At 37.1% G+C, this 144,179-nt stretch overlaps 1 protein-coding gene and 1 long non-coding RNA gene across 5 annotated transcripts; one reads left to right on the top strand and one right to left on the bottom strand.

Moving 5' to 3' along the window:
• Nucleotides 1-134,852: 134,852 nt before the first annotated feature.
• Nucleotides 134,853-137,399, bottom strand: LOC145161187 (uncharacterized). 3 transcript variants are annotated; one of them, XR_013738407.1, is made up of 8 exons: nucleotides 137,005-137,399; nucleotides 136,766-136,934; nucleotides 136,527-136,585; nucleotides 136,251-136,445; nucleotides 136,118-136,186; nucleotides 135,716-135,915; nucleotides 135,554-135,640; nucleotides 134,853-135,389 (listed from the first exon to the last, which is right to left on the bottom strand). It is a non-coding gene; the product is annotated as an uncharacterized LOC145161187 (long non-coding RNA). The 3 variants fall into 3 exon arrangements; XR_013738406.1 differs by having other exon boundaries at nucleotides 136,766-137,397; XR_013738408.1 differs by having other exon boundaries at nucleotides 136,779-137,397.
• Nucleotides 137,400-138,290: 891 nt separating this feature from the next.
• Nucleotides 138,291-141,500, top strand: LOC145157033 (syntaxin-81-like). 2 transcript variants are annotated; one of them, XM_079076191.1, is made up of 9 exons: nucleotides 138,291-138,516; nucleotides 138,814-138,887; nucleotides 139,608-139,709; nucleotides 139,817-139,900; nucleotides 140,001-140,105; nucleotides 140,346-140,489; nucleotides 140,566-140,808; nucleotides 140,979-141,110; nucleotides 141,214-141,500. In XM_079076191.1, the coding sequence occupies exons 3-9, from the start codon at nucleotides 139,632-139,634 to the stop codon at nucleotides 141,358-141,360; spliced, it is 933 nt and encodes a 310-aa protein (XP_078932317.1). In that variant the 5' UTR covers nucleotides 138,291-138,516; nucleotides 138,814-138,887; nucleotides 139,608-139,631; the 3' UTR covers nucleotides 141,361-141,500. The 2 variants fall into 2 exon arrangements, with proteins under 2 accessions (XP_078932317.1, XP_078932316.1); XM_079076190.1 differs by having other exon boundaries at nucleotides 138,795-138,887.
• Nucleotides 141,501-144,179: the final 2,679 nt, after the last annotated feature.

The raw sequence follows: 144,179 nt of genomic DNA, 5'->3' as shown, positions 1-144,179 counted from the left end.
CGGTAAAGCTAATGTTGTCGCTGATGCTCTCAGTCGGAAAGTCAATATTGAGAGAAAAAGGCCAAGAGCGTTGAGAATAGAAGTTGTCTCGACAATTGTGGAGAGTATAAAGAAAGCTCAAGAAGAAGCTTCAGAAAAGAACGACCGAAAGGAGGAACGTTTGGGTAAAACGTTAGTGTTCAGTACAAACAGTCATGGACTGAAGGTATTCCAAGAACGGATTTGGGTACCTAAGACAGGAGGAATAAGATATCTTCTGATGGAAGAAACTCACAAGACCATGTACTTAATTCATCCCGGTAGCACTAAAATGTATAGGGACCTGAAACCTTATTACCGGTGGCCGACGATGAAGCTTGATATTGCAAAATATGTGGCCGAGTGTGTGACATGTGCTAGAGTTAAGGCGCAACATCAGAAACCATATGGGAGTTTAGAACCTTTACCTGTACCTATGGGTAAATGGGAAGACATTGCTATGGATTTTGTCACTAAACTGCCCAGAACAAAGAACGGTCACGACATGATTTGGGTGGTCGTGGATCGTTTCACCAAGAGTGCACACTTCATAGCAGCCAATGAAAAATGGTTTATGGATAAGCTTGCGAGTGCTTACGTGAAGGAAATTGTGAGACTTCACGGTGTTCCTCTAACAATTGTATCAGATCGTGATAGTCGTTTCACGTCACGATTTTGGAAAAGTCTACAAGAGGAAATGGGTACCAAGTTGTGTTTAAGTACAACTTACCATCCGCAGACTGATGGCCAGAGTGAAAGAACGTTACAAACACTTGAAGATATGCTGAGGGCATGTACCCTGGAATTCCTAGGTAATTGGGATGAACATTTACCTTTGGTAGAGTTTTCCTACAATAATAGTTTCCACTCGAGCATAAAGATGGCACCTTATCAAGCTTTGTACGGACAGAAGTGTCGTACGCCGTCTTGTTGGCTTAAGGCTGGGGAAAAGCAGTTGATGGGACCCGAGATGGTCCATCAAACCGCTGAAAAGTTGAAAATAATTAGGGAAAGAATGTTAGCCGCTCAGGATCGTCAAAAGAGCTATGCTGACAAGAAAAGAAGACCGATGACTTTTAAAGTTGGGGATTCAGTTTTGCTTAAAGTCTCGCCGTGGAAGGGACTTATAAGATTTGGAAAAAGGGGAAAGTTGAGTCCAAGGTTTATTGGACCGTTTAAAGTTCTTCAGAGGATTGGGAACCAAGCTTACAAGCTAGAACTACCAGAAGAACTGAGTGGTATTCATAACACTTTTCATGAGTGCTATTTGAGGAAGTTCACGGGAGAAGTTCCTGACATAATTCCAATCTATGAGTTAAGATTGGATGAGAACAAAAGGTTGATTGAAGAATCTGAGGCAATTGTTGACCGAAAGACTAAGAAGCTTCGACGCAAGATGGTCGAATTGGTGCTTGTCCGTTGGAAACATACGAATGGGCCAAATCTCACCTGGGAAACGGAGAGTGACATGTTGAGTCGCTATCTACATTTGTTTGTTGATGTGTGATTCCAGGGACGGAATCATCCTAAGGGGGAGAGAATTGTAACGCCCGCGTTTCCAGGCTAGGCATTATTGTTGATGTAATAGTCTAGGTTAACCTTTGTAACTCTTTTTGAAGTATTAATGATGAGATATTTGAGTATTATGTGAATTATGTGTTTGTTTTCTTAATTATTATAATTTAATGAATTAAGAATAAAATAAGCGTCAAAATTAAAGTGTGAGATAAGCCCGATATCTTTACATAATGATGTAGTGGTCGAAACAAGGATTCCGTAGATATATAGAATGCCGAAATCCGAGTTATAACGAAGAAGTTATGATCTGTCGAAGTTTCCCGACAGAACCGGCGCGACGCTGAATGACGTAAAAAGTGAATTTACGATGGAGCGATATTTAGCCTTAGTGATCTAAACAAAAGTCGTAGAGTTCGTTAAAACGAGAGCGTGCATAAAAAGAATACCCAGATCTGACTTCGTATGAGGAAGTTATGATTTTTCTATGTTTCAGCTTAGCAGTATGCAGCCCGAAACTCGAATATGAGATCGAGTGATTTTTTGTAGAAACAGTCTAAACGAGAATCGAAGATCTCATTGATAGTAGTGCAACGGTGAAAAGACAGATGAAAACGGACGTCAGACGAAGAAGTTATGAATTTATAACGGAGTTTTCCTGTCCCGGCCTACTAAAAATAAATAATAAAAATAAATTCAAAATTAGCCAACGGAGTCTAAACGAAAGTTGTAGAGCATAGTCTCACCTACGTGTGGATATAAATAACGTCGAAAACGGAGCTCGTATGAGGAAGATATGAATTTCGGAAGTTTTTAAATAATTAATATATATAAAATTTAATATAAATTCGGATATTATCCGAAGGAGGGGGGGAGTCACCGATCCGATCCACACTACGCCCAGCGTAGTGCTGTACACCCAGCGTACCCCGGTGCATGAACCGCCTCGGACTCGAGTGCTCCGAATACGTAAGCCATGACGTTTTCGCACTACGCCCCGCGTAGCTGAGGATTACACCTAGCGTAATGTGAAGAATCAGACTCTATAAATAGGATGTGAGCGCTACGGCTTGTAGAAGTAGTATTCTTCGGTATTAACCCCGAGACCCGAAGCAAGTCCCGAAGCCCCGAAGATCCCGAGAAAAATAGTTTTCGAGCCGAAGCTCTGCCCACGAGAAGCCCGGTTTTTGTGAAGATCTCCCGGTTTCACCAAAGAATACTACTTCTACAAGCCGTAGCATTGTCCGATCATCGTCTTAATAAGTGAGTGTGTAGTTACTTTCTTCTAATACATAAATACGAAGTATTTTATACGAAATACCTGTTATGTGTATATATTGTTGTTTATAAGTGTGAATGTATATTCACTTACTTCTAACTCATAGATATGATTTATTCTCTATGAAATACGTGTTATGTGTATAGGTCTCATCTGTTATTTGGAATGTGTTTTGAATGAACATGCTATACAGGTTTTAAACTATGTATAAAAATGTATATTTTATCTACTAATATGTTGGGTAGAACATGGGTAGATAGTTGTCGTGTGATAAAACGATGAGAGGCCTTGATGTTTTTGATTCAGTCATCTAGCGGAGTTTAGATGAAGACCACAGACTTTTCTAGACAGTTATGTGGAACGCTAGCAGGCTCGCCACCTGTAGGTGTTAATGAACTTGGGTGTTCATTCGTTGTACTCCATCCCCCTCATGGTTTCCTTATTTGACATATATTGCTGGGAAACCCCCGAAGCATGTGTTGTCTCCCCGATGAAATACTCTTAGACTAGGTCCCTTGTGTTAGTTGTTTTAGGGACGTAAAGTGAGAATAACGGGAATGGGTAATTGAGTTATTGTTGGTTGATGCAATAAAATATAATTATTTATTGTGGGTTGAAAACCCTATATGCTCACCAGGCTCCCAAGCCTGACCCACTCAGTTTTCTTTGTATTACAGGTAGTGGCGCCAAAGCATAAGTTGGATGACTTGTCAAGTTATTTTTGGATTATAAACCTGTTGTTATATATAACTGTTGTAAGGTCTGTATTTTAATGTTTATGCTTTTGGTCTGTTTATTTGAACATGACATCCCGAGTTTTGTTATACAATGAAAATACATTTCTTTAAGAAATGCTTTGGTAAATCTTATTTTTATCATATTTCGTTTTGGGAACAAATTCCGCAACTCTTTAATCAAATGATTACTCTGAAATTATTTTAAAAGCATAAATTAAACCGGTCTTTTCTGGCCGTGATTTTGGGGATGTCACAAGTGAGTTACCCCCAAAATACCAATGCCATAAAAACATATCAATAACATATAAGCAAACAGCATGCAAATGAGCCTTCAGCCTGACTGGACCGCCTCGTAGGCCTTCAACCTATCTGGACCGCTCTCCGAGCCTTCGGCACGTCTGGACTGCCTCGTAGGGCCTACAGCATATCCGGACCGCTCGCCAGGCCTTTGGCCTGACTGGACCGCCTCGTAGGGACTACAGCCTATCTGAACCGCCCTGGGTTGTTGGCCTACAGCACGAAGCAGGAACGCCTCAACCCAACCCCAAACAAAAAAATCATGTGCACATAGATATCATATAAACAATAGCACTCGTATAACAGTCAAACCGATCTAACAGATCACTAACCATAGCAACATCCTATAACCAGGATACCGACCTAACCGGTCACTAACATATCACCATCCTAACTACCAGGATGCAGATCTAACAGATCAATAACATATCATGAAAATAATCCGGATACTAATCCAATAAGGGTCGACATTTGTGCCTTAGACCATGTTGATATAGTTAGGATAACTCACCGGGCACTGCTGAAGTCCCACAGATAAAACTCCAGCTGCTGGTTGACAAATTCCGGAACTGTCAACGTCAAACAATACCCAATTAATAATTGGGTTCCAAGCTAAGGTCCAACTTACACTCCAAAGCCCAAAAGTCAAGTAATGGGCCAAAGCCCAACATATGGCCCAATTTTCCAAATTAGGCACAGACCTCTGCATGGTCTGTCTTTAAGGCCCATCCAATTATTCTAGTCCAAACTCTTGGTATTCCCATGGCCCAATATCATATAATCATCAAGGCCCAGATATGGCCCATCTATGGCCCAATTTTCCAAATTGGGCCCAAGTCTCTCACATGGGCTTTACCCTAAAGTCCATCCAATTATTTAGGTCCATTTACTTGTTCCAAAGCCCAATAGAAAGGCCCAACTCAAGGCCCAAGTGAAATTAGGGTTTTCACATGAAATGACAATTAGGGTTAAGTGTTCCTACTTAACCTATTAAGGACTTAATCCATTAAGTCCAATGTTGCCTTAGGTTAATTTGTACATGATTATTAATTATTATTTTACGTTTAATACATAATTCCCGTGCGGTCCCGATCAATCCCAAAATTAGGGATTCATGACATTAGGGTTTTCCAAACCCTAATTAGGGGTTTCCAACCCACTACTAGCCCATTAGTCAATTGGTTGGGCTTTTAGGTCAATTTGGGCTTCATTAGGCCCATTAGGGTTTCATTAGGCCCATTAGGGTTTCATTGGGCCCACTTTGTCCAATCATTCCAAACGAGTCAAAACACCAACAAGGCACACCGCCACCCAACACGGCGACTGGTGGCGGCAGTCACCACCTCTCGGTGGTGTTTGTAAGTTTTTCTATTATTATTCTGGTTACAAATTACAATAATACACACAATGGCCCAAAATAAACTTCCAACAATTACACCTACAACCATCTTGTGGCGGCAGACGGTGGTAGAGAGTGGAAGCCACCACCTCACGGTGGTGGTGGTGGCCCTCTTGTGACTCCAGCCAAGACAACTACACACACGACACACACATGACACACACTCTTCTGTTTGCGAGATAAGCCCAGCCACCCATCTGGTGGCGCATGATGATGGCAGCAGCCCTAGTGGCCACAACCATGACTAACAGCGTCATCTAACGGCTAACAGCGACGACCACAACAACACTAGCATCCACAATCACGTTATCGGCAGGCAGGAGAGTAGGGACGAGAAGGACTCGACCACAACCACAGTGACCTCCGCTGTCATCGGCCTTCGATCTCCAAGGCTGAATGATGACGGTGACGACTCTCGTCTTCATCGGCAGCAACACGATGGCATCGGCTACGGGTTGGAAGGAGGTGAGGGCAGGCGTTGGAGTCCACAGCGAACAACATCAAACTGGCCGCCGACATTGGCGGTGACTTCGTCTTCAACAGCTGGGTACAGCGGCGGTGGTAATGCAGCAGTGGAATGAGGTGGTGTGACGACTGGAATACGGTCATCCTAGCAACGGTGGCAACGGCAGCCTCACTTCGGTTCCCGGTGGCCCTCAACGCTAACAACAAGAGCTTCATGGTGGTTAGTGACTCGAAGGCAGTGGAGGGTGTAGCAGCACCGGAGATCGGAGGAAAGAGGAGTGGCAGCCGGTGGGGGGGGAACATAAGGTAGCGGCTGATGTTTGAAGTAGAGTTAAGGTTTGAACGAGGGTAGCGATGGGTTATATACCCGGCTCCTAAACTTCATCCCCATAATGACGCAAACAGTCCCTCGTTCTTTCTTTTCTTACAACTCAAGTCCAAATGTTACCAAATGGCCCATCCTCTACAAAATTGTTTTCAGATAAAGTCTGTAATTTACCCTTTATACCCCAGCTCCCATAAATCCTTCTGTAATGAGTCCGAGAGTTACCAATTACACCCTGCCTTCTAAAATCCTTTTCAAAATAAATCCTAAAATTACACTTTAACCCCCGGATATTCAAATCTTGTCATTTGGCTTCCCGAAACCAACACCACACTAATTATTATTTGATTTTGGACTATAATAATATAAAATAATAATAAAAATCACTTCTCGGGGTTCCGGGTTTATTATTTAATTATTCTATTTTAAACGGGATGTTACACTATGCATGATCCGTTGTAGTCTATTAAGAAGCTACATCGCATCCGACGCAAGGAAACCAAACATATCAAATGCAAATGGTATGAACACGTGTTGATTTTCCATGCACGGTTTCTCATGTTTGGTGACCTTGCATGGCAACTTTTAATGCAGTCTGTCCCGCCGTGAAACCCCTGACCCTCAAGCTTACGAGAGCGGATACCCCTGTAAGGTCCACACATGCGTGTTTCCCTCCAACCCATCCAAAAATCAAAGCGTCAGCCGTTCTAAGGGTTGTTCCTTCTGTCGGGTCAGTCAGGAAATTCACAGGAGCCTCTTTCTTGGCAGAAACTCTGGCACACTTACATATGTCGACCAAAACATCCCTAACCATATCGTGCCTGTATTTGAACCCCGAGAGTTCTTTGCAATGAACTGCATGTTCGCCGAAAGAGTCCAAACATGCCTTGCGGAACACCGAACATATCCCATCGGCTCGGAATATTGGAATCATGAGTCGATATTTTAGGATGGTACGATACTCCACCGGAGACATATGTTGGCCAAGCCCATCTATAGGGATAGCTAGAAGAAAATCTTGAGCATGTGGTGCACATAAACACTGGAAAACTGCTTTCTTCCGAGCCGTCATATTGAAATTCACTTCCATATCTTGGATAATTTTACTAAAAAGGGCACTCGCCAATGTATTCTGGGATTTTTTTTTGGGGGGGGGGGGGGCGGTGTCCTTAGTAGTAAAACTGCTAAGGTCAATTTCCGGAAGCTTGTTACGAAGAGAATCTAAGGCACAAGCATAATCGGAATCCATACCATAAATGTTGCTATCCCGTAAGATGTGGTCTTGCAATACCCAAGATTGGGCCCTTGAGGCAACAAAAGCATATGAGGTAGCCTTTACTGCTGAGTATAAACCCAAACCACCAAACCGAATGGGTAGGGAAGCAAGTCTCCACTATAAGTCGCCAAAGAAGGGGCCACCACAAACCACAATGTCCTCAATCGCCTCACGTAATCCATTATCGAAGAACAACGTCGCCTCCTCCATGTGAACGGGTTGGCAAGACCTCAACCCAAAGAAAAGTTTAGCAATACCCATACAAGACCGAAGTAGAAGGAGCTCACTCTGCGGTTCAGACACTTGTGGAAGAAGGCGCATCAAATTCACAGCGCCTTCAGCTCTCTTTATGGCTAAGTTGCTAATGAAACTAGCATCTCTGGTAACAGCTCCCCCGAGAAGTTTCACCCCCGATGGCGGCCTCCCGATGCCAACCGGGAATAGCCCCTCACGCAGCTTCCTTCCATCACACGAGGGCCAAAAGAGCTCGATTTTCTTGATATTCAACTGAAGGCCCAATTTTGGGCCAATAGCCTTAATGATGTCTAAGGCTTTGACCACCTCCTCAAATCTCCAATAAGTGTGCCATCACGCAGGTACCATGCATGGAGAAGAAGCTTGCAATTGTCTCTAATATTATGCAAGAGCGGGTGCAACACAGGGGCAAAGAGAAGTGGTCCCAAGGGGTCTCCTTGTTGAACTCCAGTAGAAGACCAAATATGCGTGTCTCCTAGATATAACCCTGCTGCTTGACCATATAGGAATTCTACCCACAAGGATATAGAAGGGCACCTCAATCTGACCTCATGAAGTAATGCAGATCTATCAACAAGTTAAAGGCATTGGAGAAGTCCACAGTAAGCATGGAAAGAGACTCGTCATTGTGGCGTTCACTCAACACCATGTTGGCGCTATGTAATACGGCTTCAGCGAAACCGACACCCCGACCCCGAAACTTCTATATCAATGTTTATAATGTAATTTTAGTTTTCAATAATTATTACATGTATTTTCCTTTCTATTTATTTACGCTATAATCTTTAAAAAAAATATTTCTTATAATATTTTCTGCCATGGTGGTACTATTGTATGATGTTTCATTGTTTTGTATCATGGTGTTACTATTTTTTTTTATTTTGCTATTTATTTATGTCATGATATTTTCAAAAGTTTTAAAATTACATTGTTTGAACTGTTTATTTAATTATTATGATTCGAAACTTCTAACAAACATTTTTAAGTATTTTAAATTTTTGACAGAAAAACTTCATATTTATTTATTAACTTAGATAAGAACCGAAATATCTTTATGCTAGCGGTATAGTTATATGTCGTCACTCAATAAGTTATGTTATCAATCAATAAGGTTGAATATTCAAGTTCCGTTTGGAATATAGATGGAAAATATGAGTAGATTAGAATGTAAGTTTACGTTTACCGTTTTAAAAACAAAACTAGACAAAACTAAAAAAATGATTCATGTGATTCCTAGGGCTGACGTCGTTACTGTTCATCCCTTAGTGTAAGGATATTTTGGTTTTTTCAAGTAGCAGATATCGAGTTTGCGACTATGGGTAAACCATAGAGACCATTTATGTAATTTTTTCTATATTTTATGTTTTTGAGTTTTGTGCCTTTTCCACCACTTAACTTTTTAAAATATCAATTTGAACTCTTTACTATGAACTTTGAAAAATGTTACTTTGACCTCTCTATTTTCTAAATTTTCATGTTTAACCTCGTATTATATATAATTTGATTTTTATTAATAATTTTCGTTTGTTAACCTAAAAAACTATTTTTATGTGACTATTTTTATATATTTGTTGGTATAATTTAAGGTGATCAACGTTTCGACTTTAATATAGAACTTTCTTTCATTATTTTTTTTAAGTTGCATGGTTTTTTTTAATAAAATTGTCGGTTTAAATTCGAGTTTGTCTATGTTTCAACGTAATTTTTTTTAATGTTTTCGTGCTTAATTTTATATACGTTTCATACGTATGACTTGGATCACATATTATACGTTTTTTATTATTTAAGCTTTCGTTCGTTAACTTAAGAAAAAAAAATCTTATTTTTATGTAAGTGTCGATATAAATTTGAGTTATTCTTTTTCTTTATTTTTTATGTTTCGATTTTTTTATATTTTATTTATTTATTTATTTTAACGTTTTGGTGCTTATTTTATGTATGTTTATACGTATGGGTTTGTTCACATATATTAGATAAAAGCGTAATTATAAGTATTGAATTTTGTATGTTGAATTTTGACGATTGTATTGAAAAAAGTTACGTCGAAACGTAGACAGACTCGAATATAATACATTTTTTAAGCTAACGAACGAAAGTTATTATATGTGACCCGAATGATACGTAAGAATGTATATAAAGTTAAGCACAAAAATATACAAAAAAATACGTCAAAACGTAAACAAACTCGAATATAATACATTTTTTTAAAACTAACAAACACGTTTGAAAGTTATCAAATATAAATTTACCCTTGATCCTAGTCACAAGGAGGATAATACTTTGAAAGTTATCAAATATAAATTTACCCTTGATCCTATTTTTTATTTGTATTACCTGTGCTTCTTTTTCATTTAGTTATTGTTTTTTCTTCTCAATAATTCAATATATACATATCAGTTAGGGATGTCAACGAGGGCAAACGGGATGGGGAGTGCATCCCCCGCCACCGAAATTCCCCTGTTCCCCCGCCCTCGCCACGCCCCCGAAATGTTCAGCCTTCCTACCCCCGCCCCCGCCCCCGAATCCCCTTTATTACCCCCACCCCGGCCCCCGAATCCCCTTTATAGCAGAATTTTACATGTTAAAAATAAAAAGGTTATGACATCTTAAAAACATTATACTAACAACTTAAAAACATGTTTTAATGAATTTTGGAAGCTCAAAATCATGTTATTGTTTATTATATTTATATAATTAATATATGCAACTATATGCGTATTTATTAACGGGGTCCCCATGGGGGTTTCGGGACGGGATTGCCTACCACCCCCCCCCCCCTCCGAAATTAAAACGGGGGTTAACCTTGCCCCCGCCTCCAATTTTTTTAAAAAAATTTCCCAAACGGGATGGGACCCCTACGGGAACGGGGTTCCACGAGACTTTTTGACATCCCTAATATCATTACTTACTAGGCATCCTAAATTTTTTAATTAATTAAAGAAAGTGGGGAGCATTACAAAGAAAAGTGCGTGACACGTTGGAAGAAAGATGTCTTTTCAATTTGGGTTTTAAATTTTTAATTAGTATACAGGTGGTTTTGACTTTATAAAAAGGGAGTTGATATTTTCAATTATTTATTTTATCTATCCACTTAAGTTTAAAATGTTTTGACACTTTTACCCTTATTTTAAATTTACAAAAAACAAAAAGATAAATAGGTTTTATACGCGCCTCACTTAATAACATTTAAGCGTTTTTTTTCTTGTTCATAACTTGTCTAACACAAATTAATATGCTTTTCTTTTTGTCCATCCCAACAAACCGATGCTTTTTATCCCTCAGTTTAATCATTTTTTTCTTATTTATCATTTAAATGAAAGTAACAAAAGTTCATTTGTTTTCTCATATATCCATGAAGGCATTATAAGTTGCACATGTAATGAAAATTAATTGTTTCAACTAATACATATCCTAATAAATTATTCAAACTAGTTCATATCAAATCAGTATAAAATGTTTCCCCATACAAATATTCAAATCATAATACCATCACTTAAAAAATTGGATATGTATTTAAATCAAATAAGTTGCTCTCAGACACTTCATTATTCATATGGAAGTCACCGGTAGAACTTGAAGGGTTGTGTGTTTGTGATGATTCCACAAACTCGAATCTTGAAGGATCTCGTGCAGTTGAAGTTATTCCTCTTTTCTTTTTTGATTTTGGAGGTCTACCTTTTGGTTTACGAATCATTGGTTCAAAGAACACATCGGATTCGGTGAAAAGCTTGGTAATTATAGAAGTAGCAAATTCTTTTTTACTTAGAGGCCACGTTTTGTACCTTGAAGACAAATCAGTCAGCAACTCATCAAATTTGTTGACACCATCATTGTGTGAATCATCTTCCGAATTTAGACGCAATGTATCAATCCTCCATTGTGAATGAATAAGATCCAAAGAAAGGGCTTTCCTTGCAGTTGTTTTATCTTGTGAGCACAAGGAAGGCCCATAGTTGCCATAAAAGGACGAGTACAAGGCGTCATTATACCTGAAAAACCAAGCAGTTATTAAAGGTTAATGTAAAAATTAATGTTTTACAATAATCTAAAACTATAATCTCTGTAAATATTACCATTTTTTATTTTTTCACATTGCATATGTATCTCCTTTAATACAAAATGAGATACATGAGACAAAAGCTCTCTAAAAACAGGCATGTCACAATTATGCAGAACGTGAATTTTTTCACTTGCGAGTTTCACTCTAATCTCATTGAATTCATGTTTAATTGCAAGACAAATCTTTTCTTTGACTTTTTGTAAGCCACCAGTAGATACTTGTAGATACAACTTGAGTTTGGAATGAGCACCTTCAGCCCTTGAAGATGAACGATTACCAAAATGCAAGTAATTTTCTGTCCAAGCAGTAACAAACTTTTCTTTCCAAGGCAACCATGTCTTTTTAATATAATCAACTACAACTTTCTTCGTCTAATAAAGCAACTCAAATTCACCCCAATTATTCTCAAAAATAGTTGTTGTAGTTGAATACACTACATTTATCCAACTTGACATAAATGTATTAAGCTCTTCTGCATGTGCAAAATGCTTCTTGCAATTTGCCAACACGTTCTTTTCAATATGCCAAATACACAAAATGTTTGTTGTGTTCGGAAATACCATCTTTATAGCATTCATTAATGCCAACTCTCTATCGGACATAATCACATATGGTTCACGATTTTCAAGAGTTTTCTTAAACATACTTAATGCCCAAATATAACTCTCTTTATCCTCTTTCTCCAGAAAAACAAACCCAGAATAAAAAGAGGTATGAAAGCATGAAACCCCGATGATATCCAGTGTTCCTCTTTCTTTTATTGCCAATACACAATCTATCTCGATAGGAACCGCCTCGGTCACATTGCAACTTGACATATTTGTCTTTACTTGAATCTCGAATAGATAATGCATATCCTTTAGCGTAATAAAAGTCTCGTACATTCTTTAGTAATTCATCATATGATTCAAATTTGGAGTTAGCTAAATAGAGTTCTTCATTTTCTATCAAAGGACTTGATGAATCCATTCCAATGGTGCCTAAAGCATAGCATAAAACATAAATAAAGTTAGTAGTTAGTGTATGTTGCCTATAGCATAATATAAAACATAAATCAAGTAGGTTATATCACTTTTACTTCACATTCATGCAAAATAATAAGCCTTTACATGATGTTTACATTTGTACTTTTACTTCACGTTCATGCAAAATAATAATCCTTTACATGATGTTTACATTTGTACCGTACAAATTATTTCACCCTTCATATGCATCTTGTTTATCTATTATAAGGCGAACTTTTACTTCACATTCATGCAAAAGAAATAAGAAACCAAGGAAATATGGAAATTCTTTCTCTTTCTCAGATGATAAAGATATTTACTAAAAGCCTACACTTCACAGAGACCATGACAATGCATTGAATCATGTACACAAACTCCACAAATTGATTTCTTTTTACAATTTACATTTTAGCTCTTTATACATGCAAGTAATTTGCTACAATGGCATAACATTAATATATTTCACATCCCTACTATGAATATATACGAGCATAACACCTACACTCATTTAATATGCAAATTAAATGCCCTTAACTCTCTAGCATGTAAAACCTAAACCCTAATAAAATCCCATTAATTAATTTTCGACATCAATGCTTTGATGAATATTATCACCATTAATTTCCAACACTTGTGAAAAACTTATGAACAATGTGGTATAATATACACATAAGAACCGTTATATAATCAAGATGAATCTGTAATATAATGAAGATTAATCAACAATATATTCAACACCTGTGATTATGCTATGTTCTTAATTTAGGGTTCCACCTTCTTCAGTACCGACAACCGGCAAAGGAAGAAGAAGCAACGGTAATCGGTGAAGAAGCAGCGACAATTTTTGAACGGTGACTATGAAGGAGAATCAGCCGTCGTTTGGAAAGAAGAATCGCGTTGATCACGTCATTAGGTATTCTTATCAATCTCCATATTTTGTAAATTTTAAATAAGGGCATAATGGTCAAAATATTTTTATTTTAAGTGGATTGATAAATTATACAAGTGGAAATATCATCACCCTTATAAAAATGGTTTTGACTATATAAATCGGGTGCGGATAGCAACACTAGTGATGAAATCTACAAAAATTTGAACTTACTTATCAATTTGATCCTTACAAAAACTGTAAATTACGTCCTTACTTATCAATTTGATCCTTCCACTTGATATAAACTAGAAAGGTTACCCCCGCTACGCGGGGGCCAGAAGCTTTCAATGTTGTTTCCGAATCGATAAATATGGCAGACGTAAAAAGTGCAAGGATGAAAAGCCCGGGCTTTGCCCCGGACCGTTTTTTTCATGTTTTTATGAAAAAGTGTAACAGTTTTGGCTGCAAGGATCAGAAGTGTCAAAACGGATAAAGAATTAAAGGGGTAGGAATTAGCAAATATTTAGAAAAGGGATCAAAGTTGTCAAACCATTAAAGTTTTGTGGCCAAACTTTAAATATTAAAAGGTTCATAAAAAGTGTAAAAATATTGATTGCAAAGACCAAAAATGTCAAAATAGGTAAAGAATAAGGAGCAAAGTGCAGGGACCAATTCTGCCAAAAAAATGATAACTTTACTATTCATAACATTCATATCTTTAATATATATATATATATATATATATATATATATATATATATATATATATATATATATATATATATATATTAATTTGCATTTACATTTTTACTCTTATTTAAAATCTACAAAAATATGATAAAATACATATAGGGGTTTATAAGTCGGCCTCTTATGAACAATGTGGTAGAATGTAGGATCAAAATGTCTTGTCATTATTAATCTGTCCAAATTCGTCACAAATTTTTCGTGCTTAAGTGGACCACAATATCGACGATCGATCAGACATGAACATAAAGGTAGAGGTACCGACAAGTGGACTAAGGCTATCTCACAACTTTGATACCAAAATGCTTTAAATCTAGTTAGTATTTTTGTTTATGTTAAATTTGTTCATAGTTTTCCTCTATGCACAAATCTAGGGGGAGAATTAAAAAAAAAATCAAAAAAAAAAATCAAACAAAAATCAGAAAAATTCAAAAATCAAACAAAAAAAACAGAAAATTAAAAAAAAAATTAGTGTTATTTCTGTTTTATTTCTTGTTCAAGAAAATGAAAAATCCAAATTTTTTTTTTTTGTGTGCTAAGTTTTCTTTTAGTTTTGTTTTGTCTTGAAAAGTGATTTCAGGTATAGATAAGACTCATGGATCTGTATCGAAGATTTTCTGAGCCAAGGATTCATCCGTGATCATTGAATAATTCTCATTCGAAGGAGCAAGAAATGAAGATTATTCTTTCAACATTCAATTTTTCAACCCCAGAAGCAAGGTGAAGCTGCACTTGAAGATTATGTGACAGATTGCATTGAAACCTCCTCAATCAGTCTGCTGCTATCTTTGTACCTGCTGAAGTGATCCAGAATATTATTTCTCTCTGAAGTTCTCTCTGAAGATTATCAAGTTGAAAGCACCAATTTTCGAGAATCAGTACATCAAGCCTGCTCACCCAATGTGCGTTCAAAGTCAAATCTTGAAGAAATGTCAAACTGCTTAAGATGAAGTCATTCATTGAAGATTCATCAAGTTCATCTTGAAGTTGTGAAGAATTTGAAGATAAATGCTGAAGCCAAGCTCCCAATGAAGATTATCAAGAAAAGCCAGCTACTTTTTAGGGGGAGCTTGTTGGGTCAATTAAGAAAAGAAAGCTATAAATCAAGGGGGAGATTGTTGGGTCAAAAATATGGTTTATACTTTACTTTTCTAGGAAAATGTATTTTTGTGACTTGGACCGTAAACAGCTTGGTGTTTACGGTCGCATACGTGTTTACGGTTGTGTTTACGGCCGTAAACAGGTTTACGGCCGTAAACCCATTTACGGCCCATGTTCTCCGGCCCATGTTCCTCTTGTATATATATATATAGGTGTTAGGGGTGAGGACTAGAGATTGATGAACGTGTGAGACATAGACTAGAGAGAGAGAATATCAAGTGTGTGTTAGTGTGTGTGAATCTCTTGTATCCGGATCATCGTTCTATTCATCAATACATTGAGATTCATATTATTCTTCTTCTCCTTCTCTTCTATTTGATCTGACATCATCCGTTTGATTGGGATTCCGCACCATCAAACGGATCTGATTGATACACAGGCAGATTAGGGACTTACAAGGCGGCGATCCGAGCTTGAGTTTCAGGTTGGAGATTTCGTACTTCTGAAGGTATCTCCTTGGAAAGGAGTGATCCGATTCAGGTAGAGGGGCAAGCAGGGGCCCCGGTACATTGGTCCTTTCTGGGTGACTGTGAGGGTGGGCAAGGTAGCGTACCGTTTGGATCTACCTGCGGAGTTGAGTCAGATCCATGATACCTTCCACATGTCTCAGTTGAGGAAGTGTATAGCCGATGAGACGGTGGTGGTGCCGTTAGAGGACATCCAGGTGGATGCGAGCTTGAATTATGCTGAGAGGCCGATCGCGATCCTGGATCGGAAGATCAAGGTTCTGAGGAACAAGGAGGTGCCCCTGGTTCAAGTCCAGTGGCAACATCGGAGAGGATCCGAACTGACTTGGGAGCCGGAGTTAGAGATGTGGGAGCAGCATCCAGAGTTGTTTACAGAGCGAGACTTCGAGGGTGAAGTCTGATTCTAGTGGGGGAGAATTGTAACATCCGGATTCCCAGGCTTGTATTTCCATTATTTATTTTTGAGTAAAGAAGGGGGACTCGACGAGTTGACGCCTAGACTCGTCGAGTAGGATCGCGATTGCTGACTGGATTTAATGAATGGACTCGACGAGTCGGCTAGTCGACTCGACGAGTGCGCGCTGAGGTCAGAAACCCTAAATCTTCGGGCTTGTGCCCTATTTAAGGGTCCTTATGGCCTTCTTTGGCGGCCACTTTCACCCTTGAGAGAACCAGAGCACCTGTGAGCATAGTGAGTGAGAGAAGAAGCCATTTTCCAACATCTCTTGTGTGATTTTGCTAGAAAGAAAGAAAGGAGGGCAAGCTAGGCGGATTAAGGAGCTCTGAGTTGCTTCCATTCAGTCAGAAGGTGCTTCTAGAGGTATGAATCTATGCTCATTCTCGTGTTTATGGTGGATTACTTGGATCTAGGGTTTTCTTATCCCTTCTTTAGCTTGGATCCGAAGCATGTGAGGTCCCAAGGTGGAATAAGTCTTAGATCTGGACCTTAAGAGGTCCAGAGAGTCCCAACCCTTCTGCTTTATGCTGTTTCATTGGAGTTATGAGCCTAGGTTGCCATTTTAGAAGCCATTTCACCAAAAGAAGCCTTGTGTGCGTTGCATGAGTGTCAAGATTGGACCTTTACGTGATTATTAGGCATGGGGAAGTCAGATCTATAGGTTAGAGAAGCAGATCTGACCTCAGAAGGTCATTTGAGTGTTGCCATGGGAGAAACTCGCCGAGTCCATAAGAGAACTCGACGAGTCGAGTCGGGTTGCCCCGCGATTCGTGACCAGTGGTAACCCGTCGAGTGGAAGGTTAGCTCGATGAGTCGGGTGAGGCCTTAGGAGGATTCAGAGGACATGCATGAACTCGCAGAGTCACCCGTGTACACTCGACGAGTCTGGTCAAAGTTGACCGTTGATTAGAGTTGACTTCAATTGACCTTAGGGTTTTGGTCAAGCTGATTCAAGAGAGGTCAGGAAGGGGTAGAATGGTCTTCTACCCATTCTTTAGATATGGGAATATTAGAGAATATTGATTAGAAGTATTATCGTTTTGATAGGAGGAGGCTAGATCGGGATATTGAGTACGAGAGTCTATCCGACTTCATACGAGGTGAGTCTTCTCACTATACTTTACCTAGAGTGGTAATTAGAGTTATGTGATAGAGTATCTTTCATGCTATTTATATGATGTGATACATTGCATTATTCTATGTGATTTGTGCTATGTATGTTCAAAGTTACAGAGTTAGGACCAGAGGGTCCACAGAGTTAGGGCCAGAGGGTCCACAGAGTTAGGGCCAGAGGGTCCACAGAGTTATAGCCTCGAGTGGCTTATATGCGTTGTATGTGGTATTTTGGGGAACTCACTAAACATTTATGCTTACAGTGTTATGTGTTATGTGTTTCAGGTACTAGCGACGATCGCGGGAAGGCGCCGACATGATCTGTACACACCGATGGAGATTTTTTGTATTTGAGATTCTCAGATTGTTTTATTGGAATGACATGTGACATTTTGGGTTTTGACATTGTTTTATGAGTTTTATTATATTTAAAAAAATGAAAAATTATTTTGAAAAATTACATCGTTACAAGTTGGTATCAGAGCCATGGTTTGAGGGATTCGGATGCACCTTCGGGCGTATCTGAACTCAAACTGAGGATTTGAGAAAATTTTCACAACAAAATAATGTTTCTAAAAAAGTGAAAGATTTTGAGACGAGCAGAACAGAGCAGTGTGTACGATCAGCCAGCGCCCGAACGGTGATTTCCCAAAATACCCTTACATTATGTGTTATGAGATATTATGTTATGCTATGCACGCTAGAGTAGGCTCGGTATTCATATTTAGGACTAGAGCGGCCTGATTTGTGATGCCTTAGCCTAGGAGATTTCTGCTACTATGAGATGCTTGAGAGTGAGTAGGTAGCAGCGAGGAGCTTATGAGAGGTCTGCTCGAGAGTAGCCTATGCATAGCGAGATTAGAGTACTTGTGATCGGGGATCCTAGGAGGAGGACTTGGGGTGAATACTGATGCGGTGTGGACGGTAGTATAGGTGTAACGACCCGAATTTGTTATCTTCCGTTAGACAAATATTTATTTGTGTAGGATTATTTTGGTTTTATGATGATAAAATAAAATAAGGGTGCATACATTTGTATTTAAGTCGAGGGGGTTGAAGTGTAATTTTAAGAAACTTGATTTATAAAAAAAAGTGAGTAAGGGTTAAAATAATTAATGGGAAATAAGTTAAGGGGTAAAATATGAAAAATTGCTTAATATAACTTCTAAGTTGATAACGTGCGAGAACTTTGATGGATTCCGATTATTTCTTCCGTCCCTTTAGCTACGTGCGACTTATGAAGGGTAGGTCGGTTTTGTTTTGGTGGGCTGCTATTACTCGCTCGATTTAGTGCAGCTAGGTAAAAAAAATATAGATTTTTAAGGAGGTATGCAAGGAAAGAGATCGGGAAGCAAAGGCAAAGCCATGGCTGGTGCTTGAAGGTTTCAATGAAGCATCAAGGTCCGGAATTCTTTGGTAAGATTCTTACTTCCTCTCGTAAATGGGGTTATCATGCATGTAGTTGTGGCCGGTTTTGGGAAGCAAACTCGAGTGTACGTGTGCGATTTTGTTTCATTCTTTTCCATGATTTTCTGTGGGTTTTCTTGCTGTCCAAGGGCTGCTATGAATCATCCATAAGGCTCTCTAAACAGCCCCTAGAGGCCTTGATATGTGGGTAGTTATGATGTTGTTTGGACTAGCAAAGTTTGTGTCAAAAGTCTAGCTTGAAAGTCCTCACAACTCGTGGTAGTATTGTTTGTATTTATGGTCTTCAAAACCATGAATTGGAGGCTGAAATAACAAACTTGAAAACCCCATAATGTGTGTCTAAAAGTTCACTCAAAGTTCATCCCTATATGTATCTTGAATGTGAACTAAGTCTTTATTGGTGTATGAAGATGTTTGGTGTTTGGTGTATACGGGCATCTTACTTTCAATCATCTTTTAGTCAATTCTTGGTCTTTTCATAAAGCACTTAATTTATGTCTTAATACCTTCATTCAAGCTTTTGGTGTGTTAATTCGTGTGTCTTTAATCCTTTGTCCAAATCATAAATCATATGGTGATTCTTGGCACTTATTGGAAATCTGCACAGCAACTTTTCCCTATCTTGAAATGGCTGTAGCTGCTAATCTGAGCAGAATTAGCCGATGCCCCTCTCTGGATAAAATGTAGGAAATCGAGTCTAGTTTTCAGAAAGTCCGGATTGAGCCCAATCGGAGTTACAGATTCTGTTTTATGACCAAAACACTGAACAGTGGTCAAGCTGTGAAACTTTAAAAAAAATATGTAACCCATTAAGAAATTAAAGGTGTTAATGAAACTTGGACCCCATTTTGATGATTGCTTGGTATGTGTGATTAATAGGTGAAAACTTGACAACTTCAAGAAAGGTCAAGGCTTGAATTAAAAAGGAGAACTCGCTTCAAACATAAGGTGAGTCGACAATTTTTGTTGACTTTAGTACATAACCGAAAACCACATCTCATAGGTGGATTGTTGATGCAAATTAGGATTCATGCTAGATTTTTGTGATAATTATTGAAAATATGTTGTTTGCATCTTATGTGTGGTTATTCCTTGGTATCAGTTGCTATGGTGATATTCATGTTATGTGAACGATGTAAATTGCATGCGGATACGGTGTTTCATGAATTTGTAGTTATATGATCATGTATGGTGACCTCTTAATGAACTTCATTACATGATAATTACTCGTTTAAGTTGTAAGAGTAATATGATTATTATGGTGTATGCATGCTTTTGCGGGGTATAACGGTGACATGGGTAGAACCTTGCAAGCCTAATGGGTTGAAAGAGCTTAAGCCATAACGGTGATTAGTTACACGAACTTTTCTAGATGGTCGTGTGACACGTGGTTCGTGTGCACCTCGGTGTACGGGAACTGGAGTGGTGTTGGCTTTATGGTGTGGCCGGATCAAACATCACGTGGGAATCGGGAGGTGTATCGTTGTAATTGGCACCGTTTGTACCGATCCTGAACGACACCGTAAAGTACTTGTACTTTGCAAGTCGGAGTAGCGAAAGTGGAAGTCTTGGGGTTGGTGTATTCGGGTGGAAGTCATGAGCCACTTAGAGCACTAAACTGGCTGAGCACACGAGTAGTGAACGGGGTTAAGTTGTTGGGTAGTCTCTCCCTAAGGAACCCCAAGATAGTTAATCGGTTGAATCAAGTATTACATATAATAAACGGTGAATTAAATTATATGTGATAATCGGTTGAGTTAAGTTGAAAACTATATGATTGAATTAAATTATGATATCATGTTATTTGTTTTATTTGACTATGCTATTATCATGATTTGCATGAATGACCCTTACGGGAATGGTGTGTTTTCTTTTTGGTTGTGTACAACTTGTCGGCTCACAAGGCGGTTACTGACACTTGTTTCTTTGTTGAATGTCATTTGATTGGTACAGGTAGCTTAGGAGCATGGCTTGGTGAGGTTGGGTTCCTTTTGGGTAGTTAGTTTTAATAAAGATGCCACCTGAACACGTTTGGTTTTATTTTCCTTGAACTCCTTTTTGCAATAATTAAATGGTTGAATGATTGTTTATGAAAATGGTAACGTGTGGTTTTGAAAATGTTTTGAATTATAAAAAAACTAAGTCTTCCGCTAACGTATTCTGTTAAATAAATGTTTTAAAAAGAAAAAAAATGGAGTAAAAATCACGACGTTACAATAGGGCCCGTACTACTAAAAGCACCGGGTCAGTGAGCAATCCAAGTAAGAATCCTCAGGGTACTAAGGAACAAGTAGGGTTGAGTTATCGAGTGCGAGTACACTCGAGCAAGTCTCTGATGTTTTTATGTTGTATTTCAGAGAGACATCATGGTTGGGACGTGTAGCACTCCAGAGAACAGTGGTGTCAGCGATGAGGATATTCGACAACTGATTCATGAGGAGGTGGCCGCAGCCATCCTGGCTGAGATTCCAGAGATGTTTGGGTTTATCAAGACCACCTTGATTGAGACGTTTGATGAGCGATATGCTGCTCTGTCGGAGGCTGCCGTTGCTGCAGCTGTCGCTGCCACGAGGCCACAGGGAGGTGACTCGTTGCTGTACCGAGAGTTCAGCAACACGAAGCCGCCAGAGTTTGATGGGACGCAGGATCCGATAGCAGCGATGAGGTGGATCTCTGATATTGAGGGATGCTTCTACACGTGTTCATGTCCGGAGCATCTGAGGGTACGGTTCGCGCTGAACCAGCTTCGCTTGGGAGCGAAGGACTGGTGGAAGTTTGTGACGGCGCATTTCACTTCTGCAGAGCTTACCGCGATGACCTGGGAGAGATTCACCGCCATGTTTTGTGATGAGTACGTTCCCCCGGTGGAAAGGGACCGGTTGGCCCAGGAGTTCTTGTCCCTCAAGCAGGGTACAAAGTCTGTTACTGTGATCACCAGGATGTTTCACGAGAGGGCGATGTTTTGCCCTGAGCATGTGTCTTCTGAGCAGGCACGCATGAGTCGATATCTGAGTATTCTGAGGAGAGACATTCGCGAGTTCGTGGCGAACTCGACGTACCGGACATTTGCCGAGCTCCAGGAAAATGCTCGGAAGAGAGAGATTGAGCTCGAGACTCAGGCTAGGGAGGAGGCGGAGTCTCAAGGGAGGGATCGGCGGCCGGCACAGTCCCAGCCGGCAGCCAAGCGGGCAAAGCCCACCGATTCGAGATCAGGGAACCAGAAGGGCCGCACTTATGGCAAGTGCGGCAAGAGTCACGAGGGGATTTGTCGGGCAGGGTCTTGCTACAAGTGTGGCAAGGAGGGGCACATGGCTAAGGATTGCCCCAAGGGATTTGCAGTATGCTTCCACTGCAACCAGACCGGACATCGAAAGGCCGAGTGTCCACAGCTGCGGGGATCAGCACAGGGAGCACCTCAGGGATCAGCCCATGCTGCCGTGCGAGCTACCGAGAGTCGGCCAGTGAAGGCCGAGGCGCCGAAGGCTCGCGAGAGATCCTTTCAGTTGACAGCAGAGGAGGTCCGCGCATCGCCCGACGTCGTGGCTGGTATGTATTCTTTCATTTATTTATGCTGAGTTTGAGATATTGTGCTTATTTTGTGATATGCTTAAGTACTTTGCTTGTGAATTATGTACCTGGTTTGGTGTTGTTTGACTCGGGTGCGAGTCGGTCTTTCGTGTCATTAGCATTTAGTCAGCACTTCAGTATCCGGCGAGAGGCGTTGAGTCGACCTCTACGAGTTTACATAGCCGACGAGCGAGCGGTGTATGCTGCTGATGTGATCAGAGGGTGTGTGCTCGAGATTTTCAGTGTTGAGTTCCCGATTGATTTGGTACCTATTGCGATGGGGGATGTCTGTGTCATCATGGGCATGGACTGGTTGAGCCGATTTGGAGCTGTTATCGACTGCGAGCGTCAGTTGGTGACCATACGAGACCCTAGTGTGGGAGTACTTACGGTGTATGGCGAGGGTACCCGATCTGGGTCAGCATTTTGCTCAGCTGCTAGGGCGAGGCAGAGTCTACAACAGGGTTGTAGAGGATTCGTAGCTTATGTAATGGATACACGAGTTTCCGTAGAGAGGCCGAGTTCGGTTGATGAGGTCCCGATAGTGCGTGAGTTCCCGGATGTTTTCCCCGAGGAGTTGTCGGGTGTGCCTCCGGAGAGGCAGGTGGAGTTTCATATTGATTTAGTTCCGGGAGCAGCGCCTATTGCCAAGGCACCCTATCGCCTTGCGCCGCCAGAGAAGCAGAAGTTATCCTCGCAGCTTCAGGAGCTGTTGGGGAAGGGATTCATCCGACTGAGTAGCTTGTCGTGGGGAGCGCCGATCCTTTTTGTCAAGAAAAGGATGGTTCACACCGGATGTGTATTGATTATCGGGAGTTGAACAAAGTGACGGTCAAGAACCGTTATTTGCTACCGAGGATCGACGATCTGTTCGATCAGCTGCAGGGTGCATCTTGGTTCTCCAAGATTGAATTGAGGTCTGGATATCAACAGATGAGGGTGCGGGATGAGGATATTCCGAAGACAACGTTCAAGACTCGTTATGGGATAAAGAAGGGATAAGAAAACCCTAGATCCAAGTAATCCACCATAAACACGAGAATGAGCATAGATTCATACCTCTAGAAGCACTTTCTGACTGAATGGAAGCAACTCAGAGCTCCTTAATCCACCTAGCTTGCCCTCCTTTCTTTCTTTCTAGCAAAATCACACAAGAGATGTTGGGAAATGGCTTCTTCTCTCACTTACTATGCTCACAAGTGCTCTGGTTCTCTCAAGGGTGAAAGTGGCCGCCAAAGAAGGCCATAAGGACCCTTAAATAGGGCAAAAGCCCGAAGATTTAGGGTTTCTGACCTCAGCGCGCACTCGTCGAGTCGACTAGCCGACTCGTCGAGTCCATTCATTAAATCCAGTCAGCAATCGCGATCCTACTCGACGAGTCTAGGCGTCAACTCGTCGAGCCCCCCTTCTTTACTCAAAAATAAATAATGGAAATACAAGCCTGGGAATCCGGATGTTACAATTCTCCCCCACTAGAATCAGACTTCGCCCTCGAAGTCTCGCTCTGTAAACAACTCTGGATGCTGCTCCCACATCTCTAACTCCGGCTCCCAAGTCAGTTCGGATCCTCTCCGATGTTGCCACTGGACTTGAACCAGGGGCACCTCCTTGTTCCTCAGAACCTTGATCTTCCGATCCAGGATCGCGATCGGCCTCTCAGCATAATTCAAGCTCGCATCCACCTGGATGTCCTCTAACGGCACCACCGCCGTCTCATCGGCTATACACTTCCTCAACTGAGACACGTGGAAGGTATCATGGATCTGACTCAACTCTGCAGGTAGATCCAAACGGTACGCTACCTTGCCCACCCTCACGGTCACCCAGAAAGGACCAATGTACCGGGGCCCCAGCTTGCCCCTCTTCCTGAATCGGATCACTCATTTCCAAGGAGATACCTTCAGGAGTACGAAATCTCCAACCTGAAACTCAAGCTCGGATCGCCGCCTTGTAAGTCCCTAATCTGCCTGTGTATCAATCAGATCCGTTTGATGGTGCGGAATCCCAATCAAACGGATGATGTCAGATCAAATAGAAGAGAAGGAGAAGAAGAATAATATGAATCTCAATGTATTGATGAATAGAATGATGATCCGGATACAAGAGATTCACACACACTAACACACACTTGATCTTCTTTCTCTCTAGTCTATGTCTCACACGTTCATCAATCTCTACTCCTCACCCCTAACACCTATATATATACAAGAGGAACATGGGCCGGAGAACATGGGCCGTAAATGGGTTTACGGCCGTAAACGTGTTTACGGCCGTAAACACAACCGTAAACACGTATGCGGCCGTAAACACCAAGCTGTTTACGGTCCAAGTCACAAAAATACATTTTACTAGAAAAGTAAAGTATAAACCATATTTTTGACCCAAAAATCTCCCCCTTGGTTTATACCTTTCTTTTCTTACTTGACCCAACAAGCTCCCCCTAAAAAGTAGCTGGCTTTTCTTGATAATCTTCATTGGGAGCTTGGCTTTAGCATTTATCTTCAAATTCTTCACAACTTCAAGATGAACTTGATGAATCTTCAATGAATGACTTCATCTTGAGCAGTTGGACATTTCTTCAAGATTTGACTTTGAACGCACGTTGGGTGAGGAGGCTTGATGTACTGATTCTTGAAAATTGGTGCTTTCAGCTTGATAATCTTCAGAGAGAAATAATCTTCTGGATCACTTCAGCAGGTACAAAGATAGCAGCAGACTGATTGAGGAGGCTTCAATGCAATCCGTCACATAATCTTCAAGTGCAGCTTCACCTTGCTTTTGGGGTTGAAAAATTGAATGTTGAAAGAATAATCTTCATTTCTTGCTCCTTCGAATGAGAATTCTTCGATGATCACGGATGAAGCATTGGCTCAGAAAATCTTTGATACAGATCCATGAGTCTTATCTATACCTGAAATCACTTTTCAAGACAAAACAAAACTAAAAGAAAACTTAGCACACAAAAAAAATATTTTTGGATTTTTCATTTTCTTGAACAAGAAATAAAACATAAATAACACTAATTTGTTTTTTTAATTTTCTGTTTTTTTTTTGTTTGATTTTTGAATTTTTCTGATTTTTGTTTGATTTTTTTTTGTTGGGTCAAAAATATGGTTTATACTTTACTTTTCTAGGAAAATGTATTTTTGTGACTTGGACCGTAAACAGCTTGGTGTTTACGGCCGCATACATGTTTACGGTTGTGTTTACGGCCGTAAACAGGTTTACGACCGTAAACCCATTTACGGCCCATGTTCTCCGACCCATGTTCCTCTTGTATATATATATATATATATATATATATATATATATATATATATATATATATATATATATATATATATATATATATATATATATATAGGTGTTAGGGGTGAGGAGTAGAGATTGATGAACGTTTGAGACATAGACTAGAGAGAGAGAAGATCAAGTGTGTGTTAGTGTGTGTGAATCTCTTGTATCCGGATCATCATTCTATTCATCAATACATTGAGATTCATATTAATCTTCTTCTCCTTCTCTTCTATTTGATCTGACATCATCCGTTTGATTTGGATTCCGCACCATCAAACAAATCTGATTGATACACAAGCAGATTAGGGACTTACAATTGGTATCAGAGCGTTGATTGTATCAGTCAATTTTGCCAGATATGGAGCATATTTGATCTTATTTTTGAAAGATTGTTGCGTTTTTGGATAGTTCGTGGCAAAATAAGGGGGTTTGTTCTTCGTGTTTTTTATAAAAAGGGGTTTTTGATCGAGTTTTGGAGTTACAAAGTCGAAAATCGCCGTTTTTGGTCGTAATCTGCGAAGGGTTTACGGCCGAAAACAGTTCACGACGGGAGTTTACGGTCGGCGGTTTGCGATCGGCGGTTTACGGCGGCGTTTGCGGCTCGGAATTTGCGGTCGGCGGTGAGCGGCTCGGACGTGTGCGGCCTGGTGGATTGCGGCTCCGTTCGGCTCAGCAGTGGTGAGCTTGGACAGCTCAGTAGCTGAGCTTCATTAAAAAAAGGGGGAGCGAAATTGTGGCGGCCTGGGATCGAACCTGGGTCTCGCATTCCTTCCTTCTTCAACGCTTTACCAGTTGAACCAACCTGCATCTTGTTTCATTTCTCCCGATTTTAATTCATAAAGATTCACTTTCGCACCTACTTTCGCATTTTTGTCAATTTCAGCCCAAAATTCAATTTTTTTTTTGTTTTAAATTCCTTTTTCATCCAAAATATAAAAAAAATTAAAAATAAAATAAAATAATAATAATAATAATAATAATAATAATAATAATAATAATAATTTATATAGTTTTTAATTTTTGACTTTTATTTTTGATTTTTTCCTTAAAATTTTTACTTTGACTTTCAAGTTTGACCTTTGACTTTAAACTTTGACTTTTTCGTTTAATTTTTAAAATTTCAAATTTAGCTTTTTGGTTTGACTTTTAAGTTTGACTTTTGAGTTTGACTTTTAAGTTTGACTTTTAAGGTTGATTTTTGAGGTTTATGGTCAAAGGGCATTTTTAAATTTTAGTTTGACTATTAAAAACATGAAAGAGAGTCAGGATATGTTAAAACAAAAATTCAACATGTTCAACTATATCCCTGGAGAAACCCTGGAAACTCAGTTGCAGCGATTTACCACACTTATTACTGAGATGAATATAGCCGAGATCTTCTTAACTAAATCTGAGATAAACAAAAGCTACTAAATTCACTTCCGAAATCGTGGGATATGAATGTAGCTGTTATTAAGAAGACAAAAGATCTCAATCATCTTAGTCTTGCTGGTGTAATTGAAGAACTTGATGCTCTAAAGTGTGGAAAAACAATGAGTTCTAAAAACATTCCGGTCACTGAAGTTACTTGTACTCCAGCTTGTGAAACTACGATTAAGTTTCTTCGGGAACAAATTGATTTATTGAAAGGAGAAGTTGAGGACCTGAGATATGAAGGATATCAACTCAGGAAAGGACAAAAACCCCTAAAGGCTGAATTAGAAGCAAAAACCAAAGATTTTAGAAAACTTCAGGAGGACTATAGTAATAAATGTGCAAACTATGACTATATCAAGAAACAGAATGCTGAGTTACTCACTGAGCTTGATACATTAAAAGAAAATTTTGAAACCACCAATTTTGATTTTAAAAAATGTGATGTATCAAACGAGGTGGTGTCCAATATGATTGACCATTGCATGCAATTTAAACATAACCAACAAAAGGGTTTAGGATACGATAATGTACCTCCTCCTTTCAATCACACATATCAGTATCACCCTTTGACTAAAGAGGAGATTGCCAACGAACCATTCATGGTTTATGGCAAACCAGCTGGATTTGTGTTAGGAGGTATTCAGGTTGAAAGTACTAATGTTTCTACTTCATGTGCAGGTAAAGTAGCAGAAGATGAGAACAAGGAGAACACTCCTGAACAAACCAATGACTCCTTGAACTCAGAATCTGTTGCCTCGAATTCTGTTACTCCTAACAAACCTGCTGTTGAGATATACAGGCCACCAATTCCAGCACAACAGAGTGCTTGCTGCAAGTGTGTGTGTGGGAAAAACAAGAGACAAGGCAAGGACACGCCACCAGGGGCAGGAAGAAACAACTTCACAGTGAAGAAAAATACTTGTTTTCATTGTGGAACACCTGGACACATTGCCAGAAATTGTCCTAATCGCGCATACGTTCCCTATTATGCACAGGGGTGGCAGAACGCGCCAAGTGGGAGATACTCCAAAAGAAACCCCTCAAGGTCACGTTCAGACAATGGTGACTAGAACGTGCAGAAGGCCAATAATCAAACCCACAAGGCCAAGAATCCAAATCCCAAGGGCGAGAAGGGAATGTCGGCCAAGAAGCCCAATCCAAGAGATGCTCCAGTGAAACAAAGACCGGTTAGGTCAAAGTCATCTCAACGGCCGACATCAAGATCAAAAGCAAGTACTGAGCCACCCATCAGATCGAAAAAGAAATGGGTTAAACCCAACTACAAATGGGTTCCAAAGGCTCAATCTCCCAAATCTTCTAACGATTCTAATGTTTCTACATCTTCCGTTTGTGATAAACAGGATATGTCATGGGAGAGAGTACCGTGCAAGGATGAAAAAGGTCAACCTAGTTTCAAAATGGACTGGGTTCCAAAGACCAACTGATTTCGCTCTGTGTCGGAGCAGCTATGGAGGCATATCATCAGACTTCGGTTTGTTGGTAGTGGCTGTTCCAGGCACATGATATGGAGGCATCTCTCAAATGTACAACACTCAGAACATTGTTTGAGAGTATGTGTCCTTTGCGGGAAGGAAAGAAAGGAAGAAAGGATGGGGTCACTCATGGGGTTAGTGCTTAATGACATGAAGAATTTTCGGATCTATTATGAGATTATGCATGCTGTTCTCAGACCTTCTGGATGCAAAGTCAATTGGTGAATTACGGTTTGAGTTTTCTTCTCTATACTCCTGAGTTTATCTTAATCTGATTCATTTTCAAAGACAATTTTTCATTTTTATATATAGTTTTTCGTTAGTAGGTATTATTGGGAAGTGATATAATTAAGTGATAACAGACAATCTGAATCTGCGTAACGTACCAAAGCTGAAGTGTCTACGCTCTGGGTTTGATGCGCTGGTAGGCACGAAAGATTTTAAATGGACTTGACTAGGCAGATTTGAACTTAAGGAATTCAAGACTTGACAAAATTAACCTAGTTAGATCCGTTTAGCCTGAAAATACGCCGCTTGGATAGGTTGAGCAGGGAGATATACATGGGAATCTAATGGTCACACTAAAAGAACCCGTATCTAGAACTGTGGATTAACTTTTCCTCGATGTGCGGATTCTGTCCTTAATTCCGGTATTGATGGGGTGACTGGGGAATTCCGATACACTAGGTCTGTAGAAGGTTATTTTCTTTCTTTCTTTCTGTCTGTTAGTCATATGTTGCCTCCTCTGCGCGATCGAAAGATCCGACCTGGACTGTAACATATGCAATTCTATCTTTCTGCATCTTCTATCTATGCAATTCTTTCTATCTGTTAGCCATATACTGTCTCCTCTGTGTGACTTACAATCCGACCTGGTACTAAGTATTGTTGGGTTTTGAGCATTCTAACACTCCTATGGTGTACATGCAACCCTATAAACCTTGGATCTATGATTTCTCTATCATACATGCAAATAAGAACTTTCCAAGGCTTTAATCCTAACTAGCATATTATGAAGCACCTATACTACAAAGTTCTAGATAGGTGACATACCTTTTGATGTAGTTTGATGTCTTCAAACTTTAAGAGCTTATCCCCAATAGTGTGGAAGCCTCAAGTGGAATCACAAATCACCAAAACACCTTGGAAGACTTTAGAGAATATGAATACTTGGCTCATACTTATGAAATCGGTTATTGCCCTCTTTAGTGTATCCACACTAGCCACTAGCCCCTAGCCCAATTTCATGAACCATAAGACCCTTTATATAGTGTGGAGGATTAGGGTTAAACCCTAATACCCATGACCTTTCATTTCTTAGGATCCATGGGTTAAAGCTCCATGGACTATCCATGAAGACTTAGCCCAACCTAAATGAACTTGGCCCACTACACATATATATCTAAGAGTCCATATTTAATTAGTTCCTTTTGATCACTTAATTAATTATAAATTAATTCTTGATCAATACTAATTAAATAATATGATTATATATTAATATATTAGAACTTATAATATATTAATATAAATCCTAAGCATGCTATTCTCAAAGGATTATCCATATAAATTGTTTCGGTGAAGTGCAACCCAAATGGACCATGCCAAGTTGGGTCAAGTACATACCAATTATAGTTATGGACTTAGACATTAATCCAACAGTCTCCCACTTGGATAAATCTAAAACTATTATTGAGTATCACTTCAAAACCTAACTGGCAATCGTAGCTCTTAAAGCCGTTGTCGAACTCTGACCTTTGTCAATGACTTGTCCATTAGATAAGGGATTATATATTCCTCCATTCTAGATATCATATGGACTGAGACATGGATTATAATCATTCTCTCTGTCCATTTATTGTTTCCTGATTTCCGATTCATGATGACTGACTGATTGAACAAATCAAATCAGTCCTGGCTTGGCCAAGCACTCACATGTGTGATCACTAAATCATCGAGGGGCCCACAGATATCGCTTTTATCCCGAAGGTAAAAGGAATGGATAAACTTCGACTCATATGGCTTGTTCTACTACTTGTTGAATCATACACAAAGGCACGTTTTATAACATCGAGTTACCAATGCGTTTTCGTGCAATCAATGTACTATCAACCCATAGTAACAACTCATATCTCTAGGTTTGAAGAATATAAGATATTATCGTCTCATGATCACTCGTGATAAAATCCATGAAGTGATTCAAATGAGCGCGGGTTGAATCCAATACTCAGAACTTATGAGCACTCATGAGTGTTGTAGCACAACTTTGTCCACCAAATTGGACCTCTACAAGCCAACCCTTGACAGTCTTGATTCATATCTACTTCCAACATATGACCGACTATGGATGGTTTGAATAACTTAGTCATTCCGGAAGAATAACCTAGTTATTATGGAAGTCAAAACATGCAAAGTGAAACACAAGAATAAATGAATCTAATATGGTATCAAAACCTATGAATATAAATAAAACACTTTCTATTTATCATCATACTGATTACTCATTATTCACTGTTTCGGTTTTATCAACTTATACTTGAATTAAAAACACTAGGTGTCCCATGCTCCAAGCATGTACACTATGTTTTCTAAACAATAGCTTTGCTATACACCAAGTATGAAATCTATGTTTGTCTACGATCCTTTTCTTTGTGAACTAGATCAATTGAACATAATTTCAATGATTCTCTTTTCACACTCACAAATCCTTATTGTAAATGTAAGAATTCCAAATCCCTATCATTTATCGAAATCTGTTTACATTTTAAACTTATATGCACAGACCCTCTTGTAATGAATATGAACAAAGTCACAAAGACTTGTCAACAGTCATTACAGGGTATTTCAATGAAGATCAACTTCACGAAAATTAAGTCTCATATTCAAAGTACATTGCATTGAACATGCTTCTTGCATTAAGGTTTTTCTAATCTTACACAGATTTATTGACCAACTTCCACCTTCCCATATTCCCATTTTGACTATCATTTTTGAACAAGAGTTGCCTCTTTTCAGACTATGTCAATATGGTCCTTCCAATATTAACAGTATACTTCCAACTGTCCTTGAGCAACCAATCTTTGGTAAACCATAGATTGTCCTCGACAATTGCTTAATCACTTTAGTCATATCCAATTCTAAGACATTTTCCTCCTTAATGCCCCAAGGCATTTGGAAAATTCAGAAAGGATAAATATTATAGCACATGTAATCGATCTTGTACCCAAAGTAAATGGGACACGATTCATGATGTTTCATATAAAGACATGGTTCTAGACCAGTCTTTTTCCATAATAATTTTTGTTTACCATATTCTCAAAATTTGACTATGAAAAGGGATGCCGTAATCATAATCGAATTTTAGAACGCAAATAATAGACCCATATATAGAATTTCCTTATGTTGAGCCATTCCAACATGAAATTCATATATGTATCCGTGACTAAATACGATTAGAACCTCAATCTAAGCTTTTAGATTTGAGATGAAGTATAATTTCCTCTCCCTTAATTATAGCAAAACAACTTTTTCAACCCCTGCAACCTCACGAATTGAAACTTTTGTTTTATATAATTAACATTGCTAACTTGCAATTCTTATCATAATTATCATGCTCCCACTAACATGATGATTATTAGCATAACACTTATGCTCCCACTAGCTTTGACATGTATCCAAAAAACAGCTGGACCTCTAGAAGTCAATACTTTATTGACATTCTTACCAACATTTAGATTTCTGATACTAGATTGCTTTGATAAGGCTTTATCAAAATTATACACCTTATCTTAGATAGCTCACAGGTGTGTCTAAATAATTTCAGAACTATGAAAAGGGATGCCGTAATCATAGTCTCAATTGTTTAGACCTTTTTGCCATTTCTCATAAGTCAATGTTAGTGTGCCGGTTAACCACGCACGCTCCACTAACGACTTTGAGAACTGCAAATATCACAATTGCTATCTACTTAAAATCTACTTAGTGAAAGAGTTTCCTTACCATCATTTTCATGAATCGAAGAGAAACCATATGACACTTAGATTTTATGGTGTATGTGTTCTTATCCACGTGAATTTGTCAAAACCATAATCACAAGACTGGGTTAGTGACAAATCCTAACTCATATGGATTGAACTTGTGCAATCTTAACTTCTTGCCACCTGGCAGCTCAAGGGCTTGCCATTGCTTCCAAGTAGCTATGCAAGCAATTGAGAACATGTAAACCTCAAATGTATAGCCAACTTAACTGGAATGGGCACAGAAATGTCAACACGATAGGTTATAAGCCTCTAGTTGTGTGCTAGTGATGAAATACAGGATTACTTCTTGAAACCCTTTTAGGATCTTTTAGACTCCCATTGTCTCCTTGACCGATAAGACTTTCTTGCCAAATATTCAAGAGATAGTGTGGATTCTAATCAAGACAGACACTTAACACAATTAGCCTTAGTTGGTCTTTGTTTTATCCAAAACATCACAACTTACCAATTTCAAATGTACAAGAGTAGAAAACTTTTACTCTTACATTTGACAAGTGTTTTAAACCTTCTTTAAGACATGTCACTCAAGTTACAATCTTAGAGTATAACTCTATGAATTGTTTTTGGAATGAAGTATGAATCATCTTCTTGATTTAACCACTTCAATAATTCATAACTCCTCTTCTTAACTATCATAATGCACTTAGAGGATGAATTGTGATAGGGTCTCAAAATCATTAAGATGATCTTAAAACATGATACTAAAGTACTCTCCCATCTTTTTAGATTTGAGAAACTTTTATCCTTCTGCCTAATTTGATTCTTCTTATTCGTTCTGTCATACATTGAAATTATTTCAATGTTTCAGAATTATACTTAAGCTTGTAAGTATAATCATATTTACTAAACCTTAGTAAATCATGACGAATAGTCTTATCCATCTTTTGTGGTGGACTCTGACAAGTGCACAAGAAAGTGTACTTGATCCCTTAGTCCTTCTCTTGAGTCACATATACATGTGAACACGAAACTAGTCTTAATTTTCCAAAGTTGAAAAATTCTCACACATCACACTCAACACCTTGTATGATTCCAAGTTTCGGTCCAATTGAAACTTGGGTGATGAGAATCTTTCCTTATTTGGTAAATTTAGACACTACCACAAATGAAAGAATCAAATTCATATTTCCATTATTGCTATAAACATACAAACATCAAGTTTTCATGAATGCCATTGTAAGGAGATAAAAATAAAGTAAAACAAACTTTTATTTATTTTAAAATGCGGAAAAAACTTTTCTTTACAATGCAACTTGAAATGAAAACTATGTTATTATATGTTTCCTAGAAATCTATCATAACTCCTAAGAAGTAGCTCAAGAATCTGATCTTCACGGTCAGATTCAGCATACTCTTTCTTTAAGTTTCCTTCATTTTTCCTTTGATTCTTAAAACATCACCATGTGACCCAGTCACATCATGTAATAAGAATCTCAGAATAGAAACTTAATAGAGTTTGATAGTGGACTTTACCCGATGTAGAGTCAAACTTATTGACTTTACCAGCCTTATGATCTTTCAGGTAAATTTGGCAGCTTCGCAACCAATGCCCTTTCCGTTTTGGCAATAGAACCATATGGATCCTTTGGGAATGGTACATGGGATAATCTCAGACTTAGCCTTTCTATTTACCATTTGGTCAACCGAGTTGACTACGGCCGATCCCTTTCCATTGGGAAGAGAATGCTTTTTCTGGATTTCCAGTGTCACCATTTTCAATGTCCATTAAGTTTTGGGAAGTCGATCTTCTAATCAAATTTGTTTTACTAGCCTTTCAAATCATTGCTTATTCAGTAGCACCAAGCAAATAGATAAGATCATTAAGGGTCTTGTCATAGTCTGTTTCATAGGAGTCCCAAAGGAACTCACTATGTGACTTAGAAAGTGATTGAATCACTAACTTTCTCAAGACTTTGACACCCAACTCTCCCGGCTTGTCAGTATGTGACTTCATCTCCAAGATGTGATCACACCTAGACCTTGCCTTGCCAATAGGGCTTGAGTGACCTTGAACTTGTGGGTTAGGGAGAATAATTGGAGGAGGTGGAGGAAGTGAAGTTCCAAGAGATTTGGGAAGATCATAGATGTCTGAATTAAACATCTTTTGGGAGATATTCAAGATAGTTGATTTAAAGTCCTTAATATAACACCCAATATTAAATATTAAGGCTAGGACCCAACACAATATTTTATAACTTGGAAGAGGGATGCCGTAATCCAAGCTATAGAATATTTGAAGGTAGGTGAATGACGATTCACCAATTTCCACCATAAAACGAAATAAATTATTAGGTTTTTAATTGGATTTGAAACTCCTAGATCTTTTGAGATTCATTGAACTGTTCAAAGGCATGTTTCAATCTCGAGTGTGCCCTTCAGGTTTTGTGACTGGGATGCCGAGGATCACAAAACAAGGTGTGAAGTAACCATGCAAATTACTTGGTACCCTTAAGTGTTTACCCCTCAATCGATGTGCCGGTTAACCACACACGCTCCATCGATACTATGATAAACATTAAGTTACCCTTTGCCTACCTTGTTAAATACGAGTTAGTGTGTCGGTTAACCACACACGCTCCACTAACCGACTTAAACAAAGTGCAAAGTGTAATTTCATGGATTAGCACCTTATTCACATTTTCCTAAGTAACTAAGATTGGGTATTTATAAAAGTTTAGTTACTTAGTATTTATCATTAATACTTTTAATGAAGGGAGAATTTATAGTCTTTGTCCTACCCTTTGCCTACCTTGTTAAATACGAGTTAGTGTGCCGGTTAACCACACACGCTCCACTAACCGACTTAAACAAAGTGCAAAGTGTAATTTCATGGATTAGCACCTTATTCACATTTTCCTAAGTAACTAAGATTGGGTATTTATAAAAGTTTAGTTACTTAGTATTTATCATTAACTTTTAATGAAGGGAGAATTTATAGTCTTTGTCCTACCCGTTCGGCTAACGACCCTCCACCAGTCAAGGAAGCGGTGGGTGAGAGTGGACACCCATTAAACTGCCATTTTATAGGCAGTAACCTTATACCCCCTTATAGACCGGCTTCGTGAATGAGGCCTACTAACGGTAAGACTGACTTTACTCTTATACATATATATAAATATTATTAACTTATAATATTATAAAGTATAAGGGTTGAATTTTAACTTTTAAAATTCTAAGGGCTAACTTGGAATTAAAGTATTCATAAGTGAAAACTTTTCAAATTCCAAAACTTGAGGGCAAGTTTTGAAACTATTCAAGACTAATTAATTCCATAACTTATGTGTTTAAAGTAGTTTTAATTAAAAAACTCTTCAAGTTCCATAACTTGAGGACAAGTTATGGAAGACTTTAAACTAATAAAAGAATGTAACTTTTCTTTATTTTGTAACTTATGAAATTAATTAAGGTTACATTTTATTACTTAATGAAGTGACTCTTGAACCTCCATAACTTGAGGACAAGACTCTTCATTTTTGTAACCATTGCCAACTTTTATGAGTTTTAAGAAACTTAAATGTGACTTTTCATGTAACTTGAGGACAAGTTACACAAACACATTTTAGAATCAACTTTTAGATTAAAATGGATTGAAAACAACTATTCAATTAACTTATCTATTAATCTAAGCAACTCATATGAACAAAGATAATACACATCAAACTTTTTCATGTAATTAGCATAACTTTTAAACTAATACAAAATATGAATCTATTGACAATTATCTTTGAAATTGGATTAGCATGAACATTACCACATCAAAAACAAGTTTATAAGTTCAAAAACAACTTAGGGTAATGTTCCTAGTCCATTTATAGCCAAAACAGTCGAATATATGCTGTCTGGGGTTCCAACTCGTCGAGCGCACGAACAAACTCGGCGAGTTGGATGCATTTTGCCATGGACTCGTCGAGTCCCTCCATGGACTCGGCGAGTCTGCTGAGCAGACAACATAAAAATTTGATTTTTCAGCCAATTTTGCAAGTATAACAAGAAAACAAGCCTAGGCTCTGATACCACTGTTGAGTTTTGAGCATTCTAACACTCCTATGGTGTACATGCAACCCTATAAACCTTGGATCTATGATTTCTCTATCATACATGCAAATAAGAACTTTCCAAGGCTTTAATCCTAACTAGCATATTATGAAGCACCTATACTACAAAGTTCTAGATAGATGACATACCTTTTGATGTAGTTTGATGTCTTCAAACTTTAAGAGCTTAGCCCCAATAGTGTGGAAGCCTCAAGTGGAATCAAAAATCACCAAAACACCTTGGAAGACTTTAGAGAATATGGATACTTGGATCACACTTATGAAATCGGTTATTGCCCTCTTTAGTGTATCCACACTAGCCACTAGCCCCTAGCCCAATTTCATGAACCATAAGACCCTTTATATAGTGTGGAGGATTAGGGTTACACCCTAATACCCATGACCTTTCATTTCCTAGGATCCATGGGTTAAAGCTCCATGGACTATCCATGAAGACTTAGCCCAACCTAAATGAACTTGGCCCACTACACATATATATATATATATCTAAGAGTCCATATTTAATTAGTTCCTTTTGATCACTTAATTAATTATAAATTAATTCTTGATCAATACTAATTAAATAATATGATTATATATTAATATATTAGAACTTATAATATATTAATATAAATCATAAGCATGCTATTCTCAAAGGATTATCCATATAAATTGTTTTGGTGAAGTGCAACCCAAATGGACCATGCCAAGTTGGGTCAAGTACATACCAATTATAGTTATGGACTTAGACATTAATCCAACAAGTATATGCACCATTCTTCTTCTCAATCCCTCTAAAACCTCAGTTAGTCATATGTTTCACCCTCTGCGTGATTGGAAGAGATCCGACCTGGGTGTACAGCATATGCATTCTAAATCTATCTTCTCTCTTAATAATTGTCTGCTCACCCGATGTAAGGAGTATTCTGGAAGTCCTTGATTACTGGATCATATCAGGAAGCGGGAAACACGTTCTAGTACACCTAAAAACTGAACGCTTACAGGTTGTCTGTAGATCTCGCTGCTCAATTTAGGTGGACAACAATATCTCTGGTCGTCGTCAGATAAATGGTCCCTAGGAAATTTATTAAGAATATAGGATCAAAATGTCTTGTCATTATTAATCTGTCCAAATTCGTCACAAATTTTTCGTGCTTTAGTGGACCACAATACCGGCGATCGATCAGACATGGACATAAAGGTAGAGGTACCGACAAGTGGACTAAGGCTGTCTCTCAACTTTGATCCCAAAATGCTATAAATCTAGTTAGTATTTTTGTTTATGTTAAATTTGTTCATAGTTTTCCTCTATGCACAAATCTAGGGGGAGAATTAAAAAAAAAAATCAAAAATCAAACAAAAATCAGAAAAATTCAAAAATCAAACAAAAAAAAACAGAAAATTAAAAAAAAAATTAGTGTTATTTCTGTTTTATTTCTTGTTCAAGAAAATGAAAAATCCAAAAATATTTTTTTTGTGTGCTAAGTTTTCTTTTAGTTTTGTTTTGTCTTGAAAAGTGATTTCAGGTATAGACAAGACTCATGGATCTGTATCAAAGATTTTCTGAGCCAAGGATTCATCCGTGATCATCGAAGAATTATCATTCGAAGGAGCAGAAATGAAGATTATTCTTTCAGCATTCAATTTTTCAACCCCAGAAGCAAGGTGAAGCTGCACTTGAAGATTATGTGACGGATTGCATTGAAACCTCCTCAATCAGTCTGCTGCTATCTTTGGACCTGCTGAAGTGATCCAGAATATTATTTCTCTCTGAAGTTCTCTCTGAAGATTATCAAGCTGAAAGCACCAATTTTCGAGAATCAGTACATCAAGCCTCCTCACCCAACGTGCGTTCAAAGTCAAATCTTGAAGAAATGTCCAACTGCTCAAGATGAAGTCATTCATTGAAGATTCATCAAGTTCATCTTGAAGTTGTGAAGAATTTGAAGATAAATGCTGAAGCCAAGCTCCCAATGAAGATTATCAAGAAAAGCCAGCTACTTTTTAGGGGGAGCTTGTTGGGTCAATTAAGAAAAGAAAGCTATAAACCAAGGGGGAGATTGTTGGGTCAAAAATATGGTTTATACTTTACTTTTCTAGGAAAATGTATTTTTGTGACTTGGACCGTAAACAGCTTGGTGTTTACGGCCGCATACGTGTTTACGGCCGTAAACAGGTTTACGGCCGTAAACCCATTTACGACCCATGTTCCTCTTGTATATATATAGGTGTTAGGGGTGAGGAGTAGAGATTGATGAACGTGTGAGACATAGACTAGAGAGAGAGAATATCAAGTGTGTGTTAGTGTGTGTGAATCTCTTGTATCCGGATCATCGTTCTATTCATCAATACATTGAGATTCATATTATTCTTCTTCTCCTTCTCTTCTATTTGATCTGACATCATCCGTTTGATTGGGATTCCGTACCATCAAACAGATCTGATTGATACACAGGCAGATTAGGGACTTACAAGGCGGCGATCCGATCTTGAGTTTCAGGTTGGAGATTTCATACTCCTGAAGGTATCTCCTTGGAAAGGAGTGATCCGATTCAGGAAGAGGGGCAAGCTGGGGCCCCGGTACATTGGTCCTTTCTGGGTGATCGTGAGGGTGGGCAAGGTAGCGTACCGTTTGGATCTACCTGCGGAGTTGAGTCAGATCCATGATACCTTCCACGTGTCTCAGTTGAGGAAGTGTATAGCCGATGAGACGGCGGTGGTGCCATTAGAGGACATCCAGGTAGATGTGAGCTTGAATTATGCTGAGAGGCTGATCGCGATCCTGGATCGGAAGATCAAGGTTCTGAGGAACAAGGAGGTTCCCCTGGTTCAAGTCCAGTGGCAACATCGGAGAGGATCCGAACTGACTTGGGAGCCGGAGTTGGAGATGCGGGAGCAACATCCAGAGTTGTTTACAGAGCGAGACTTCGAGGGCGAAGTCTGATTCTAATGGGGGAGAATTGTAACATCCGGATTCCCAGGCTTGTATTTCCATTATTTATTTTTGAGTAAAGAAGGGGGACTCGACGAGTTGACGCCTAGACTCGTCGAGTAGGATCGCGATTGCTGACTGGATTTAATGAATGGACTCGACGATTCGGCTAGTCGACTCGACGAGTCCACGCTGAGGTCAGAAACCCTAAATCTTCGGGCCTGTGCCCTATTTAAGGGTCCTTATGGCCTTCTTTGGCGGCCACTTTCACCCTTGAGAGAACCAGAACACCTGTGAACATAGTAAGTGAGAGAAGAAGCCATTTTCCAACATCTCTTGTGTGATTTTGCTGGAAAGAAAGAAAGGAGGGCAAGCTAGGTGGATTAAGGAGCTCTGAGTTGCTTCCATTCAGTCAGAAGGTGCTTCTAGAGGTATGAATCTATGCTCATTCTCGTGTTTATGGTGGATTACTTGGATCTAGGGTTTTCTTATCCCTTCTTTAGCTTGGATTCGAAGCATGTGAGGTCCCAAGGTGGAATAAGTCTTAGATCTGGACCTTAAGAGGTCCAGAGAGTCCCAACCCTTCTGCTTTATGTTGTTTCATTGGAGTTATGAGCCTAGGTTGCCATTTTAGAAGCCATTTCACCAAAAGAAGCCTTGTGTGCGTTGCATGAGTGTCAAGATTGGACCTTTACGTGATTGTTGGGCATGGGGAAGTCAGATCTATAGGTTAGAGAAGCATATCTGACCTCAGAAGGTCATTTGAGTGTTGCCATGGGAGAAACTCGTCGAGTCCATAAGAGAACTCGACGAGTCGAGTCGGGTTGCCCCGCGATTCGTGACCAGTGGTAACCCGTCGAGTGGAAGGTTAGGTCGACGAGTCGGGTGAGGCCTTAGGAGGATTCAGAGGACATGCATGAACTCGTCGAGTCACCCATGTGCACTCGATGAGTCTGGTCAAAGTTGACCGTTGATTAGAGTTGACTTCAGTTGACCTTAGGGTTTTGGTCAAGCTGATTCAAGAGAGGCCAGGAAGGGGTTGAATGGTCTTCTATCCATTTTTTAGAGATGAGAATATTAGAGAATATTGATTAGAAGTATTGTCGTTTTGATAGGAGGAGGCTAGATCGGGATATTGAGTACAAGAGTCTATCCGACTTCATACGAGGTGAGTCTTCTCACTATATTTTACCTAGAGTGGTAATTAGAGTTATGTGATAGAGTATCTTGCTTGCTATTTATATGATATGATACATTGCATTATTATATGTGATTTGTGCTATGTATGTTCAGAGTTACAGAGTTAGGACCAGAGGGTCCACAGAGTTAGGACCAGAGGGTCCACAGAGTTAGGGCCAGAGGGTCCACAGAGTTATAGCCTCGAGTGGCTTATATGCGTTGTATGTGGTATTTTGGGGAACTCATTAAGCATTTATTCTTACAGTGTTATGTGTTATGTGTTTCAGGTACTAGCGACGATCGCGGGAAGGCGTCAGCATGATCTGTACACACCGATGGAGATTTTTTGTATTTGAGATTCTGGGATTGTTTTATTGGAATGACATGTGACATTTTGGGTTTTGTCATTGTTTTATGAGTTTTATTATATTTAAAAAAATGAAAAATTATTTTGAAAAATTACGTCGTTACAAATCTTATTATTTAGGAAGTCAAAACATGCAAAGTGAAACACAAGAATAATCGAACCCAATATGGCCCCAAACTTTTGAGTATAAATAAAACTCCTTTCATTTAATCACCATATTGATTACACATTATTAATTGTATAATGTTTAGGGTAATCAACTTATTACTTGAATTATAACAACAATTGTCCCATGTTCTTAGCATGCACACTATGTTTACCTATGGTCCTTACTTTGTGAAATAGTATAATTGAATAACATTTTCAATCACACTCATTTCACATTTCCCAATCCTTACCACAAGTGTGAGAATACCAAATTCTTGCCATTTATAGAATATGTTAGATTTTAACATTTTATGCAACGATTGTTTCGTAATGTCATAGCGCCAAAGTCACAAAAACTTTGCCAACGAAATTACAAAGTCATCTATTGGATATTGTTGCAAGACAATTCCATAGATATGAAGTCTCACATTCAAAGTACATTCCTTTGAACATCCTTCTTGCATAAAAGTTTTCTAATCTTGACATAGATTCTTAATGTCCAACTCCTAATATGAGAACATTTTCATATTTTCCATATGACAACTAATAGAATCATATCTAATAATAATAATGTCAGTATGGTCTATCCATTACTATACTTCCAACTGCTCATAAGCGACCAATCCTCAGCGAACCTTAGATTGTCCTCTTGACAGTTGATTAATCACTTTTAGTCATATCCGGTTCCAATCCTTTTTCCCTCTTAATGCCCTAGGAATTTGGAAAATTTTAGAACAAGCGAATATTATAGCATATGCAATCGATCCTATGCCCGAAGCATATGGGATACGATTCATAATGTCTTACATAAATACGTGATACTTGACTAGTCTTTTGCTACAATATCTCTATTTGCCATGTTCTCACAATTCGAACTATGAAGAGGGATGCCGTAATCATAATCGAATTTGAGAACACAATCTTAATTTTATATGACTAAATTAGATTAAAAATCAATCCAAGCTTTTAGAACTGAATTGAAGTATAAAATTCTCTCCCTTAATTATAGCAAAACAACTTTTCAACCCTTGCAACTTTGCGAATTGAACCTTTTGTTTTCAATAATTAATATTGCTATCTCGCAATACTTACCATAATTATCATGCTCCCACTCACATGATGATTATATCTTTTCCAAGCATAACACTTATGCTCCCACTAGCTTTGACACGTATTCAGAAATTAGCTAGACTTCTAGAAACCAATACTTATTGACTTTCTTTACAAAAGTTCAGATTTCTGAAACCGAGACACTTCGATAAGCCTTTATCTAAACTTCTCGAACTCATACACCTTTCCTTAGATAACCCATATGTGTGTTTAAACAGTTCTAGAACTTATAACAATAAGTCTAAAATGTTCAGACCCATTTTCCATTTCCCACAATTCGAACTATGAAGAGGGATGTCGTAATCATAATCGAATTTGAGAAATGCAAATTACATAATGCTATCTTTAAAATCTCTCTTAGTGAAAGCGTTTCCTCACAATCATTTTCATGAAGGAGAGAAACCTTATGACACTCAGATCTTGTGGTGTATGTGTTCCTATCCATGTGAATTTGTCATAACCATAATCATAAGACAATAATTGTGACAAATTCAAACTCTTATGGATCGAACTTGTCCATTCTTAATTTCTTGCCATCAAGGGTCCTACCATTGCTTCCAAGTTATTGAGCAGCTCACCCCTACCTTTCAATGTACTTTCCATTTATTAAGGTGCCTTGCCCCTATGCAACCTATTGAGAACTCATAGAACTCACATGCATAGTTGACCAAACTGGAATGGCAAAGAAACAAGAATATGTCAACACGATAGGTTAGAAACCTCAAGTCGTGCACTAGTAATTAACAGCAGGTTTACTCTCGATTAGTTCTTGAAACTTTTCAAGATCATTTAGACTCCCACTGACCTCTTGACATATTAGATTCTCTTATCAAGAAACATTTCTTAACAAAACAAATATTCAAGAGTTAGTGTGTGTCTTTATCACAAAATTTGGTACTAGTTGGTCTTTGTCTTATCCAAGACATCACAATTTACCAAAATGTGCAAAAGTAAGAACATTTCTCCTTAAGATTATGTCACTCAAGTCACGATCTTGGAGTATGACTCTAAGATTTGATTTTGGTATGAAGTACGATACATCTTATTGACTTAACCATTTCAACAATTCTTCATTCCTCGTCTTAGCCATACTAGTGAACTAAGATGTCCTTAGAGGATGAATTGTAATATGGCTCTTATAATCTTTGAGACGATCATAAAACACGATACAAAAGTACTCTCCCTTCTTCTTAGATTGGAGAAACTTTTATCTTTCTGCCTAATTGATTCTTTTTATCCCTTCTGCCATTCATTGAAACTTTTCAATGATTCAGAATTACACTTAATCTTGTAAGCATAACCAAATTTACTAGACTTTTAGTAAATCATGACGAATAATCTTATTGTTATTTGTGGTGGACTTGACTAGCGCACAACATTGTGTACCAGATCTCCTAGTCCTTCACTTGACTCTTTGTTAATGAATTAGTCTTAAATTTCCCAAATATTGAGTTTCTCATTCATCATACAAACCAAGTTGTATGATTCCAAGTTTCTGTCCAATTAAAACTTGGGCGATGAGAACCTTTCCTTATTTGGTAAATTCTCGACATTACCACAAATATAATAAAGAATCACATCCATTTCAACATTGCTAACAATAGAAATATACAAATATCAATTTTCACAATTGCCATTGCAAGGAAATACAAATAAGACAAAATCAAAATTTATTTTATTGCGGAAAAATATATATCCTTACAATGCAAATGAAAACTATGCTATTACATATTCCTAAGCAATCTATCATAACTCTAAGCAGCAGATCAAAAATCCGATCATCGAATCCATGTGATCGTAATCCATTTCTTCGCGATCAGACTCAGCTCGCTCCTTCCTTTAAGCTTCCTTTCTTTTCCTCGATCCTTCAAAATATCAAAATGTAATCTTATCACATCATGTATTAAGAATCTCCAAATAGGAACTTAATGGAGTTAGATAGTGGATTTTACCTGAAGTAGAGTCATACATCTTGACTCTCCCATCTCTTAGATCTCTCAGGTAGTCAGGGCAGCTTCGTAATCAATGCCCCTTCTTTTGGTTGTAGAAACACATGGACTCTTCTGGAATGGTACACGGGACTATCTCAGACTCAGCCTTTCTCTTACGTAGAGAAAACTTTTTTGGACTTCCAATGTTTCCATTTTCTGTATATTGATTTATCATACAAATTTGCTCGACCAGTGCGCCAAATCATTTCTGATTCAGCAACAATAAGCAAATAAGTCAAATCAATAAGGGTCATGTCGTGGTCCATCATACAGTACTCTCTAACGAACTTACCATATGATTCGGGAAGTGATTGAAGAACCAAGTCAACAACCAACTTCCTTGAGACATCGACACCCACCATCCTTAACTTGTCAATGTGTGACTTCATCTTTAAGATGTGTGCACACATAGACTTTCCATCTTTGTGTCTTATTGCCAATAGGGCTTGAGTGACCTTGAACTTTTCAAGTCTTTGAACACGTGGGTCAGGGAGAATTATCGGAGGAGGTGGAGGAAGTGAAGCATGAATTCTATTTCCACAATCCAATTGTGGAACATCATCTTCACGTGGAAAACTTTTTCCAACGGATTCAGGAAGACTATAGTTGTCAGACTTTGACATCTATAAAACGGGAGAAAATTCAAGTTAGTTGATTGAATCCTTAATAAAACACTTAAATGAGATATTAAAGCTAGGACCCAACACAATATTCTACAAACTGGAAGAGGGATGCAATAATCCAATTTGCAGAATATTTGAAGGTAAGTAAATGACGATTTACCAATTTCCACCATGAAAAACAAAAAAGAAGGTTAAGTTTTAAATGTATTGGAAACTCCTAGATCTTTTGAGACTCATTGAACTTTTCAATGGCATGTTTAAATCTCGATATGCCCCTCGATTTGTGACTGGGATGTCGAGGATCACAAAACAGGGTGTGAATAACCATGCAAATATACATGGTGCCCCCAATGTTACAGTCACCTATTCGATGTGCCGGTTAACCACACATGCTTCACCGAACTATGACAAACATCGAGTCACCCTTTGCCACCTTTTCTTAGAACCCAATTAGTGTGCCGGTTAACCACACACGCTCCACTAACGTCTTAGCAAGGGTACAAAGTGTAATTTCATGGAATTTCATAAATTCACTTTTGCCTAAAGTAACTAAGATTGGGAATTTTGTGAAACATTTAGTTACTTATGATGGGTTTTGAGCACTACATCATTCCTATGGTGTACATGCAAACCCTAAAGCTTTGGATCTAGTTTGTCTAATGAACATGCAATAATCATCCAAAGCCATAAACCCTAGATCTAACATACAATAATCAATTAACATATGAATTAGGGTTTAGATCTTACCTTTGATTGTTATGTAGCAATAACAATCTATTCCTTCTTGTAATTGACTTCTGAAAGCTTAGTGTCACAAATGTCACACCTCTAATGGCTCACAAACACCAAGAGCAAGAGGATGACTTAGGAGAAGATAAGGAGGCACCAAAAAACGTCCAAGAACCCTAAAGAATTCTTAGCCACGTTTTTGGGTGCCCTAGGGGTCTTTATATAGTGAGGCTATTAGGGTTTTGAACTAGGAAACCGTAATCTGACTGCTTAGGCCCTAAGCAGCCCATGGACTCCCTCCTTAGAGGCCTTGGACGAATTCTTATGGGTTTCCCCATAGATTTCATCCACTCCAACATCTAAGTCCATTAGCCCAATATTCAATTATCACACAATTGAAAGTTCTAGTCCCCTATATTTAATTAATGTCTTTTAGCCACAAAATTAATTCTTATTAATTCTTGACTAATATTAATTAAACAATATGATTTCTCTTTTAATATATTATTCATATAATATATCAATAAATCATAATTAATCTCTTTCTCCACAAATCATCCTATCAAGTTGCTTTGGTGAAGGCAACCCAAAAGGACCATGCTCTCAATCGGGTCAAGTGCATACCAAAATAGTTATGGGCTTAGACACTAATCCAACAGTCTCCCACTTGGATAAGTCTAATAACTATTATGCATATGACTTCGGAACCTGATCAGCAATCGTAGCTTTCAAAAGCCGCTGTCAACTCTGATCTTATCAGATACGCGTCCTTTAGATAAGGGATCATATATTCCTCCATTCTAGATATCGTATGAACTGAGACATGGATTTAAATCATACTCTTAGTTCATGTGTTGTTTCCCGATTTCCTATTTATGACGACTGACAACAGACTACAATTGAACACATCAACTTAGTCCCGGCTTGGCCAAGCGCTTAGGTGTCATCACTAAATCATCGAGGGGCCCATAGATATCGCTTTTATCCCACTTTGGGTAAAAGGAACGGATAAACTTTGACTCAATGCTCGCTTGTACTCACTCACTGAATCACACACAACAATACGTTTTATAACACCAAGTTAGTGGTGCGTTTACATATTATCAATGTGTAACCGACTCACAAGATACAACTCACACATCTCGGTTTCAAGAATATAAGATATTATCGTCTCACCAATCACTCGTGATAAAATCGATGAAGCGATCCAAGTGAGTGTGGGTTTAATCCAATGCTCAAATCTTATTCATAAGCCCTCATGAACGTTACAGCAAACCTTTGCTATGTCTAATACACTTTAGACGATCTACAAACCAATTCATGACAATCTTCTTTCATACCTACTCCCAAAGTATGAGTGACTGTGGAACGTTCGAATAATCTTATTATTCAGGAAGTCAAAACATGCAAATTGAAACACAAGAATAATCGAACCCAATATGACCCCAAACTTTTGAGTATAAATAAAACTCCTTTTATTTAATCACCATATTGATTACACATTATTCATTGTATAATGTTTCGGGTAATCAACTTATTACTTAAATTATAACAACAGTTGTCCCATGCTCCTAGCATGAACACTATGTTTACCTATGGTCCTTACTTTGTGAAATAGTATAATTGAATAACATTTCCAATCACACTCATTTCACAATTCCCAATCCTTGCCATAAGTGTAAGAATACCAAATTCTTGCCACTTATAGAATATGTTAGGTTCTAACATTTTATGCGATGATCCTTTCGTAATGTTACAGCACCAAAGTCACAAAGACTATTTCCAATGAAATTACAAAGTCCTCTATTGGAAATTTTTGCAAGACAATTCCATAGATATGAATTCTCACATTCAAAGTACATTCCTTTGAACATCCTTCTTGCATAAAACTTTCTAATCTAGACATAGATTCTTAATATCCAACTCCCACATATGGAAACATTTCCATATTTGCCATATGACAACTCATTCTAAATAGAATCTCATCTATTCATAATAATGTCAACATGGTCCATCCATTACTATACTTCCAACTGACCACAAACAACCAATCCTTGGCGAACCTTAGTTTGTCCTTTGACAGTTTTTTAATAAATTTAGTCATGTCCGGTTCTAGTCCTTTTTCCCTCTTAATGCCCTAGGCATTTGGAAAATTTTAGAACGGTCAAATAATATAACATATGCGATCGATCCTATACCTGAAGTGTATGGAACACGATGCATCATGTCTTACATAAAGACGTGATACTTTACTAGTCTTTTGTCAAAATATTTCTATTTTTCATGTTCTCGCAATTCGAACTATGAAAAGGGATGCCGTAATCATAATCGAATTTTGAGAACACAATTCATATATTTGAATAGATTTGATTAAAATCTCTCGATCTAAGCTCTTAGATTTCGAAACGAAGTATAATATTCTCTCCCTTAATTATAGCAAAACAACTTTTCAACATTGCAACTTGGCAAAGTAAAACTCTTGTTTTCTATAATTAATATTGCTGACTCGCAAATAATAATCATGCTCCCACTAACATGATGATTATATCTTTACCAGCATAAGATTTATGCTCCCACTAGCTTTGACATGTATTCAGAAATCAGCTGAACTTTTAGAAATCAATGCTTATCGACTTTCTTACCAAAGTTCATATTTCTGATACGAGATGCTTCGATAAAATTTTATCTAAGCTTCTCAAACTCATACACCTTTCCTTATATAACCTATATGTTTGTCTAAACAAATCTAGAACTTATAGCAATAAGTCTTAAATGTTTAAACTAATTGCCAAATCTCACAATTCGAACTATGAAGAGGGATGCCGTAATCATAATCGAATTTGAGAATACAATTTACATAATCGCTATCTCCTTAAAATCTTCCTAGTGAAAGCGTTTCCTCACAATCATTTTCATGAAGGAGAGAAACCTTATGACACTTAGATTTTATGGTGTATGTGTTCTTATCCATGTGGATTTATCATAACCATAATCATAAGATAATGTTTGTGACAAATCCAAACTCTTATGGATAAAACTTGTTCATTCTTAATTTCTTGCCATTAAAGGTCCCACCATTGCTTCCAAGTTATTGAGCAGCTCACCCCTACCTATCAATGTACTTTCCATTGATCAAGGTGCCTTGCCCCTATGCAACCCATTGAGAACTCATAGAACTCGCATGCATAGTTGACCAAACTGGAATGGCAAAGAAACAAGAATATGTCAACACGATAGGTTATAAACCTCAAGTCGTGTGCTAGTGTTTAATAATAGGTTTACTCTTGATTAGTTCTTGAACCTTTTTGAGATCATTTAGACTCCCACTGACCTCTTGACATATAAGATTCTCTTATCAAGAAACGTTTCTTGACAAAACAAATATTCAAGAGGCAGTGTGTGTCTTTATCAAGACAAAACCTACACACAATTTGGTACTATTTGGTCTTTGTCAAATCCAAGATATCACAAATTACCAAAATGTGCAAGTGTAAGAACATTCCTACTTAAGATTATGTCACTCAAGTCACAATCTTGGAGTATGACTCTAAGACTTGATTTTTGGAACGAAGTACGATTCGTCTTATTGACTTAGCCATTTTAACAATTCCCGATTCCTCTTCTTAGCCATACTAGTGCACTAAGGTGTCCTTAGAGGATGAATTGTAATATGGTTCCTACAATTACCAAGACGATCATAAAACACGATACAAAAGTACTCTCCCTTCTTCTTAGATTGGAGAAACTTTTATCTTTCTGCCTAATTGATTCTTCTTATTCGTTCTGCCATTCATTGAAACTTTCAATGATTCAGAATTATACTCAATCTTGTAAGCATAATCATGTCTAGTAGACTTTTAGTAAATCATGAAGAATAATCTTATTGTTATTTATGGTGGACTTGACCAGTGCACATCATTGTGAACTCGATCTCCTAGTCCTTCACTTGACTCTTTGTCAAGGAATTAGCCTTAAGATTTCTAAGTACCAAGATTTCCATACATCACATGATTCAAATCATATGATTCCAAGCTTCTGTCCAATTGAAACCTGGGCGATGGCAATCTTTCCTTACTTAGAAAATTACGACACTACCATAAATAACATAACTAAGAATCACATCCACTTAATATTGCTTATAATAGAAACACACAGACATCAATTTTCACAACTGCCATTGCAAGGAAATATAAATAAGACAAAATCAAAATTTATTTTATTGGGGAAAAATATATCCTTACAATGCAAATGAAAACTATGCTATTACATATTCCTAAGCAATCTATCATAACTCTAAGCAGCAGCTCAAAAGTCCGATCATCGAATCCATGCGATCGTAATCCATTTCTTCGCGATCAGACTCAGCTCGCTCCTTCCTTTAAGCTTCCTTTCTTTTCTTCGATCCTTTGAAACTTCGTAATGTAATCTTATCGCATCATGTATTAAGAATCTCCAAATAGGAACTTAATAGAGTTAGATAGTGGATTTTACCTGAAGCAGAGTCATACATCTTGACTCTCCCATCTCTTAGATCTCTTAGGTAATCAGGGCAGCTTGGTAACTAATGCCCCTTCTTTTGGCAGTAGAAACATATGGATTCTTCTGGAACGGTACACGGGACTATCTCAGACTCAGCCTTTCTCTTGCGTAGAGAAAACTTTTCTGGACTTCCAATGTAGCCATTTCCCGTAGAAGGTTGGGATATTGATTTATCAGACAAATTTGCTTAACCAGTGCGCCAAATCATTTCTGATTCAGCAGCAATAAGCAAATAAGTCAAATCAATAAGGGTCATGTCGTGGTCCATCATATAGTACTCTCTAACGAACTTACCATATGATATGGGAAGTGACTGAAGAACCAAGTCAACATCCAACTTCTTTTAAACATTGACACCCAACAATCCTAATCTTTCAATATGTAACTTCATATCCAAGACATGAGCACATACAAACTTTTCTTTTTGCCAATAGGGCTTGAGTGATCTTGAACTTTTCAAGTCTATGAACACGTGGGTCAGGGAGAATTATTGGAGGTGGTAGAGGAAGTGAAGCAGGATTTCCATTTCCACAATCCAATCGTGGAATATAGTCTTCACGTGGAAAACCTTTTCCAACAGATTTAGGAAGACCATAGTTGTCAGACTTTGACATCTATGAAACGGGAGAAAATTCAAGTTTATTTGATTGAGTCCTTAATAAAACACCCAAATGAGATATTAAGGCTAGGACCCAACACAATATTCTACAATATGGAAGAGGGATGTCGTAATCTAACTTGCATAATATTTGAAGGTAGGTAAATGACGATTTACCAATTTCCACCATGAAAAACGAAAAAGAAGGTTAAGTTTTAACTGTATTGGAAACTCCTAGATCTTTTGAGATTCATTGAACTTTTCAATGACATGTTTAAATCTCGATATGCCCCTCGATTTGTGACTGGGATGCCGAGGATCACAAAACAGGGTGTGAATAACCATGCAAATATACATGGTGCCCCCAATGTTACAGTCACCTATTCGATGTGTCGGTTAACCACACACGCTCCATCGAACTATGACAAACATTGAGTCACCCTTCGCCACCTTTGCTTGGAACTCAATTAGTGTGTCGGTTAACCACACACGCTCCACTAACGTCTTAGCAAGGATACAAAGTGTAATTTCATGGAATTGCATCAATTCACTTTTGCTTATAGTAACTAAGATTGGGAATTTTGTAAAACATTTAGTTACTTTATTATTCATTATACTTTTAATGAGGAGAGGGTTTACCCTATTCTACCCGTTCGGCTAATGACCCTCCACCAATCAAGGAAGCGGTGGGTGAGAGTGGACACCCATTAAACGGCCATTTTATAGGCCATAACCTTATACCCCCCCTTATAGATCGACTTCGTGAATGAGGCCTACTAACAGTAAGACTAGCTGTTTAAGTTATACATATATAATATTAGACTTTTAATGTTATATATAGTACAAGGGTGTATTTTACACTTTTAAAATACTAGGTGGTTTAATTTTATAAATTACACTTTTAATTTAATTAAATATAAACCATATCATTATGGATTTATTAACTCTCTTTTAATTATACTTTTAATTAACTTAATAAAACCATAAGGGTGTAATTTGAACTTTTCAAAACTAGGGTTTTAGAATTTAAAATTTCAAAAATTAAACTTTTAACTAAAATTTTAAATTCCAAAACTTGAGGGCAAGTTTTGAAACATTTCAAAACATTAGGGTTTAGAATTTAAATATTTCAAAAGTAAACTTTTAATCAAAAATTTAAATTCCAAAACTTGAGGGCAAGTTTTGAAACTTTTCAAAACTATCTAGATCAAATTACAAATAATTAAATTAATCAAATAATTGGTAATTATCTAAATTTGACCTAATTCAATTTCTTACTAGATAATTCAAAACAAAATTACAAATAATTAATATTTATCTTATAAAACAAGTAATTATCTTAATTTTGACAATTATCTACTATTTTGGTAAGGATAATCACCACATATTGATAAAATTCGGATTTTATTAATGAAAAACGTTTTTGGTAATTATCCCACAGCAAAACAGGTCAAAATCCCGCAAAATCATCCATCTGCGACTCTGACTCGTCGAGTCAGCACTGGACTCATCGAGTTGCCAGTGAACTCGGCAAGTTCAGTCATGGACTCGGCGAGTCCAGCCCCCAGAAAGCAGAATTTTGCGATTTTAAGCTTGAATGATTATGAAATACATCAAATACATTATACAAACAGCCTAGGCTCTGTTACCACTGATGGGTTTTGAGCACTACATCATTCCTATGGTGTACATGCAAACCCTAAATCTTTGGATCTAGTTTGTCTAATGAACATGCAATAATCATCCAAACCCATAAACCCTAGATCTAGCATACAATAATCAATTAACATATGAATTAGGGTTTAGATCTTACCTTTGATTGTTATGTAGCAATAACAATCTATTCCTTCTTGTAACTGACTTCTGTAAAAGCTTAGTGTCACAAATGTCACACCTCTAATGGCTCACAAACACCAAGAGCAAGATGATGACTTAGGAGAAGAGAAGGAGGCACCAAAAAAAGTCCAAAAACCCTAAAGAATGATTAGCCACGTTTTTGGGTGCCCTAGGGGTCTTTATATAGTGAGGCTATTAGGGTTTTGAACTAGGAAACTGTAATCTGACTGCTTAGGCCCTAAGCAGCCCATGGACTCCCTCCTTAGAGGCCTTGGACGAATTCTTAAGGGTTTCCCCATAGATTTCGTCCACTCCAACATCTACGGAGTCCATTAACCCAATATTCTATTATCACACAATTGACAGTACTAGTCCCCTTTATTTAATTAATGTCCTTTAGCCACAAAAATAATTCTTATTAATTCTTGACTAATATTAATTAAACAATATGATTTCTCTTATTATTCATATAATATATCAATAAATCATAATTAATCTCTTTCTCCACAAATCATCCTATCAAGTTGCTTTGGTGAAGGCAACCCAAAAGGACCATGCTCACAATCGGGTCAAGTGCATACCAAAATAGTTATGGGCTTAGACACTAATCCAACAGCTTTAACATTCATTATACTTTTAATGAGGAGAGAGTTTGCCCTATCCTACCCGTTCGGCTAACGACCCTTCACCAATCAAGGAAGCGGTGGGTGAGAGTAGACACCCATTAAACGGTTATTTTATAGGCCATAACCTTATACCCCCTTATAGATCGGCTTCGTGAATGAGGCCTACTAACGGTAAGACTAGCAGTTTAATTTATACATATATAATATTAGACTTTTAATGTTATATATAGTATAAGGGTGTATTTTACACTTTTAAAATACTAAGTGATTTAATTTTATAAATTACACTTTTAATTTAATTAAATGTAAACCATATCATTATGGATTTATTAACTCTCTTTTAATTATACTTTTAATTAACTTAATAAAACCATAAGGGTGTAATTTGAACTTTTCAAAACTAAGGTTTTAGAATTTAAAATTTCAAAAATTAAACTTTTAGTCAAAAATTTAATTCCAAAACTTGAGGGCAAGTTTTGAAACTTTTCAAAACATTAGGGTTTAGAATTTAAATATTTCAAAATTAAACTTTTAATCAAAATTTTAAATTCCAAAACTTGAGGGCAAGTTTTGAAACTTTTCAAAACTATCTAGATCAAATTACAAATAATTAAAATTAATCAAATAATTGGTAATTATCTAAATTTGACCTAATTTAATTGTTTACTAGATAATTCAAAACAAAATTACAAATAATTAATATTTATTTTATAAAACAAGTCATTATCGTAATTTTGACAATTATCTTCTATTTTGGTAAGGATAATCACCAAATATAGATAAAATTCGGATTTTATTAATGAAAAACGTTTTTTGGTAATTATCCCACAACAAAATAGGTCAAAATCCTGAAATATCTTCTGTCTAACCCCGCGACTCGCCAAGTTCATCCACTGACTCGCCGAGTTAGTCAGGCAGAGGACCAAAAACATCGATTTTCAGGTAATGAATGATTAAACAAGCATCAAATACATCAAACAAACAGCCTAGGCTCTGATACCATTGATGGGTTTTGAGCACTACATCATTCCTATGGTGTACATGCAAACCCTAAAGCTTTGGATCTAGTTTGTCTAATGAACATGCAATAATCATCCAAAGCCATAAACCCTAGATCTAGCATACAATAATCGATATTATCATAATAAAGGGTTTAGATCTTACCTTTGATTGTTATGTAGCAATAACAATCTATTCATTCTTGTAATTGACTTCTGAAAGCTTAGTGTCACAAATGTCACACCTCTAATGGCTCACAAACACCAAGAGCAAGAGGATGACTTAGGAGAAGAGAAGGAGGCACCAAAAAACGTCCAAGAACCCTAAAGAATGCTTAGCCACGTTTTTGGGTGCCCTAGGGGTCTTTATATAGTGAGGCTATTAGGGTTTTGAACTAGGAAACCCTAATCTGACTGCTTAGGCCCTAAGCAGCCCATGGACTCCCTCCTTAGAGGCCTTGGACGAATTCTTATGGGTTTCCCCATAGATTTCTTCCAGTCTAACATCTATGGAGTCCATTAGCCCAATATTCAATTATCACACAATTGAAAGTTCTAGTCCCCTACATTTAATTAATGTCTTTTAGCCACAAAATTAATTCTTATTAATTCTCGACTAATATTAATTAAACAATATGATTTCTCTTTTAATATATTATTCATATAATATATCAATAAATCATAATTAATCTCTTTCTCCACAAATCATCCTATCAAGTTGTTTTGGTGAAGGCAACCCAAAAGGACCATGCTCACAATCGGGTCAAGTACATACCAAAATACTTATGGACTTAGACACTAATCCAACACCTTTATGGCTGGTACAACTCCAAGTTCTCAGATGAAGTTCTTCAACAATATTGCCTCCTTTGACGCTTTGCTCGTTGATATGTAATCTAATTCGCCTGTTGAATCTGTTGGGTTATGCGCATTCTAACACTCCTAAGTGTACATGCGACCCCTAAATACCTTGGATCTATGTTTTCTCTATTATACATACAATTATGAACATCCAAGGTATTATCCTAATCTAGTATACAAAATAATAAATATAACAAGATAGAATACATACCTCTTTGATGTAGAATGTCTTCATGAAGCTTGAGTGCCTAGTGCCCCAAGTGTGACACCTCAAATGGTTCACACAACACCAAATATACTTGGAATAACTTGAGAGAAACTTGAACACTCCTTGAAATCGTCTAGCCCTCACACTCACACATTAGTGCACGATTTCTTGAGCCATGGGATTCTTTTATATGGTGGCTATTAGGGTTACACCATGTAACTCATAACTTTACCCATTCCTTATGCTCCATGGATTATAACCTCCATGGAGTATCCATGGGTCACCCCATGGACTTAGTCCAACATAAGGAATCTTGGATCACAAGCCCACATATATAAGAATGAATGATTTACACAATCAACCCATATATTTAATTAGTCTCCTTTTGATCACTTAATTAATTCCAAATTAATTCTTGATCAATACTAATTAAATAACCTTATTAATATATTAGAACTTATAATATATTAACCAACCTTAAGTGTTATTTCTCTCATTATAGTCTATCCAAATGCATGATGCCATGCAACCCAAATGGACCATGCCGGGTCGGGTCAAGTCTTACCAATTATAGTTATGGACTTAGACATTAATCCAACAGTCTCCCACTTGGATAAGTCTAAAACTATTATTGCGTATGACTTCAGGAACCGATCAGCAATCGTAGCTCTCAAAAGCTTCTGTCGAACTTTGACCTTGTCGATGAACTCTGACCTTTATCAATGACTTGTCCATTAGATAAGGGATCATATATTCCTCCATTCTAGATATCATATGGACTGAGACATGGATTATCAATCATTCTCTCTGTCCATTTGTTGTTTCCCGATTTCCGATTCATGATGACTGACTGATTGAACAAATCAAATCAGTCCTGGCTTGGCCAAGCACTCACATGTATCATCTTTAAATCATCGAGGGGCCCACAGATATCGCTTTTATCCCAAAGGTAAAAGGAATGGATAAACTTCGACTCATATGGCTTGTTCTACTACTTGTTGAATCATACACAAAGGCACGTTTTATAACATCGAGTTACCAATACGTTTTCGTGCAATCAATGTATAACCAACTCATAGTAACAACTCATATCTCTAGGTTTGAAGAATATAAGATATTATCGTCTCATGATCACTCGTGATAAAATCCATGAAGTGATTCAAATGAGCGCGGGTTGAATCCAATACTCAGAACTTATGAGCACTCATGAGTGTTGTAGCACCACTTTGTCCACCAACTTGGACCTCTACAAACCAACCCATGACAGTCTTGATTCATATCTACTTCCAAGATATGACCGACTGTGGATGGTTTGAATAACTTAATCATTCAGGAAGAGCGACTTAGTTATTCTGGAAGTCAAAACATGCAAATTGAAACACAAGAATAAATGAATCAAATATGGTATCAAACCCTATGAATATAAATAAACACTTTTATTTATCACCATACTGATTACTCATTATTCATTGTTTCGGTTTTATCAACTTTATACTTGAATTTAAAACAATAGTTGTCCCATGCTCCAAGCATGTACACTATGTTTTCTAAACACTAGTCATGCCATACACCAAGTATGCATACTATGTTTGTCTATGATCTTTACTTTGTAAAATAGATCAATTGAACATCACTCCAATGATCCTCTTTTCACAGTCCCAAATCCTTACTGCAAATGCAAGAATTCCAAATTCATGCCATTTACTGAAATCTGTTAGATTCTAAACTTATATGCATTGATCCTCTTAATGATTATGCACGAAGTCAGAAAGACTTGACAACAATCATTACAGAGCATTCCAAAGGAGATCAGCTCCTTGGAAACATCCTTCTTTCATTAAGTTTCCTAATCTTACACAGATTGAATAATTTCTAACTTTGAAACATTTCCATATTCCATTTTGACTATCACTTCTGAACAAGAGTTGCCTCCTTACAGATTATGTCAATATGGTCCTTCCAGAATTAACATTATACTTCCAACTGTCCTTGAGCAACCAATCTTTGGTAAACCTTAGATTGTCCTCGACAATTGCTTAATCATTTTAGTCATATCCAATTCTAGACCTTTTCCCTTCATAATGCCCCAGGCATTTGGAAAATTTTAGAAAGGATGAATATAGCACATGTAATCGATCCTATATCCGAAGCATATGGGACACGATTCATGATGTCTCACATAAAGACTAAACCAGTCTTTTGCTATAATATTTCCATTTCAATTTGCCAAGTTCTCAAAATTCAGATTATGAAAAGGGATGTCGTAATCATAATCGAATTTTAGAACGCAAATAATGGACCCATATATAGAATTTCTTTATGTTGAGTCATTCCAACATGAAATTCATATATATATCCTTGATTAAATACGATTAAAATCTCAATCTAAGCTTTTAGAATTGAAATGAAGTATAATTTCCTCTCCCTTAATTATAGCAAAACAAGTTTTTCAACCCCTGCAACCTCACGAATTGAAACTTTTGTTTTCTATAATTAACATTGCTAACTTGCAACCTTTGTCATAATTATCATTCTCCCAATAACATGATGATTATTAGCATAACACTTATGCTCCCAGTAGCTTTGACATGTACTCAGAAATCAGCTGACTTTCTTACCAAAGTTTAGATTTCTGATACTAGATTGTTTTGATAAAACTTTATCAAAATCATACACCTCTCTTAGATAGCTCACATGTGTGTCTAAACAATTTTAGAACTATGAAAAGGGATGCCGTAATCATAGTCTCAATTGTTTAGACCTTTGCCACTTCTCACAAGTCCATGTTAGTGTGCCGGTAAACCACACACGCTCCACTAACGACTTTGAGAATGCAAATATCACAATTGCTATCTAGGTAAAATCTACTTAGTGAAAGTGTTTCCTCACCATCATTTTCATGAATCGGAGAGAAACCTTATGACACTTAGATTTAATAGTGTATGTGTTCTTATCCATGTGAATTTGTCAAAACCATAATCACAAGACAAGGTTAGTGACAAATCCAAACTCATATTGATTAAACTTGTGCAATCTTAAATTCTTGCCATTTGGCAGCTCAGGTGCCTGCCATTGCTTCCAAGTAGTTGTGCAACCAATTGAGAACTCTCAGAACTCCTATGCAAAGCCAACTTGAATAGGCACAAAAATTTCAACACGATAGGTTATAAACCTCAAGTCGTGTGCTAGTGAAGGACTTTAGGTTTTATTCTTGATTAAGTCTTGAAACTTTCAAGAGCTTTAAGACTCCCACTGTCCTCTTGACATATAAGACTCCCTTGTCAAATATTCAAGAGATAGTGCGGATTCTTTATCAAGACTAACACTTTACACAATTGGCCTAAGTTGGTCTCTGTTTTATCCAAAACATCACAACTTACCAATTTCAAATGTACAAGAGTAGATAACTAGTGTTAACAAACCCTCTTTAAGATATGTCACTCAAGTTACAATCTTGGAGTATGACTCTAAGAATTGTTTTGGAACGAAGTATGACTCATCTTTTTGATTTAACCATTTCAACAATTCATGACTCCTCTTCTTAGTCATAAGAATGCACTAAGATGAATTTAGAGGACCAATTGTGATATGGTATCTTAATCATTAAGATGATCATAAACATGATACTAAAGTACTCTCCCATCTTTTCAGATTTGAGAAACTTTTATCTTTCTGCCATACTTTGATTCTTCTTATTCGTTCTGTCTCACATTGAAACTTCTCCAATGCTACATACTTATACTTAAACTTATAAGTATAACCATATTTACTGAACTTAAGTAAATCATGACGAATAGTCTTCTTGATCTTTTGTGGTGGACTTGACCAGTGCACAAGAATGTGTACTCGATCCCTTAGTCCTTTCCTTATTCACATAAGGAATTAGTCTTAATTTTCCAAGCTGAAAGTTCTCATTCATCATACTATACAACTTGCATGATTCCAAGTTTCGGTCCAATTGAACCTTGGGTGATGAGAATCTTTCCTTATTTGGTAATATTAGACACTACCACAACCGAAAGAATCAAATCCATTTTTCCAATATTGCTATCAATGGAATCTTATAAGCAACAACTTTTCACAAATGCCATTGTAAGGATAAATAAAATCAAAACCTTTTTCTTTTATTTTAAAACTTTGCGGAAAAACTTATCCTTACAATCCATATGAAAACCTTGTTGTTATCTATTCCTAAGCAATATAAATATCATAACTCTTAAGTAATAGCCCAAAATTCTGATCACCGAACCATGCGATTGAAATCCATCTTCGCGATCAGAATCAGCATGTACTTAATAGAGTTAGACAATGGACTTTACCTGAAGTAGAGCCAAACTTATTGACTTTAACATCCTTAGGTAAATTTGGCAGCTTCGTAACCAATGCCCCTTCCTTTGGCAATAGTTACCTATGGACCCTTGATAATGGGACTATCTCAGACTTCGCCTCTCTCTTTACCATTGGGTCAACCGAGTTGACTATGGCCGATCCCTTTCCATTGGGAAGAGAGAGCTTTACTGGATATCCAATGTCATCATTGTCAATGTCCATAGCGTTTTAGGAAGTTGATCTTAGCAAATAGATAAGATCATTAAGGGTCTTGTCTTAGTCTGTTTCATAGGATTCCCAAAAGAACTCACTATGTGACTTATAAAGTAGTTGAGCCACCAACTTTCTCAAGACTTTGACACCCAACTCTCCCGGCTTGTCAATATGTGACTACATCTCCAAGATGTGATCACACCTAGACCTTGCCTTGCCAATAGGGCTTGAGTGACCTTAAACTTTTTAGGAACTTGTGGGTTAGGGAGAATAATTGGAGGAGGTGAAAGAAGTATGATATCCATGGGACATCATCTTCATTTAGGAAAGCTTGTTTCAAGAGATTTGGGAAGATCATAAATGTCTAGACCAGACATCTTTTTGGGAGATATTCAAGATAGTTGATTTAAAGTCCTTAATATGACACCCAATATGAAATATTAAGGCTAGGACCTAACAAACTATTTTATAACTTAGAATAGGGATGTCGTAATCCAAGCTATAAAATATTTGAAGGTAGGTGAATGACGATTCACCAACTTCCACCATGAAAAACGAAATAATTTATTAGGTTTTAATTGGATTTGAAAGTCCTAGATCTTTGAGATTCATTAAACTGTTCAAAGGCATGTTTCAATCTCGAGTGTGCCCTTCAGGTTTTGTGACTGGGATGCCGAGGATCACAAAACAAGGTGTGAATAACCATGCAAATATACTTGGTACCCTTAATATTTACCCCTTAATCAGTGTGCCGGTTAACCACACACGCTCCACCGATACTATGATAAATATTAAGTTACCCTTTGCCTACCTTGTTAAGTCCAGGTTAGTGTGCCGGTTAACCACACACGCTCCACTAACGACTTAAGCAAAGTGCAAAGTGTAATTTCATGGGTTAGCACCAAATTCACATTTTCCTAAGTAACTAAGATTGGGTATTAATAAGAGTTTAGTTACTTAGTATTTATCATTAATACTTTTAATGAAAGGAGAATTATAGTCCTTGTCCTACCCGTTCGGCTAACGACCCTCCACCAGTCAAGGAAGCGGTGGGTGAGAGTGGACACCCATTAAACTGCCATTTTATAGGCAGTAACCTTATACCCCCCTTATAGACTGGCTTCATGAATGAGGCCTACTAACGGTAAGACTGACTTTACTCTTATACATATATATATATAAATATTATTAACTTATAATATTATAAAGTATAAGGGTTGAATTTTAACTTTTAAAATTCTAAGGGCTAACTTGGAATTAAAGTATTCATAAGTGAAAACTTTTCAAATTCCAAAACTTGAGGGCAAGTTTTGAAACTATTCAAAACTAATTAATTCCATAACTTATGAGTTTAAAGTAGTTTTAATTAAAAAAAACTCTTCAAGTTCCATAACTTGAGGACAAGTTATGGAAGACTTTAAACTAATTAATAAAAAAAATAACTTTTTTTTATTGTAACTTATGGAACTAATTAAGGTTACACTTTTTTTTAATTTAATGAAGAGACTCTTGAACCTCCATAACTTGAGGACAAGTTATGGAGTCATAAAACCATTTAATTAGAACTAGACTCTTCATTTTGTAACCTTTGCCAACTTTTATGAGTTTTATGATTCTTAAATGTGACTTTTCATATAACTTGAGGACAAGTTACAAAAACACACTTTGGAATCAACTCTTAGATTAAAATGGATTGAAAACAACTATTTCACACAACTTTTCTATTAATCTAAGAACCTCATAAGAACAAGATAATTCAAATCATCAATCTTCAAGAAATTAGCATGAACATACAAACTAATACAAATCTTGAAATTATGACAATTATCTTAGAAATTGGATTAGCATGAACATTACCACATCAAAAACAAGTTTATAAGTCCAAAAACATCTTAGGGTAATGTTCCTAGTCCAATTCCAGCCAAACCAATCGAATATATGCATCCAACTCGATTTTTCAGCTACTTTTGCAAGTATAACAAGAAAACAAGCCTAGGCTCTGATACCACTGTTGGGTTATGAGCATTCTAACACTCCTAAGTGTACATGCAACCCCTAAATACCTTGGATCTATGTTTTCTCTATTATACATACAATTATGAACATCCAAGGTATTATCCTAATCTAGCATACAAAATAATAAATATAACAAGATAGAATACATACCTCTTTGATGTAGAATGTATTCATGAAGCTTGAGTGCCTAGTGCCCCAAGTGTGACACCTCAAATGGTTCACACAACACCAAATATACTTGGAATAACTTGAGAGAAACTTGAACACTCCTTGAAATCGTCTAGCCCTCACACTCACACATTAGTGCACGATTTCTTGAGCCATGGGATTCTTTTATATGGTGGCTATTAGGGTTACACCATGTAACTCATAACTTTACCCATTCTTTATGCTCCATGGATTTTAACCTCCATGGAGTATCCATGGGTCACCCCATGGACTTAGTCCAACATAAGGAATCTTGGATCACAAGCCCACATATATAAGAATGAATGATTTACACAATCAACCCATATATTTAATTAGTCTCCTTTTGATCACTTAATTAATTCCAAATTAATTCTTGATCAATACTAATTAAATAACCTTATTAATATATTAGAACTTATAATATATTAACCAACCTTAAGTGTTATTTCTCTCATTATAGTCTATCCAAATGCATGATGCCATGCAACCCAAATGGACCATGCCGGGTCGGGTCAAGTCTTACCAATTATAGTTATGGACTTAGACATTAATCCAACAGAATCAGCTACGGCCTCCTGCTCGGAACTTTTCCAAGTCACTGCTCCTCTATTAAGGGTAAACACCCAGCCCGGATGAGAGCGGAAATTGTCTCGGTCGGTCTGAAAGTTGGTGTCGCTATACCCTCGCACTCTCAAGTCATCACTCCCACCGTGGACGAGAACCCAGTCCTTGGTCCTCTGTAGGCACTTAAGAATGTTCTTTACTGCGGTCCAATATGCTCTACCAGGGTTCCCTTGATATCTGCTGACCATGCTTAAAGCGAAGGCCACATCAGAGCGAGTACACATCATAGCATACATGATTGAGCCAACGGCGGAAGCATAATGTTCTCGACTCATATCTGCTATCTCAGCATCGGTACTCGGACTTTGAGTCTTACTCGACTTGTTATTGCTTTGGATTGGTAACTCCTCTTTCTTGGAATTCTCCATGCTAAAACGTTTTAACATTTTATCCAAGTAAGTACTTTGACTAAGTCATATTAGTCTTTTACTCCTATTTATCAATATCCTTATCCCTAGAATACAAGCAGCCTCTTCGAGGTCCTTCATAGCGAAGCACTTCCCAAGCCAGGACTTAACCTCCTGCAAGGTTGGGATGTCGTTTCCTATGAGCAATATGTCATCGACATACAATACGAGGAAGCTAATTATACTCCCACTGGCTTTGACATATATGCAGGACTCATCCTCGCTTCTCAAGAAGCCAAACTCTTTGACTTTCTCATTGAAACAAAGATTCCATCTGCGAGACGCTTGTTTCAATCCATAAATGGATTTATCAAGCTTAGACACTCTATTAGGGTACTTCGCATCGACAAAACCCTCTGGCTGAATCATGTAAACATCTTCAGCCAACTTCCCATTAAGGAAAGCGGTTTTGACATCCATCTGCCATATTTCATAATCATGAAACGCAGCTATGGCTAGCATAACCTTTATAGATTTAATCTTCGCTACTGGTGAGAATGTCTCATCATAGTCAGCTCCAGGAGTTTGAGTAAAGCCCTGCGCAACCAATCGCGCCTTATACGTGTGTACTTTCCCATCCATGTCGGTCTTCTTCTTGAAGATCCATTTGCACCCGACCGTCTTACGACCTGGTATATTTTCAACCAAGATCCAAACTTGATTGTCATACATGGACTGAATCTCGCTGTCCATTGCCTCTTTCCACTTCGTAGACTCCGGGCCCACCATGGCTTCCTTGTAGTTGTTAGGTTCATCCAAATTTATTAGTGTGCTATCACTAATAAACGTATCACCTTCACCTGTTATATGAAAACCATACAACACAGGTGGAACACTAACTCTATTGGAACGTCTAAGAGGTAAGGACTCGTCAATCGGTTCAATAGGAGGTTCCTCCTCGGGTTGAGCGCCAGTGTTAGAGGTTCCTTCATTGCTTGATTCTTGAAGCTCTTCAAGATGAATTTGCCTCCCACTGTCCTCTTGGCATATGAGTTCTCGCTTTCGGAAAACCCATTTCCTCGCAATGAATACAACATTGTCACTCGGTCTATAGAAGAGATATCCAAAGGAATTCTGCGGATAGCCGATGAAAATACATCGCTCACTACGAGGTTCGAGCTTGTCGTGAGTCTCTCGTCTTACGAAAGCCTCGCAACCTCAAACCTTTATATGTGACAACGAGGGAGATTTCCTTGTCCACATCTCGTGAGGTGTTTTGGAAACCTTCTTAGTTGGGACTAGATTAAGGATATGGGTGGCAGTCTCTAAGGCATACCCCCAGAGTGAGATAGGTAACGAAGATGACTCATCATGGAAGAAACCATGTCTAACAAGGTTCGATTGCGCCTCTCAGCCACACCATTCAACTGCGGTGTCCTAGGTGGCGTCAATTGCGAAACAATTCTGCATTCCTTGAGGTAGTCGTGGAATTCAATACTAAGGTACTCACCACCTCGATCGGATCCGAGCATCTTAATTTTCCTGCCCAGCTGATTCTCCACTTCTTGTTTAAACTCTTTGAACTTTTCAAAGGTTTCCGACTTGTGCTTGATTAAGTAGATATACCCATATCTGCTATAATCATCAGTAAAAGTCACATAGAAGCGGCTCGCATCCTTTGTGGTGGATCTGAAGGGCCCACATACATCAGTACGTATGAGATCCAACAAACCCTCACCCCTTTCACAAGTACCAGTGAATGGTGACTTGATCATCTTTCCAAGTAAACAAGATTCGCACGTGTCATCATCCATAAGGTCGAATGACTCCAACACTCCATCCTTTTGGAGTTGGGCTATGCGCTTCTTGTTGACATGTCCAAGACGACAATGCCACGAGCATGCTTTGTCCAAACCATTGGACGAATCGATATGCAACACATTATTTCCTAAGTTGTCTACAACCATCACAGTTTCATATATACCACTACAAGGTAATGCTTCAAAATAGAAAACACCATTCAAGAAAGCATTAATAGAACCAATTTCATTATTAAACGAAAATCTAAAACCATGTTTACACAAACCATGAAAAGAAATAATGTTTCTTGTCATTTCTGGCGAGTAGCAACAATTATTCAAATCTAAACCTATTCCCCATGATCAAGTTCATCTTCCCATGCTCGACATCCCTACTTCTTCTTAGACTCTGCAAATCAGTACAAATGTGAAAACCACATCATGTATCGAGGACCCAAGACATAGCATGTGATGATTTATTAGATTGAATAGTATGAATACCTGCAAAGGTGGGCTTTATCTTCCCATCCTTGATGTCCTGCAGATACTTCGAGCAGCTTCGTTTCTAATGCCCTTTGTCGTGGCAGTAGAAGCACTCTGCATCCTTCGGGTTAGAGGAAGGAGCAGCAGAACTAGCCTTGGTCCCATTAGAAGAGGATCCATCTTGGGGCTTGCCCTTGTGTCTCTTAGAATGAGTCTTCCTCTTCTTTCCTTTCCCTTGCCCAATAGCCAAGACAATGGCAGCAACAGTAGGAGTTGATGTAACAGAATTGCCTTTCAAACTGCTCTTAGCAGTTCGCAAGAGGCCTTGAAGCTTACTAAGCGTGACCCAAGTCATACGAAACTGATCATAAAAGGGAGGCAATGAGTGTAGAATGATATATATGGTCGAATCCTCGTCGAAGTTAACATTCAACTTCAGCAGACGGTCCACGAATCTCTGCATCTTCTGCAAGTGGGCCGTGATGGACTCTCCATCCTTCATTTTGGTAGTGATCATCGCAACGATGATCTCGTACCTCTCTTGACTGGCACTTTGATGGTACCTTTCCATCAAGTCCTGGTGCATCTTGTAGGGGTAGTAGTCCTTGTAGGACTTTGGAGTTTAGCAGTCATTGTTGCGAGCATGATGCAATGAACCTTCGTATCATATCTCTCATGAGTTTCGTATGCAACAATTTCTTCGGGAGTAGCATCGTTGTGGTTTATCTCTTTCAGCTCCTTGTCGAGAACATACTCTTTGTCCTCGTAGCGAGTGACCATACGAATGTTGCGAATCCAATCGTTGAAATTGGATCCATTGAAGATCACCCTCCCACACAAGTTCATGAGTGAGAACAAGCCAGAAGGGGTTGAACCAGAAGCATTGTTGTTTGGGGTAGACATCTGAAAAGGAAAAGAACAAAGTTTAGATTAGATAAGGATCCCTAATTTAACACCCAAATGAAAAATTAGGGCTAGGACCCAACACAATATTTCACAATTCGGAAGAGCGATGCCGTAATCCAATTGCAAAATATTTGAAGGTAGGTGAATGACGATTCACCAATTTCCACCATGAAAAACGAAAAAGGGATTTAAGTTTTAAATGAATTGAAATTCCTAGATTCTTTTGAGATTCATTGAACTTTTCAATGGCATGTTTAAATCTCGATATGCCCTTCAAGTTTGTGACTGGGATACCGAGGATCACAAACAAGGTGTGAATAACCATGCAAATATACTTGGTACTCTCGATGTCATTTACCACCTAATCAATGTGCCGATTAGCCACACACGCCCCATTGATCTATGATAAACATCGAGCTACCCTTTGCCACCTTCGCTAGTCCTAAATTAGTGTGCCGGTTAACCACACACGCTCCACTAACAACTTGTCAAGGTGCAAAGTGTAATTTTATGGAATAGCATCTATTTCACATTTTTCATAAAGTAACTAAGATTGAGAATTTTATGAAAACATTTAGTTACTTTATTTTAATCATAATACTTATTAATGAGGAATTAGTTATCCTATCATACCCGTTCGGCTAACAACCATCCACTAGTCAAGAGTGCGGTGGGTAAGAGTGGATACCCAATGACGATCATTTTACAGGCTGCTTCCTTAAACACCCCTTATAGACCAGCTTCGTGAATGAGGCATACTAACGGTAAGACTGACTCATCTTATATATATATATATATATATATATATATATATATATATATATATATATATATATATATATTATTAATCTTATAATATTATAATAGTATAAGGGTTGAATTTTAAGCTTGTAAAATTCTAGGATTTAGAATTTAAATATTTCAAAATTAAGACTTATAATTAAAATTTAAATTTCAAAACTTGAGGGCAAATTTTGAAACTTTTCAAAATATATTTTTAAATCAAATTTAAAAAATAGTTAAATAATCATATAGTTAATATTTATCACATAATTTGACCTAATCTATTTTCTTGACAAGATAATTCACATCAACAAATACAAATAATTAATATTATCATATAAACTTGTAATTATCTTATTAATTGACAAGCATCTTCTAATTGGATGGGGATAATCATTACCATATCAAAAAATTCGAATTTTATTAGTTAAAAACGTTTATGGTAATTATCCTTAACCAATTCTAGTCAAAATCCCAAAAAATCAGCCAAAAGACGAGCAGACTCGCCGAGCCAGACTTGGGACTCGTCGAGTTCACAAAGGGAATCGACGAGTTCATCAGGCAGAAGCAGATTTTTCGAATTTTCATGCCATGAACAATTAAGCAATGCATCAAATACATAAGAAAACAACCTAGACTCTGATACCACTGATGGGTTTAGAGCAAAACAACAATCCTATGGTGCACATGCAAACCCTAAAGTTTTGGATCTAGTTTTTCTAATTGTACATGCAATAATCATCCATAGCTTGTAAACCCTATTTCTAGTATACAAAATCGAAAATCATAACTAAAACAAAGTTAAGATGTTACCTTTCAATTGTAGCTTGTAGAATCAACCTTAGAGAGCTTTAGTATCACACATACCTCTAATCGATCACAAACACCAAGAAGCAAGTTGGAAGAATGAGAGAGAGATAAGGAGGCTCAAAATCGGCTCTAAGATCCTTCTAGGGTTCCAGTAAGTCGAAATATGCATCCCCAAGGGTTCCTTATATAGGTAAGGAATTAGGGTTTTAGTCAAATACCTAATCTGGTTGCTTAGGCTCTAAGAAGCCCATAAGATCCTTCCAGAATCCTTATCATGGACGAAATCCTTATGGGCTATCCATAAGATTTCGTCCTCCCTATCTTTAGGGATCCTGAGCCCACTTTGCAATTATCTTATAATTACAATATTAGTCCCCTTAATTTAATTAATCTCTTTTGACCACAAAAAATTAATTCTAAATTAATTATTGACCAATATTAATTAAATAATATGATTTCTCTATTAATATATTATTCACATAATATATTAATAAATCACATTTATCCTCTTTCTCCATTATTCATCCAGTCAAGTTGTTTTGGTGAAGGCAAACCAAAAGGACCATGCTACTATCGGATCAAGTAAATACCAAATATAGTTATGGGCTTAGACACCTAATCCATCAAAAACTTCGAAATAGTCCTTTGTGGCCGATTTCACAGATTTAGCCGACATCTCATCTTTTTTCATTAATTGATCCAAACTTTGGAGCTTTTTCATTAATTGATCAATTTTTTGGGCTTTTTCATTATTTTTAACCAATAACCAAAATATTTGGATTTTTCTGAAGATTACCTTTAAACTAATGTATATTATATGATATAAGTTAATATGTATCATTCCCTGTCTTCTTTCTTGCGCTCTTTCTAGGCCCACCATGTGTTTTCGTCGTCGTCGTCGAACCCAATAACAAAAAGCTCACTCACGAGCATTGTTAACTCCATCGATTTTCCAAAATCATCCATTTAGATGTAACATCCCAAAATCGAGACCCAAATTTTTTTTGTTTAATTATGTTACTTATAAAAATAGTTCATGGAAAACATCATTAATATCATTTCAAAACATCAAGTTACAAATCATAAGTCTCGAAAACCATAATATCAAATAGTAAAATGTCAAAGTACAATCCCAGGGTTCTCAATGCGGAAATCATGTGTGTGTGTGATGCGCTGCTACCCTGCCGGCTCCTTCCCCTTAGATGATGAGGTACCTGAAACCACAACTGAAAACCGTAAGCACAAAGCTTAGTGAGTTCCCCCATCATACCACATACCATACAACATACATACCGTTGGGCAATTCTGGGGTGCCCGACCTACCCATGTCAAACCATTATGGGGTGCTAACCTACCCATGTCAAGTCATTATGGGGTGTTGACCTACCCATGTCAGGCCATTCTGGGGTGCCGGCTTACCCTCCGGTCTATCTGACTTGGCCACGGGGATTGTTTCACCCCTACCACTATCACATAATAACATATCATAATCATGTTGTCAGACATATCTGGGGTGTCCGACCTACCCTTCGGTCCTAACGACCGAATCGGGGGACTATTCCCCTCCTACTACCACTATCGCATATAACATATCATATTGGCACATAAAGCACATCAGGTAGTAACAAACCAAGACAATTATCACAAATACAATCATCTAAAGACAACTCCTGCTGGTGGGTCGACATTGTGGCCGTAGACCCACCTCTATTGGAAGGTAACTCACCTCGTAATTGCGTGTCGAATCTCGCGAAAAGCAGTCTCTAACAGCTGCTCTGATGACTCCCAGCTAACATAAACACATTAACACTCAATCAGAGTCTATAACACTACTTAGGGTAAAATGACCATTTTACCCCTCGGTCCAATTGGGACATCTATGAATCCCAATTCTAACTTATTAAGCCCAGCCCTCTAATGGCCCATTAAAGACCCCTTAAGGACCACTAATTGCCTAATTCTTGAATTGGGCCTTATCCCCCTAAATGGGCCCAAAAGTTCCATGTCCAAAAGTAATAATTCCAAAGGGTCCAATCTTGGCCCAATAGGCCCAATGCTCTAGTTCTAGATTCCTAAGTCTCGAAATTATACTTCATAGTGGGTCATGGGGCCCAAAGCCCAGGCCCATTCTCCTATGGCCCCAAAAGCCCATCTTATCCAATCTGCATACGTACGCGCGACGTACCTGGCACGTACGCCCAGCGTACTCTTGACCGCAAACGGAGACTGACCGCAAACCGAACTGACCGTAAACGGGAACTGACCGCAAACGGGAACTGCCTGTAAACGGGAACCGCCCCAGTACGCGCAACGTACCAGGGTGTACGCTTAGCGTACAACCCAGTTTCCTTGGGACTTCATTTCTGAATTAATCCATTAAGTCTTTACGTCCAGAATGTAGATCCAGGTCCTTTAAGACCTCCTAGGCCATAAAGTCACGAACTTTATATGCTTGCATGCATGGTTGGGGTCAAAACATGATTTTGGTCCATTAAACAAGCTTTAAGACCATCTAACACTTGCATGGTTTTGGCTTAACCATCAAGATCCGATTTTTATAACCAAAAGGACAACTCTTATGCTCTGGAACCAACAATACTCAAGCACTCTCAACAATGGGGTCTAAAAGGACATAAAATCCCTAATAAACAAATCTAAGCATACAATGGCCAAGTTTAGAACTTGATACCTCAAAAGAGTCAGAAATGGTGTCAATATTCTGGATCTCCAAGCTCTTGGTGGATCCTTGCTTCTTCTTCTTCTTCAATCTCCTTTCTTCTCTTCTTACTAATACAACACACAAACACTCTCAAATGGCTTATAGAACATAAAGGCACACAAAGTGAGCTAGGGTTTCCGTGGTGGCTGGCTAAGAGTGAAGGGAGGCTGAACCAATAGGGGTCATGTTCTTTATATAGGGATTAAACCCTAAATTTTAGGGTTTAAGGATCTACACACGTACGTTGGGCGTACGTGCATGGCTTCCGCGTTTCCTTCTCATGAGTACGCTGAGCATACATGGCAATGTGCGCCCCGCGTACGACGTTCCTCAGCCCACTCTTAAGGGCCCAAGGTCAAAGCCCAACCAAACTATTCCGTCATTTAATTAAGGTAAATAATCATAATACATGGAATAATCCCGGATGTTACATTAGAACTCCACAATCATCTTTTAATCTCTAAATAAAGAAGGGAGAAAATCCTTGTTGATCACGTAGATATCCCTATTACCTAACCATGACTTGAACCATGGTTCCAACACTCATATGTTCCTATTACCTAACCATGACTCGAATAATGGGTTGAACACATACACTAATGGCATTGGCCATAGTGTTGTTAACAACAAAAAACGAATCTCACATGGTTCAACCACTGATACCTTGTCTCAAGTCTTACTTGACCCTTATTTTCCTATAAAAGGGTTTGAAAACCATGAAAATTTGAGGACATATTTATATATTTAATTGCAAAAATATATTTTTAAGTGTATAAATAAACCAAATCCATTTTTTATACGAATTTAAAAATATAAAAGGTATAGATACCTATCTTTTAAGCTTTCAAAAACATAAAAATATGTATTTTGTATGAATTTTTAAAAGTATGTATACATTGAAAATGTATTATTTTATTTATACACTTAAAAAAGCATTTTTACAATTAAATATACAAATACATAATTAAATCTACATAATACTCTTTCAAATGTATAAATATGTTTTTAATTGTAAAAATATTTTTTAAATATATGAGTACGTTTTTAATATATAAATACTTTTAAAGGTATATTTCTACTTTAAAAATACAAAAAATACGTAATTGTATTAATAATTCGAAAAAAATATATATTTATATTGATAATACAAAAAAAAATATACAGAACATATAAATAAATACATGTTCAATACATGAATAATATGAAAAAAAATTGTATTTATATAATATCTAAGTTGTTAGATTACTATGCATATATTTATTTCAAGGAGTTTTAACCCTAATTGCTTGCTAGCCTAGTGGAAGAGGCGTTGTGTAGTCGAGCCGAAGTTTTAGGTTCGAATCTTGGACTCTGCATTTTTTTTTCAAAAAGCTTAATTTTTCAGCTAAAATGCAGCATGCTGACATACCATTCCATGTCGGTGCCCATGTCAGCCTGATGTCCCAGTCATCGCACGTATGGCTTGCTAGCTGCATATAGTATCGGCTAAACCGATTTTTTACAAGTTTGTAGCATAAACGAAAATAAATTATGTCAGAAGGTAAAACCGACATTCTCTGCCAAACTTGAGGCATTTATGACATTATCCATTTCCAAAAAAAACCAAACCACATCTCATTCCAAAAACTAGTCAAAGTACCGTCCCCACTTTTTTCATGACAATGAATCTAAGTTTGGAGATTACAAGATGATCGCAAAGTTGTAAATGGATGATTTTGGAAAATCGATTGAGTTAACGATGCTTGTAAGTGAGCTTTTTTTTGTTGGGTTCGACGACGACGAAGAAAACACACGATGAGCCTAGAAAGAGCGCAAGAAAGAAGACGAAGAATGGTACATATTAACCTAGATCATATAATATGTATTAGTTTAAAGTTAATCTTCAGAAAGTCCAAATATTTTAGTTATTGGTAAAAAATAATGGAAAAACCCTAAAATTTTGATCAATTAATGACAAAACCCAAAAATTTGGATCAATTAAAGAGAAAAAACGAGATACTGGCTAAATCTGTGAAACCGGCCACGTAAGATTATTCCGAAGTTTTAGCCGGTAATCTGTCTTTTTTGTAAACAAAATTTTATTTGGGACTAAACCGTAAACTGACTTAAATTATTAGGACTTTATTAGAGATTTCCCTTTAATAAAAGAGTAGGTTTAGGTGCCCCGTATCATTTTTATATTTTTTTTGTTCAGTTTCTTCTATTAATTATAAAAAAAATGACACGTGTCATTGTTTTGATTCGACCAATATTTTTTCACAATTTAAATTAAATTGTATCCCAAAAATCAGCACAAAATTAGGTTCCTTCTCCGATCACGCTTCTATCTTCTCCCATTTCAGCATTTAGTTTTGAAATACACCAAATCAGCAATGGTTTAATCATCCTAACCCACCCTCTTCGTCCGAAGATTCATTTTCAGTTCCCAAAAAATATACCAGATCAACATTTCCTCTAGAATCCCTCTCTGTCGAACCTGTATAATTAATTTATCACTGTATAATCAACTTCTCACCATCCATTCCCTCTTATGGATTAAAATTTCAAGATTGTATGCCCTAAATTTAAGGTATGACTGCTTTCACACCACCTTCCTTCTTCCCCACACATAGCCACTTTCTTTTCCTCCTTCAAACCCTCAAAATTCTCCTGCTTCAAGGGTTTTTGGTTCCTGTCGTCTGACCGTATCTCCACCACCACCGTTCTGCTAGGATCCACTATACCCGTCGTCACCACACTTCCTCTATCTACGCTCTCACCCTCTGTAAAAATCGACCGTGGGATCGACCTTATATGAATCTAACCTTCTTTCTCTCTTCCTCTATCTCTGAGACTCTAAAAAATACACCTTTACCACCATTTACCATCCTTACCATCAAGGTTTCTCCTTGTGTGTATGTGTGTATGAAGGTATGTTTTAACTTTTAACCTCATGATTTTATATAACAAACATGTTTCTATTGTCACATTTCAATTAGAAAATGATTATTTGGGGTTTTTTTTTGCAAATATGTGGTTACAGATCTACTTTTGTGAAGAAGTCGAAGAGTGCTCGCAATCCAATTTCACAGTGTGTTGTCTTTACTTTCCAGAAACTCCCATTGTTTCTTAGACCGGAGGGTGTGGGAGGGAAGCTTCCCTCACTTTTGGTGGGCCATACCCTTTTTTTCCCTCAGTTTCCTTTCCCTCACCTAAAAGCCAAGGAATGGGTGGGAAGCCCTTCCCTCACTTTTTTTAAAAAAAAATATATTTCATACATATATTATACTCATTTTGTAGGGAATTAAAAACCATGAATTTTGATATATTTTTTTTATATTTTTATAGTAGATATATAATTTTATAAATATTAAAAAAGAAAAAAACAAAAAACAAAAAAACAAAAACAAAACTGGCCAATAGCATGAGGAGAGAGAGTGCGGCACCCCCTCCCCCCACCTCTTTTCCCGCGGTTCTTTCCCTCACCCACGGAGTGGTGTTCAAGAGTGAGGGAAGCTTCCCTCACCCCTTTCCCGCTCCCACTCCGTCCAGCCTTATATTGTTATTCAATTTCAACCCCATAATTACCTCTCTTATATGGACTTCAATTAGAAGGCGACCAATCCCCATATATCCATATTGTGATTTGATTTGGGCAATTACCTCTCATACAGGAGCATTCTGGTATTTATATTAGCATCTATTTAAAGATTAAATTCAGTGGTTGTTTTTTATTTGACTTTATTACAGGGCTTATGAGTTGTGATTTTTTTGGGTATTATGTTGCAACTATTTGTAAAATGCAACTTTGGAGGTCGAGACTCGAGATACAAAGTACTAATCTTGAGAATGACAAATTGTAAAAGATGATGGTTTAATCTCCCCTATGCAAATCTTCCCAGTAAATGGAAAAATAGATGTTATGAGATCAGGAAGTGTGCTAAATTAGTACCATACTCATGTTTGTATTATTTAATATAATTATTTTTAATTCTTTATGTTGACATTATGGCCAATGGTTCTTACCGTAGGTTACAGAAGAAGAAAATGCGGAGCTCACATATGGGAGAAATACTCCAGGTTAACTTTTTTTTTTTGTAGAACTTTAAAGCTTTGGATTAGATGTTGAGAATGAAAATAATAAATTATAAATATGAATGAGGAAAAAAAAGATAATGATTTGTTGTTAAAATGTGACAAGTTTGATGATGCACACATGGTGCTAGATGAAATGCTAGAACCATTTTTATTATTTTCTTCTTTTTTGTAAATATAATGAACCCGTTACTTTAGTATATTTTAAGCACGTTTTGTTTTCATGTTCTGGATGTCAATTGAACTATACTAAGCAAAAAAATGATACGTAGATGTTGGATTGGTCTACAAACATGTATAAAACATGACAAAAACATTTTTATACAACTTGGGCTTTTGGTTATTTGGTTTCAGTGACCAAATTATGGGTTTGAGTGGCCAAAGAAGGGTTCTTTAGAGAGTGAATCAGGTGTAACTATATTTCTTTCTCTTCTAAAAGACAGGTCCCATATGTACGTCTCAATATCATCAGTAAGCTACATCAAGGGAATCAGGTATAACTATACTACTATACTATACATTGTTCAATTGGGCTATATAAGAGAACTAGGCGAATGCACGCGCGTTGCGCAGAAACACATATATAATTGAAATATTTACAAATATATGTTTTTTTTATAAATATAACAATAATGTAGTTGTTAAATTTGATATAATAATTCGTATACTAAATTGATGTAATACATTAGTTATTTTGAATTATATGATAATATATACATCTATTATAACTGCATAATCTCAACCGTTTGAATGACTTCTACCCGCGAGTTACCCATAAATAAAATTAAATATAATATATGGTTTAATGTTATTTATAGTTGTTCTTATTGTTAATTAATTTTTTAAAATTTATTTGCTTAAAGTTTTAATTTCAATCATTATAATTATTTAAAACATCAAACATTGTTTTTTGATTTTAAAGGTAACAATATAATCATTTATATGGAGTTATTTTCAACTATTGTTATTGTAAGTTATTTTAAGGAAAAAACATCATAAATGGTCCCTGTGGTTACCTAAAATCTGAAGTTTAGTCCCCGTGGTTTAAAAACCTCATAGATGGTCCCTGTGCTTTCAAAACTTTTGACGATTGGTCCTTATTGCTAACCCCGTTAAGTTTTGTCCGTTAACCGAAGGGTATTTACGTCATTTCACTAACACAGGGACCATTTATGATGTTTTTTCTTAGTTAAAAAAAAAAAGAAATATATTATTTAATTTCCCCCCTCTCTCTCTCTCTCTCGACTAAATCTTCATCTTGTTCTGTAACTTCTTTTATTTAACGTATACACATATAAAATTAAGAAAATTGATGTAGTATGTTAGCTGCTGGATCTTTTGGAGTATTTCTTCCACCGAAGAAGAAGGTTGTGGTATCTTTGTGTGTCTGTATCGACATCCTGGACCATTTTGATAATATCCCAACTTGCACCAGTATTTTTTGGATTTAGCATCAAAATAACTCCTCAACGATCTTGTACTGATGAAAAATTAGATATGACAGTACTAAACTGAACTTATAAGGCAAAATTTGTTGATATATTGATTTGGCATATGAACCCAAAATTGGGTTTGGTTCAGTCAAATCGGGGGTTGTAGGGGTTCTGGAGATGGAGTCCAAATTCGATGTAGGATTTTTATTATGGGATAAATCAGTTAAATGATCTTATAGTTGAATCGATTTAGAAATCTCTTGTTGTCTCTCTCTCTCTCTCTCTCTCTCTCTCTCTCTCAAAATTTCCATTCAGGTGAGTGCAAAGACAAGAACAGATGGAGCTTCAGAAAACCCTTGAAGGAATCTCAACTGTCGGCGCCCGTGAAGAACAGAACAGAACAAACACACAATTGGCGTCGCTACCACGACCGCTGGAGCTACAAATGTCGTCGTGGCTGTTGTCCGACTCACAAACAAGAGCAACGGAAGTCTGCACGTCTGTTTGTGTTCGTCTCCTCAATTTGGCACTAGAAGACCCTTTTGCGAAAGGAATCCGTGTAACTGGAAATGAGAATGAGATACGAGGTAGTGTTGCATTATTAGTATTATTGTCGGGACATGCTACAGGGACACAGTCGACGATTTTGAGCTTTGTGGAATCGGAAAAGTCGTAGGAAGTGCTGGGCATGTCATCGGAGTGAGACCCACAATGGGATTCTGGAGTAGAAGTTTGAGTAAATGTAGTAATGGTGGATGGATTAGCGATTATTTTGGTTTCTAGATGATGATATGGATCATATCCGGTGGCTCTGGGAGATATGTTAGGAGACTGTAGGGCTGAAACAAAGGCTGAAGAAGATGAAGAGTTATATGAAGATGATGATGAGATTGATGAAGCAGAAACAATGTCGTCGGTCGATATTTCTTTTCTAGGGTTATGTGTTGAAGTCGATATCTTGATTGTGAGGTTCACGGCTGAGAAGTCTCTAGAAACCTTCTTCGATAATGGTTCTGATTCTTGTTCTTCATTCATGTTCAAACCTCAAACAATAGCTTCTCGAAAATCTCGCTGGGTTTCGAGAAAGACGAAACAAAATACCTTCAACTGTTGAGAAATTACGATCACATTCAAGTAATCATAACTCGATGTAATTGGTTTTAAGATTCAGAATCATCTATGTGTGAAGAGAAAACCCACAAAAGCAAATATGTGATTCAAATTTTGTGTTCTTGAGTGTGTGTATGTTGAAGAACAAACCCAAAAATCTGCATTCTCGGCTTTATTGGTTTTTGATTTTGTGTTATTGGGGTGTTACAAAGAGATATGTTTGTATGATGAATCTGAACCCATATCTTCATAGGGTTCGTCCCAAGATCTTCATCTCAATGGGTTGAGAGAGAGAGAGAGAGAGAGAAAGAGAGAGAGACTTTACATATTTTTTTTTAAATAAGACAAAACATCATAAATGGTCCCTGTGGTAGTGAAATGACGTAAATGCCCTTCAGTTAACGGACAAAACTTAACGAAGATAGCAATAAGGACCAATCGTCAAAAGTTTTGAAAGCACAGGGACCATCTATGAGGTTTTTAAACCACGGGGACTAAACTTCAGATTTTGGGTAACCACAGGGACCATTTATGATGTTTTTTCTATTTTAAGTTACTTATTTGAAAACTTTTAACGATTATAAAAATATCTTTTGGAAATATTTTAGTTAAATTGAGATTATAATTTAGCTTTTGCATTTAGCACTACAATTTATCGCTTTTAAGTATTAACAAAATATTCATTGGGTTTTTTAAGTGGAACAGAAATTTATATTTAAGTTGACACTGTAATGTTATATTTAAATTAACAATTTAAGTATTTTGTCCAAACTGTTCAAAAGTTGTAGCTTTAACCTGATAATGGTTTACATACAATAACATATTAAATTTAATAAATTAAGTATAATATGTTAAAAGTTAAAGACATAACTTTATAAGTAGAAGTAAAGATATTATATTAATATTGGAATTTAGTTTATTTATGATTACACTTTAGGTTTGATATTTATTTAACCTTATTAACCAACTTATAATCATTTTAGAAAGACACTACAATTTATCATTTTTAACTATTTACAAAATATTCTTTGGGTTTTTTAAGTTAAACTAAAATTTATATTTAATTTGATCTTGTAATGTTATATTTAAATTTATAATTAAAGTATTTTATACAAATTGTTCAGAAGTTGTAGCTTTAAAATAATAATGGTTTACATCTAACAATATATTAAAACTAATAAATTAAGTATAATATGTTAAAAGTCAAAAAGCATAAATTTATAATATGTTACATCCAACTTATAATCATTTTAGAAAGACACTACAATTTCTCATTTTTAACTATTTACAAAATATTCTTTGGGTTTTTAAATTAAACTAAATTTTATATTTAAGTAGATATTGTAATGTTATATTGAAATTATAATTAAAGTATTTTATACAAATTGTTCAAAAATTGTAGCTTTAAAATGATAATGGTTTACATCCAAAAATATATTAAAACTAATAAATTAAGTATAATATGTTAAAAGTCAAAAAACATAACTTTATAAGTAGAAGTAAAGATATTCTTTTAATATTGAAATTTTGTTTATACTTTATATATGATTACACTTTAGGTTTGATATTTATTTAATCTTATTAACCAACTTATAATCATTATTAGAAAGAAATTAAAAAGTCATGGGAGTTTCAAATGAATATGATAAACGGAAAAATCAACGGGAGTTTCAAATGAATGTGATGAAAGAAAAAATGTTTCCTTTATAAGTATATAATGATATATCCCTCTTTTGGGTAGTCAATTACGTGTAGGCTTTTTTGATGATAAGCGTGGTGCTAACTGCATGAATTGGTTGTAGGACAAGGTTAGTATTGTAATTTCCTACTTTCACACCACACCCTTATTCTCTCTCTCTCTCTCTCTCTCTCTCTCTCTATATATATATATATATATATATATATATATATATATATATATATATATATATATATATATATATATATATATATATATATATATATTACTTCCCTCACCATTTTTGTTTTTTATTTTTGTTACAATAGGTTTACATCATTTGAGGTGTTGTTGCTAAAAACTTAAAGCGCCTTGTAGAGGAATTTGGTCTGGATTAGGCAATCCAACACATTGTTCTACATGCATTGTAAATTTGATTTATATTTTTGGATTTATTTGTTTTTATTTTATTAAATTGCATGTTTTTTTGTTGTTAGGTGCTGGATACGGTTAACAACTCAAATTATTTGTACCACATGACTCTTATTCGTGCAATTTCGTTTCTTGCTCCTGTTATGGCTCACAAACCATTTCTTATAATTTGCTCCATATTGTTGAAACTGTCTCCAAAGAGAAGTAGGTCAATTCATTTCTTCAACTATACTTTTTTTCTTTTTTCTTTTTTCTTTTTCATCCTTAGTTATTTTTTATTTATTGTGTTTTTTTTTCAGAGTGCCCAATATCAAAGTCGATGTAGCTTAGATGTTGCACTTCCTACTTCTCATTATTGACCGCTCTGTTAAATTTCTTTTTACTGAAATTTGGTCCTATACTTTAAACAAAAAATGGTCATATTTAATAATTTAAAAAAAAATGGAATAGTTAAGTTGTTAGATTGCAACAAAAAGTAACAAGGACCATTTGTGTAAATTTTGATATGTTTGTTAGTACGTTTCAATTATATATTCATTTGTTTAGGGTTACACTAATCGTATGTGAGTATGTGACTATGTTCATTTGTTTTGTTTCCTTTATGTGGTTTCTTATTGATTAATCAATTATATTTTGATGAAACCCATTTTTGGTTATAAAAAAGATTAATTGTTCTATGTTTTTTATTGTTTATAAATACTTTGTTCAAGTCTAACCGAACTTAAACATATTTTTTTAGAGAAAATTGCAAAAATAACATAATCTTTTAATTAATTTGGGAAAACCAGCCAAAAAAACCCAAATTACAAAAATAGTCATCAAAATCGCAAATCGCTGATGGATTAAGCCCATCAGCGATTTTGACATTCCATATGCGAACGTACAACTCACTAAAGCACGTGTACGCTTTAGTGATTTGCACGTTTGCATGTGTTTTTTTAGTTTTTTCATTTTTCCCGTATAAATACCTGCCATCTGTGACTAAAATCCCAGATGAACTAACCTCTCCATCCACCTGCGATTTGCGTTTTTTTTTACTACGAAATTGATAGGGTTTGTCTACGAAACAACCTTATTTATAAAGTTTTGCAAAAAATTATCACTTTAATTGTTATTTCTTTGACAAAATTATTTAAAACATCTCTAATATCTCCAAAAAAAAAATTGAAAAATGTATATATATATATATATATATATATATATATATATATATATATATATATATATATATATATATATATATATAAAAGAGAGATGTTATGTTTTTATACCCATGAAAAAGAGGAGATCACAGATTGCTACTTTTGATGATTATTTTTGTAATTTGGGTTTTTTTTATTATTTTCTACAAAATAATTAAAGGATTAGGCTATTTTTGTAAATTTCTCATTTTTTTTAATGAGTATTGTACTTATGTGGAAAACACACCAAGATTCCACATCATAATGAAAAGATAAGATGAATACTAGCTACGGATTTATGATTTTTGTGTTTATATATTATTTGAAATTGTTTAAATGGAAAAATAAGATGTTTTTGGATCTTATTATTGAATGTGATTAAAATATTTGGAGACAGAACGTGGGTTTATGATTATTTTATTAGTTTATCTAAAATCGTTTGTATTTTATATAAGATAACTAAAAGCAGTAGAATTTCATATTTTGGTAAGATTTTCTATTAAAATAAGTTATGAAGAATTTATTGTTGAACTCGGTGGTTTAGGAAGATTACAATGGTCTACTTGGTTTCGAAATCCGATAATAACTAGGGTAAATGTCAAGGCCAATCATCATTGTTAAAGGTTGGGTTCTTTTTGTGAGAATTAGTTTTCACACACGGTCTATATGTTGACTAAATGCTGATTTATCTAGACTAAATAGTAGAAAATGATTAAAGTTATTGATTATAGAGTTTAAATAAAAGTAATGTTGTCTCATTTTCTATTTTAAAGTACTATGTTTATTTACTTACTATCGATAATTCATAATTACTTACTATCGATAATACACTGCATTTTTCTGTTGACATTTAATATTTTTTTATCTATATAATAATTTGAATCATAAAACCGTGGTTTACACGAGTTATAACTTAGTTTTAAACTAATTTACTATAATAATTATTTTCACCCTCAAATTAGACGTGTCTTGTTTTTTGTTTTTGTTTTTTTATCCGTTTTAGCTAAAAAAATTTATATGTTGACATTTAAATTCATAATTACTTACTATCGATAATACACTGCATTTTTCTGTTGACATTTAATATTTTTTTTATCTATATAATAATTTGAATCATAAAACCGTGGTTTAGACGAGTTATAACTTAGTTTTAAACTAATTTACTATAATAATTATTTTTACCCTCAAATTAGACGTGTCTTGTTTTTTGTTTTTGTTTTTTTATCCGTTTTAGCTAAAAAAATTTATATGTTGTGTGGTCTTTGGAACCAATCAAAATTTAGCAAATATTAAATAATTAATTAAATTATTAAGAATATATTAATAATATTACACACACATTAATTAGCATCTAAAATTAACCTATAATATTCTTTTATTTTGGGAATCAGTTTCTTATTTACTCTATTAAAACTCACATTCATCAAAGTTTGCAAACACTTCCACCACACCATTTGAAGAACCAAAGAGGTCGCTTGAACCGGTTGCTGCCATGGCCACCTACACCATCGTCGGAGAAATCTTCACATATAACGGGCTTTGTTTTCATTCTGTATGTGGTAGATATATGGATCGACACTTATTGTAACATCCCGAAAATCAAGATCAAAACTTTCATTTTTAATTAAGTTATTATAAAACCGATAGTGTAAAAACATCCGTAATAATATCCCTTGTCAAAATCAAAGTGTCAATAATCAAAACATGTTATCATAAAACAATATTAAAGTGTAATCCCAAAGATCTTGTGCGCGAAAAACATAGTGTGATGCGCTTCGTAGAATCTTCGTCTTCCCTTCCACAACAACCACTATTCTCCTTACGTAGTTCAGGCACTCTCCGGCCTGAATATCATTCAGCGATACAATTGGCTTCCCATCCAATATGCTTCCTTCCACAGCAGCAAGACGTGAAAAGTGCTGTGAATCTAACTGAGTTCCTCTGGAAAATCTAACCTATGTGCCACCTTGCCAACCCTGGCAACAATCCTGATGATCCAAGGTATCAGGGGTCCAACTTTCCCTTTTTACTGAAGTGAATCCTTTTTGTGCTGACAGAATAATACATCCTTTAGCTCCCGCAACTACACACATAAACAACCAGCTATCAAACATGAACACTCATACCTGGCCCAATCAGCCTCAGCTGGAATACCAGGCATGCTTACGACGGGTCCAGTCATCCCTAGGATGGAATACCCTCGTATCACACACATGCTTGGCCCAATCAACCCTCGGGTTGGAATACCAAACACGTCAGGTCCAGTCAATCATAGGGTCCGGTTATCCTCACGATAGAATACCCTAGATTTAAATACTACTACATACATAACTCGGGTCTTAACCCATAACTTGAGATCCAAGGACCTATCCTTACATTCCACCCAAAACCTTTTGATTCATCACAACCCACTTCTACCTTCTGAGACCTGAAACCTACCATAACCTGGATTCCTGACAACTCGGCCCTACTGAAACAACTCGCTGTCAATCTCTCAACCGATAGCCAAAACAATCATAACCCCTTTCAACTCTGATCATACATCGGCCTATCCTGATCTACTAAAACCGTCCTTAGAGTAATTCCATAAGCTTGGTGAAGAACAAGTCCTCGATCTCTCAAATAAAACCAATTCTACTTCCTGGAATCCAGAATCTAAGATCTTAATGGTCTGGCTCCCTGTCAGACTCATCACACCGAACTGTCACCACTCACGTACCGATGCTGAAAAGGAAAACAAGGTTACTGTCCTTAAACGGCTACATACTACTTGTACTTGACAGAAGGCTCAGATAATCCTTTAAGTAGCATATTCAACCCTGCAACGGTTTGAATCATACGAGAGCTGCACAACATGATCAAATTGACTACTCTGAGATTATTTAGTCCCACTGCGAGTGACTTATCACTTCCCAATCAGTCAGTTACTCCGTCCGTACTTGCAAACCTAAAACTCTAATACTGCCTGAGACACCGAAACTGCCCGAAACACTGAACTGCCTGAAATAGTATGCTGCCTCCTGGTTGCTCTCTAAAATCCACCGAGACCTCCCTGGTCTAAATTCATTTTCCATCCTTCTGAAATATCGGGTTCCGACCCGGTTGCGATGCCAAAGGACTCCCACATAGTCGCCTCACACGACTTTCGAACGAAATCCTTCTCTGTCAATAATAGCCACTAGTTATCATGGCACCGTGGCTCTAGCGACCTTCTGATCTAAATGATCGGGTCCATACTCCGAGTCCTGACGTCACCAAATCCAAGGCTAAAAGTGATTGCTACATGACCAATGGTAGCCTTATATCACAGACGACCTTAAGCAGTCCATTGCTTCCTTGATCTCATAACTGTAGTGGCGTTCCTACGGTCTTATCACTGGCTCAAACAGGTCTAATTCGTCTGAGGAAATCCGTAAACCAATCTGTGGATTTGCCATGCCCTCACTGCTGCACCTGAACTGATGGGTACTATTGTTCCTTCCACGTTCCAACAACACGCTCATGCTATCTACCAACCTAGTGAATGCTACGGCTACACTCACAGCCTCACAACACTCTAGCACTGCCTGCCAATCTCGTGAATGCTACGGCTACACCCACAAACTTACAACACTTCCCACACTATCTGCCAACCTTATGAATGTTATGGCTACACCCGCAGACTTACAACACTCTAACACTATCTGCCAACCGTGTGAATGCTACGACTATACCTGTAGACTTACAACACTTTCTCACACTATCTGGCTGCTAGTGAATGCTACGGCTATCCCGCAGTCTTACAACACTTTCCATACTGTCTCAATCGCTGATTACCAATCCGAACACATCCGACGTCGAGCACACACGATCTAACATCCCAACTGAACTCATGTCCTGACTGGAATCCCCAACCTGGTTCCCTAAGGCCTACTATCAAACATTCCGAGAATGTGATCTCATTACTGGCAAGTTTTCCGAACTTCCAACCCACACTATCCTTATTCCATACAGCCACTTGGGCTGTCTTCCTTCCTGACAAGGATGTGAAACTTATCCCAGTTTCAAAACTGCTCCTGCTTCTGAATCCCTAGACGATTCTCCCCCACTTAGATTCGACTAAATCTTCACAATACATTAAATTTGGAAAAATTCCCAATCCTTCTCACCTTCCAACGATCGATCCGATGACAACCAAAATGTTGTCAGACAACCGAATCCTGTCGATGCTGGATAACCATCATATGGAACCGTGACTGCAAACCTTTCACAGAACACCCCTGATCCGATCTCGACCATAAACCAAGATGACATTGTACATTCCCAACCCACAATTAGGGAAATAACCTTTCGCTACCCACTAATAATTCTCGGTATGCAAATGGCATATGACGTTACTTGAAGATATAACTCTAACACAAACAGGGAAACAACCCAAGTGTACCCTTACCTAAGCCTTTGGAGTGAAGAACTCCATCGTGCAGTTTCCCGCAAGTGTTGCACTGAATCTGGCCCTGCTGGCCTCGCAAAAGCTGATCTGAAATCTTGGGTCTCCTCCCAAGACCCTTCAATATAAGCAACTGATCTGGTTCCCTCTTCCCAATGTGCTCCAAGTCAATATCCCGTTCTCGGGCTTTAGAATTCATATCATTCAGGGTCTCGCACCCCGAGATACTCACGATCTCCCTAACATCCTTCTATAGTATGTCATAATACCTTACCCTATTCCTTTCCTCATCTGTTGCATACTGCGGTACCAATTAAGCTCTCTCCCGAGACTTGGCAGTGATCTCTGCCACAGTCTCCGTAGTATGGCGGAGATCCAACAACTCTTGCGCCAACTGTCGCGCCTCACTTGCCTGAGCAAACTCTGCCCAAAATCTGGTCGAAAGTCATCCCATGACATAGCATCGACCGCATCATCACCCAACTCACTACCAACCTCTTCCCATCGACCACGTGCCTTGTCTCTCAGGAGGCAAGAAGTAAGTCGGACCTTGTCCCTCTCGGGCGACGGTTGGTACGAAAAGTGTTGGCGACATCTGCCAACCATCTGCTGCTAGCAATGGGGTCCCTAGCTCCATGGTAATTTGGAGCTTCACAATCTCTGAACTCCCGAATCATCAACGTACACGTTCCTATCATGGCTGTTATCTCAGTGCATAATGCACTCCTTGATCATACCAAAGATCATAGGAGTCTGGTAAGTGATACTATGCATACTCTCAGATGGAATGAACTCCCTCATCTGACCATCAAGCTGCCCGACTCTAGAGTCCGAGCCTGATCCCTCGCCGGCACCAAAACTGCCATCTGGTCTACCACGTAGCGTCGCTATACTCGGAAATGTACCATTACAATCATCAAAATACTCTTCATAACTCGAGGGATCTCACACACTACAAGTTCCCTGAGTTCATCTCAGCCTTCCTTGATTCAAGTACGGATCCCCCATCATACCACATACCATACAATACATATATTGCCAGACATATCTGGGTGCCCGACCTACGGGTGTCCGACCTACCCCTGTCAAGCATATCTGGGTGCTCGACCTACCCTGTCAGGCATATCTGGGGTGCCCGACCTACCCATGTCAAGCATAACATACTGTCAGGCATATCTGGGGTGCCCGACCTACCCTCCAGTTTATCTCAACCGGCTACGGGTTCTAACCTACCCCTACTACTATAACATAATACACATATCATACTGGCACATAATCATAACAGATAGTGGCACACCAGAAAATTATCACACATACAATCATCTACTACATACTCCTACCAGTGGGTCGACCTTAGTGCCTTTGACCCACTTCTACTGGAAGGTAACTCACCTCGTACTGCTGAAGTTCACTGCAAGAAATCCTTACTGCTGCCCTGGCGACTCCTCAAGCTATCAATATCACAATATCACCCCAAATTAGCAATTGGGTCCTAACCATGATCCATAACCCATACTTGGGGTAAAACAACCATTTTACCCCTGGCCCAACAAAATACATAACTAAGGCTCAAGTCCAAAAATCCAAAATCCATAAGAGCCCACTGATGGCCCACTAATGGCCCAATTTTGCAAATTGGGCCCCAACCCTTACATGGGACTACCCTCTAGCATTCATTCCGTACTTCATAAGCTCTAAGGGTCAACCTTGGTCAAACTCAAGGTCAACGTCAACATTCTGGTTGACTCATCTTGCCGAGTTGGTCCATCAACCCGTCGAGTTCCATGAATCAAAAACCCTTGAAATCGCGATCCAACTCGTCGAGTTATCCTCCAACTCGACGGGTTTTACCCTGAAACAGAATCGGGACAAACCGGAACAACTCGTCGAGTTCTTCCTTGAACTCGACGAGTTCCTCAGTCTTCAAAACTCGGAGAACCTTAACTACTTACTGAGTCATCTCCTAGACTCAATGGATTTTCTCCGGAATCAGAAAAAAATAAGGAAGCATGATCCAACTCGCCGAGTTGCATGAGCAACTCGTCGAGTTCCTCATAGTCTTCACTCATTCAGTCGATTCCATTGAGTCCAATGCTTCTAAATCATAGATCCGGCCTCCTTTAGCTAGCCTAACACGTAAAGTTGCTAACTTTACGTCCATGCATGGTGTTATGAGCTAGAAACATCAAAACCAAGCTATAATGAAGGTCTAGGGCTTGGAAAAGGACCATGACTTAATAAAGGTGGCAACTTTAAGCTTCATGAGCTCATATGTGCCTAGATCTGAAGTCATAACTCCCTAAAGCACTCAAATCCCTAGATTGACTTCAAAATGACCCAAAAGTGACAATAAACTATCCAAAGAAGATCTAAGTGATAGAAGGCCAAGGTATAAGCTTTATACCTCAAATGAGTTCGACATGTGGCTTGAACTTTGGATCCACTGCTTTCCTCTTGAATCTCTAAGCTTTTCCTTCCCTCACAATCTTCAAAAACACAAAGAATAGCTCAAACTCTTCAAAAATCGACTTAGGCTTTCTTAGATAAGTTGTGGGACGATGGAGGCAGTAAATGAGGCCAACAAGTGGAGAATAGGATGCTTAAATAGGGTTCAAAGCCTAAAAATTAGGGTTTTCATATACAGCTCCAACTCGTCGAGTTGGTCCCATAATCCGCGCGGCCATATAAGTCCCTACACGACGAGTTGGGCCCTCCAACTCGTCGAGTAGACTCTCGAAAGTGCCCAGAATATCTTAGAATTTCATTGGGTGTTACACTTATCAATGAAGGTAAACTCCAATTTCATTTTTTTAAGGCTACCTACGTCTATTGTCGTCAATTGAAATTAGATTACTTTTTTGATCTAAGCTATCTATTTTTGAATTTCTCATGTTTTGATTATGATCATTTGTCCACTCAACCACCGAAAGTTGTCGTTAGGTTGCAAACTGATTGTAGGTTTATTTATATGCCTTCATTCTTGATTGTTTGGAAAGTAGGTTTTGAATAGGTAAATACATAACTTAAAACATTAATCATTGATTTTTTGTGTTACAGAAATATAATAATAAAAATAATTTCTAGTAGTAATATGAACGATGGGTTTCAAATGGAATGGAAAAATCTTATTTTACTTGTTTATCTTTTTTTCCTATTGTCTCTTTATCCTATTATACATGCTACATATAAGATATTATTTTAAAGAAATTTATGTTCTTTTCTATTACGTTCACTTTTTCTGATATTTAACTTAGTTTCATTTTACCATCATGATTGTATACTTATCATTACTTACAATATGAATAAGTTATTTGTTTGTTACCTACACTATGAATAAGTTATCAAATAAGTTATCTGTTTGTTACCTGGTATAGATAGAACACCATTCATTGGTCTTTTTTATTTACTCAATAACTTTTAGATATAGTAGTGTAACTAATTGGTTGATTATGCCCCTGATAATTTAATCTTTTTGAATTTCTAAAATATAGATTTGTTGTTGCTTCTGTTAATCGTTGAACTTGATAACTTTCATTCATGGAAACGGATATGCATAATTTCCAGGAATCGATTGTTTTTATAGATGCCCTAATTTCTAATTTCTGAGAATTTTGAAACTCCATATAATCGTAAAATGAAAATGTAGATCTGTGGTTGCTAGTTGTATTTGTCCCATATGTTCAACTATACACGAAAATGTAATGGTAAAATGATTTTCTGAAAGGAATACTAATTAAAAAAAAATCAAATACATAAATATAATGTATTTTATAAGAATAGATTACATATACTAATAAAAAGAAACTATTTGTCAATGTATTCTAACAGAACACTAGTTTTTTTTAGGAAAATCAAATGCACAAATATAGTGTATTCTATAAGAATATATTACGTTTTATATAGTGTATTATGTTAGAAATACATTTTGTTAGAATTTTAGAATATACTCCGTTAAAATTTAAAATTATAATTACACTTTAGGTTTAATGATTCTTTAAGATTATAATTTAAAATTATAATTCCAAAGAAGTCCTAAAATTTTGGTCTGGTTTACGTTTTAGTCCTAAAAGTCCTAAAAACCGGCAAAAGTATGCATTTTGACCCTTTTTGACCGGTTGGAACCGGCAACAAATTAATTTGGGACTATTTCATAAACTAACTCAAAATATTGAGACTATTTCACAAAATGACCCAAAATATTGGGACTTTTCTGCAAAAAAAAAAATATTAGGACTTTTCTGCAAATAAAAACCTTATTATATATATATATATATATATATATATATATATATATATATATATATATATATATATATATTAAAATTCTCCCCCCTTAGCTACAGTAAAGTGGCTAAGGGATTGGCAGAAATAGTCCCTTCTGTTATACAAAGTTGTCAAATGTGGTAACTTTTCAAAAGCATTTTGTTGGAGTGGGATGGTCAATGGTGGTCGTCGCCGGAGAGTCTTAATTACACATATACGTGTCCGTTTCTCCTTCTCCACCGTTTTGCTCTCCAATCAAAGTGTTACAGATTATCATCTCTCTCTCGATCAAAGACTATTCGCTACCTCCAATCGCTTTGCAATTAGAGTATCGCCCCTCTTTCCTTTTTTTTCTCTATCTCCACCCGATTGTTCACTTCTACATATTCCTAATTTTCCAGATACCACCAACGGTGGCGCTTCTCTGAAGTCACCGATTAAATCCGAACCTCCTTCTCAGCCGATTCGGCCCTTCTACTTACATTGGTTTTTGTTAAAGATATCCCGATCCTTCCACCGTCTTCCTTTTATCTCCCACCGCTTCTTCAGTCGCAGCCTCCATTATCTCTAAAATCCTCAATCTACACATGTGGAAGTTACATATCGCTTCTGTATCTGCACCCTTTCTTGAATTTTTTGGATCATTGTTCCGATAATCAGAGAAACATTCGAAGGCGTAAAGATTGGGGGAGATCGAGAGGGAAAAAGGAAGAAGCAGCAACTTACACCGACGCTCCTGTCGTCTCTGCCCTTTGCACCGCCACCTTCGGTCATCTCCACCGCAGGTATGTTTTTTTTTTCGTTTTTTTCCTGATAACAACAATGAAGCAACCGATCATAGGGTTACTAAACTCTACACTGCCTCCACTGCTTGCGTCGTGTGAAGAATCCTTCCCTGGCTTCTAATCGTGTTTTCTCCATTTGATTCTTACTAGGGATAAATATCTCCTATGTGATTTTGTGTCGATTGAAAGTTGGAGGTAGTTTCGCATCTTAATTTGCATCTTCCCTCTTTGATTGAAGCTTCGAACAGGTCTGAGGTTGTTTGTAGACGTCATAGCAACATCTTGATGAGATCTAATTTTTTTGGATCGGCTGACTTGCCGGTTCAAATACCGATATCGGAAGGTATAAGCTTTCTCTCCTCTCACCTCGCGTTCTCATTTTTCTGTTACGATTTCTTTTAGTCACTGTTTGATTTACTCGGCTTGAAACGTCCATCAGCAGCATCAGAGCTAACAAACTTCAGTCGAGACTCATCTGTCCTGAAGAGACTCTTATCAGAAATAGAACCACAACAGCACTTGATGTTGAAAACATTGTTCACCTTCAGCTTTATCACATTGTGCATGCACATCAGGTAATTTTTGGAGGAAACATAGGTTGGTATCACTCTAGCAACGTCACATCTTTTTTTCAGTAAAATTTGTTGATAGATGAGTAGTTAAATTAATATTTTGGTGACAGATATACAAAGCAAAGTGACTCAGAGGATTATTGTTTAAGGTAATTTAAAAACTCCATTGTTTTTGACATTTACAGTTGAAAAAAACTATACACAATTCTTTTACAGGTGTACTTTATAATTATTAAATAAGTTTTGTTGGTCATATTAGCTACTAATCCTTGCTGCAATTTATGATTGTTTTCAGTAATTTTTGATTTGATCAATACTATTGAACTGTTACCTGGTGAATAAAGGTTTATAGAAAGTCTGATAAACGTACGAAATACTCACAGAATTGGTAAAAATTAAACAAAAACCAATTCAGGTTACTTGAATACTCGGATGAAATAAGGATTAATAGAACAATATAGAAGAAGCCAAACATTCTTATTGTTTTTCTGGGGTGGTAGGATTCCAAAAAGATAGAATCTTAACATAAACTGACATTGCCCCTCTTTTTTTATAATAATTAGGTTCAATGCTGTGTCGCTACAACACCATTAATCTAGATTGGTTTCCACCTGAAGTTGTAACATATGACCAATGAAAAATGAGCATACATGCTTAACGTACATTTTTAATAAAATCTTGCTTATTCTCAACACTTCTCCAATGTGGAAACAATTTTTTCCACTTTGTCTAAAAGTTAAAGAAGATCTTTTAATATTTTATTTAGTTAGTTGTTTATATGAGTATTGTTGTTTCTTTTTTGGCAGGTTAGTGGTAAAAAATAATAGATCATCTGCATTTTCCCTGCATCAATATCACATCAGGTAGTGTTCCTGATTTTTTTCCTATACTTTTACTTTCTACATCTTATACTACTGTACATAATGCTTTGATAGCTCGCCTGCATTTACACAATTAGAAGGTCTAACTGAGGGTTTATTGGATCCGTATGTTCCTCGGTGGATGTTTCTTGTGAACCAGCTGAAGATGTTGACTCAGAAGACACGGGGAGATAAACTTGCATCAAACGAGTTCCAAGATGGGCTTTTCAACCGAATTTTCCCGTATCATTCAGTTTTATTATCAACCATAGGCTTAAAAAATCATTCATTTTTATTATCAAATGTAGGCTTCAAAATCTTTCCTTATGACTAAATTTATTTGTTTGTGTTTTTATTTTCCATTTTTATAGTATATCAGGTATGACAATCGTTATGCCACCAAATGGAAGTGATGCGATAGAGTATAGACCCCTTTTCTTACCTTTTATGCAAAAGGTAATGTCTTTAAGCCATGTTTCTTCATTTTTTTTCTCCATCAGTTGTTATCACAAATAATATTTGAACAAATATTTGATAAAGAAAAGATGCAGAATTTGAAGGAAAAGTACATGTCGTATGTATATATTAAATTTGTTACAAATCAATATCTACTTAGAAAGTTGGAATGTAATAGTCGAGTTTAAAAGTAAGAGTGAGGGAATGTCATCTTAATTCTTACATAAAAGTGTATCCTCGAATAAAAGTGGATGCAATGATCTTTTATACATTTATCTACTTTAAACATACTAAATTGCTTTTTCTTAACATTAGGTTAATATGTTTTGATTTTCATAGCCTTCTTAAGTTTTTTCCTTGTGATAATTTGCAGAATACACGAATTTATAGGAGTAGATGTATGGACTTTAACTCAAGAAATGGAGTCATGGGCTAGGTACTTTTGCTATCAGTTTTTGTTTAGCTTCTATTTTAACCTTTTTCCATGTTATATTCTCAAATTAATGTGTAGAATGTTTGCATTTTTAGGACCATATTGCCCCTGCACACTTTTTATATTAATAAAATTAATTTTTTTCAGCTTTAGGACCGTATTGGCCCTACACACTATTATTATATTAATAAAATTCAATTTTATTAATGAAATTCAGTTTTTACAGTTTTAAGTTAATGTAGGTAATAGTCAGATTTAGACCGACTTATGTTTGAATCCAAAAAATTCAAAGTTTATTATTCTATTTTTTTCTCCTTTGTTGTAGCTTGACTTCATGAAGATGCCATTTCATGGTAACAGGATTTGTATGCAGTTTATACAGGCTATTTGCTATTAATGTGACCTTGTATCATCCAATGCTATTAATGTGACATTGTATCAATCAAAACATATAAGAAACTGCCAAGTACTTTGCAGTCCTCACACTCCTGGGCCATGAACAATTATGCTTCCGGCTCTCAACCGTTGCAGCCACTTTAGTCATCATAGCACGTCTAGCAATCAACCGGTCTGCCCGACTGCATAGAAGGTAATAACATAGAATGAGGTCCACGAAATGCATTTTTATGCAGTCCAATTTTTTGAAGGGTATATTGGTCATTTTCTTATATGTTTTCTCATTCTCCTTCATTTATAGATTCCATTGGGTTTGAAGCTACAAGGGAGACCCGATAAAGGTCAAAGAGGAGGAATTGGAGCAGTACCCACGAGAGGCAGCAGTTGGGCTGGTGCTGCCTTAGACTAAATTTGGTTAAATTAATTTTGTACCCAAGTGTTTAACTTTCATAGTCAACCAATTATAGCATCATACTTCCATGACAAACGACTTATAAACGATGACACCATCTTTAACGTAATGTCTTCCATTGGTTTTCTTTGACATAAGTGTCGAATCCAACCCCCGCGAAGCGGGGGCTTCTTATCTAGTTATTATTATTATTATTATTATTATTATTATTATTATTATTATATCAAAAATATAAACAAGTATACTAATTTTTAAATTCATTATTATTAATATTTTTAATAACACATATAAATACACTTAAATAAAAAAATTATTAAATAAATTATTTAAAGGTGAAGGTGGCGGTGATGGTAATGCTTTAAGCATTGAAATCATGAATAGCTGCTTGTATGTCCTCACTTTGTATATGATCATTTCACATTTCTTATTATTGTTTTCAATTCAAAATATCAACACTTAACAATTTAAAAGAAGTTGCCTATTTGTAAAATTATGTATAAATAGTTTAAGATAAAAGGATTTCTCACTTTGTATATAAAATTTCTTAAGGTAGAATGATTTTTTTTCAAATCCAACAGGTCCACAATAAATATTTACATTGGTGGCCCATATCAAAATTCGAAAATATTAATTAAAATATCTTGTTTAATAGAAAGTAATATGACTTGTTTTGCTTTATCACACTATATCTGCTATCTTTCCAAAAAAATCATAAGGATAAAGTAATGAAAAAGAGCAACACATGTTGGTAATTCAAATACTTACACACAAGACAACACGCATATCACACGCTCACTATTTGTAAACAATTTAAAAAATCAGTAGCTTCTTTTAAATTATTAAATGTTTATATTCTGAATTAAAAACAATAATAACAAATATGAAATGACCATATACAAAGTTAGAATATACAAACAGACATTCATGATTTCAAAGCTTAAAGCATTACCATCCGCTCAACCTTCACCTCTATAAAATGTCTTTAATATTTTTTTTTTAATTTAAATGTATTTATATGTATTATTAACAATATTAATAATAACAAATTTAAAAAATAGTTTACTTATTTATATTTTTAATATAATAATAATAATTTTAATAATAATAATAATAATAATAATAATAATAATAATAATAATAATAATAAGGTTTTTGTTTGCAGAAAAACCCTAATATTTTTTGTTTTTGCAGAAAAGTCCCAATATTTTGGGTCAATTTATGAAATAGTCCCAAATTAATTTGTTACCGGTTCTAACCAGTCAAAAAGGGTCAAAATGCAAACTTTTGCCGGTTTTTGGGACTTTTTTGTAAACAATAATTTGTTTAGGACTAAAACATAAACCGGGCCAAAATTTTAGGACTTTATTGGAGATTTCCCTATGTATTTTGGTAACACAATAGTAATGGTAATTGTATGATGTTATTTTAGTTTAGTCAAATGTTTTTGCTTAACTGGCTGGTAATACTTTTTTAAGAATATTATTGTTGTATTCTAATATAATTTTAGTTAATTATTTATCTGTTTAATATGCAGTTGTTACATATGTATCACCACAAAATATTTGGCAATGTATTTGTGATAGCAATGGCTTGCAGAACTGATAGGAATGACTTGAAGAATGAATCAAAGATTGATCCCACTCAAAATTTAAGAATGTTGTTATTTTTAAGAATTACACTTGTTATTATTTCAGAATGTTGTTATTATTCAAGATTTTTTTTTTAAAATCTGTCACACCCCCGAACCGGAGTGGCGGAAACGTCTGGGGGCGGGTGACGTTATTGTACAGTATCATAACAATTGAATATAAATGAAACATAGCAACAAACACAACATACATTAAGAATACCAACTTACATAGTTTACATAGTGTATTTGTTCAAAGTTATACAACATCAACTGAAAAGTAACAATTCCATAATGCAGCAAAAATTCAGTTCCCAAAGACTTAAGTACCTGCTTACTGGTTCCCTGAGAATACAAGTCATTTTGAAAAATCGTCAAGATGAAGGGCTGCACAGGACCGGGGGAGTTCTTGGGGTTGGCGATCTTGGAGAAATTTTGTATGAACCTCCTATAGTAACCGGCGAGACCTAAGAATTGCCTGATCTCCATAGGGATTCTTGGGGTTGCCCAGCCTTCGATTGCCTTGATTTTAGAAGGGTCCACATGTATTCCCTCTTCACTAACCACGTGACCCAGAAAATCCACCCTGCGAATCCAGAACTCTCATTTGGAGAACTTTGCGTACAGCTTCTCCTCCCTTAGTGTCTCCAAAACCTGCCGTAGATGTTGGTTGTGTTCTTCTTTATTTCGTGAATAAAAGAGTATATCATCGATAAATACTATCACGAAATTGTCAAGGTAGGGTCGGCAGACTCGGTTCATCAGATCCATAAATGTTGCAGGTGCATTTGTCAGACCGAAGGGCATTACCACAACTCATAATGACCGTAGCGAGTTCATAAGGCAGTCTTGGGAATATCTTCCTCTCAGACCCGTAATTGGTGGTACCCAGATATTAAGTCTATCTTCGATAAGTAACTTGCTCCTTGTAGCTGATCAAATAGGTCGTCGATCCGGGGAAGAGGGTATTGGTTTTTGACAGTAAGCTTGTTTAATTCCCGATAATCGATGCACATGCGAAACGACCCATCCTTCTTTTTGACAAATAAAACTGGAGCTCCTTAGGGTGAGAAACTTGGTCTTATGAACCCTTTGTCTAGCAACTCACTCAATTGGCTGGAGAGTTCTTGCATTTCAGCGGGGGCTAATCTATACGGCGATTTGGCGATTGGTGTGGCTCCGGGTATTAGGTCGATTCGAAATTCAACCTGTCGTTCATGGGGTATTTCCGGGAGGTCTTCGGGAAACACGTCTGGAAAATCGCACACCCCTGTGATGTCTTAGATGCTCTTTTCTTGTTTCTTTTTGTCCACTACGTGGGCTAAGAAGGCATGGTTCTTTTTGTGCTAGCACTTATGTGCCTTGATACATGAGATGAGGCGAAGGTTTGTACCGGGTTTGTCGTCGTACATAATTAGGGTTTCGTCATTGGGTAGGTGAAGGCGAACGGCCTTCTCGTAGCACATAATATCGGCACAGTGGGGGCTTAACCAGTCCATGCCGATGATCATATCAAAACTCCTAATAGTAACCGTCATTAAGTCGATTTGAAAGGAGCGGTTATTTAAAGTTAACGTACACCCTATGAATATGTCGTTAGTTGCTTCTGTTTTCCCATTAGCCATTTCCACGGTGAAAGTTTCGTTTAATTTTTGGGAATTTTGATTGATTAGGTGTTTAAATTTATGACTTACAAAACTTCTTTCTGCCCCACTTTCAAATAAAATGCATGCATAGATGTTGTTGAGGAGGAACGTTCCAGTGACCACTGCCAGATCCTTCATCGCTTCCTCATGTCCTATTGCTAGGACTCTCCTTGTTACCCCTGCATTCCAGTTGTTGGCCTTTAGGCAGTTTCTCTTGAAATGGCCAGTTTCTCCATAACCATAACATGATTGGCTCACCCCAGTGTTGTTGGACTGGGTAGCCTGTTGGGCAGGTGCTTGGCAGTATCGGGCAGTGTGCCCTTTCCTATTTTAGTTTGTGCACTGTAGATCCCGACATGCACCATTTTGATGAAAATTACATTTATCACATTTTAGAAGAGAGCATGCATACGGTTTTACAGGTGCTGGTGTGGCAGGAGTGGTAGCGGCATGAACCACCACAATTTGTTTCTTCTTTGAAGGTTCTTGATTTTTTTGCCCCTTCCTATTGTTCCCAAACTTTCTCTTGTTGTCGTTTCCCTTCTTATGTTCGGTAACGGAAGTCATGATGCCCTTTTGTACCCCGTGATCCACAAGCCTTTGGGCAAGGCGCTTAGCGCTGTCGAATGTAGTCGGATTAGTAGCCAATACATTTCCTTGAATCTGGGGAGATAACCCCCAGATGTATCGCTCGACTTTCTTACTTTCGGGCGTGATCATTCCCGGACACAGAATTGCCAGATCGATAAATCTGGCAGTGTAAGCTTCAATGTCAGAACCCTTCATAGTAAGATTCCATAACTCCTGCTCAAGTTTCTGCACTTCGCCTCTGGGGCAGTATTCATCAAGCATAAAAGTTTTAAGATCCTCCCACGCCATTGAATTCGCTACTGGTAGTGTTAGAGCCTTGACATGGACGTTCCACCATGAAAGGGCTCTATCTGCAAAAGTATAGGTTGCAAACTTCACCATGTTTTCCTCCGGGCAGCCACAGATCTCGAAGACCGACTCTGTCTTTTCAAACCATCAAGTTAGGGCGATAACACCTCCACTCCCGTTGAATGTCTTTGGCTTTCCGTTCGCGAAATCTTTATAAGTACATGTTCGTTGAAATCCTTGATTATCTCCGTGGTTGGAACTACCCGTTCCATTTCCATTTCCGCTTCCATTGGCGCCAATGTTTCTGATTTGCACCATTGCTGTCGTTACTGCGGCTATTACTGCCGCTTGTAACATCGCTGAATCCATTTGTGGTGGAGGCGGTGGTGGTGCTGTTGTGTTGTTCTTGCGTCAGTTGTTTGTTCGGGGCGGCATTTTCTGCCATAAAGTAGGAATGACGATGAGTTTTTGATATGGTTATGGCTCGGACGTTATGGTAATGGAAACTCCTTTTTTCTAACAGTTACGGTGATTCGATTGTACTTATAATTGAAACTGTATTATGTCAAATAATAATGAAAAGAGAAAACATAACAGATAACAACATCCAACAAAATAGAAATAGATATCCATTTCATTAATGTTAAGATACTAAAACATGATTTTGGGAAAATCTGACCTTTAAAAGGTCTATAGTACATCAAAGACAGAAACCTGACAGCATAACGACCCTCCGAATAGTGTAATCACTTAGACGTAGGGTCGATCCTACATAAATAACATAGAAAAGGGGTAGAACCAACGCATACCCATAAACCTAATCTACAAAAAGCGGTGGGTAGGATGGATCCTACTCACGACGAGTAATCCCCGGTGGTGCCGGTGATGAGGTGGAAGCGCCCTGTAACTCGGCTAGTCAACGCTCGGCGGCCAACACTCTCTCCTCAAGAGCAGCATGTCGCTCCTGGTATTCCCTTACCACCGCCTGAGCGGTGGTAAGGTCCTCGACAAGTCTCTCCATGGGGTAGTAATCCCTCTCGAGGTCTCGAGTGCGTGCGTTCGTGACCTCTGCATCAGCTCTCATCTCCATGATTCGGTTGGCTGTCACCTGTGCCTGGTCACCAATATCCGATATCCGACGGATCATGACGGGAAGGGCTCGATCAGTGGGTCCTCCATGGCTAAGGTCATAGAAACCCCGCTCCATACCGAAAGGTGGGCGCTGTCGTTGATGTCGGCTCCACCTCTCGAGGTCCTCCGCCCAGCAGGGCGTAGGGCCATTGTAGCCCCATCAGTGTGCAGGTACCTACCAATGTAGGGAGGATCGATGACTTCGGATTCTACGTCCAAATCATCCTCCTGCTCCCCCTGCTTATCTATCTCCTCGTCGATCTCCTCATCTATCTCCTCCTCCTCGAACTCCTCCATGGGCTCTTCGGGATCCTCCTCTGGATCCTCCTTAATCCATCCCCTGTTCCCCTGGTTGGGGAAGTAGGGTCTCCAGGTAAGTGAAAGGCTGCCATCGTGTCTGTATGAGAATATAAGTAAAAGGAAATACATAAAAGTTTATGGTATGTTAAAATACTCCTACAGTATTTTAATTGTTTATGTTTGATTCTATAGAGCCTTTTGGTATTAGTTTGGTAAGTTTTAGATTTGTTGTCCACCTCGATCACTCCCAAACACATCTTGGTCGTATTTTGAATAAATATAGTTGATCAGGCTATATTTATCCTAAATATGATTACATAACTATCTAGGTTTAATCGCGGTGTCCAACTCCTCTAAAAACTTTTTATTTGTTTATTGTTATGACACTACTCCTAATATGCACATATATATGTATACCTTTTTATAAAATACTTATATTTTTAATGTATACTTTTAGTCAGAGTGTTTTTAGTCCCATTGTATTTATAGTTGTATATCGTGTATGGTTAGATATACTAGTTCACTATAAATAATGCTCTGATACCAATCTGTCACACCCCCGAACCGGAGCGGCGGAAACGTCAGGGGGCAGGTGACGTTATTGTACAATATAATAACAATTGAATATAAATGAAACATAGCAACCAACACAACATACACTAAGAATACCAACTTACATAGTTTACATAGTGTATTTGTTCAAAGTTATACAACATCAACTTAAAAGTAACAATTCCATAATGCAGCAAAAATCCAGTTCCCAAAGACTTAAGTACCTGCTTACTGGTTCCCTGAGAATACAAGTCATTTTGAAAATCATTAAAAATGAATGTTGGTGAGTTCATAAGCATTTTTGATGTAAGTAAAACGGTTTGTATCTGTTTTGTTTAAAGAGTTTTGTATGCTTCCAAAAATCCGATATTTTCTATAAAAGTGAGCTGTATGTCTTATACCAAAGACTAAGAGTGTATGTATGCATGTTTCTTTGTATTTTGTAAATGTATGTCCCCAGAAAATCCAATATTTTCTAATGTATGAAAAACTGTACTCTTAAACCCTAATACCGAAATAGTGTACTGAAAAGTAGTATGTACTTTTATATTCTATAAAATCAGTGAAGTGTGAGCTTCCCGTAAACCAAGATAGTGTTGTTAATCCCTATGTGAGTTCTTATAACCATGCTTGATATTACAGTAATACCTGTTACGATGTTCTTCAGGCGTCAGAGTCGGTAAGATATTTGTCACCCTAGACTGGCCCGTTTAGCTGTAGCGAACAGCTCAGGTGTGGGGTTGTCAATCCTCGTATAGATCTATACACAACTACCTCGCCCTCCCTCCAGGAGACTCTAGTTATAATACAGGACTTAGAGTGTACGCTAGGTAGGTATAGTGAAGATAGAGTGTCTCACTAGAGCATTAACAGATTTACGTGAACTACGACTCCTTTTCTTGTATCATGAAATAATTACACTATTGGAATTTTATGACATGTGTTTCATGACACATGTTTTACGAGTTTCGTGACATGCGAATTACGACAGACGTTTTACAAGTTTCATGACATACATTTTATGACATGTGTTTTATGACATGCAAACTTTACTGTCATTAGTTTGTTTTGTATACTCTTTTGTGTAAACTATTTATGAAACTTTATATAAACAGTCAATGGTAATTATGGCTAGTAGCAACATGTGTTGTAAGAATAACATAATATTCTTGGGTTTTAAACCATCAAAATAGTGACGACAAAAATTACGACCATTTTTACTAGGAAAATTTATTTTTAGTAAAAATCTCCAAGAGTTTGTAGTTTTTGCACATCTCATATTTTTCCGGTTGAAATTTTGTAATACAAAATAGTTTAATTTTGCCAACTTTAGTAGGTCACGATTTTATGAAAACCATATGATGACCTCAACATTTTTACACTTACACAATTTTTAATTTGTAAAAGTAAGACATGTAAATATCCAATGATCAAAACATATTTAGGCTTCCATAAACATATGTTTTTGTTATATTGTGTATATCGACCTATAGACTCGCTTTTTGAGTAATAAAAATAATCATAACCACATATATCACGATTTTTTTAAGTAGTAAGTTATTATTATTTGCTTTCCATACAAGAAATTCTTTCATATTCGACAAATAACATAGAGCATGCTTATGTCCAAGGGACAAACACAACTTGATCATGTAACAACTTACAAATCACGATTTTAAGGTGTACATGTGTGGTGATTTCAACATTTTATACATGTATAGTTTGATTAACAAGTTGATGCATTCAGATATCCATTGGGTAAACGTAACTTGACTTATATTCCCCCCCCCCCAAAAAAAACATGAAAAACACGAAAACTTGGGGGTATGAAGCTCACCTTGGTTGTTTCGTGAGTTGTAGGAAGGATAAGAGGAGTGTTTTCGAGCCTAGCCTTGTGCACAAGCTTGAAGAGCTTCTCGAAAATGCAAGTGTTCTAAGGATCTAACACACGAAAATGTGTGTGTAAACATGAAGAACTTGACAATAAGATGTATGAAATACAATTAGTATTCATGAAGGAACTTACCAAAACTCCTAGGACCGACTTTGAGGTGATGATGCTAAAAAATGGCTTTGTTCTTAGAGAGAAAAGGGAAATAATGAGCAAAGATCAAGTGGCAAGAGTGGGATACCCACTCTCGGCCGAAACCCTTAAATAGAGAGTGGAAAATGGCTTAGTTAATAGTTGATGGATTATTAGGTGCCATGCATGGATGCATGTAAGGTAAATGCATGCATGGTGTGGAAATATGGAGGGTAATGCAATGTAAAGCATTGAGGTGGCAAGGTTTGGTCAACCATTGGGTCTTGCACCCAAAACCAATTTCTTTAATTTAAGGGAGGGGTTTTTGGCTTTAGGGTGGCCGAAAACACCCCTCCTTAGGGTTTTCGGTCCCTGTGGTGTGGGCTTTCGGGTTCAATATGGCCTATTTGGATGGGTTTTCGGTCAAGGGGGTTTTTGGCCCGAGAATTTCTAAGCAAAGGCCCAAAATTTGGTTTTTGTTTAGCTATAATGTAACATCCCAAAAATCATGACCAAAAGTTTCATTTTAAATCATTTAAGAAAACCATAAGTCATCAAACCTCATTATAAAAATCATAAGTCATGGGACATAAAAACATCATATTTGAATACTGTATCAAAATCACATGCTAAAATATCAGAGTAAAACATCCCAGGCTAAAACATCATGGTGTGTGCGATGCAGTCATCCCGAGCTCTTCCCCCCCCCCCCCCCCCCCGCTACCAGAAGTACCTGAAACCAAAACTAAAAACCGTAAACACGAAGCTTAGTGAGTTCCCAAACCTACCACATACCATACACATAACCACATATTGGGCCCCAACCCGCTGCATCGGGACTAGCCCGACATCAGACTCGCTCCGGCATCCTGCCTCACCCGGCATCAGGCCCCGCCTGGCATCGAGTCCCGCTCGGTAGACATATATGTTTCTCTTAGGCCCCAGATGTCTCTTGCCCCCCCCCCCCCCCGCTAAACACATACAATCATATAACATGCTAGTACATAAAGAAGACATACTCTATTGGTATCCTGTTCTAAGGTCTCGCCTATCTTGGGCCCCGCCCCTGTCCTGCTACTGATGAGTCATGGAGCCCCGTCCACACTCCTGCTGATAGCGAGATACGGGCCCCCGCCCACACTCACTTCTCTCCTATCACGGGCCCCGCCCCTACTCTGCTAATAATGAAATACAGAACCTCATCCATACTCAGCTAGTGATGAGATACGGGACCTCGCCCACACTCACCTCCCTACCAGGCACATACAAGTATCACACAGATAACAAGTATAAACTAACATGCAAACATTCCTTGGGCTTGCCCCGACATCGGACCTTGGTCCAGAATAACATACATAAAACCTTCCTCAGGCCCCCGCCCGGCATCGGACCTTGGTCCAGAAGCATACTATCATACAATGCCTAGGGCTAACCCCCGGGTCTTCCTATCATACATAAACTAAATGGGCCGACATTGTGGCCTTAGACCCATACACTCAGTGAGGAGACTCACCTTGCACTGCTGAAGCCATGTTGATACTCTTCTGGCTGCTAACTGTCAATTCCCTAAACTGCTAATCCTTTGGCTCCCCGAGCTACCAATACCAGAATAACACTTAGACCAAAATACCCTCAAAAGTCAAACTAGGTCAACCTTGGTCAAAGTTAAAGTCAACGGTCAAAGTCAACGCTCCAAGTTGACTCAACTCGCCGAGTTGCTCCATCAACTCGGCGAGTTCTAAAACTCAGAATCCTAAAATTGTGATCCAACTCGTCGAGTCAACCCCTGACTCGTCGAGTTCCCTGGCTACTCATGGTCGCGATTTATCGAATCAACTCGTCAAGTCATTCCTTCGAGTCGTCTAGTTCTACCGCAAACAACATCGTCGAGTTCTACATGCTGGAAATGACCTCGTAAGGGCAAAGTTTCCAACTTTACCTAATACTAGTCCTTCTTAATGGGTTTAGCTCAAACCCAAGCTCCTTAAGACATAAGTATTTTTTCCAAAACTCATATTACTTCAAACCAAAGCATGAAAATCGAGATCCAGGTCTTAGACATCATATGAGCACATAAAGTCTTAGGCTTTCCTTCCATATATGGCCTTTTGGGCTTATCAAGGCCAAACTAACACCTTAGAGCTTGCATGGGAACTTCAATGGTATAAAGTTTGCACCTTTATGCCTTAACACACCTCAATGACTACAGATCTGAATAGATCCTTTCTTGGGACATCCATAACCTAAGAATCAAGTTCCTTGGATCAAAAACCCCATAAAGTGACAAAGAAGAGATCTATCAAGCTATTAAGCAAGGTTGAGACTTGCTTACTAGAAAATGAAGAGGATGAGAAGTTGCTTCTGGATCTACAATCCTTTTCTTAAATCCCCAAGGATTCACCTTCTTCTTCAAGCTTCAAAGCACTCAAGAACACTCATAAATGGTTCACAAGCTCATGGAAGGCACTAGATTTTCGTGGATTAGGGTTTGGACAGTGAGGGCTGGAAATGGGGCTGAAAGGTGGGGAATAAGATGCTTAAATAGGATTCACCTTCTTCTTCAAGCTTCAAAGCACTCAAGAACACTCATAAATGGTTCACAAGCTCATGGAAGGCACTAGGTTTTCATGGATTAGGGTTTGGACAGTGGGGGCTGGAAATGGGGCTGAAAGGTGGGGAATAAGATGCTTAAATAGGAGACACAAACCTGGATTTAGGGTTTCCCAAACCCATACCAACTCGTCGTGTAGGCCCCCCAACTCGTCGAGTAGGTCCTTCTACCCGAGTTCCAAAATTAGCTCCCACTCGTTGACTCATCCCCCAAACTCGACGAGATGCCTTCTTGACTTGGGGTTTTTTTTTCCTTTCTTGGTCTTCTGGATTCGGGGTGTTACAACTCTCCCCCACTTAAACTTGACTTCGTCCTCGAAGTCCGCTACGGCCAACTACCTCGCAATTTTGTCACAACATTCCTATATGATCCATACTTCGTCTGATCGGTCCAATCCTCGAAGGACCGCTTCTATTGGCCTTCCGTCTGGTCTTCTTGAGCGAAAAGCTAACCCTTAGAGGTAAAAATCTTGAGAGTACTCTAATCACTATCAATACTGGGTACATCACTCTTACCCAACTGACAATCCTTCTCGTACTCCCCGAGTACTTATGCTTGACATCCAAGGGGTTCACCCTTTACCCTGCGTGGTCCACGACCTTCCCAAGGCAAGTGTACATGCGCGCCAACCTTTCCTATCTCTGTAAAGAATAAATCTTCTGCCAAAACTGCAATCCCGGCCACTCCCAGTGCTGGTCATTCTTGTTGGATTAGTGTCTAAGTCCATAACTATAATTGGTATGTACTTGACCCGATTGGCATGGTCCATTTGGGTTGCATGGCATCATGCATTTTGATAGACTAAAATGAGAGAAATAACACTTAAGGTTTATTAATATATTATAAGTTCTAATATATTAATAAGATTATTTAATTAGTATTGATCAAAAATTAATTTGGAATTAATTAAGTGATCAAAAGGAGACTAATTAAATATATGCGTTGATTGTGTAAATCATCCATACTTGTATAGTGGGCTAATGCTCCATGGTGTTTTTGAACCCATGGATCCAAGAAATGGAAAGCCATGACAATTAGGGTTTACATGGTGTAACCCTAATTGTGACATACTATATAAGCTTCTTATTCTTCCCAAAAGTCGGCGACCATGAAGAATGGTGAGGGCTAGCCGATTTCATGAAGTGTTCCATTTCTCTCTAAGTTATTCCAAGAGCATTTGATGTTGTGTGAACCATTTGAGGTGTCACACTTGAGGCACTAGGCTCTTAAGCTCCATGGAATCAAGCTACATCAAAATGTATGTCTTCTAACTTGTATTATTCCATATGAATCAATGTTTTGTATGCTAGTTAGGATAATACCTTGGAATATTCATATTTGCATGTATAATAGAGAAAACATAGATCCAAGGTATTTAGGGTTGCATGTACACTTAGGAGTGTTAGAATGCTCAAAACCCAACAGTGGTATCAGAGACTGGTTTTGTTTTCTTGTAATACTTGCAAAATTGGCTGAAAAATCGAAGTTTGTTGTTGTCTGAACTGCAGACTCGCCGAGTCCATGAAGGGACTCGACGAGTCCAAGGCTAAACTCATCCAACTAGCCGAGTTGGTTCATGCACTCGACGAGTTGGACCCCCAGACAACATATATTCGACTGTTTTGGCTGGAATTGGACTAGGAACATTACCCTAAGCTGTTTTTGAACTTATAAACCTATTTTTTATGTGGTAATGTTCATGCTAATCCAATTCCTAAGATAATTGTCATAATTTCAAGATTTTTATTAGTTTGTATGTTCATGCTAATTTCTTGAAGATTGATGATTTGAATTATCTTGTTCTTATGAGTTGCTTAGATTGATAGAAAAATTATGAGATAATGTGATTTCAATCCAAATTAATCTAAGAGTTGATTCTAAAATGTGTTTTTGTAACTTGTCCTCAAGTTATATGAAAAGTCACATTTAAGATTCATAAAACTCATAAATATTTCCATAAGTTATGAATAAAGGAAAAGTCATATTCTTTTAATAGTTTAAAGTCTTCCATAACTTGTCCTCAAGTTATGGAACTTGAAGAGTTTTTTAATTAAAATTACTTTAAACACATAAGTTATGGAATTGAATAATTTTTGAATTGTTCAAAACTTGCCCTCAAGTTTTGGAATTTGTAAAGTTTTCCCTTAAGAATACTTTAATTCCAAGTTAAGCCCTTAGAATTTTAAAAGTTAAAATTCAACCCTTATACTTTATAGTATTATAAGTTTATATATATATATATATATATATATATATATATATATATATATATAAGAGCAAGTCGGTCTTACCGTTAGTAGGCCTCATTCACGAAGCCGTCTATAAGGGGGGGATAAGGTTATTGCCTATAAAATGGCAGTTTAGTGGGTGTCCACTCTCACCCACCGCTTCCTTGACTGGTGGAGGGTCGTTAGCCAACGGGTAGGACAATGACTATAATTCTCCCTTCATTAAAAGTATTAATGATAAATACTAAGTAACTAAACCTTTTATAAATTCCCAATTTTAGTTACTTAGGAAAATGTGAATTTGGTGCTAACCCATGAAATTACACTTTGCACTTTGCTTAAGTCGTTAGTGGAGCGCGTGTGGGAAACTGGCACACTAACCTAGATTTAACAAGGTAGGCAAAGGGTGACTTAATGTTTATCATAGTATCGGTGGAGCGCGTGTGGTTAACCGGCACATCGATTTGAGGGGTAAATATTAAGGGTACCAAGTATATTTGCATGGTTATTCACACCTTGTTTTGTGATCCTCGGCATCCCAGTCACAAAAATTTGAGAGGGCACAATCGAGATTGAAACATGCCATTGAAAAGTTCAATGAATCTCAAAAGATCTAGGAGTTTCAAATCCAAGTAAAAACCTAATAAATTATTTCGTTTTCATGGTGTAAATTGGTAAATCGTCATTCGCCTACCTTCAAATATCTTATAGCTTGGATTACGGCATCCCTCTTCCAAGTTATAAAATATTGTGTTGGGTCCTAGCCTTAATATTTCATATTGGGTGTTATATTAAGGACTTAAAAATCAACTAACTTGAATATCTCCCATTGTAGATGTCTAGTTCAGACAACAATGATCATCCCAAATCTCTTGGAACTTCACTTTCTTTCACCTCCTCCAATTATTCTCCCTAACTGTGACAACCTGAAATTTCTACTTTGTACAATCAATTAATTCAATCCAAGTCAGACTTGTATCTGCTAACTTTTAGCACTGTTTAGAGTCTATTTGGGTGTTCTAAGCATAGTACATTCAAGAATCAAGTGTTAGGAAGTATCTTCTAGGGTTCAATGTACAACAAACAAAACCCTAAACCTAAAATGTGGTGTTTACGGCCAAACTTCATGAGTTTGGGCCGTAAACTCCCTCTTGGCCGTGAACTCATGTTATATACATGAGTTTACACCATTTTCCTCATTACTTCCATTTTCAAGCCAAAGAACTTCCATTCTTTCTCAAGTATCATCAAGTTCTTCATCTTGATCTTCCAAAAATGTAAGAATTATTTCCTTTGATTTGTTGTTATATCTGTTGGGTTATGAGCATTCTAACACTCCTAAGTGTACATGCAACCCTAAATACCTTGGATCTATGTTTTCTCTATTATACATGCAAATATGAACATTCCAAGGTATTCATCCTAACTAGCATAATAACAATGATTCATATGAATATATCAAGTTAGAATTACATACCTCTTTGATGTAGAATGTCTTCATGAAGCTTGAGTGCCTAGTGCCCCAAGTGTGACACCTCAAATGGTTTACACAACACCAAATGCACATGGAATGACTTAAGAGAAATGGAACACTTCATGAAAATCGGCTAGCCCTTTATCTCTCATATAGTCGCCGATTTTGTCACCAATAAGATCTTTATATAGTGTCACAATTAGGGTAAACCCTAATTGTCATGGCTTTCCATTTCCTTGGATCCATGGGTTCAAATACACCATGGAGCATCCATGGAGCATCCTATGGGTTTTAGCCCAACTTGATAATCCATGGAGCATTAGCCCACTATACAAGTATGGATGATTTACACAATCAACCCATATATTTAATTAGTCTTCTTTTGATCACTTAATTAATCCTAGATTAATTCTTGATCAATACTAATTAAATAATCTTATTAATATATTAGAACTTATAATATATTAACAAACCTTAAGTGTTATTTCTCTCATTATAGTCTATCCAAATGCATGATGCCATGCAACCCAAATGGACCATGCCGGGTCGGGTCAAGTCTTACCAATTATAGTTATGGACTTAGACATTAATCGAACAGTCTCCCACTTGGATAAGTCTAAAACTATTATTGCGTATGACTTCAGGAACCGATCAGCAATTGTAGCTCTCAAAAGCTTCTGTCGAACTCTGACCTTGTCGATGAACTCTGACCTTTGTCAATGACTTGTCCATTAGATAAGGGATCATATATTCCTCAATTCTAGATATCATATGGACTGAGACATGGATTATAATCATTCTCTCTGTCCATTTGTTGTTTCCCGAATTCCGATTTATGACGACTGACTAATTGAACAAATCAAATCAGTCCAGGCCCGGCCGAGCACTTACATTTGTCATCACCAAATCATCGAGGGGCCCACAGATATCGCTTTTATCGCGAAGGTAAAAGGAATGGATAAACTTCGACTCATATGGCTTGTTCTACTACTTGTTGAATCATTCACCAATTTCCACCATGAAAAACAAAATAATTTAATTAGGTTTTACTTGGATTTGAAACTCCTAGATCTTTTGAGATTCATTGAACTGTTCAATGGCATGTTTCAATCTCGAGTGTGCCCTTCAGGTTTTGTGACTGGGATGCCGAGGATCACAAAACAAGGTGTGAATAACCATGCAAATATACTTGGTACCCTTAAGTGTTTACCCTTTAATCGATGTGTCGGTTAACCACACACGCTCCATCGATACTATGATAAACATTAAGTTACCCTTTGCCTACCTTGTTAAATCCAGGTTAGTGTGCCGGTTAACCACACACGCTCCACTAACGACTTAAGCAAAGTGCAAAGTGTAATTTCATGGATTAGCACCTTATTCACATTTTCCTAAGTAACTAAGATTGGGTATTTATAAAAGGTTTAGTTAATTAGTATTTATCATTAATACTTTTAATGAAGGGAGAATTCTAGTCCTTGTCCTACCCGTTCGGCTAACGACCCTCCACCGGTCAAGGAAGCGGTGGGTGAGAGTGGACACCCATTAAACTGTCATTTTATAGGCAGTAACCTTATACCCCCCTTATAGACCGGCTTCGTAAATAAGGCCTACTAACGATAAGACTGACTTTACTCTTATACATATATATATATATATATATATATATATATATATATATATATATTAACTTATATTATTATAAAGTATAAGGGGTTGAATACTTTAATTCCAAGTTAGCCCTTAGAATTTTAAAAGTTAAAATTCAACCCCTTATACTTTATAATAATATAAGTTAATAATATATATATATATATATATATATATATATATTATTAACTTATATTATTATAAAGTATAAGGGGTTGAATTTTAACTTTTAAAATTCTAAGGGCTAACTTGGAATTAAAGTATTCATAAGTGAAACTTTTCAAATTCCAAAACTTGAGGGCAAGTTTTGAAACTATTCAAAACTAATTAATTTCCATAACTTATGTGTTTAAAGTAGTTTTAATCCAAAAACTCTTCAAGTTCCATAACTTGAGGACAAGTTATGGAAGACTTTAAACTAATAAAAGAATGTAACTTTTCTTTATTTTGTAACTTATGGAATTAGTTAAGGTTACACATTTTATGACTTAATGAAGTGACTCTTGAACCTCCATAACTTGAGGACAAGACTCTTCATTTTTTGTAACCATTGCCAACTTTTATGAGTTTTATGAAACTTAAATGTGACCTTTCATGTAACTTGAGGACAAGTTACACAAACACATTTTAGAATCATCTCTTAGATTAAAATGGATTGAAAACACGTAATCAATTAACTTATCTATTAATCTAAGCAACTCATATGAACAAAGATAATTCACATCAAACTTTTTCATGTAATTAGCATAACTTTTAAACTAATACAAAAGATGAATCTATTGACAATTATCTTTGAAATTGGATTAGCATGAACATTACCACATCAAAAACAAGTTTACAAGTTCAAAAACAGCTTAGGGTAATGTTCCTAGTCCAATTCCAGCCAAGAAACACCAAGATATGCTGTCTGGAGGCCAAACTCGTCGAGTTCTTCATGGAACTCATCGAGTTCATGCTCTAATACATGAACTCGTCGAGTTTTCTACCAGAACTCGTCGAGTTTTATGGTCTGGACAGATTCAACTTTGAAAAAATACATTTGCATCAAGTATAAGAGAAAGCAAGCCTAGGCTCTGATACCACTGTTGGGTTATGAGCATTCTAACACTCCTAAGTGTACATGCAACCCTAAATACCTTGGATCTATGTTTTCTCTATTATACATGCAAATATGAACATTCCAAGGTATTCATCCTAACTAGCATAATAACAATGATTCATATGAATATATCAAGTTAGAATTACATACCTCTTTGATGTAGAATGTCTTCATGAAGCTTGAGTGCCTAGTGCCCAAAGTGTGACACCTCAAATGGTTCACACAACACCAAATGCACATGGAATGACTTAAGAGAAATGGAACACTTCATGAAAATCGGCTAGCCCTTTATCTCTCATATAGTCGCCGATTTTGTCACCAATAAGATCTTTATATAGTGTCACAATTAGGGTAAACCCTAATTGTCATGGCTTTCCATTTCCTTGGATCCATGGGTTCAAATACACCATGGAGCATCCATGGAGCATCCTATGGGTTTTAGCCCAACTTGATAATCCATGGAGCATTAGCCCACTATACAAGTATGGATGATTTACACAATCAACCCATATATTTAATTAGTCTTCTTTTGATCACTTAATTAATCCTAGATTAATTCTTGATCAATACTAATTAAATAATCTTATTAATATATTAGAACTTATAATATATTAACAAACCTTAAGTGTTATTCCTCTCATTATAGTCTATCCAAATGCATGATGCCATGCAACCCAAATGGACCATGCCGGGTCGGGTCAAGTCTTACCAATTATAGTTATGGACTTAGACATTAATCCAACAGTCTCCCACTTGGATAAGTCTAAAACTATTATTGCGTATGACTTCAGGAACCGATCAGCAATTGTAGCTCTCAAAAGCTTCTGTCGAACTCTGACCTTGTCGATGAACTCTGACCTTTGTCAATGACTTGTCCATTAGATAAGGGATCATATATTCCTCAATTCTAGATATCATATGGACTGAGACATGGATTATAATCATTCTCTCTGTCCATTTGTTGTTTCCCGAATTCCGATTTATGACGACTGACTAATTGAACAAATCAAATCAGTCCAGGCCCGGCCGAGCACTTACATTTGTCATCACCAAATCATCGAGGGGCCCACAGATATCGCTTTTATCCCGAAGGTAAAAGGAATGGATAAACTTCGACTCATATGGCTTGTTCTACTACTTGTTGAATCATACACAAAGGCACGTTTTATAACATCGAGTTACCGAATGCGTTTTCGTGAAATCAATGTATAACCAACTCATAGTAACAACTCATATCTCTAGGTTTGAAGAATATAAGATATTATCGTCTCATGATCACTCGTGATAAAATCCATGAAGTGATTCCAATGAGTGCGGGTTGAATCCAATACTCAGAACTTATGAGCACTCATGAGTGTTGTAGCCCTTTGTCCAACATCTTAGACCTCTACAAGCCAACCCATGACAGTCTTAATTCATATCTACTTCCAACATATGACCGACTGTGGATGGTTTGAATAACTTAGTCATTCCGGAAGAATAACCTAGTTTATTCTGGAAGTCAAAACATGCAAAATGAAACACAAGAATAATTGAATCTAATATGGTATCAAAACCTATGAACATAAATAAAACACCTTTTATTTATCACCATATGATTACACATTATTCATTGTATACTGTTTCAACTATCAACTTTATTCTTGAATTTAAAACAATAGTTGTCCCATGCTCTAAGCATGTACACTATGTTTTCTAAACACTAGTCATGCCATACACCAAGTATGCATACTATGTTTGTCTATGATCTTTACTTTGTGAAAGAGATCAATTGAACATAATTCCAATGATTCTCTTTTCACAGTCCCAAATCCTTACTGCAAATGCAAGAATTCCAAATTCATGCCATTTACTGAAATTTGTTAGATTCTAAACTTATATGCATTGATCCTCTTGTAATGATTATGCACAAAGTCGCAAAGACTTGACAACAAACATTACAGAGCATTCCAAAGGAGATCAACTCCTTAGAAACATCCTTCTTGCATTAAGTTTCCTAATCTTACACAGATTGAATAATTTCTAACTTTGAAACATTTCCATATTCCATTTTGCCTATCACTTCTGAACAGGAGTTGCCTCCTTACAGATTATGTCAATATGGTCCTTCCAGAATTATCACTATACTTCCAACTGTCCTTGAGCAACCAATCTTTGGTAAACCTTAGATTGTCCTCGACAATTGTTTAATCCTTTTAGTCATATCCAATTCTAGACCTTTTCCCTTCTTAATGCCCCAGGCATTTGGAAAATTTAGAAAGGATGAATATAGCACATGCAATCGATCCTATATCCGAAGCATATGGGACACGATTCATGATGTCTCACATAAAGACTAAACCAGTCTTTTGCTATAATATTTCCATTTCAATTTGCCAAGTTCTCATAATTCAGATTATGAAAAGGGATGCCGTAATCATAATCGAAATTTAGAACGCAAATAATGGACCCATATATATGAATTTTCTTATGTTGAGCCATTCCAACATAACATTCATATATATACTTGACTAAATACGATTAAAACCTCAATCTAAGCTTTTAGATTTGAGATGAAGTATAATTTCCTCTCCCTTAATTATAGCAAAACAACTTTTTCCCAATTGAAATCTTTTGTTTTCTATAATTAACATTGCTAACTTGCAACCTTTATCATAATTATCATGCTCCCACTAACATGATGATTATTAGCATAACACTTATGCTCCCACTAGCTTTGACATGTACTCAGAGATCAGCTGGACTTCTAGAAATCAATACTTTATTGCCTTTCTTACCAAAGTTCAGATTTCTGATACTAGATTGCTTTGATAAAACTTTATCAATATCATACACCTTATCTTAGATAGCTCACAGGTGTGTCTAAACAATTTTAAGAACTATGAAAAGGGATGACATAATCATAGTCTCGATTGTTTAGACCTTTGCCACTTCTCACAAGTCCATGTTAGTGTGCCGGTTAACCACACACGCTCCACTAACGACTTTGAGAATGCAAATATCACAATTGCTATCTAGCTAAAATCTACTTAGTGAAAGTGTTTCCTCACCATCATTTTCATGAATCGGAGAGAAACCTTATGACACTTAGATTTAATAGTGTATGTGTTCTTATCCATGTGAATTGTCAAAACCATATTCACAAGACAATGATAATGACAAATTCAAACTCATATGGACTGAACTCAATCTTAATTTCTTGCCATCTGGCAGCCCAAGGGCCTGCCATTGCTTCCAAGTTGTTGTGCAACCAATTGAGAACTCTAAGAACTCATATGCAAAGCCAACTTTAACTGGAATGGGCACATAAATAGAAATATGTCAACACGATAGGTTATAAACCTCAAGTCGTGTGCTAGTAAAGAACTTCAGGTTTTATTCTTGATTAGTTCTTGAGACTTTCAAGACCTTTAAGACTCCCACTGTCCTCTTGACATATAAGACTCTCTTGTCAAATATTCAAGAGATAGTGTGGATTCTAATTAAGACAAACACTTCACACAATTGGCCTTAGTTGGTCTTTGTTTTATCCAAAACATCACAACTTACCAATTTCAAATGTACAAGAGTAGGACACTTTTACTCTTACATTTGACAAGTGTTTTAAACCTTTCTTTAAGATATGTCACTCAAGTTACAATCTTGGAGTATGACTCTAAGACTTGTATTGGAACGAAGTATGACTCATCTTCTTGATTTGACCACTTCAACAATTCATAGCTCTTCTTCTTAGCTACCAGAATGCACTTAGAGGATGAATTATGATAAGGTCTCTTAATCATTAAGATGATTATATAGCATGATACTAAATTACTCTCCCATCTTTTCAGATTTGAGAAACTTTTATCCTTCTGCCTAATTTGATTCTTCTTATTCGTTCTGCCATACATTGGAATCATTTCCAATGCTTCAGAATTATACTTAAGCCTGTAAGTATAACCATATTTACTAAACTTTAGTAAATCATGACGAATAGTCTTATCGGTATTTTGTGGTGGACTTAATCAGTGCACAAGAATGTGTACTCGATCCCTTAGTCCTTTACTTGACTCACACATCCATGTGAACAAGTAGTTAGTCTTAATTTTTCCAATGCTTGAAAGTTCTCATTCATCATGCTATACAACTTGCATGATTCCAAGTTTCTATCCAACTGAAACTTGGGTGATGGGAATCTTTCCTTATTTGGTAAATTTAGACATTACCACAAATGAAAGAATCAAAACCATTTTCCTATATTACTAGCAATGGAATCATACAAACAACAATTTTTTCATAAATGCCATTGTAAGGATACTTAAAATAAATAAAATCAAAAATTTCCTTTTATTTTAAAACCTTTGCGGAAAAACTTATCCTTACAATCCATATGAAAACTTGTTGTTATCTATTCCTAAGCAATGTATCATAACTCCTAAGAAGCAGCTTAAGAATCCGATCTTCAAACTATGCGATAGAAATCCATCTACGCGATCAGATTCAACATATTCTTTCTTTAAGTTTCTTCACTTTTTCTTTGATTCTTAAAGCATCAACATGTGACCCAGTCACATCATGTATCAAGAATCTCAGAATAGAAACTTAGCAGAGTTAGATAGTGTACTTTACCTGAAGTAGAGTCAAACTTATTGACTTTAACATCCTTAGGTAAAATTGGCAGCTTCGCAACTAATGCCCCTTCCTTTGGCAATGGACCCTTGATAATGAGACTATCTCAGACTTAGCCTCTCTCTTTACCATTTGGTCAACCAAGTTGACTATGGCCGATCCCTTTCCATTGGGAAGAGAGAGATTTACTGGATATCCAATGTCGTCAATGTCCATAAAGTTTTAGGAAGTTGATCTTAGCAAATAGATAAGATCATTAAGGGTCTTGTCATAGTCTGTTTCACAGGAGTCCCAAAGGAACTCACTATGTGACTTAGAAAGTAGTTGAGCCACCAACTTTCTCAAGACTTTGACACCCAACTCTCCCGGCTTGTCAATATGTGACTACATCTCCAAGATGTGATCACACATAGACCTTTGCTTGCCAATAGGGCTTGAGTGACCTTAAACTTTTCAAGAACTTGTGGGTTAGGGAGAATAATTGGAGGAGGTGAAAGAAGTATGATTTCCATGGGATATCATCTTGTTTCAAGAGATTTGGGAAGATCATAAATGTCTAAACCAGACATCTTTTGGGAGATATTTAAGATAGTTGATTTAAAGTCCCTAATATAACACACAATATGAAATATTAAGGCTAGGACCCAACAAAATACTTTTATAACTTGGAAGAGGGATGCCGTAATCCAAGCTATAGAATATTTGAAGGTAGGTGAATGACGATTCACCAATTTCCACCATGAAAAACAAAATAATTTAATTAGGTTTTACTTGGATTTGAAACTCCTAGATCTTTTGAGATTCATTGAACTGTTCAATGGCATGTTTCAATCTCGAGTGTGCCCTTCAGGTTTTGTGACTGGGATGCCGAGGATCACAAAACAAGGTGTGAATAACCATGCAAATATACTTGGTACCCTTAAGTGTTTACCCTTTAATCGATGTGTCGGTTAACCACACACGCTCCATCGATACTATGATAAACATTAAGTTACCCTTTGCCTACCTTGTTAAATCCAGGTTAGTGTGCCGGTTAACCACACACGCTCCACTAACGACTTAAGCAAAGTGCAAAGTGTAATTTCATGGATTAGCACCTTATTCACATTTTCCTAAGTAACTAAGATTGGGTATTTATAAAAGGTTTAGTTAATTAGTATTTATCATTAATACTTTTAATGAAGGGAGAATTCTAGTCCTTGTCCTACCCGTTCGGCTAACGACCCTCCACCGGTCAAGGAAGCGGTGGGTGAGAGTGGACACCCATTAAACTGTCATTTTATAGGCAGTAACCTTATACCCCCCTTATAGACCGGCTTCGTAAATAAGGCCTACTAACGGTAAGACTGACTTTACTCTTATACATATATATATATATATATATATATATATATATATATATATATATATATATTATTAACTTATATTATTATAAAGTATAAGGGGTTGAATACTTTAATTCCAAGTTAGCCCTTAGAATTTTAAAAGTTAAAATTCAACCCCTTATACTTTATAATAATATAAGTTAATAATATATATATATATATATATATATATATATATATATATTATTAACTTATATTATTATAAAGTATAAGGGGTTGAATTTTAACTTTTAAAATTCTAAGGGCTAACTTGGAATTAAAGTATTCATAAGTGAAACTTTTCAAATTCCAAAACTTGAGGGCAAGTTTTGAAACTATTCAAAACTAATTAATTTCCATAACTTATGTGTTTAAAGTAGTTTTAATCCAAAAACTCTTCAAGTTCCATAACTTGAGGACAAGTTATGGAAGACTTTAAACTAATAAAAGAATGTAATTTTTCTTTATTTTGTAACTTATGGAATTAGTTAAGGTTACACATTTTATGACTTAATGAAGTGACTCTTGAACCTCCATAACTTGAGGACAAGACTCTTCATTTTTTGTAACCATTGCCAACTTTTATGAGTTTTATGAAACTTAAATGTGACCTTTCATGTAACTTGAGGACAAGTTACACAAACACATTTTAGAATCATCTCTTAGATTAAAATGGATTGAAAACACATAATCAATTAACTTATCTATTAATCTAAGCAACTCATATGAAAAAAGATAATTCACATCAAACTTTTTCATGTAATTAGCATAACTTTTAAACTAATACAAAAGATGAATCTATTGACAATTATCTTTGAAATTGGATTAGCATGAACATTACCACATCAAAAACAAGTTTACAAGTTCAAAAACAGCTTAGGGTAATGTTCCTAGTCCAATTCCAGCCAAGAAACACCAAGATATGCTGTCTGGAGGCCAAACTCGTCGAGTTCTTCATGGAACTCATCGAGTTCATGCTCTAATACATGAACTCGTCGAGTTTTCTACCAGAACTCGTCGAGTTTTATGGTCTGGACAGATTCAACTTTGAAAAAATACATTTGCATCAAGTATAAGAGAAAGCAAGCCTAGGCTCTGATACCACTGTTGGGTTATGAGCATTCTAACACTCCTAAGTGTACATGCAACCCTAAATACCTTGGATCTATGTTTTCTCTATTATACATGCAAATATGAACATTCCAAGGTATTCATCCTAACTAGCATAATAACAATGATTCATATGAATATATCAAGTTAGAATTACATACCTCTTTGATGTAGAATGTCTTCATGAAGCTTGAGTGCCTAGTGCCCAAAGTGTGACACCTCAAATGGTTCACACAACACCAAATGCACATGGAATGACTTAAGAGAAATGGAACACTTCATGAAAATCGGCTAGCCCTTTATCTCTCATATAGTCGCCGATTTTGTCACCAATAAGATCTTTATATAGTGTCACAATTAGGGTAAACCCTAATTGTCATGGCTTTCCATTTCCTTGGATCCATGGGTTCAAATACACCATGGAGCATCCATGGAGCATCCTATGGGTTTTAGCCCAACTTGATAATCCATGGAGCATTAGCCCACTATACAAGTATGGATGATTTACACAATCAACCCATATATTTAATTAGTCTTCTTTTGATCACTTAATTAATCCTAGATTAATTCTTGATCAATACTAATTAAATAATCTTATTAATATATTAGAACTTATAATATATTAACAAACCTTAAGTGTTATTTCTCTCATTATAGTCTATCCAAATGCATGATGCCATGCAACCCAAATGGACCATGCCGGGTCGGGTCAAGTCTTACCAATTATAGTTATGGACTTAGACATTAATCCAACAATATCACCTTATCTAGTAAGTATCATTGATTTCATCCATGAAATCACTCCATTTTGATAGATCTTCAAGTGTTCTTCATTTCACCAAGAACACCAAGAACACACACTAGTGTTTTTGGACCTTAATCACCCTTACAAGCTTCTAATACGTAAGTACACTACCCTTAGCTTTTTATATACTTGAATCACTTGTTAAAACACCTTGAAAACATCAAGAAACTCAAGAACATAAGGTGTTTACGGCCAAGGCAATCTTCTTTGTCCGTAAACCCTAAATAGTGGTGCATATGTGCCATCATTCCTTCCTAATTCTTGAACTTGCATATAGAACACTTCCTAGTGACTTATAAGGCCTTAACACACAAATGGTAAGAATTACCATGAGTTTACGGCCGTAAACTCATTGGGCCATAAACCCATGGGCCGTAAACTCATGTGGTAATTACCTTGGGCCATAAACTCCAATGTGAGACCCTATATCCCTTACATTCAACCCTATGTGGTTAAACACTTCATTACAAGTATTTACTAGTCCCTAAGGTTGTTCCATTCAATGATTAGTTGTTGTAAACACTAATTAGATACATATATGTGTCATTATATGCTAAATAGGATCCGTGTGTGCTCAAGTCTTCACTTGACACTTAGCATCCTATACCGATCTTACATTCGCATCACTCACTTCAGGTGAGTTCATACCCCTTAATCTATCCTTTTAAATGATTTTAAATACTTTTATGGGGGGGAATACAAGTAGAAAACATGTAGTTATAGAATCAATCATGTGATTTATAACTGTGTTTCAAACAATAAGATTTCATATACTTCAAACTATGTTTCAAACAAAGGATTTCACTTACTTTAAACTATGTTATCAAAACAAACTGCTTTTAAATCGTTTTATAAATTGACATTCTTGTGACATAAGAACATGGTTTGGCATGCGGAATTAAAGATTGCACAATGAACATGGTGATTTGGGTGCTAAAAATATATTCGATCATAGTAAATGAGTACAAAAAGGGATCTAGTCTAGAACTTCATAAATATCTCACTCACTAATCACTATGAACTATATCTCTCAAGCACACCTCTACAAGTGGACTAAACCCACCTTATATAGAGGTGTTTACATGTCTCTCTCTCACTCTCTATCTCTCATGTGTCATAAGGCTAATACATCACATGCAAGTGGGTCTACAAAAGTCAATCATGAATAACTTTGTACCCCAAAATTCAGGCTAACATCGGGGCTTCGCACAACCTCTAGCGAAGAGTCTCGAATGAGGTCTGCTGCTCAGGACCCCAAGCAAAAGTAACGCCCTTCCGGGTCAATCTGGTGAGAGGAACAACAATCTTCGAGAAGTCTCTGATAAATCTTCGATAATAGCCGGCCAATCCCAAGAAACTCCTGATCTCGGTGGGGGATCTCGACACCTCCCAACTCATAACAGCCTCAATCTTGGCCGGATCGACCAATATCCTATTTTGATTAACGAGGTGCCCCAAGAACTGGACCTCTCGTAACCAGAATTCACACTTGTAGAATTTGGCATAAAGCCTCTCCGACCTCAATACTCCAAGGATCTCCCTCAGATGCTCCTCATGCTGCTCTCTGGATCGCGAATACACTAAAATATCGTCGATGAACACGATCACCGATCGATCCAACATTGGCCTGCATACCCGGTTCATGAGATCCATGAATGCTGCTGGTGTATTGGTGAGCCCAAAAGGCATCACCACAAACTCGTAATGCCCATAACGAGTCCTAAATGTCGTCTTCTGAATATCCTCATCACGCACCCTCATCTGATGATATGCAGATCTCAAGTCAATCTTGGAAAACCAAGACGCACCCTGCAACAGATCGAACAGATCGTCGATCCTTGGTAGTGGATAACGGTTCTTGACCCTCAACTTGTTCAACTCTCGGTAATCAATGCGCATCCGGTGTGAACCATCCTTTTTCTTGACAAAAAGGATCGGCGCTCCCCACGGCGAGCTACTCGGTCGGATGAATCCCTTCCCCAACAGCTCCTGCAGCTGCGAGGATAACTCATGCATATCTGGTGGCGCAAGGCGATAGGGTGCCTTGGCAATAGGCGCCGCCCCCGTAACCAAATCAATACGGAACTCCACCTGCCTCTCGGGAGGCACACCCGACAACTCCTCGGGAAAAACATCCGGGAACTCAGGCACTATCGAAACATCACCAACAGAACTCGGCCTCTCTGTCGGAACTAGTGTATCCATCACATATGCTACGAACCCTCTACAGCCTTGCTGTAGACTCAGTCTCGCTCTGGCAGCCGAGCAAAATGTTGATCCAGATCGGGTACCCTCACCATACACCAAAAGTACTCCCCCACTAGGGTCTCGTATGGTCACCAACTGACACTCGCAGTCTATAACAGCTCCGAATCGGCTCAACCAATCCATGCCCACGATGAAACAGACATACCCCATCGCAATTGGTACCAGATCTATCGAAAACTCAACACCGAAAATCTCGAGTACACATCCTCGGATCACATCAGTAGCAAAAATCGCGCGCTCTTCGGCTATGGAAACTCGCAAAGGTCGACTCAACGCCTCTCGTCGGATGCTGATGTGATGGCTAAACGCTAATGACATGAAAGATCGACTCGCACTCGAGTCAAATAACACCAAAGCAGGTACAGAATTCACAAGGAAAGTACCTATGCATAACACAATAATAATCAATATCACAACTTAAAATAGCATAAGAAAGGAATACATACCGGCCACGATATCAGGTGCTGCGCGGACCTCCTCTGCTGTCAGTTGGAATGCTCTCCCGCGAACCCCCTGAACCTCGGCCTTCACGGCCCTACTCCCTGTAGCTCGTGCAGTAGCAGGGGCAGATCCCTGTGTCGCCCTCTGCGCTGCTCCCTGTGTTGATCCCCGCAGCAGCTGTGGGCACTCGGCCTTCCGATGACCGGTCTGGTTGCAATGAAAGCAAACTGCAAATCTCTTGGGTAATCCTTAGCCATGTGCCCCTCCTTGCCACACTTGTAGCAAGACCCTGCTCGACATATCGCCTCGTGACTCTTGCCGCACTTACCACAAGTGCGGCCCTTCTGGTTCCCTGATCTCGAATCAGCGGACTTTGCCCACTTGGCTGCCGGCTGGGACTGTGCCGGTCGCCGATCCCTCCCCTGAGACTCTTCATCCTCCCTAGCCTGAATCTCCAGCTCGATCTCCCTCTTTCGGGCATTTGCATGCAGATCAGCAAATGACCGATATGTCGAGTTCGCCACGAACTCACGGATATCTCTCCTTAGAATGCTCAAATACCTACTCATACGTGCCTGCTCGGTAGACACGTGCTCAGGGCAGAACATCTCCCTCTCATGGAACATCCTCGTAATCACTGTCACTGACTCTGTCCCTTGCTTGAGGGATAGAAACTCCTGGGCCAACCGTTCCCTTTCCACTGGGGGAACATACTCATCTCGAAACATGGTGGTGAACCTCTCCCAAGTCACCGCGGTAATCTCTGCAGAAGTGAAATCAGTTGTCACGAACTTCCACCAGTCCTTCGCTCCTAAGCGAAGCTGGTTCAGCGCGAACCGTACCCTCAAATGTTCCGGACAATAACAAGTGTAGAAACACCCCTCAATGTCATAGATCCACCTCATCGCAACAATCGGATCCTGAGTCCCATCAAACTCGGGTGGCTTCGTGTTGCTGAACTCCCGGTACAGCAACGAGTCACTCCCATGTGGTCTGGCAGCAGCGGCAATTGCGGTGGCTGCTGCAGCAGCCGCCTCAGATACAACAGCGTATCGCTCATCGAACGTCTCGATCAGAGTGGTCTTAATAGACCCAAACATCTCCGGAATGGCCTCTCGAATAGCTGTGGCCACCTCATCGTGAATCATCCTGTGAATCTCATCATCGCTAACACCGCTGCTTTCTGGAGTGTGACTCATCCCCACCATGATGTCTCTGAAGTATAACACAAAAGAAACCAGAGATTCGCTCGAGCATACTCGCACTCGATCACTCAACCCTACTTGTTCCTCGACACCCTAAGGATTCTTACTTGGATTGTTTACCGATCCAATGCTTTCGGTAGTATGGGCCCAATACTACCTTCCACACCGCATCCGCACCCACCCCAAATCCTCCTCCTAGGATCCTAACTAGCAAGTACTCTATGCCTCTCCGAACATAGCCTACCCTCTAGCAGACTTCTCATAAGCTACTCCCTGCTACCTATACTCATTTAAAGCAACTCATAGCAACAGAAACTCCTAGGTTAAGGCATCACAAATAAGGCCACTCTAGTCCTAAGATATGAAATACCTAGCCTACTCTAGCATGTATAACACATCTCATAATATCATAACACATAAAGTAAGGGTATTTTGGGAAATCAACGTTTGGTGTTGGCTGATTGTACACACTACTCCTTTTCGTTTCCTCTTAAAATCTTTTACTCGTTATTAGGAAAAATCGTTTTTCTTGAAAAATTATCTCAAATCCTCAGTTTGAATCCAGACGTACCCGAAGGTGTATCTGAATCCCTTAAACCAAGGCTCTGATACCAACTTGTAACAGCGTAAAATTTTAAACCAAATTTTTCATTTCAAACTCAATAAAACTCATATCATAATTTTCAGAAATCTCATGTGTATCATAAAAACATAACCCCAGAATCATAAACTCGATCTCCCATTAGTGTGTACAAATCATGCCGGCGCCTTCCCGCGATCATCGGTAGTACCTGAAACACATAACACATAACACGGTAAGCATAAATGCTTAGTGAGTTCCCCAAAATACCACATACAACAAACTAGCCACTCAAGGCTATAACTCTGAAAGACCCTCTGGTCAATGTGTCTTTGTGGGACCCTCCAGTCCCACAACTCTGGTGGACCTTCCGATCCTAACTCTGTGGACCAATTGGTCCTAACTCTGAATGATACATAGCATAAATCACATAGAAATAATGCATTATATCATAGTACACAAATAACATATAAGATACTCTGTCACACAACACTGATTACCACACTAGGTAAGTATAGTGAGAAGACTCACCTCGTAAGATGTCTAGTAAACTCTCGTGGCGATATCCTCGATCTAGCCTCCGCCTATCACAAGGATAATATTCCTAATCAATACACTCCTTACATCTTCATCCCTAGAGAATGGGTAGAAGACCATTTTATCCCTCCCTGCTCTCTCTTAATCAGTTTGACCAAACCTTATGGTCAACTGAAGTCAACTCCAGTCACCGGTGAGCACATCGTTCACAACACCTACAGGTTGCGAGCCTACTAGTGTTCCACTGGACTGTCTAGAATAGTCTGTGGTTGTCATCCATACTCTGCTGAATGACGGGGCCATCATTTGGGAAAAAGGCTTCTCACATCGTCCACCTCTCACCCTCACCTCGTGGTCTATAACACTTCTCAACTCATCATCCAACTCATACTCCATCTATTACATCTACCCATGTTTTACCCCAACATTATCGTAGATATAAAATACATATACAGTTTAAATCATTTAAATCATGTATAAAATCGTTCATCCAACATAGACAGCAAGTATTCAGATAATAAGCACACATAGCACATAATTTATATAAAATACTTCATATCTATGTGTAAGATGAAAGTAACTATGCACTCACGTGATTAGGTGGTGACTCGGCACTCGGACAGCACTTCGTTACTCTTAAAATAATTTTTCCTCGACAAAACCTAGTATCATTACCACTAGAGTTTAGTCTAACGTTAACCGCGACTAATTATAGTCTAGCTATTATTATTATTATATAAGCGTTAAACAACACCATATATAACTCATAATAATAGCCCAAGTAATTATTTTAAGGTCCTAATAACATTACTATATTGAAACATAAGCTATACTAAAGATAGGTTAGGCGTAGCTCACTTACAGCGGGTTTTCTCGAAAACCAGGCTTCACTGGAGCAGCGTTCCCGAGCCGAAAGGCTCTTTTCTCGGGACTCTGGGAGCCTCGGGGCTTTCTTCGGGTGCTAGGGGGTTTACCTAGACTTTGGGGGGCTTAAGGAGGCTTAGAGAGAGATTCTAGAGAGAGAAAGAGAAGTTGGAAGGTGTGAGAAATGAGGATGCCCCGACACCCTTTTTATAGGCTGGAAATCACCAAAACTCGTCGAGTTTACCTCAAACTCGTCGATTTTTATGGCCAGGTGTCACCATCTGCTGGCCAGCCTTGGGGAGGAAGCAACGGCTAGGATTGTGCCACGTCACCCGATTTCGCACAGCACCCTCCCGACTTAGAAAAATCATAAATCTCGCATACGAGCTCCGTTTTTGACGTTCTTTATATCCACGCATAGGTAAAAACAAGATCTACAACTTTCATTTAGACACCGTCGGCTAATTCTCGACCGATCTTAAATTTAACAGTATGAAGAGATTATACTGTTAAATGTCCGCGTAAAATTCATAACTTCTACATACGGACTCCGTTTTCGTCTGTCTTTTTACCGTTGAGTTCCTATTAAGGAGATATTCAACTCTCATTAAGGTTGCGTAAGCCAAAAACCGCTCGAACTAAAATTCGAGTTTCGGGCCGTGCACTGCTATGTCAAATCTTAGAAAAATCATAACTTCCTCATACGAAGTCAGATTTGGGTGTTCTTTTTTTGTATGTTCTTGGTTTAACGTATACTACAACTTTTTTTTAGATCACTAAGGCTAAAAAGTCCACTATATTAAATTCACTATTTACGTCTCCTGGTGTCGTGCCGGTTTTGCCGTAAAACATCGACGAGCCATAACTTCTTCGTTATAACTCGGATTTCGGCGTTCTTTATATGTACGGAACCCTTGAGACATATTCTAAAACTTGGTTAAGATTATTTATTCTAAATAATCTTTTGTCGAAAAGTCGTTTTCGACCCCTATTATCTCTAAATTGACTAGCCCGGATATACGGGCGTTACAATTATCTCCCCCTTAGGATGATTATGTCCCGGAATCATCAACGACAAAGGGCTCACATGATGACTCCATACGTTATCTCTTCATCCTAAGTAATAACCGTAACTTTGATGTTTCTTCAGACGAGTATCTAACTCTAAGACTTCCTGACTGCAGGCGGTGCCCGATCTTGGACCCGCTCTCTATCTCATGTTAGACTTCCAATCATGATCTTCATGTCACGATCTCGATCTTTATTGGATATGAACTTAAGATAATTTCTTTTATTACTATCATGGACCGATGTGTCATATTCTAATGACCTATCATCGTATGTTGCAATGCTTAGACTCAGGTTTCTTAGAGTCAATTTCCAGAACAGACTATACCTTCCTTCATGTTCTAATCACATTTCAATATGTAGCATTTCTAGCTACCAACTTCTTTAACAATCATCGCGATACTTCTACTGATCGCCTTGGTTAGCTTTCATTTCAATCTTCTGGTTTAAGTCACATGCTACATCGAACTTGGTTCTCTGAACCACGTATCATACTCATCGTACTCGGACTCAATTTGATATGACCACTAGGGTCGGAATAACAACAATCTTCTTAGTCATTACTGAAACGATAGTAATGACATATTTGAATAAAACGGTATCAATTACTAGCTTCTTGGTAACCTTGTGACTTTCCCTGATCCAAGCGTGAGTCATGTGCTTCCGGTAGTATATGCATCTACTACCTTTCACACCTACTCATACTCGTCCCAAGTATTGTCGCGCAGTCCCCAAGTCCTAAAATCACAAAACAATTTAACACATATGAGTGTGTCCAAATAATCATAAAAATTTCCCTAGACTCTACTAGGACTTCTTCCATGCGTATCTTCAATCATCAATTCTGCTTCAACTCGGTTGGTGATGGAAATTCCAGATGATAGGAAAACTTTAGGAATTACACCAATCGTTCTATCATCCCGCCAATCAAATGTGTACATTCAGATGTACCGTACTTCTCTAGACGTACTGCTATTTTATCAAACGTATTCTAAAGGCAAGATACCTCTCTTATGATATCTTCCGATAGGTATCATTCATTTGATGGGTTTTGAGCATTCTAACACTTCCTAAGTGTACATACAACCCTAATAACCTTGGATCTATGTTTGTCTAATAATCATGCAAAGTTGAATTCCAAGGTTATATTCCTATCTAGCATACATGGGGAACATTTTTAACTTGAATGAAAGATAGAATAACTTACCTTGTTGTTGATTATGATCCTTGAAACCTTGTGAGCCTAGCACCCCAAGTGTGATGCCTCAAATGCTTCACACAACACCAAATGCAAAGGAGTAAACTTTGAGAGAATCTTACACTTGCAAAATCGGCTCTAGCCCTCTTGTTTCTTATGTGTAGCCAATTTTGGTGGAGATTGGGTTTCTTATATAGTGTTGACACATCTAGGGTTACACCATGTAAACCCTAATGTGTCATGACTCTTCATTTCATGACCTATGGGTTTGTAACTCCCATGGAGCATCCATGGAGCATCCATGGAGCATCCTATGGGTGGAACCCAACTTGATAATCCATGGAGCCTCTTAGCCCACTATATAAGATATGGAAGATTTACATAATCTACCCATATATTTAATTAGTTATCTTTTGATCACTTAATTAATTCTAAATTAATTCTTGATCAAACTAATTAAATAATATTATTAATATATTAGAACTTATAATATATTAATAAACCATAAGTGTTATTTCTCTCATTTTAGTTTATCCAATTGCATGGTGCCATGCAACCCAAATGGACCATGCCGGGTCGGGTCAAGTACATACCAGAAATAGTTATGGACTTAGACACCTTATCCAACAGTCTCCCACTTGGATAAGTCTAATAACTATAACTGCAATACTTCAGGAACCGATCGGCAATCGTAGCTCTTTCAAGGTCTCTCGGAACTGAGAAGATGATGATACGCCATTTAAGATAAGTGATCATATAATCCTCTGTTCTAGATATCAGCCGGACAAATACATGGAACAATGTCTTACTTATTGTCCAGCAGTTTGTTTCCCGATTTCCGATTTGTTTGACAAAGAACTTAATTGAACACATCAACTTAGTTCTGACCGGGCCCGGTACATAGGTCAAAACAAAATCATCGAGGGGCCCAGATATCAGCTTCTAATCCAAGAAGGAACAGATAAACTTCGACTCATATGTTTGTTCTACCACTCATTGAATTATACACAAAAGCACGTTTTATAACATCGAGTTACCAATGTGTTAACGTACAATCAATGCATAACCAACTCATAAGTAACAAATCATATCTCTAGGTTTGAAGACTTATATGATATTACCGTCTCACGATCACTCGAGATAAATTCCACGAAGTGATTCCAGTGAGCGTGGGTTGAGTCCAATGCTCAGAACTTATGAGCACTCATGAGTGTTGTAACCATGTCCAACAACTTAGACCTCTGCAACCAATCATGACAGTCTTGATTCATACCTACTTCCGACATATGACCGACTGTGGAGGTTCGAATAATATGATATACCAAACATAATTATTCTGGAAGTCAAAACATGCAAAAGAAATATAGTAAACGATCGACAAGAGATAGCAACACTTTACTCATAAATAAAACACATTTTATTCATCATCTAATGTCAATTACACTTTACAAATTTCAAGGTTATCTAACTACTAAATCTAATATCATCCTTCAGCCCTATGCTCCGAGCATGTTGGAGATGCTTAACCCGAGTCAGTCCCTTCGTGAGGGGATCTGCTGGATTCTCATCCGATGATACCCTCTTTGCCACGAGGAGTCCTTCTTCTATTCGATGTCTGACGAAATGGTATTTTATGTCGATGCGTCTGGATCTCCCGTGATCCCTTGGTTCCTTGGCTAAGGCAACTGCACTTTCACTATCACATAAAATTTTCATTGGCTCTTTAATAGCTGGTACAACTCCAAGGTCTCCAATGAAGTTCTTCAGCCATATCGCCTCCTTTGCTGCCTCGCTAGCTGCTATATACTCTGATTCGCAAGTTGAATTAGCCACTGTCTCTTGCTTGGAACTCTTCCAAGAAATTGCTCCTCCATTTAAGGTAAAGACCCAGCCTGACTGAGAGCGGAAATTATCCCTATCAGTCTGAAAGCTAGCATCACTATACCCTACAACTCTCAAGTCTTCACTCCCACCGAGGGTAAGGACCCAGTCCTTAGTCCTCCGTAGGTACTTGAGGATATTCTTTACCGCAGTCCAGTGTGCCTTGCCAGGGTTCCCCTGATACCTGCTAACCATGCTCAAAGAAAAGGCTACATCAGGTCGAGTACACGTCATAGCATACATGATCGATCCTACAGCCGAAGCATAAGGTATTCGACTCATTTCTGCTATCTCAGCCTCAGTACTAGGGCTTTGTGTCTTACTCAATCTGGCGTTACTCTGGATGGGTAACTCTCCTTTCTTGGAGTCCTGCATGCCGAATCTCTTCAGCACCTTATCCAAGTAGGTACTCTGACTAAGTCCAATTAGTCTTTTACTCCGGTCTCTCAAGATCCTTATCCCTAGAATATAGGCAGCTTCTCCTAGGTCCTTCATAGAGAAACACTTCCCAAGCCAGGACTTAACTTCCTGCAGAGTTGGGATGTCATTTCCTATGAGTAGTATGTCATCCACATACAATACCAAAAAGCTAACTATACTCCCACTAGCCTTGACATATACACAAGATTCATCTTCACTCCTAGAAAAGCCAAATTCTTTGACTTTCTCATCAAAGCAAAGATTCCATCTGCGAGGTGCTTGCTTTAACCCATAAATGGATTTCTCAAGCTTACACACTTTATTAGGGTACTCTGTATTGACAAAACCCTCTGGCTGACTCATGTAAACATCCTCAGCCAACTTTCCATTAAGGAAAGCGGTTTTGACATCCATTTGCCATATTTCATAGTCATGAAATGCAGCTATGGCTAACAGAACCCTAATAGACTTAATCTTGGCCACTGGAGAAAAGGTCTCATCATAATCAACTCCTGGAGTTTGTGAGAAACCCTTTTGCAACCAGTCGTGCCTTATAAGTGTGTACATAACCATCCATGTCGGTCTTCTTCTTGAAGATCCATTTGCACCCTATAGTCTTACGACCTGGTACATTCTCAACCAAGTTCCAAACTTGATTGTCATACATGGACTGTATCTCGCTGTCCATTGCCTCTTTCCACTTGGCTGACTCAGGGCCTGCCATGGCTTCCGCGTAACTGTTAGGTTCATCCAGACCTATCAGTGTCTCATCACTGATAAGTATATCACCTTTCGCAGTAATATGGAATCCATAGTAATGCTCAGGTGCATTCCTAACCCTTGTGGAACGCCTCAGAGGTACAGACTTGTCAATTGGCTCAACAGGAGTTTCCTCCTCAAGTTGAGTGCTAGGGTTTGAAGTTCCTTCACCACTTGACTCTTGAATTTCTTCAAGGTCAACTTGCCTCCCACTGTCTCCTTGGCTTATGAACTCTCTCTCTCTCTCTCGAAAGAAAGCCCTCCTAGCTACAAAGACCACATTCTCACTAGGTCTGTAGAAGAGGTAACCAAAGGATTTCTGTGGGTAGCCGATGAAAATACACCTCTCACTTCGAGGTTCGAGCTTATCATGAGTCTCGCGTCTCACGAAAGCCTCGCAACCCCAAATCTTAATGTGGTCTAGTTTGGGTACTTTACCAGTCCACATCTCATGAGGAGTTTTGGCAACTTTCTTTGTGGGAACTAGATTAAGGATATGGGCGGCAGTCTCTAAGGCATACCCCCAAAATGAGATTGGTAGCGAAGCTCGACTCATCATGGAACGAACCATATCCAACAAGGTTCGATTACGCCTCTCAGCTACACCATTCAACTGCGGTGTCCTGGGAGGTGTCAATTGTGAGACAATCCCACATTCCCTAAGATAGTCGAAGAACTCTGAACTAAGATACTCACCACCTCGATCAGATCGAAGCATCTTAATGTTCCTGCCCAATTGATTCTCGACTTCCTGTTTAAACTCTTTAAACCTCTCAAAAGTCTCTGACTTATGCTTGATTAAGTAGACATATCCATATCTACTGTAATCATCAGTAAAAGTCAAATAATAACGATTAGCATCCCTTGTGGCATGTTTGAAGGGCCCACACACATCCGTGTGTATAAGATCCAACAAACCTTCACCCCTCTCACAAGAACCTGTGAAGGGTGACTTTGTCATTCTTCCAAGTAAGCATGATTCGCAACTATCATCTGACTTTAGGTCAAATGACTTCAATACTCCATCCTTTTGGAGTTGGCCTATGCGTTTCTTGCTTATATGTCCAAGACGACAATGCCATAATGATGCTTTATCCAAGTTATTATCATTAACAGAATCAATACACAATACATTATTTCCTAAGTTATCAACCACAGATACAGTTTCATACACACCATCACAAGGTAATGCTTTAAAATAAAGAACATTATTAAAGAAAGCATTAATCGAACCAACTTCATTATCAAATGAAAAGGTGAAACCTTGTTTATACAATGCATGAAAGGAAATAATATTTCTTGCCATTTCTGGCGAATAACAACATTTATTCAAATCTAAACTAAACCCACTACTTAGCGATAAAGTATAAACTCCAATCTTGGTGACAGGTAAAGCTTTCCTATTCCCCATGATTATGTTTATTCTTCTATGCTCCACATTCTCACTTCTTCTTAGTCCCTGCAAATCAGAACAGATATGAATACCACAACCGGTATCAAGGACCCAAGAGTTAGAATGGGGTGAGTTATTAGATAAGATAGTGTAAATACCTGCATGGTTGGGTTTAACTTTCCCATCCTTCACATCTTGTTGGTACTTTGGGCAGTTCCGCTTCCAATGTGACTTTTCATGGCAATAGAAGCATTCAGCCTCTTTAGGGTCAGAAGAAGGAGTGACAAAACCTTTCTTGGTTCCACTTGAAGAAGAGCCATCAAGGGTCCTAGCATTGGTACCCTTCGAAGAGCTCTTCCTCTTCTTCCCTCTACCTTTCCCGATTGCCAAAACCGGGGCGGAGTTTGGAGTAGGAGTGTTAACAACCGACTTACCCTTAAGACCTGTTTCTGCGGTCTTGAGGAGTCCCTGAAGTTTGCTGAGTGTGACCTCTTCCTTATTCATGTGATATGTCATGCGGAATTGATCATAGCACGATGGTAAGGAGTGCAAAATGATATCTATTGCAAGCTCCTCAGGGAAGTTCACATTAAGCTTCAGCAACCGATCCACATACCTTTGCATTTTCTGCATGTGGCTCGTGACGGATTCCCCGTCCTTCATCATGGTTGTTATGGAGTTCCGCTGTCATGGTGGCCAACATGATGCATGCCACTTTTGTAGCATCCCTTTCATGTGCCCGGAAGTCAGCGATCTCCTGGGGAGTTGCAGTGGTCTCATCAATCTCCTTAAGCTCCTTGTCAAGGACATATTCTTTGTCCTCGTAGCGGGTAATCATCATGATGTTTCTGATCCATTCATTGAAGTTGGATCCATCAAAAGTGACTTTCCCACACAAGTTCATAAGGGTAAAGGAGCCATTAGGATTAGAGCCAGAAGCAGCATTGTTTGAAGACATCTGAAAGAAGAGGACAAGATTAGTTTAGATATTAAGAGAGTCCTTAATAAAACACCCAAATGTAATATTAAGGCTAGGATCCAATCACAATATATTATAACTTAGAAGAGGTATGCGGTAATCCAAACTATAACATATTTGAAAGGTAGGTGAATGACGATTCACCAATTTCCACCATGAAAAACGAAATATAAATATTAGGTTTTTAATTGGTTCTTAGAAATTCCTAGATTCTTTTGAGATTCAATGAACTTTTCAAAGGCATGTTTCAATCTCGAGTGTGCCCTCCAAGTTTTGTGACTGGGATACCGAGGATCACAAAACGAGGTGTGAAGTAACCATGCAAATCACTTGGTACCTTCAAGGTTTATCACTCAATCGATGTGCCGGTAAACCACACACGCTCCACCGATGCTATGGTAAACCTTAAGTCACCCTTTACCTACCTTTTTAAGTCCAAGTTAGTGTGTCGGTTAACCACACACGCTCCACCAACGACTTAAACAAAGTGTAAAGTGTAATTTCATGGATTAGCACCTTATTCACATTTTCCTAAAGTAACTAAGATTGGAAATTTAATAAAAGCATTTAGTTACTTTATAATATTCATCATACTTTTAATGAGAATTTATAAGTCCTTGTCTTACCCGTTCGGCTAACGACCCTCCACCGATCAAGGAAGCGGTGGGTGAGAGTGGACACCCATTAAGTTTCCATTTTATAGGCAACAACCTTATACCCCCCTTATAGACCGGCTTCGTGAATGAGGCGTACTAGCGGTAAGACGACTTGATGTTATACATATATATATTAGTAACTTATAATATTATAAAGTATAAGGGTTGAATTTTAACTTTTAAAATTCTAAGGGTTGGAACTAAAGTTTTAATCAAGACTTTACATGTTCCAAAACTTGAGGGCAAGTTTTGTAAACTTCCAAAACTTTTTATTTCTTATAACTTATGAATTAATTGAGTAATAAAAATGAACACTCTTCATTTTTTATAACTCTTGTGTTCTTTTAATGGCTTTAATAAAAGTGAGACTTTTGGTTTTCCATAACTTGAGGACAAGTTATGGACTCCATTAAAACACATTATGATCATGAATTAAACTATCATAAAGGTTACAAACAATTCCTATGATCATCTAATCTTCATAAGTTCAAGAACATGAATATGAACACTTTCAAGAATCAAAAAATTACACTTAAAAAAAACTTGTAATTTTAATAATTGCCATTGTAAATGGATTAGCATAAACATTACACCATCTAAAACAAGCTTTAAAACATCAAAACAGTTTAGGGTAATGTTTCTAGTCCATTTCCAGCAACAAATGTGCAAACTTTCATACGAGCAGAAAACAGAAAAACGATTTTTTTTCAAGCTGTTTGCACACAAAAAAAAACAACAAACAAACCTAGGCTCTGATACCACTGATGGGTTTTGAGCATTCTAACACTTCATAAGTGTACATACAACCCTAATAACCTTGGATCTATGTTTGTCTAATAATCATGCAAAGTTGAATTCCAAGGTTATATTCCTATCTAGCATACATGGGGAACATTTTTAACTTGAATGAAAGATAGAATAACTTACCTTGTTGTTGATTATGATCCTTGAAACCTTGTGAGCCTAGCACCCCAAGTGTGATGCCTCAAATGCTTCACACAACACCAAATGCAAAGGAGTAAACTTTGAGAGAATCTTACACTTGCAAAATCGGCTCTAGCCCTCTTGTTTCTTATGTGTAGCCAATTTTGGTGGAGAATGGGTTTCTTATATAGTGTTGACACATCTAGGGTTACACCATGTAAACCCTAATGTGTCATGACTCTTCATTTCCATGACCCATGGGTTTGTAACTCCCATGGAGCATCCATGGAGCATCCTATGGGTGGAACCCAACTTGATAATCCACGGAGCCTCTTAGCCCACTATATAAGATATGGAAGATTTACATACTCTACCCATATATTTAATTAGTTATCTTTTGATCACTTAATTAATTCTAAATTAATTCTTGATCAAACTAATTAAATAATATTATTAATATATTAGAACTTATAATATATTAATAAACCATAAGTGTTATTTCTCTCATTTTAGTTTATCCAATTGCATGGTGCCATGCAACCCAAATGGACCATGCCGGGTCGGGTCAAGTACATACCAGAAATATTTATGGACTTAGACACCTTATCCAACATCATTATCCTAAGCCATCTCATTTCCTCTATTTTCTCAGTCTATCATGGTTCGCATTACTTCCTGAACTTATGCCATTGTGATAGGTTCGGGTGCAGGCGCAACGACCGATGCATGACCCATCACATTCTTAGGCTCAGGTTGTCATCTTCCTCGGATATTTCCTAGTTTGTCTTCACCATGACATTTTATACACCCAAGCAGACGTTCGGTGTTTCGAGGCGATAATTTAAGATAGGAAAGATTTTATTTACGATAGACGTATAGATCTCCTTGTCACACCGAAAAGTTATATGTCAGTTCTAATACTGTAATCAAACGTTTAGAAATCTGAACACATAAAATTGCAGATCCGATCGGCAACAGACCATAGATCCGAACAAATAACAGCGTATAAGGCATAAGTCATTTAGCACATAAAGCATATTAGGCATACTTTCCTAAATAAGCTAGTGCTCACACCTCACAATCATCGCTTAACATTCTAAGTTTAAGTCTAGAAATCCTACAAATTCCTAGTTCGCTTAAACTAATGCTCTGATACCAACTATGACATCCCCATTTTTCACGGCCCGAAAAATTAAAAATAAAACCAATTACCGTTTGAATTGGTAAATGATGGACCTTGGTTTCTAAGTATAAAAATCTAAACTAGAAAGGCGACCCCTGCGTAGCAGGGGTCAGAAGGAGTCAATGTTGTTTTCAAAATGATGTGTATATAAATTTATCTGTTTAAGTTTGTATTGTTATGTTTTTTCAGCAGATAAATATATGAAGAGAGGAGTTAACATGGCATTAGATTACAAAACGGTAAGAACTTATGGTTACATGCCATTGGATTACAAAAAAGTACTGATCATTACATGGCATTCGATTACAAAATAGTAGGAGCGATATTGGATGCTGGCTATGGCATATGATTTTTGTAGATCATGGTGTTGGGTGGGAAAACTGCTATTTTGCCAAATAAACACCACATAAATCTTTATCAATATACCACCCGAGACTTGGCAACTTTCCTGAAGATGAAATATCCATGCGCATTATCATTGTTGGAGTGTTTTCAGATGAAGAAGATTCATCTTGTGTGCCTCCTAAAGGTTGTGGAAGTTTCAGACTTTTGGCCCATGTAGTTATCCCATGAGAAGACAACTTTGATGGTGAATCTTGTGCATAATCATTTGTAGGTTCGACTGCTAAGCAAAAGTATAAATTCTTTCTTTTGCAATTTTGAATAATTCCTCTACTGTTCTGTAACTAACCCGTCGATTTCCCTCAATACCCTCCATGGTAAATGTCTTTCCTGTCTCTGTTTCACCATAGTATCCATCGAAAAGTGAAGCCACCAATGGTGAAGCATTGTCCGTTTGATGATGAATCAAAATTATAAAAAAATAATAGTATTTATAGAAAGTTAGAAACTTTATATGTTTGTTTAAAAAAAAGAAAAAGAAAAAGAAAAAGTGTGCACACCTTTTATATCCTCAAATTGATTATGAAGCTTTCTTCTCTTGATTTGTTCTTTGTTGTATTTGACTTTAAGATGCTCACACCGTGCAACTAAAAGTAATGATAGAAAATGTTAAAACTTACAATAGGGTGAAAATTTAACCATGAATTTACTAATTTACCCACCCATTGCTTGAACTGCAGAAACCATGTTATTGAGATCAGGAAGGAACTGAGTCAGCACAATGGTGTGCTTGAAGAGAGAGCTGAGAGTGGTCTGGTTTCAATACCTACTTCCTTGACCACAGCCACCCAAACTTTCTTGTCATGTTCATATCTACCTAATATGCCCCTCAATTCTTCAGATTGTTTCTCTATTTTTTGGTCTAAAAATAAACAAAATTAAGAATTTGTAACATCTATAACAAAATTAATATTTATATCTGCAAATGAAAACAGGATAACAAAACGATAACACTAATTTCATAAGGAAAAAAGTCACAAACATGCATACACAAAAACTCATTTAAAACTAGCGTTGTTATGTTATTAAGTAGAAAAAACAATAATAATAATAGAGAGACTAACCTGGAGTTGGTGTTTACATCTTTTAAGTTTGTCACTATATTCTCACATATTAAGAAAATATTTATGAAGCTGCAAGAAAAAAGAAATTTTACAACATGAATACAAAAAAAGAAAAATAAATTAATGGAATTACCTTGATCAATTGTTCCTTGCGATTTGAAGTGAGCTTTTTAGCAGTTGCAAGTGCATCCTTTAATGAAAAACTTATGAAGGGTAGGATTGTAATTTGGTGTAAAAGAAGAGATCGATCATACAGTTCACCAAGTACAAACACAATCTTGACCAGATTTTTCGTTGAGGATTTTTGTCAAGTAGATGGTGTTCAAAACTTAAAAAGAACAAAGAACAAAATGAATAAGAGTTACAAACATTAAAACTGTGAAATTCAAATACAAATGGTGGAATCAACCTGCTCCTACACTCTTCCCTGTCTTCCCTCGCCTTTCGTCTCCCCCCAAACCAACTTACCTGATGACAATTGTGTTCGTTCACAAACACGATTCAAAACATTCCATAATTCAATGTCCAGAAACATAGGGGCAGAAAAGTAAATTTAGTTGGGACTTTTAATAGCTACAATAGATACCTCATTCATTTAAAATGGATAATCAAACAATTATAATCAACTAATGAATTAGGTAAACTAACCTGGAATTAATACCTTAATCGGATCAGGCATTTCATCGAACGCCTTATAGGCATGTTTCTCATCCAAAAGTAGTAACCTTGTTGACTCTTTCCACTTCCCAAAACTATACTCAACGTCTCCAACTAACCCATTCAAATCCTCCTGCCTTTGCAGTTGTGTAAAATTGATCTACAAACAAAATCAACCCAAAAAAGAAAACAAATAATTGAACCTCTAATTTGTAAATTAAAAAAGTTACCTGTGTCCTCGTTGCGTTGTTGCGACAGAGTGGAAAGTGCAGAGGACATGAGGCCGATTCGACACGGATGGAGATATCGGATAAGGGAGGCGGTGGGGAGAATCTGATAAGGGGGAGTCGGCAGCGTGTGGGTCATGGTGAATAGAAATTGGAGAAAATATTGTTTGCCTTTCTCTTAATCGATTTCTGATGATGAATAGCACAACCAAAGAACGACCGGAATCAGAAATCGGCTTGTTGCCCACCATCTTTGATATTTCGATGGAGCTGAAAGAGTGAGAAATAAGGCGGTAGGGAAGGATTCGCCGGTGTGAATGAAAAGCAAGCAGACGGGTAAAGTGGATGAGAGAATGGGAGGCGGTGGGTTTTTGGGAAAATAGGAATCGGTGGAGAGGATAACGTACACGTGTGATAGTAGAATAAAAACTAAATCTGACAGCAAACAGGGAAACAACACGTAGCAAGTAACAGAACTTAATTCTAACTATATAATAAATTAAAGAACTGCCACACAAACAAAAATATAGGAATAAATTAAAAGATTGCAATACAAACAAAAATACAAAAATACTGAGACCGGGAATGTAATTTAAGGGACCAAAATAAACAAAAATTATGCTAGATTTATTGTTCCGTTTCTTCACAATTTTAATATATATATATATATATATATATAATAATTAAAATATGATACAAAATCAAAATAAGAAAAAAAATCATGTTAAGCAACGGTTATAAAGGGTAGAAAAGGAGAACCATAAATTTGTTAAGTAAAAGACGAAGTGAAAACTTCCGTTAAGTTATATTTAAGGATAATATTACTCTTGGCCAACAAATCAAATAGCGGGAACAAAAGATATTGCATCCATAACTCGTCCCTACAAACTACAAAGTCGTCACTTCATATAAAATCTCGCCCTCTCCTCCGCTCTTCCATCTCACTCTGCCGCTCGCCTTTGCAGATCTGCTCGCTTGATGTTGGTGATTTTATTACCAAAAATATTTTAGTATAATGGATTTAACTGGTGTTTCAAGAACAATATTTTAGTTATAATACAAGTTAGGAGGTGCTGGAGTGCACACTTGTATTTACTAAACATTGTTAGTACAAGGAATAATATGTCAAACACAAGGACTAATCTGTCATTATTGATAGGTGCAAACTGTTTTCAGTTATCCGTTAATTGGATAAATCAAAGAAAACGGCGCCAATTGAAACACAGAAAACCGGGAAACGCTTCCTTCTTCATCTTCTTCTAAAATTGATTCTGATTTTATGCCTAAAATCAGAATTGCTGCATAGGAATTATCCTAAGTTTGGATTTCGTGATACCCAAGGCAGGGTCGAAATATCAAACAAGGAAAGTGATTACACTATTCCTGTTTTGTTATCCAGATTTCCATAACCCTATTTGGATTTTCCCAACACTTGATGCCTCCCAGTCGCCATCTCCATCCCCATTTGCCTCTTGTTCTTTATTTGTAGTTCGGCGTTATGAGGATGACAGTAAGGTATTGTCTTTTAGGTTAAGCTTTATTTGCTTTTTAGATTAGATATTCTCCTATTCAATTTTGATTTGGATAGTTTATTTAATTATATTTGTGAGTATTGCTCTGTCGATTGTGCTCGATGCACCACCTGCCACGTTGATGCCTTGGTTAATTATTGATGGCCCTTTTCTATTTTAGAGTGTTTATTGTTCTTCATTGAGGTTGAGCCTTATGAGTCTAATTTAATTACTCTTTCGACAAGCTAAACTTTTATTAGGCATATAACGTTTTGTTTACAGTTGGATGTTTTTATATTAGGCATAACTTTGATCGTTGGATTGGAGATTTGAAGTTCAAAGCTGCTTCCACAGACTATTTATTCATCCTTTTCGGTAATTTTTTATTTCATTAGTGTTGTTTCTCAAATTTCTTGCATTCATTTGCTGGTTCATGCCAGTCGTCTCATTCATTTCATCTGATATGTGGGTATTTTGTTAACATGCACTGTGATGTCGAGGTCAAGCATTGATCTTAGACAATTTTATAGTTAATAGTTTGAGTGAGTTAAATTCGTCTAAATATTTCAATTGATTTAGTATCACTCGTGTATTAGCTTGAGCATTTGGGATCTTGATTGTTGACATTAGCTATCTTTGATGATTGCTGCAACTTGGGTGAATGTTTTCATATCCTTATACAGGTTAAATTTTTAGGAAATGTTGAATTTACGTGTATGTCTTGCCGAAATTTTTGTAGAAAAATTTACGGATGTTGAATGTTAAATATATAAGTGTGCAAGTCAGTAAACAGATTGCATAGTGACTTCTCATTCAACTCATTATGAAAAAAAATGATCTCTTAATAAAACAATGAGTTTCTTTTGTCATAATTCATAATTTAGATACCTCTAGTTTCTCTTGAGATTTTTTAAAAATACCTTACCCCAAGAATGGAACATATTTATATTACTTGTCAAATATATATACATGACATCAATGTTGCACTTTTGTTTTCTATTATCTGTGACCATGTAAAAGGTTGGTTCTCTTTTTTTTTTTAGCACTATTTCTTTTATATGAAGTTTTTTTTTTTTTTTTTTTTTTTAAAAAAAGGTGAGTTGTATTGGATGTTAAGGCATGGCTAAAATCAGAGACCGAACTGAAGACTTCAAAGATGCTGTCAACAGGGGAGCTTTATCTTTGGGATTTAATGAGGTTTCTTCTCATTTCCTATATTGACCTTGTTTGACTTTGACAAATCTTTATGCTATTTGACCATTATTTGCTTTAGTGATTTTCTGATGTGTAATTACCATCAACAGGCCAAAAGGGCAGCTCTAATGGCATCTTTCATCATTCATAAACCTCGTGAAAGATCACCTTTCACCAAAGCTGCATTAAAAACAGTACACACAAATCTTTACTACCATATACAAACATATTGTTTCTTGTATAATCTCCTAAAATAACTAAAAAAAATCTTATTTTCCTTGCTTTATTTTTCAGCTAGAAAGCATTGGTACTCTAGAACAGTTCTTGATAAAGCATAGAAAGGATTATGTAGATCCTCATCGTACCACAGAAGAGGAAAGAGACAGCATTGAACATGAAGTAAGACTCTAAAAGAATATAATATATCTTTGATACAAGGGCAAAATGGTCATTTTCAAAAAGGTTAACAGCTAGGTGGTTAACTTAGATGCACATGAACCAAATTCGTTAGGAAACTTCTAATAAGGAATTTTTTTGCAAAGGTGAATTTTTTAGGACCAAAATTGAAAATTTCAGCTAAACCCAGGGACCAAAAGTGTAATTTACTCAAGTTTTACAATACATAACTTTTTTCTACAGGTTAGTGTTTTTGTAAAAGCTTGTAAAGAACAAATTGACATCCTGAAAAACAGCATAACTGATGAAGAAGCAAATGCAAAAGGTTGGCTTGGAATTAGAGGTGACAATGCTAATGCAGATACTGTTGCACACAAACATGGAGTGGTATGTTTAATTTTTATTTTGTTTTATAATAATGTTTTCTTTTTTATGTTTTTTTTTTTTTTTTTTTGAATTATAGGTTTTGATTTTAAGTGAAAGTCTTCATTCAGTGACATCACAGTTTGATCAACTGAGAGCTGTACGTTTTCAAGAAGCTATCAATCGAACCATGCCAAGAAGAAAACCAAAACCAAAGCGGGGCCCACCTGAAAAAACAGAGACAACAAATTCATCAGAGATGAGGGGCCAAAGTGAAATTACAAATGAACCCATGAAAGTTCAACAGCAACAAGTTTTAGATGATGAAACGCATGCTCTTCAGGTATTTTTGTAAACCACATATATATATATATATATATATATATATATATATATATATATATATATATATATATATATATATATATATATATTACGGATTTGGTCCCTCACCTGGGAACTTTTATCCTCTTTTTTGTCGCACGATATAAAATGACGATACTGCCCTTATAGGTGGAGTTATCGAGTCTTCTTGATGCTGCACGTGACACTGAAACAAAGATGGTAGAGATGTCAGCATTGAATCATCTCATGTCGACACATGTCTTGCAACAGGCTCAACAAATCGAGTATTTGTATGATCAGGTCAGAAAATAAATAGCAACATGCTTATACCTTTTTTTTTTCATTTATTTACCATAAAAGCTAAATACTTACATTTATTTATTTATTATTATTATTATTATAGGCAGTTGAAGCAACAAAGAATGTGGAGATGGGTAACAAGGAGCTAAGTCAAGCCATAGAGAGGAACAGCAGTAGCAGAGTTTTTCTCTTGCTTTTCATTGCTGTTTTTACTTTTACCATTCTTTTTCTTGACTGGTATGATACTTAATACTTACCAATTATGCTTTTTTTTTTAGCAATTTCAATGAGTTGCTTGGTTTTAGTTCTAAGGATGTTGGCATTTTATGTTGTTATATGTTATAGACATTTCAGTAGCATTCATGAATCATGTAAAATTATTATATTTTAATGTCTTATTGGTTTTATTATAGTTATGTGTTTTACAAAATGCATATTAATAAAAAATTTGAGGAGTGAAATAACCTATTATATCTTTTAATTTGTTCACTACCATGTTAACTGAAATGAAATATACATATGTTGCATTCAGAAATGACCAAAAAAATGTAAGGATATAATATCAAATAATCACTTTTATCTTCAATCATCTATTTGATAAAAAATAATGTTTAATTTTTTGCTTTTTCAGTACATCATATTTCAGTAGTCAAAGCTATGCTTGTGATTTTTGTGATCGTTGAAACTATGGTCGTGAATATGATCTTCCTATTGTGGTCGTTTTTGTGATCACCTTGTAACTAAATCATATTAATGTCCATTTGGTTATGTACTTTTATCCAACTAGTTATTTCATTACTTTCATGAAACGGCAATTGTATGAATTCAATTTGATGCTTTAGTTATTTTGATAATTTCTTGAATTCAGGTTTGTTTTATTTAAAAATCATGAATCTTTGGAAAATAGTAAACATGAATAAACATGCCAATTTTTTTTAAATCAAACTAAGGTGTTGTTTGTTTTTTTGAAGCAACAATTCATGAAGTCTGCGGATCACCTCTGTAATCCTCTGCAGAAGAAGAGGTGGACCAAACGGCTACAGATTGTAATAAAAATCGTGTATGTTTTTTAACATCTACATGTTGTTACAGATATTAAAAAAATAAAATAAATTGATTTTATATAATGAAAATAGTTTTTTAATACCGAAAATTTAATAATGTATGACATTTCAACAAAAAAATTTAATATTTTAGCAAAAAAAAATAATGCTAATTCAAGAAAAAAAAATAATGATATTTCAGCAAGAAATTATAATTATTCAATATAAAATAACGAAAAAAACCATTTAACAAGAATAAACCAATAAAAAAGAAAAAAAAAAGAAGGTAAAACAAGATTTCAACAATATATAATCATGCTTCATCAAGAAAAAAAAGAAGAAGAGGTTGGAAGGGACAATACAAGTATTGTCCAAAACAGAACACATATAGATGTTTTTTACTCCGAAGACTTCTAAAAAACAAACAGTTGCGAGATGAAAAGTGTTGCGTGTGTGCTACGCCATACAACAATAAGAGGTTTGAAAAGGTCTTTTACAAAAAACAAACAACACCTAAATGAGTCGATTATGCTATCGGTCAAAACATGTATTTTTTTAATATCAGCTGTGTTAAATCAAAATAATTTGTTATTTTTTTAAAACTTTATAATGAATAAATAATATATTAAAATATGGTAAAACAATTGTTTAATTGCACTTATGATTTAATGTTATTAATAAAAGGTTAAAGTGTATATGTTAAAAATAGATTTTTATTTTTTTATTTTTGATATTTTATTCATTTTATTGTAATTTATTATAATAAACGTAAATCAATTAAATTAAAAGTCCACTAAATTGTGAGGTGGGCCAAGAAAAATAGAAACCTATCATTGATGGCCCAAATCCCAACTCTAAAACATCTAGCATCCATCAACATATCAAGAAGGTTCGTACTCATCTTCTTCTTCCTGTTCACCTCTAGCATGCTGCACATTGGCGGTACCAAACTAGTTTTGGGTCGTCTTAAAACGGTCTAGTCTTTTTTAGGTCGGTGGTCTGGTCCTTTTTCAGATCAGTCTCATTTGGTTTTTTTTCGATCCGGTCTTTTTTCGGACCAGTCTTTTTCGGTCCGGTCTTTTTTCGGACCATTTCTCAGTCTTTCTTTTCTGTGCGTCTTTTTCAGTTTGATTTACGGTTTTTTTTTTTGTTTAGTTTCAGAATTTTTCGATTCTTCTGTTTTGATTTTCAGCTTTTTTTAATTAACAAATATGAGATTATCACCAAATGATAAACTAAGATTTATGAAAAATGATAATTTAAATTTAATAAAAGAAAAAATGAAATAAATTAGATAGTTTGTGATTAAAAATTGTATAATTAACACAAAAGGTATATATTTATAAAGTTTGGTTATCGGTCTTTTTTTTCCAGACCGGTCTTGTTCGGTCTCAGATCGGTCCGGTCTTTTTCAAGACCGGTCCGGTCTTTTTCGGACTGGTCCGGGACGGTTTCAGGCCGGTCTTTTTTCAATCCCGACTTTTTTAGGACCGGTCTTTTTTCGATCCGGTCTCGTTTTAGACCGGTTCCGTCTCGATCTGTTTTTGGGTTTTGGGTTTGGTCCGAGACTGGTCTTTTTGTGCAGGTGTCGGCTACTCTTTTGGTGAAGCAAAAATGGTGAAGGGTCGCGAGGGAGAACGTGTCAGGTATAATGTTTTCCAGGAATACCAACGCCTAATCCATCGTCTTTAACAAAACTCAAATTTTGCTAACATTTGTTTTTATTTTTTTTCTTCAGACTCTACATTAGAGGAACGGTTCTCGGGTACAAGAGGTAAAGTTCGGATCATCAAATGAATTTGTGTTTGTGTTTCTATAACGCTGAAATCAGCTGATTTTTTTTAGTTTTTGACGATTTTGGTTAGGTCGAAGTCGAACCAGTACCCGAACACATCGTTGGTTCAAATCGAAGGAGTTAACATGAAATAAGAGGTAGCCTGGTATCAAGGAAAGCGTATGGCTTACTTCTAGTGTTTAACACATTGTCCTTAAAACAAATTAGTCCGCTACCGGGTGTTTGTTTCTC

This window comes from Lactuca virosa, chromosome 2 (assembly GCF_052849685.1).
Source record: "Lactuca virosa cultivar CGN04683 chromosome 2, Lactuca_virosa_CGN04683_v6, whole genome shotgun sequence".
Taxonomy (NCBI): Eukaryota; Viridiplantae; Streptophyta; class Magnoliopsida; order Asterales; family Asteraceae; genus Lactuca; species Lactuca virosa.
The sequence above is the reverse complement of the archived record's forward strand: the minus strand, read 5'-3'. Positions and strand labels throughout refer to the sequence as shown.

What these genes read in the sequence shown, in the direction of transcription:
- LOC145157033 (XM_079076191.1), top strand. Translation starts at nt 139,632, where the DNA reads ATGGCTAAAATCAGAGACCGAACTGAAGACTTCAAAGATGCTGTCAAC. An exon ending in GAGACAGCATTGAACATGAA is followed by an intron (nt 140,106 to 140,345) that starts GTAAGACTCTAA and finishes TTTTTTCTACAG; the next exon opens with GTTAGTGTTTTTGTAAAAGC. An exon ending in ATGAAACGCATGCTCTTCAG is followed by an intron (nt 140,809 to 140,978) that starts GTATTTTTGTAA and finishes CTGCCCTTATAG; the next exon opens with GTGGAGTTATCGAGTCTTCT.